The sequence below is a fragment of the Scyliorhinus torazame genome, chromosome 17, assembly GCF_047496885.1.
Source record: "Scyliorhinus torazame isolate Kashiwa2021f chromosome 17, sScyTor2.1, whole genome shotgun sequence".
Classification (NCBI taxonomy): Eukaryota; Metazoa; Chordata; class Chondrichthyes; order Carcharhiniformes; family Scyliorhinidae; genus Scyliorhinus; species Scyliorhinus torazame.
Genome location: NC_092723.1, coordinates 76262312 through 76406490, shown reverse-complemented (window position 1 = coordinate 76406490; position 144179 = coordinate 76262312). Strand labels below are relative to the sequence as shown.

The following is a 144179-nucleotide window of genomic DNA, read 5'->3' as shown; positions in this document are numbered from 1 at the left end:
CTTTTTCAATTCTGTCACAAAACCCTCAGTCCCCCAACAATCCCACATCTAATTTCCACCCCGGCCTCTGTACTACCCCCTCTCCAGTACCATATCCACCCAATGCGGAGCATGATCTGATATTGCAATTGCCGAGTACTCCGACCCTTTTACCCCAGCCAGCAAAGCCTTTCTCACCACAAAAAAGTCGATCCGCTAGTATACCTTATGGACTGCCGAGAAAAACGAGTACTCCCGCTCCCTCGGGTGCAGAAACCTCCAAGGGTCCACCCCTCCCATTTCCACCATTAGCCCAGCCAGCACCTTCGCCCCCCCTGATGGGACCAGCGAGCACAGCTGTGAATAACCCAACCTTGGCTCTTGCACCAAGTTCCAGTCGCCCCCCCCCACTATCAGTTGTGTGTGTCCAAGTCGGGGATGGCCTCAAACACCTTCTTTGCGAATCCCACATCGTCGCAATTGGGACCATATACACTTACCAGCGCCATTAACCTCCCCTCCAGCCCCACCTGTCACAATCTCATACCTACCCCCCTGATCTGCCACCACCTTCTCCATCTGGAACTGTACTCTTTTGCTGACCATTACCGCTACCCCATGAGGACTTCCATCAAATCCAAAGTGAAGCACTTGACTAACCCAGCCCTTTTTAAGTCTCACCGGGGGCGGGATTCTCCCCTACCCGGCGGGGTGGGGGGTTCCGACGTAATGGAGTGGCGGGAACCACTCCGGCGTCTGGCCGCCCTAAAAGGTGCGGAATTCTCTGCACCTTTAGGGGCCAAGCCCTCACCTTGAGGGGCTAGGCCTGCGCCGGAGTGGTTTCCGCTCCTCCGGCTGGCGGGAAAGGCCTGTGGCGCCACGCCAGCCGGCGCCAAAAGGTCTTCGCCGGATGACGCATGCGCGGGAGCGTCAGCAGCCACTCACGGCATCCCCGCGCATGCGCTGGGGAGGGGGTCTCTTCCGCCTCCGCCATAGTGAAGACCATGGCGAAGGCGGAAGAAAAAGAGTGCCCCCACGGCACAGGCCCGCCCGCAGATCGGTGGGCCCTGATCACGGGCCAGGCCACCGTGGGGGCACCCCCCGGTGTCAGATCGCCCCGCGTCCGTCCCCCCCCCCCCCCGCGCCCCCAGGACCCCGGAGCCTGCCCGCTACGCCTTATCCCGCCGTTCAAAAGGTGGTTTAATCCACGCCGGAGGGCGAGGGTTGACAGTGGTGGGACTTCGGCCCATCGTGGGCCGGAGAATCGCCGGGGGTGGGCCCGCCGACCGGCCCGATTTCCGCCGACCGGCGCGGCGCTATTCCCGCCCCCGCTGAATCTCTGGTGGCGGAGAATTCGGGACACGGCGGAGTGGGATTCACGCCAGCCCCCGGCGATTCTCTGACCCGGTGGGGGGGTTGGAGAATCGCGCCCCTGATCCTTCACCCTCAAGTGAGTCTCCTGCTGCATTGCTACATCGGCTTTCAAACTTTTAAGATGCACAAGAACCCTTGGCCTCTTGACTGGACATCCTAACCCCCTCACGTTCCACATGACTATCCTACCTGGCGTCTCTCACCCCCCCCCCTTCTTATCCACCATCATCATACCATCAGGCCCTGCCCCATGAGCCTGACCCACCCCTATCCATTATTAACATCAAAGCACTTCCCCCCCCTCCCAGAATCCCCCCTGTACTTCCTCTTGAAATAATGTCTCCCAGTATCGATCCCTTCCTGACCCCCTTGCTCGCCTCATAGGCCCATCGAAACTGCTAACCAGGCAATGTCCGCAGCCCTCCTCTCACCTCACCTCCGTTCACTAGCCGACTTTAGTTAGCTAGCGCGGGTGGCCCCCACAAGGCATACCGTCCCCTCCACCCAGTCCCAGAAGATAAAATAGAGTGGAGTGCGTCGGGGAGGACCTCCTGCCAGTGGGGAACAGGGAGATTCCTAGAACGTAGGGCCAGGAGGACGGTCTTCTAGACGTCGCGTTCTTCCTCTCCACCTGCCCGTTTCCCCGGGTGTTATAACTGGTAGTCCAGCTCGAGGCGATGCCCTTACCGAGCAGGTACAGACGCAGTTCGTCGCTCATGAATGACCAGCGTGAACGTACATGGGGAAACCAAACAGGGTGAAGACTCTATGTAGGGCTTTAATGACGGTGGCCACGGTCATGTCGGGGCAAGGGATTTCAAAGGGGAAGCTGGAGAACGCTTGGATGATGTTGAGGAAATATGTGTTGCGATTGTTGGAGGGGAGGGGCCCTTTGAAATCGATACTGAGGCGTTCAAAGGGCCGGGATGCCTTTACCAGATGGACCTTATCTGGTCGATAGAAGTGCGGTTTACACTCTGCGCAGATTTGGCAGTCCCTGGTCATGGCTCTGACCTCCTCAGTGGAGTAGGGCAGGTTGCGGGCCTTGATGTAGTGGAGAAGCCGGGTGACCCCCGGGTGGCAGAGGCCATCAAGGATAGCCCGTAGTCGGTCATGTTGCGCGCTGGCGCATGTGCTGCGGGACAGGGCATCTGGGGGCTCGTTCAGATTCCCAGGACAATACACTATATCGTAATTCTAGGTAGAGAGTTCGATCCTCCACCTCAAGATCTTATCATTCATGATCTTGCCCCGCTGCGTATTATCGAACATGAAGGCTACCGATCGTTGGTTGGTGACGAGGGTAAACCTCCTACCAGCGAGGTAGTGCCTCCAGTGCCGCACGGCTTCCACGATGGCTTGGGCTTCTTTTTCGACCGAGGAGTGTCTAGTTTCGGAGGCGGTGAGGGTTCGTGAAAAAAATGCTACTGACCTGCCCGCCTGATTGAGGGTAGCAGCGAGGGCGACCTCTGATGCGTCGCTCTCCACCTGGAAGGGGACGGACTCGTCCAACGCGCGCATCGCGGCTTTGGCGATACCCTCCTTGATGCAGCTGAAGGCCTGGCAGGCCTGTCGCCAGTGGGAAGATGGTGGCCTTGATTAGTGGGCGGGCTTTGTCCGCACAGCTGGGGACACACTGGGCGTAATAGGAAAAGAACCCGAGGCACGTTTTCAGGGCCTTGGGGGAGTGGAGAAGGGGGAGTTGCAGGAGGGGATGCATACGATCAGGGTCGGGTCCTAGAACCCCGTTTTCCATGACGTAGCCGAGGATGGCTAGTCTGGTTGTGCGGAAAACGCATTTCTCCTTGTTGTAAGTGAGGTTAAGGGTTCAAGCGGTTTGGAGAAATCTCTGGAGGTTAGTATCGTGGTCCTGCTGGTTGTGGCCACAGATGGTGACGTTGTCGAAGTACGGAAATGTGGCCCACAGCACGTACTTTTCCCCCATTCGGTCCATCGTTCTTTGGAAGACTGAGACCCCATTTGTGACGCCGAGGCGGACCCGGAGGAAGTGGAAGAGGCGGCGGTTTGCCTCAAAGGCCGTGTAGTGGCGGTCCCCCGGGCGGATTGGTAGCTGGTGGTATGCAGACTTCAGATCCACCATGGAGAACACCCGGTAGTGTGCGATCTGGTTAACCATGTCCGCTATCCGGGGAAGGGGGTACGCATCGTGTTGCGTAAACCGGTTAATGGTCTGGCTGTAATCTACAACCATCCGGTTTTTTTCCCCGGTCCTGACGACCACCACCTGAGCTCTCCAGGGACTGTTGCTGGCCTCGATGATTCTCTCCCGCAAGAGTCGCTGGACCTCGGACCTGATAAAAGTCCTGTCCTGGATGCTGTACCACCTGCTTCTGGTGGCGACTGGTTTACAGTCGGCGGTGAGATTTGTGAAGAGCGGGGGAGGGTCAACTTTTAGGGTCGCGAGGCTACATATAACTTAAAATTGGCGTACTTGGCACCCTGTATTGCGAGGGTTGCAGTAGTGCACCCTCGGATCTGCACCGTGCGCGACCCAGAAGCAAGGGAGATGGTTTGATGTGCCGGGAAGATTGGGAGCGAGCAACGACTTACCATGTCTGGATGAATGAAGCTCTCCGTGCTCCCGGAGTCGAACAGGCAGGGCGTTTCGTGTCCATTTACCCGGACCGTCATCATGGAGTTCCGGAGGTGTTTGGGTCTTGACTGGTCAAGGGTGACCGCGCTGAGTTGCGGGTAGCCGGCGTGGTCGGAGGTGCTGGGCTTGTCCCAAGATGGCTGCCCCCGTCGGTCGCACGTGTCGGGCGCGTTGTAGATGGCGGCCAAGATGGCAGCCCCGTCAGTCGCACGTGTCGGGCTGTGGAAGATGGCGTCCAAGGTGGCGGCCCCCATGAGTCGCACGTGGCGGGCTGCATGGGCAGGGATTGCCAAGATGGCAGCCCCCGTGAGTCGCCCACATTGTACGGGCTGGAAGATGGCTGCCCCCACGGATAACACGAGGCCAATGACGCGTTGGGGGGACTGCTGCACTGCGGGATCTGCGGGCCTGTGAGTCTGAGGGTCGGGCCTGCGATTTAGAGTTTGTGGACCTGGCCAGGCAAACCTTAGCGAAATGTCCTTTTCTTCCGCAGTCGCTGCAGTTCGTGTTCCGGGCCGGGCAGCACTGCCGGGGGTGTTGAGGCTGGCTGCAGAAATAGCAGGGTAGCCCCCCATGGTGGGCGGGCAGACACGCGGCACAGGCCTGGGGTACTCTTTGGTCGGGGGTCCACGAGGGGGTCGCGTGATCGGACGGGAACGCGTTGAGGCTTTGGAACGCTTCTTCTAGAGAGGAGGCTAATTTTACTGTCTCTTCCAGGTCTAGGGCACCTTTCTCGAGTAGGTGCTGTCTCACGTGGTTGGACCTGACTCCAGCCACGTAGGTGTCCCGGACGGCGAGGTCCATATGTTGAGTGGCCGTAACGGCCTGGTAGTTGCAACTTCGCGCAAGGACTTTGTGGTCGCATAGGTACTCTTCCAGCGATTCCCGGGGCGTTGGGGTAGTGTGGAGTAGTGAGGAGATGCTGCGCGTATACCTCGTTCACGAGCCTTACGTAGAGGCGCTGTAGCATCGCGAGGGCGTCTGCGTAAGTGGAGGCTTCCTCGAGTTGCACAGAGATTCGATGACGCACCCGGGCGTGGAGGAGGCTCAGCTTCTGATCGTCGGAGACGGAAGGCGAGGAGGAGGCGGCGAGGTAGGCATTGAAACAGAGGAGCCAGTGCGAAAAAATCCCTTTGGCCTCCGCGACTTGCGGGTCGAGTTCCAGTCGGTCAGGTTTGAGGGCCCATTCCATAGTTTTGTTGTAGTTGATTAAATTGATGCGACGATCAATTCACACGAAACCAGGAGTAGAAGTAAACTGTGGCTTTAATCAACTAGAACAGTGCCTGCCTGTGACTGGTCTGCTAGTGAGAGCCACTTACAGGGCTACTGCTCTTTATACCTCCCCTCAAGGGGTGGAGCCAGGGGCGGAGCCCACAAGACACCAACATGATACATTACAGGTAATACCTTACAATGGTCCATAGGTGGAGCCCACATGGGCACCAGCGTGATACAGTTATGTACATGGTGAATGGTTACTGCAATACATTCACAACACAAGTCAATGAATAGAAAGTTATAGCATTTATACATTTTCCAGCTCCCCAATCACAGTCTCTCTTCCAGCTCCGCTCCTCATGTCTGCCCCAAGCCTTCTGCCCTCATGAACGCCTCAGCAGCCTCCACTGTTTCGAAATAAAAATCTTTGGCGTTGTACGTCACCCTCAGCTTCGTCGGGTATACCACACCAAATCGCACCCCCTTGTTCTACAGTGCTGCCTTCACGCGGCTGAACGCCGCTCGTCTCTTTGCCAACTCCACCGTCAAGTCCTGGTAAATCCGAACTCTCGCACTATCCCACTGCACCTCGGGCTTCTGCTTCGCCCAGCTCAACATCTTCTCCTTCGTGTGCTATTTATGGAAGCAGATAATTACTGCTCTTGGCGGTTCATTTACTTTGGTGTTTGGCCTGAACAACCAATGAGCGTGGGCCAGCTCATACTGGGAGGGGTTCTCACCCTCCCCCATCAACTCCGCCAGCATCCTATCTTGCAAGCCCACAATTCTCAGATTGTGCCACCTCGACCGGTTCTCCAAGTCATCGAGCTTTGCTCAGAGTCCTCTGTTGGCCTCCACCACCCTCCGCAGCTCATCCCCATCGAGGTGAGCTGGTCGCTGTGCTGTGACACGGCCTCCTCCACTTCCTTCATCTTCTCGCACCTCGGCCGATGTCTTTGCCACAACTACTCTCACCGGGGCGATTGCCTCCTCCACCAATGATATCAGTGTGACCACCATCTCCTTCCTCAAGGCCTCCATGTGCCTCACAAACTGCTTTTCCAGCTCCACAGCCATCACCTCGATCATCTTTTCCACCGTAAGCAGTGTGGCCCCACCATGCGGTCCGGTATCTGCCATCTTGTCAGCGCTTTTGATGGTCCTCTCATTTGACGGCGAACCTGTGTTTCCTCCTTTCTTCACAGCTGCTTTTTGCATCCTTTAACAACTTATTATTTTTCTTTTTCTTTCTTCAATCTTCAATCGGTGCCTGACTGGGCGCGCTTTTATACAATGCTAAATGGGGCTCCCCCGCCCGCGCATCAACCTGCCTGCAGTTTTATGGAGTTACCTCGGTCGGCTGGCCTCTCTTGTCCCAGTTATGTCCTTAAGTGGACAAGTATTGACAAGTAGTGCTCTCCCCGCTGACTATTTTGAACGTTGAGGTAGGAAACTCTGCCATCTGGAAATTCCTGTCCCAGGTCTAGATCAAGGGGAAGATGGGGGTTTAGCAATTCTGGTCCCACTGACATCTGGTCCTTTGACATCAGTACCCAGTACATGAATAATGATTCTGATCATGAATAATGATGTGGAATCATTATTGCTGCTCTGTCCATGGTGATGGAGCTATTTCTGGTGTCTAGTCTCCCGACCAATATTTATCTCTCAATGAACACCAAAAAAACAGATTTTCTGCTCATCTATGTCCTTGTTATTTGTGTGCTAATCAGCTGCAGTGTATCCTTATGTGAAGTATTTAATTGGCTGTGAAGTGAATTGGGATGTCCTGAGGTTGCTCGATGAATACTAACTATTTCCATCTTTGTTAGGATGTGTTTCAATCAGAAAATAAACTTCTCTGGACGGCTGGCTCAGTGAGACAGATACTCCCTGGGCCTTGTCCAGAAGCAGCGCTTACGTGACTTTAGGCTGAATGTAAGGTTTGTGCCTGAGGGGATCTCTAATCATTCCAGTTATCTGTATTCTCAGTGACTGGGCCAGCACTGCCCTCAGCTTGTATGATACAGGTCCTTAATGGAGTCCTCATAGGATTCACTTACTATTTCATCAAAAACGACATTAAAGAGTAACTGAGGTCTTGTTTTCCTGAGCACTCACATACAGAACATCCAGGAGACCATTGCTTTTCCACATAGCTGACTTTCTGGCTCTGAGTGTTGACATGTAACCTTGATATTGCTACCAACACTGTCTAGTATTAGGAGTAGCGTTGGGGTGGTGTAATAACCCCCATGAGGCCCACGGGGAAATCATAATTGACCTCCCCTTGGGGCTCATGGAATTCGAGCATCTCTGCTGGTGAGCAGAGGCTTAGCCATCAGGGTCTAGTAGGACCGAGCATAAAAGCCGGCTGGGACAGCGACTGGCATGTTAGGACTGTGTGGTATAAATAGTTTGCTGCCACAGGCAGACTTTATGTTACCTTAATGGAAATCTATGTTCTTCCTACTGCTGGCTTCCTGCTCATTATAGGTGGGAATTTGATTTGGTCCATTTTAAGGTTTGGGACTTAACGCTGTAGAGGAGGCAGGCCTCTGAGTTAGGTGTCCAACTTCCAATGCCCCCACAAGTTTTATTTCCGTTGTCATACTCTGGTTATACTTGGAATTAGTTTGCAAAAGTTCATTCTTCAGAGCGACAGAATATCTTTTGACTGAACATTTCAAACCATTTAAAATGTTAATTAAGAGTAATTGGCTGTCACTCGATACATTCCCGAGTTGTGTACGCCCTAGTGCTGTGGTTTTCTTTCAAAATACCCGGGACGCTTAACACGCAAAATATGCAGGAGCAGCAATGCAACGCCATGGGAACAGGCAATTATCAACTTTGAATTTAACTTTGATTGGCAGCTTTGTGAGTCATCCTTGACCCAGAGAGTGATTTTCAGCCAGTCTTCCTTGAATCCTGGAGGATGCCAGGGAGTGGCTCAGTTCCAGCTGCTTCCATTCTTGTCTATCTAATTGAAGCCTGCAATGGCTTCTCTTTCTGCTCCCGCACCCTTACCTCTGGCGTTCCGCAAGGAGAAATCTCCAAACCCATCCGCTGTTGCTAAATTATCAGACTGCTCATCCAATATCCATTACTAAAGAACAAAGAACAAAGAAAAATTACAGCACAGGAACAGGCCTTTCGGCCCTCCAAACCTGCGCCGATCCAGATCCTCTATCTAAAACTGCTGCCTATTTTCTACGGATCTGTATCCCTCTGTTCCCCACCCATTCATGTATCTGTCTAGATACATCTTAAATGACGCCATCGTGCCCGCCTCTACCACCTCCGCTGGCAATGCGTTCCAGGCACCCACCACCCTCTGCGTAAAGATCTTTCCACGCATATCTCCCTTAAACTTTTCCCCTCTCACCTTGAACTCGTGACCCCTAGTAATTGAGTCCCCCACTCTGGGAAAAAGCTTCTTGCTATCCACCCTGTCTATACCTCTCATGATTTTGTACACCTCAATGAGGTCCCCACTCAACCTCCGTCTTTCTAATGAAAATAATCCTAATCTATTCCACCTCTCTTTATAGCTAGGACCCTCCATACCAGGCAACATCCTGGTGAACCTCCTCTGCACCTTCTCCAAAGCATCCACATCCTTTTGGTATTGTGGCGACCAGAACTGTACGCAGTATTCCAAATGTGGCCGAACCAAAGTCTTATACAACTGTAACATGACCTGCCGACTCTTGGACTCAATACCCCTTCTGATGAAGGAAAGTCTTCTTGACCACTCTATCAACCTGCGCAGCCACCTTCAGGGTACAATGGACCTGAACACCCAGATCTCTCTGTACATCAATTTTCCCCAGGGCTTTTTTCATTTACCGAAAAGTTCTCTCATGAATTGAATCTTCCAAAACGCAACACCTCGCATTTGCCCGGATTGAACTCCATCTGCAGTTTCCCCGCCCAACTCTCCAATCTATCTATATTCTGCTGTATTCTCTGACAGTCCCCTTCACTATCTGCTACTCCACCAATCTTAGTGTCATCTGCAAACCTGCTAATCAGACCACCTATACCTTCCTCCAGATCATTTATGTATATCACAAACAACAGTGGTCCCAGCACAGATCCCTGTGGAACACCACTGGTCACAGTTCTCCATTTTGAGACACTCCCTTCCACTACTACTCTCTGTCTCCTGGTGTCCAGCCAGTTCTTTATCCATCTAGCTAGTACACCCTAGTACTGATCAGAAAATTCCTCCAATTAAATATGGCTAAGACTGAAGCTGTTGATTTTGGTCCCAACTTAAAGCTCCATTTCCTAATTACCAAATCATCCCTCTCCCTGGAAATAGTCTGAGATGAAGGCGGTCTGATTGCAACCTTGGTGTCACATCTGATCCTGATATGCTTCTGAACTCATATCTATGTCATCTCCAAAATCATAGAATCCCGACAGTGCAGAAGGAGGCCATTCGGCCCATTGAGTCTGCACCGACCCTCTGAAAGATCCCCTAACCAGGCCTACTCCTCTCCCCTATTCCCCTATTCCCGTAACCTCATAACACCACCTAGCCTTTTGGACACGAAGGGACAATTTAGCATGACAGGGCAGCACGGTAGCATAGTGGTGAGCACAATTGCTTCACAGCTCCAGGGTCCCAGGTTCGATTCCCGGCTTGGGTCACTTTCTGTGCGGAGTCTGCACGTTCTCCCCGTGTGTGCGTGGATTTCCTCTGGGTGTTCCGGTTTCCTCCCACAGTCCAAAGATGTGCAGGTTACATGGATTGACCATGCTAAATTGCCCTTAGTGTCCAAAATTGCCCTTAGTATTGGGTGGGGTTACTGGGCTATGGGGATAGGGTGGAGGTGTGGATCTTGGGTAGGGTGCTCTTTCCAAGTGTCGGTGCAGATTCGATGGGCCGAATGGCCTCCTTCTGCACTGTAAATTCTATGATTCTATGAAATCTATGATTCTATGACCAATCCACCGAACCAGCACACCTTTGGGCTGTGGGAGGAAACTGGAGCACCCGGTGGAAACCCACGCAGACACGGGGAGAATGTGCAGACTGCACACAGACAGTCACCTCAGGCCGGAATGGAACCCAGATCTCTGGTGCTGTGAGGCAACGGTGCTAACCACTGTGTCACTGTGCCACCCACATATGGAACTGTAGGGAAGGGAAGGGAAGAATAACTTTAAATACTTACCTTGCAGGAGAAGCAGCCTCCAGATTTTCGGCGGCAGCAGTGTCCAGGGACCTGTCGGGAAGGTAAGAATAACTTTAAATACTTACCTTTGCAGCTGCAGGAAGTCGGCCGTGGTGATTTCTGGGAAGATTTGTTAGTACCTGTATATAAGTTGGGCGGTTGCTGAACCCTAGACACTACACTTGTAGTGTCCCCCAACCTTCCACTTCCTCTAACCTAAGGGGCTGAGTGAATATCAGGTAAGCTCTTCCTTTCTTTTTCACCTGAGGAAGGAGCAGCGCTCCGAAAGCTAGTGACATCGAAACAAACCTGTTGGACTTTAACCTGGTGTTGTAAGACTTCGTACTGTGCTCACCCCAGTCCAACGCCGGCATCTCCACATCATTTCTTTTTCTTGTTTTATCTAGAGGGGATGGCAGGGAAGGCAGTGCAATGTGCCTCCTGCAGAATGTTTGAGGTGTGGGACGCCGCCAGTGTCCCTGCTGATTTCATCTGTGGGAAGTGCACCCATCTCCAGCTCCTCAGAAACCGTGTTAGGGAACTGGAGCTGGAGCTGGATGAACTTCGGATCATTCGGGAGGCAGAGGTGGTCATAGATAGAAGCTTCAGGGATGCAGTAGCTCCGAAGAATAAAGATAGATGGGTGACGGTGAGAGGGGCTGGGAGGAAGCAGTCAGTACAGGAATCCCCTGTGGTCGTTCCCCTTAGTAACAAGTATACTGCTTTGGATACTGTTGGGGGGGGGACTCACCAGGGGTAAGCCATGGGGTACAGATATCTGGCACAGAGTCTGTCCCTGTTGCTCAGAAGGGAAGGGGGGAGAAGAGTAGAGCATTAGTCATTGGAGACTCCATAGTTAGGGGGATAGATAGGAGATTCTGTGGGAATGAGAGAGACTCACGGTTGGTGTGTTGCCTCCCAGGTGCCAAGGGTCCGTGATGTCTCGGATCGTGTTTTCGGGATCCTTAAGGGGGAGGAGGAGCAGCCCCAAGTCGTGGTCCACATAGTTACCAACGACAGAGGTAGGAAAAGGGATAGGGATGTAAGGCAGGAATTCAGGGAGCTAGGGTGGAAACTTAGACTTAGGTTGTTACCCGTTCCACATGCTAGCGAGACGAGGAATAGGGAGAGAGAGCAGTTGAACACATGGCTACAGGGATGGTGCAGGACGGAGAGTTTCAGATTCCTGGATAATTGGGGCTCATTCTGGGGTAGGTGGGACCTCTACAAACGGGATGGTCTACCCCTGGACCAGAGGGGTACCAATATCCTGGGGGGGGGTATTTGCTAATGCTCTTCGGGAGGGTTTAAACTAGTTCAGCAAGTGATTGGGAACCTGAATTGATGCTCCAGTGTACAGGCGGTTGAGAGTAGTAAGGTCATGAGTAAGGTTTCAAAGTTGCAGGAGTGTACCAGCAGACAGGAAGGTGGTTTAAAGTGTGTCTACTTCAATGCCAGGATCATCCGGAATAAGGTGGGTGAACTTGCGGCATGGGTTGGTACCTGGGACTTCGATGTTGTGGCCATCTCGGAGACATGAATAGAGCAGGGACAGTAATGGTTGTTGCAGGTGCCGGGGTTTAGATATTTCAGTAAGTTCAGGGAAGGTGGTAAAAGAGGGGGAGGGGTGGCATTGTTAGTCAAGGACAGTATTACGGTGGCAGAAAGAACGTTTGATGAGGACTCGTCTACTGAGGTAGTATGGGCTGAAGTTAGAAACAGGAAAGGTGAGGTCACCCTGTTAGGGGTTTTCTATAGGCCTCCAAAAAGTTCCAGAGATGTAGAGGAAAGGATTGCAAAAATATTCCTGGATAGGAGCAAAAGTAACAGGGTAGTTGTTATGGGGGATTTTAACTTTCCAAATATTGACTGGAAACACTATAGTTCGAGTACTTTAGATGGGTCCGATTTTGTCCAATGTGTGCAGGAGGGTTTCCTGACTCAGTATGTAAACAGGCCAACGAGAGGCGAGGCCATATTGGATTTGGTACTGGGTAATGAACCAGGACAGGTGTTAGATTTGGAGGTAGGTGAGCACTTTGGTGATAGTGAGCACAATTCGATTACGTTTACTTTAGTGATGAAAGGGGATAGGTGTATACCTTAGGGCAAGAGTTATATCTGGGGGAAAGGCAATTATGATGCGTTGAGGCAAGACTTAGGATGCATTGGATGGAGAGGAAAACTGCAGGGGATGGCCACAATGGAAAATGGAGCTTGTTCAAGGAACAGCTATTGCGTGTCCTTGATAAGTGTGTACCTGTCAGACAGGGAGGATGTCGTCGAGCGAGGGAACCGTGGTTTACTAAAGCAGTTGAAACACTTGTCACGAGGAAGAAGGAGGCTTATGTAAAGATGAGACGTGAAGGTTCAGTTAGGGCGCTCGAGAGTTACAAGTTAGCTAGGAAGGACCTAAAGAGAGAGCTAAGAAGAGCCAGAGGGGACATGAGAAGTCTTTGGCAGGTAGGATCAAGGATAACCCTAAAGCTTTCTATAGATATGTCAGGAATAAAAAAATGACTAGGGTAAGAGTAGGGCCAGTCAAGGACAGTAGTGGGAAGTTGTGCGTGGAGCCCGAGGAGATAGGAGAGGTGCTAAATGGATATTTTTTGTCAGTATTCACACAGGAAAAGGACAATGTTGTCGAGGAGAATACTGAGATACAGGCTACTAGACTAGAAGAGCTTGAGGTTCACAAGGAGGAGGTGTCAGCAATTCTGGAAAGTGTGAAAATAGATAATCCCCTGGGCCGGATGGGATTTATCTTAGGATTCTCTGGGAAGAAAGGGAGGAGATTGCTGAGCCTTTGGTTTTGATCTTTAAGTCATCTTTGTCTACAGGAATAGTGCCAGAAGACTGGAGGATAGCAAATGTCCACTTGTTCAAGAAGATGAGTAGGGACAACCCTGGTAACTATAGACCAGTGAGCCTTACTTCTGTTGTGGGCAAAATCTTGGAAAGGTTTATAAGAGATAGGATGTATAATCATCTGGAAAGGAATAATTTGATTAGAGATAGTCAACACGGTTTTGTGAAGGATAGGTCATGCCTTACAAACCTTATTGAGTTCTTTGAGAAGGTGACCAAACAGGTGGATGAGGGTAAAGCAGTTGATGTGGTGTATATGGATTTCAGTAAAGTGTTTGATAAGGTTCCCCACGGTCGGCTATTGCAGAAAATACGGAGGCATGGGATTCAGGGTGATTTAGCAGTTTGGATCAGAAATTGGCTAGCTGGAAGAAGACAAAGGGTGGTGGTTGATGGGAAATGTTCAGACTGGAGTCCAGTTATTAGTGGTGTACCACAAGGATCTGTTTTGGGGCCACTGCTGTTTGTCATTTTTATAAATGACCTGGAGGAGGGCATAGAAGAATGGGTGAGTAAATTTGCAGATGACACTAAAGTCGGTGGAGTTGTGGACAGTGCGGAAGGATGTTACAAGTTACAGAGGGACATAGATAAGCTGCAGAGCTGGGCTGAGAGGTGGCAAATGGACTTTTAATGCAGAAAAGTGTGAGGTGATTCATTTTGGAAGGTAATAACAGGAAGACAGGGTACTGGGCTAATGGTAAGATTCTTGGTAGTGTGGATGGGCAGATAGATCTCGGTGTCCATGTACATAGATCCCTGAAAGTTGCCACCCAGGTTGAGAGGGTTGTTCAGAAGGCGCACGTTGTGTTAGCTTTTATTGGTAGAGGGATTGAGTTTCGGAGCCATTAGGTCATGTTGCAGCTGTACAAAACTCTGGTGTGGCCGCATTTGGAGTATTGCGTGCAATTCTGGTCACTGCATTACAAGAAGGATGTGGAAGCATTGGAAAGAGTGCAGAGGAGATTTACCAGAATGTTGCCTGGTATGGAGGGAAGATCTTGAGGAAAGGCTGAGGGACTTGAGGCTGTTTTCGTTAGAGTGATGTCTAGCACGAGGGGACATAGCTTTAAATTGAGGGGAAATAGATATAGGAAAGATGTCAGAGGTAGGTTCTTTACTCAGAGAGTAATAAGGGTGTGGAATGCCCTGCCTGCAACAGTAGTGGACTCGCCAACATTAAGGGCATTCAAATGGTCATTGGATAGACATATGGACGATAAGGGAATAGTGTAGATGGGCTTTAGAGTGGTTTCACAGGTCGGCGCAAAATCGAGGGCCGAAGGGCCTGTACTGCACTGTAATGTTCTATGTTCTATGCCTATTTCCATCTCCGTAATATATCCTGATTTTTCCCCTGACTCAACATATCTGTTGCTGAGATGCTCTTTCCAGAGGTGGACTTACACTTTGTGGGGCCCCGCTGTCACCTTAATTTCTGGGTTCCCCCCCCATGATGTCACCCTTCCCATGCCCTCCTGACTCCGCTCACCCTCGTCCCATGGAACTTAAAGGCCAAAGCCACAAAAATACACAAATCACAGCAAGATCCGTTCATTATCATCCCTCTGGCAGTCTGGGCCTTCTCCCAACTATTATGGGAGAACTTTTCCTGAGGAAACACAGAGAGGGCATCATTAGCCACATGCGTGGTTCACAGTGGTGGTAGTGGCGGGGCGGGTGTGAAGGAATAGTGGGGGGGATTAAAGGGAGAGGGGGAGGTGAAGGGAGGGTTGAGGGGGTAGCATGAGAGTTGGGGGTGGATGCTCGTGTGGGGCAGAAAGGTCTTGTGTTTGGGGGGGGGTTGGGGGGGGAAGGGGGGTGATAGTTTTAACTGACTTGTGCTGCACCGTGTGGGTCATTGACCTTTTTTCGGCACTCGAGGCCAGTCCTCTTGGTCGTGTTCCCGGAGTTTATAGCTGCTGCTACCTCGTCTCAGGCAGGACTGGCTGCCCTATGGCTCACCCTCCGGGACCCTCTGGAGAACAGGACATTTCTCATGGCCTCCATTGTGTCTAGGAGCCTCCCCTGGTCAGCATCCCCGAATCTTGGGGTCGGTCTCCGCCATTGTTGTGAGCTTGCTGGGGTTGGCTGAGCAAGTGCAGTTTAAGTGCTGCTTGACATTGTTAGCGGGGTGCTGGTGAGCACGGTCCCGGCGAATCAACTGTCGAGCCAACATTTGCAGCGAGAGGCCCGTGAGGCATCGTTAAGTGGACAAATCAACGTTGAGTAGTGTTACCTGCTCACTGGGCCAAGCGGCGGGATGCTCATTGTAGTTCCCACTCGCTACTACACTTAGAAAGCTTTCCGGAGAATCGTACCCTTAGTCTCAAGAATGGAGAATCCAGCCGCTCATCCATGTTCTTAATCCCTCCCTGGCCTCGCGCTTACCTACATCTCCTCCAACTCCACAATTATTGAGATATAATAATAATCTTTATTATTGTCACAAGTAGGCTTACATTAACACTGCAATGAAATTACTGTGAAAATCTTCCAGTCGGCACATTTCGGCACCTGTTCGGGTACTGTCATGTGAGTGACCCTATAAGAAAGGTTTTTGTCTTATCACATGCTTCAGTGATGTCAGTGTGTGGGTGGAGCTGGGCTGTGGCTCTGGGAGATTTTTTTGGTCTCGCTTACACATTTGGCTGCTGTGGACTCAGACAGCGATCAGAAGTTTTTATTGGCCTGCCTCTCTATCTTCTTTTTAAAAGCTATTTCCAGACTGCTTGGTAACTTAAAAGAGATAATTACTTTCTGGAAGGAATTCAAATCTGCTGTTTGAAAAGGGGAACAGGATATCACTAACAAGTCTTAAAGACAGTGAGAATGCCATGTGCTGGACCTTCGATTTTGTTATTGAATTGGAACAGTGAAGGGGGAATTCATTAAGGGTGATACATAGTTTACTGTAGCTGTGAAGGGTTTTTATGTTTGTAGTTGATAAAAATTCTTGCTGTGTGTGTTTATACAAATGTTAACTAAATTCTTAGAGTAAAGCTTGCTTTTTTGATTAAAAGCGCCTCAGAAGTCTGTTGAATAACACCTGAAAGGCAGGCTCTTCTGCTCATTCTAGCCAAATTCAACATAAAGGTTGTAGGTCAGGTGGACTCCACAATATACTTTAGAGTTATTAAACCCTGGCCCATAACAGTACACGGAGGGAGAATTCAGAATGTCCAATTCACCCAACAGCACGTCTTTCGGCACTTGTGGGAGGAAACCGGAGCACCCGGAGGAAACCCACGCAGACACAGGGAGAATGTGCAGACTCCACACAGACAGTGACGAAAGCCGGGAATCAAACCTGGGACCCTGGTGTTGTGAGGGTTGTAATCTTTCCACCATAGGCTATGGGGAAATACTGTCAGACCAGTGTTGCATGCCCCCATGTGTAATTAAGTGGTTAATAAAGTAATCAAATCTCCAAGATCGTGAAAAGTCAGGAAAGTATTTGGATGTACTCACGCTTGGTTTTCCATCACGATAAGGCTTCCCATTGAAAATTTTCCATCCATTTCTCCACCCCCCCTACCTCGGGTTTCTTCTTTAAGACACCCTGCCTCTTTGGCCAACGTTCGGTCAACTGATCTAATATCATGTGGCTTGGTGTCACACCTCGTTTTATATTGCCCCAGTGATGCACCTTGGGACATTTCATTAGGTTAAAGATGCTATATAAATATAAGTTGTTGTTGGTGACAATCTTGGTCCTCAGACACAGGTTTGAATCTCCCTCCAGAGTCTGGCGTACAAACATGCAGATTGGTGTTTCAGTATTGGTAGAGAAACAGCCCCTGACTGTTGGAATGGGTGTTTATCGATGAGGCAGTCTTTTCTCCCAGGTAGTTGTAAATAAATCCCACTGCTTTATTTGCAAGAACAGCAGGGCAATTATACTTGGTGTCCAGGCCAATATTTGTCCCTCAGTCGACAATATCTGGTCATTATCACATTGCTTGTTGGGTGAAAACTGGCTGCTGTGTTTCAACTACACTTCCAAAAAGTACTTCATCAGCTGAGAAGCGCTTTACGGTTTTCTTCAATCATGACAGCCCCTGTGGAAATCCAAATATTTATTTACTTCCCAACACAATATAGTAGTAGCCATTTTATCCAACAATTGTACCTGGCGAAGAGTCATCCAGACTCGAAACGTGAGCTCTGTTCTCTCTCGACAGGTTTCAGATTCCAGCATCCGTAGTAATTTGTTTTTATAAAGGATGAAATGTTGGCTCAAGGGACAGATTTAAAAAAAATTCATTCATGGGATGAGGGCGTTGCTGGCTGGGCCAGCATTTATTGCCCATCCCTGAAGGTATTTAAGAGTCAGCCACATTGCTGTGGACTGCAGATACCTTCCCTGAAGGACATTAGTGAACCAGATGGATTTTTTACGACAATTGGCAATGGTTTTATGGTCATCATTCGACTTCTAACTCCAGATTTTTTATTGAATTCAAATTTCACCATATGCCCTGGTGGGATCCGACTCCGGGTCCCCAGAGCATTGCCCTGGGTCTCTGGATTCCTAGTCCAGTGACAAGACCACTACACCCTCAACACTCTTAATTATCTGGCTGGACAGACTGCTGTTAGTGAAACAAATATTGACTGCAGCCCCTTGACATTTTCATCAGTGTGCTTTTCGAGTGTCACCTCTCTGAGAAAACACCTGGTCTCCTGCTCTTCTTTGGCTCCGTTTCATTTTTTTTGTCTGATTACACCTCTTGTTGAAGGTGCTACATAAATTCAAGTTGTCCTTGTCTGGAGCCGGCACTCTGAGGAGCTACAATGTGACACAGTTCCTTGAAGGCACAGAAAATACAAGAGGCTGACCATGGAGGACATTGAGCTGCCCAGTGAACTCCTCATGTTCAGTGGTGCTGAGCTAGTGCTTTAACCCTGGACAGCCTGTACTTCTTCAGTGATTAATGGACATTAGTTATTTTAATTTGTTCTGTTGTCTGATTCATGTGTGGGTGATTATGGTAAGGTATTCACTAAGATTCAGTGTGAAGCAAATAGTGAGGATGTTAATCAAACAATGGTGTACTTATTCTTTTGGATATTATTCCCATTAGGTGAATTACAATAATCTTGGAGTTGATTCTGGGCTAAGTTTTCTTGCTCACCAGCCTTGCAACTACTACAATGGGAGGGAAAACTTGAACATTTCTTACCATTCTGTCCAGTGTAAGCTCTTTTCTCTCTCACTAAAGGTCAGTGGCCCCAAAATTTGGTTCCTCAGTGCCATGTTTTTCAGTGCTACTGGTGCCACTTTGGCTCCAAAATAAGGTCTGCAGTGTACCCGTATACCTCTGTGTGAGCTATGCTCGATGCCACTTTGATGAGGGCATTGGTGTTTATGCAGGGAGTGTGTGCTATGAATAAACTGTCTGCTAACCATTTACACACATTAAGCAGCTGAAAGGAGTTCATCAATAGGTAAGGTGAAGTCACCAATAGACCCAGATGACCATTGGCTGCTTTCCCCTTTGAGGGGGAGAGCTGACTGGTGGTGATTTAACCTGAGGATCACCACACCTCAGGCAAGGTTGAGAAGGTTCATGAATATCTGCAGCCAATATGGGAAATGAAACCGTGCTGTTGGCAATTTATTGACATTAAATGTGGGTCAAATAGTATGAACATGGGCAAGCAACTTCTCTCCCAGCTCCCTCGTCAGTCTGAGGTCACCTGACTCTAACATTCACTTATATACTAATGAGACTCCTAGTGGTCAGTCGGTGAATTACAATGCAACCATGAAATCACTGCATCCCTTTTCCTTTGAAGGAATAAATTAATACATTATCATCAGTATATTTATATGTGATATCATTAGGCCGTGAGTCTAACAGTATTAATGTTTTCTTTAAAGCTTTGACAAAGGGTCATTTGGACTTATAACGTTAGCTCTTTACTCTCCCTACAGACGCTGCCAGACCTACTGAGATTTTCCAGTGTTTTTTCTTTTGGTCTAACATTCACTTATTTACTAATGAGACTCCTAGTGGTCAGTTGGTGAATTACAGCACAACCATGATATCAGTACACAGCTGTCTAGCCAAGTGAGCTAAATGCCTCCGGTTATAACGCACATAAGACCTACATGGTCACACCATTTAATCTCCCCATGAGTCTCATTGAGCACGAGTTTCCCTGATGAGGGGCTGGGGCCCCATCAGCGGAGCATTGACACTGTATATAAAAGCTCAGCCAGAGTGGAAGCCGAGCCTGGAGCTGTGTACATCGTGTAAATAGTTACTTATGTAATAAATAACCACTTTCTTTATGCCTCTCCTGTGGGCTCCTCTGTGGATACCCTATTGGTGACAAGGTTAAAGTGGAGCTGCAGATGGTGCCACGAGTTGTTGGAAACCATGCATCTCTACTTGTCCCATTGGGGAAAGGTTTGCACTACTTTCAAAATGCCGTTCTTCGAGAGATTGGATGCATTTGATCCATGCAGAGACGATTGGACACAATACGCAGATCGTATGCGCTATTTTGTCAGGGCCAATGCTATAACAGGCGAAGAGTGCCAGACAGTGATACTGTTGCCTGCCTGGGGAGTGGCCACTTTTAGCAGAATGAAGTCTAATATACCCCACGTCCCCAGACACGAAGATGTTTGAGGAGTTGGTAACGTTAGAGGCAGACCACTACGACCTCAAGCCATCAGTCGTTGTGCAAAAATATAATTTTAACACGTCCGAAAGAACGCCATGGGAGTATGTGACTGAGTTTTTGATGCGTCTAAGGGGAATGACTGAGTTTTACATAGATACATGTTGCTATATTTACTTGCTATAAATATGGCAGTCAATAATGTTACCCTTCTTTTATCTAGATCTTGATATTATATTACTTTCAGAGTTGGCAGGTATCAAATGATACCACCACAAGGTTCAACCGGATATCGATCAAAGAACCAAACAACCAGTTAGTTAGTTCAAGTTCAATAATACTTTATTTACACCCAAGATTAACTTATACATGCAACATAAACACTATGAGCTAAACTACACCTAACAACTATGACAACCTGTACTTAACCTCAGGCACCCAGCTTAGGTCAGAGGAACAGTGGCCTTTGTTCGAATCTGGATCCGCAGGGTCTGGAGAAGTAACTGCGGTTCAGCTAGGCTCATCCGTCTGGTAGCGAGCGTTGAACTTGGACTTGCTTCTGGTCGTGGTGCTGCGATTGGAGATGGACATTGTCGGAGTGCCAGGTCCAAAAGAGATTGAACTCATGGCAGTGTCTCTCTTTATCCTTGGGGGGTTTTGGGCGGTCCTTAGGTTTGGACCCAATTAATTGGGCAGTTCTCGATCACTGCCTTCGATCTGAGCCAATAAAGGGGCGGGTGCCTTGATAGCTGGGGGTGTCCTAAGCGGGCATTGACCTTGCTGTTTATACTTCCTGAGTAAAGGGGGCACCGTCGATGTATCTGGAATTGTATCGGGTACCTTTGTCTTACGGAGATGGGCCATTAAAATGCTAATCGGTTGGGGGGGGGGGTTTCCGATGCTGTCTGGATTCCCTGCTCACGAATACACATGCAGGCTCTGTGCCCGTCTGAATCTTACATTGTCCATATACTGTCTTCTGCCAGTCAGCCAATCCTCTATCCATGCCAGGATCTTACCCTTAACACCATGTGCTTTTAACTTATTTAACAGTCTCCTATGCGGCACCTTGTCAAAGGCCTTCTGGAAATCTAAATAAATCTCATCCACTGGTTCTCCTTTGTCTAACTTCCTTGTTATCTCCTCAAAGAACTCTAACAGATTTGCCAGACATGACCTCCCCTTGACAAAGCCGTGCTAACTCAGTCCTGTTTTACCATGCACTTTCAAGTACTTCGCGATCTCATCTTTAATAACAGACTCTAAATTCTTACCAATGACCAAAGTCAAGCTAACCGGCCTATAATTTGCTTCCCTCCCTTCTTAAACAGCGGTGTTACATTAGCCACCTTCCAGTCCTCTGGGACCCTTCCTGCCTCCAGTGATTACTGAAAGATCATCACTAATGCCTCCACAATTTCCTCAGCTATCTCTTTTAGGACCCTGGGGTGTGGTCCATCTGGTCCAGGTGACTTATCCACCTTCAGGCCTTTCAGTTTCCCGGGTCCCTGGAGCTGTAAGGCAGCAGGTACAAGCACTGTGCCACCATAGAGAATCCTGGCCTATGTTCCTAAATTAACAACTCTACCGATAAACACTGAGTTCCAAATTTAATCTTTATAATGGTGGCTTTAACTTCACCCATATCTAATCTTTGTGTCAGTGACGGTGTGAGTGAGACAAATGATTGAGACGTCACATTCAGTCATCTGGGGCAAGTGTGTCAATAAATAACTTTCTTTACTTTTAAAATATCACCATAAATCCTGCTGCTGGAATTTATTTTAAATGAAGAAAAATCACTCTTAGGTTAAGGAAACATGCACACCATAGCACACAAATGTCCTGATTACAGGCTAGAAGGGAGCACACAAATCCTGGGACAGGCAGAGTTTTGGTCTCTAAGTGACGGCAGGAGCAACAGGAAAGTATTGTCAAAGTCCAGGGTCAGTCATGATCATGTTGGCAGAGCAGGCACAATGAGACATTGGTCTACTCTTTATGTTCTTTCGCCACCTACTGACAGTGCAGTACAACTGCAGTGTGAGCCTAAACTGTGTGCTCAATTGCTGGAGTAGGATTTGAATCCCCAACCCTGCAACTCAGAGCACAGGAATGGTCCCACTGAGCCATAGTTAACACGACCGCAGTTTGTGAATCACGCCTTTATTTCCCAGTAAAGATCATTGTTTTGTAGATGCCATCAGTAGGTCTCCCTTATTCCAAAGGGTAGGAGAGATTTCTCTTAGGTTTTGTCCCTATTTTTCTTCAGGCATTCTGCCTTAGATTTTCACAGAGTTGTGGAGTCTCTGCAGAGGCTCCAAAATGGCAGGCGGGATCTGGATCCCGAAGTCGTGTATCCACTTCCAACAGATCCCATTTATGCTTGTAGGAAAAAGGACGTGGCTTGCACATGAACTCAGTGTTGAGTTCAAACAGACCCTATTTTCACTGTACCAGAGGCCTCAGAGTGCAGTGTAGAAGTTGCAAATATTTAGAGTTGTTATAAATGTTCCTGAGGAGTGAACTGTCAAGCTGTGAAGTTATTTAAATCCCCAACCCTTTAAAAGTTTAAAATATAGGCTGCCTGTGTCAGTGAAAGTTGAGTAAAATCTGCCCCATGATACACCATCAATAATACATGCGAGTTAATAAACAGAACTGAGGCTTTAATACACTAACAGCAAGCCTCCAGCCTCTGGACCCGAACTGGGTCCAGAGGCGGAGACTTGCCACTTTTATACAGAAGCTCGAGGGAGGAGCCACAGGCGGAGCAAGCTTGGACAAGCCCAGGCATGTATGATACAGAACAATGCATTAACACAATAACGTGGTTTAACACATTCACCCCCTGTTTAAAAAAAAGTCCGGTGGGGGTGAAGTGCTCTTAAAGGTCAGGTCTGTCGGGTGCCTTGATCTTCCACCGTGATTGCCTCAGTCCCGGCTGTGGTGTGGGCGCCGGCGTGGAGACCTGCGAGTCCGGGAGCGTGTTGTCATCAGCTTCTTCACCCAGATATTGAGTCGGGCAAAGGGGGGGGGGAGGGGGGGTGGCGGTGTACGGGCGGAGGTGGAGGCTTTTGTTGCCGGTGGGCCTGCAGGTGTCAGTTCATGAGGGAGGTGACAGGGGTGGAGGAAGATGGTGTAGGATGGGGGTGGTGGTGGTGGTGATGGTCTCCGGGGAGCCTGCAGGAGCCAAATCCTGAAAGGAGACCGTGTCCTGCCGCCTGTCCTGTCGTGCCACGTAGGCATATTGGGGGTTCGCATGGAGCAGCAGGATCTTCTCGACGAGTGGGTCGGTTATATGACTCCTCGCAAGCTGCCTTAGGAGGACGGGCCCTGGGACTGTCAGCCAGGACGGAAGCGAGACCCCGGAGGTGGACTTCCTGGGGAAGGCAAACATATGTTCATGAGGCGTCTCGTTAGTAGCTGTACTTAGGAGCGACCGGATGGAGTGAAGTGCATCGGGGAGGACCTCCTGCCAGCAGGAGACTGGGAGACTTTTCGACCCTAGGGCCAGAAGGACGGTTTCCAGACCGTCGCGTTCTCCCTCTCCACCTGTCCGTTTCCCCAGGGGTTGTAGCTGTTCGTCCTGCTGGAGGCGATGCCCTTGCTGAGCAGGAACTGACGCAACTTGTCGCTCATGAAGGAGGAGCCCCGATCACTGTGGATATAGGCGGGGAACCTGAACAAGGTGAAAAGGCTGTGAAGGGCCTTGATGATGGTGGTAGAGGTCATGTCAGAGCAGGGGATGGCGAAGGGGAATCTGGAGTACTCATCCACGATGGTGAGGAAGTACACGTTACGGTCAGTGGAGGGGAGGGGCCCTTTGAAGCCCATGCTGAGGCGCTCAAAAGGGCGGGAGGCCTTTACCAGATGTGCTCTGTCTGGCCATAGAAGTGCGGTTTGCACTCCGCGCAGACCTGGCAGTCCCTGGTCACGGACCTGGCCTCCTCGATGGAGTAGGGCAGGTTGCGAGCCTTGATGAAGTGGAAAAAACGGGTGACCCCCCGGGTGACAGAGGTCGTTGTGGAGGGCCCGGAGTCGGTCTACTTGTGCGCTGGCACATGTACCACGGGAGAGGGCATCTGGGGGCTCATTGAGCTTCCCAAGACGATACAAGATATCGTAGTTGTAGGTGGAGAGCTCGATCCTCCACCTCAGAATCTTGTCAGTTACGTTTATCAACTCGTCGTGTATTATTGATGGTGTATCAATTTAATACACTAAACAGTAAGCCTCCAGCCTCTGGACTCGAACTGGGTCCAGAGGCGGAGACTTGTCACTTTTATACAGAAGCTCGAAGGAGGAGCCATAGGCGGAACCAGCCTGGACAGGCCCAGGCATGTGAAATGAAAATGAATGAAAATCGCTTATTGTCACAAGTAGGCTTCAAATGAAGTTACTGTGAAAAGCCCCTAGTCGCCACATTCCGGCGCCTGTTCAGGGAGGCTGTTACGGGAATTGAACCGTGCTGCTGGCCTGCCTTGGACTGCTTTCAAAGCCAGCGATTTAGCCCTGTGCTAAACAGCCCCGTTATCATGTATGATACAGAACAATGCATTAACACAATAACGTGGTTTACCACACCCCAGCAGTTACAATAACCATTTGTTGACATTACACAAGTACTATCATTATTAATGCTTGGTTGCTCTCCACAACATTGAGAGGGAGGAGGCGTTAGCAGTTTGTTTTTCAAAGAAAGTTTCTCATTTATTCAGGACAGCAAAATTTTAATCTTTTTTTCTTACTCTACAAGGGAGGACACAATTTCCCATGACATTCCTGGGAAGGAGAGAGGTGTGTTTGTGTGTGTGTTTGTGTATACACGTCTGTTAAATAAGAGAGGCTGGGATACGCTCCCCACATCGTGAAAATCAAATCCCAGAGAAAGGGAGGGAGGGAAGGACGGCGGGGAGAGAATGGGAACTGGGGTTGCAAACATCTGCCTCTCAAAATCAAAAAGGAAAATCAGGGATTGGATTGGATTGGATTTGTTTATTGTCACGTGTACCGAGGTACAGGGAAAAGTATTTTTCTGCGAGAAGATCAACAGATCATTAAGTACATGAGAAGAAAAGGGAATAAAAGAAAATACATAATCGGGCAACACAACATATACAATCTAACTACAAAAGCACTGGCATCGGATGAAGCATACAGGGTGTAGTGTTAATGATGTCAGTCCAGAAGAGGGACATTAGGAGTCTGGTGACAGTGGGGAAGAAGCTGTTTTTGAGTCTGTTCGTGCGTGTTCTCAGACTTTTGTATCTCCTGCCCGATGGAAGAAGTTGGAAGAGTGAGTAAGCCGGGTGGGAGGGATCTTTGATTATACTGCCCGCTTTCCCCAGGCAGCGGGAGGTGTAGATGGAGTCAATGGATGGGAGGCAGGTTCGTGTGATGGACTAGGCGGTGTTCACGACTCTCTGAAGTTTCTTGCGGTCCTGGGCCGAGCAGTTGCCATACCAGGCTGTGATGCAGCCTGATAGGATGCTTTCTATGGTGCATCTGTAAAAGTTGGTAAGAGTCAATGTGGACATGCCGAATTTCCTTAGTTTCCTGAGGAAGTATAGGCGGTGTTGTGCTTTGTTGGTGGTAGCGTCGACGTGGGTGGACCAGGACAGATTTTTGGAGATTGCATCCCTAGGAATTTGAAACTGCTAACCATCTCCACCTCGGCCCCGTTGATGCTGACAGGGGTGTGTACAGTACTTTGCTTCCTGAAGTCAATTACCAGCTCTTTAGTTTTGCTGGCATTGAGGGAGAGATTGTTGTCGCTACACCACTCCACTAGGTTCTCTATCTCCCTCCTGTATTCGGACTCATCGTTATTCGAGATCCGGCCCACTATGGTCGTATCGTCAGCAAACTTGTAGATGGAGTTGGAACCAAGTTTTGCCACTCAGTCGTGTGTGTACAGGGAGTAGAGTAGGGGGCTAAGTACACAGCATTGCGGGGCGCCGGTGTTGAGGACTATTGTGGAGGAGGTGTTGTTGTTCATTCTTACTGATTGTGGTCTGTTGGTCAGAAAATCGAGGATCCAGTTGCAGAGTGGGGAGCCAAGTCCTAGGTTTTGGAGCTTTGATATGAGCTTGGCTGGGATTATGGTGTTGAAGGCGGAGCTGTAGTCAATAAATAGGAGTCTAATGTTGGAGTCCTTGTTTTCGAGATACTCTAGGGATGAGTGGAGGGCCAGGGAAATGGTGTCTGATGTGGACCGGTTGCACCGGTATGCGAATTGCAGTGGATCAAGGCGTTCTGGGAGTATGGAGGTGATGCGCTTCATGATCAGCCTCTCGAAGCACTTCATTATGGCTGAAGTCAGGGCCACTGGTCGGTAGTCATTGAGGCAGGTTGCCTGGTTCTTCTTTGGTACCAGTATGATGGTGGTCTTCTTGAAGTAGGTGGGGACCTCGGAGTGGAGTAGGGACAGGTTAAAGATGTCCGTGAATACCTCTGTCAGCTGGTCCGCGCAGGCTCTGAGTGCACGACCAGGGATCCCGTCTGGGCCCGTCGCCTTCCGAGGGTTCACTTTCAGGAAGGCCAATCTGACTTCGGAAGCTGTGATGGTGGGTATGGGTGAATTATGGGCTGCTGGGGCACTCGACAGCAGATTGTTGGTTACCTGCTTGAACCGAGCATAGAATGCATTGAGTTCATCGGGGAGGGGTGCGCTGCTGCCAGAGAGACTGTTCGGCTTCGCTTTGTAGCCCGTTATGTTATTTAGATCTTGCCACAACCGCCGAGAGTCTGTCTGTGACTCTAGCTTGGTTTGATATTCTCTCTTGGCATTCCGGATGGCTTTGCGGAGGTCGTACCTGGATTTCTTGTATAGGTCAGGGTCGTCTGCCTTGAACGCCTCAGATCTGTCCTTCAGTAGGGAGTCAATCTCGCAATTGAGCCATGGTTTCCGGTTGGGGAATGCACGTACTGCTTTCTTTGGCACGCAGTCGTCCACACATTTGCTGATGAAGTCTGTTACGGTGGTGACATACTCATTTAAGTTGGTCGCTGAGTTCTTATATATGGACCAGTCCACTGTCTCTAAACAGTCACGTAAGAGCTCTTCTGTCCCCTCGGACCAGCACTGCACAACCTTCTTAGCTGGATTCTCCCGCTTGAGTTTCTGCTTGTATTCTGGGAGAAGGAGCACCGCCTTAAGGTCTGATTTCCCAAAGTGCGGTCGGGGGATGGAACGGTAGGCGCCCTTGATTTTTGAGTAGCAGTGGTCAAGAGTGTTGTCGCCCCTGGTGGGACAGGAGATGTGCTGGTGGAATTTTGGCAGTACACTCTTGAGTTGGCCTTGTTGAAGTCTCCGGCCACGATGAACAAGGCCTCCGGGTGGTCTGTTTCGTAGTTGTTTCTTACTGTGTATAGTTCATCCAGCGCCTTCCTCACTACTGCCTGGGGTGGGATGCAGACCGCTGTGATAATGGCTGAAGTGAACTCACGTGGAAGATAATATGGGCGGCACTTCACGGTCAGGTATTCCAGGTCTGGGGAGCAGTAGGTCGCCAGAGTCGCCACATCCAAGCACCAGGAGGAGTTGATGAGGAGGCAAACCCCTCCACCCTTCGCTTTGCCTGATGATGCCGTGCGATTGCCAGGCCGTTTCGGCTGTTGAACATTCCGAACTCCTAATCAGGGACGCTTTCATTACGGGCATAGGGTCGGTGTACATCCGCCAGCACCTCTTAGAAGGGGCTACCCTCGACCTCGCGGCGACCAAGAAACTCGCGATCTCACTAACCCGTAATGTACAAGCGTATGCCCCCGACCACACGGCGCCCCCTCCTGGACATCCTGGACCCCACCAGCGAACACCTCATCGTGGACCCCACCAGCGAACGCCCCCAGCCAACCCCACGCCTGCGCCACGTGGCAGTCAGCCAACCCCGGGGGACTGTAGAAGCCAGGTATTTCGAATACAACTGGTATAGGTAAAAGATAGCTGTTTAAGCAGAAATATTAAGCCCCAGTTTTAAATACCCACTTATACAGCATAATTCACTTTTACTGAGGTCCGTTGTTCTGGCAAATGCATATTTTCAGAGTCAGTGTGACATTAAAACAGCACAGTTGCAAGATAATTTGACACTGCTTGTGCTAATTGTCAAGGACAGGGACTGAATACACAGCAACATAAAGGCACCATTGTTCACAATGCAGATAACAGCTGGGTCAGAAAAGTTAATGTTGCACATTGAAGATGGGCGGCTTGCCATCAAATCAAATGTGTTTGAGTCTAACCCAAACCAATTAGGATTATATTGGGGTGTGATTAGATGACTTAAGACAGATATGAAAGTGTATAACTGAAAAGTTTCCGCCCACCATTTTAGTGTTGTCTTTTGGTGTTGTCTGTCCTTAATTTCTGTCTTTGAGTCTGTCAGTTTGTCTTTCTGTTAGTTTAGGAGATGTCTTTTGGGGGTTCTGTCAGCCTGTCAGTCTGTTAGCCTGTGTCAGTGATGTTAGTCCACTTTTGACTTTGAGTTTGAGTTTAGCTGAAGATTAGCTTTCTCTCTCTCTCTTTTTATGTTTCATTGCCAGACTTTGACCTTTTAAAAGTTACTTTCGAGCTGCCTGCCTAAGCAAAGAAAGATAATGTCTGTAATTCTCTGAAAGCTTCGAAATGTCTACGAATTGCCTTTTAAATGACTTTCAAATTGTAATCAAGCGACTACAAATAAAATAATTCTTTTTGGCACCTGAGAAGTTTTAACTGCAAATTTCTGCTGAGTTCCAGTATTCGCAAAGTGCTACTGATAACCGAATAGCAGAGATAATATAAATTCCTTCAACGTTACACAGTCGAATAATACAAGGAATCGAACAACTTGGCATAGTCCAGAAATAGTACAAATCTTACAACTTGTCGTATTGTGCCAGGACTTGATTCATCAACTATGCTTCCCCCAAACTTGGCGTAGTTTGACAGGTTAAGATCCCATAAATTAAAGATTACTTTAGGGACCCAAGTGCTACTTCTGCGGACAGACAAAGCACCCCCGGCAGTGCTGCCCGGCGCGGAGCGTACTCTGCAAGGCCTGCGGGAAGAAAGGACATTTCACTGCTGTGAGCCAGGCCCGCTCGATCGCCATTGTAACCAAGCCCATTTTTCCTGCACACCCCCACGTGCGACCCATGGGCGCCGCCATTTTCGCCCCTGCAACCCACGTGTGGCCCGTGGGCGCCGTCATCTTTCTCGCCTCAGACCACGTGCGGCCCGTGGGCGCCGCCATCTTGCTTGCCTCAGGACACGTGCGCCACAAGGGCGTCGCCATCTTCCCCGCCTCAGGACCCCTGCTCGTTGGGCACCTCATCGGGTCGCTCACCGCCTGCTGACCAGCCATGGGCCTTCCAACACCAGCTGCAGCTGGCCTCCATCACGATCGACCAGTCCTGGCTGCACAACCTCGCAACCGTGTCGACGACGGTAAAGGCCGATGGGCACAAGACATCATGCCTTATTGACTCCGGGAGCACAGAGAACTTCATCCACCCCCAGACGGTAAGGCGCTGCTCCTTCGCGGTACACCCCATTAACCAGAGAATCTCCCTGGCCTCTGGATCCTACTCCGTGGAGAACCAGGGGTACTGCATCGCCACCCTCACCATCCAGGGCGTAGAATTCAGCGACTTCCGGCTCTATGTCCTCCCCAACTTCTGCGCTGCCTTGCTACTCGGCCTGGACTTCCATTGCAACCTCCAAAGTCTAACCCTGAAACTCGACGGGCCCCTACCACCCCTTACTGTGTGCGGTCTCACGACCCTTAAGGTCGACCCGCCTTCTCTGTTTGCAAACCTCACCCCGGATTGCAAACCCATCGCCACCAGGAGCAGACGGTACAGTGCCCAGGACAGGACCTTCATCAGGTCCGAGGTCCAGCGGCTGCTTCGGGAAGGCATTATCGAGGTCAGCAACAGCCCCAGGAGAGCCCAAATGGTAGTTGTGAAAACTGGGTAGAAAAACAGGATGGTCGTTGACTCCAGTCAGACCATCAATCAGTACACGCAGCTCGACGCGTACCCCCTCCCACGCATATCTGATATGGTCAATCAGATTGCACAGTACCGGGTCTTCTCGACAGTAGACCTGAAATCTGCCTACCACCAGCTCCCCATTCGCAAGGCAGACCGCCCGTACACCGCGTTTGAAGCGGACGGCCGCCTTTACCACTTCCTTAGGGTTCCCTTCGGCGTCACTAATGGGGCTGCGGTCTTCCAACGGAAGATGGACCGAATGGTTGACCGGTACGGACTGCGGGCCACCTTCCCGTACCTGGATAAGGTCACCACCTGCGGTCATGACCAGCAGGACCACGACGCTAACCTTTCCAATTTCCTCCACACCGCCAAACTCCTCAACCTAACGTACAACAAGGAGAAGTGCGTGTTCAGCACCACCGCTTAGCCATCCTCGACTATGTGGTGCAAAGTGGAGTTCTAGGGCCCAACCACGATCGCATGCGCCCCCTCATGGAACTCCCCCTCCCCCACTGCCCCAAGGCCCTCAAACGATGCCTGGGGATCTTCTCATACTATGCCCAGTGGGTCCCTAACTATGCGGACAAGGCACGCCCCCTCATTCACTCCAACCTTTTCCCCCTGACGGCCGAGGCTCACCAGGCCTTCAACCGTATCAAGGCCGACATCGCCAAGGCTGCGATGCACGCGGTCGACGAGACGCTCCCCTTTCAAGTCGAGAGCGATGTATCAGACGTCGCTCTGGCCGCCACCCTCAAACAGGCAGGCAGGCCCGTGGCATTCTTTTCACGCACCCTCCACGCCTCCGAAATTCGGCACTCCTCCTGTGTAGCCACCTGGGTTGGCCACTTCCCAACTTAAAATGGAGATCCGCAAAGAATGCAGGGAAATTCAGCCAAGCCAGGAAAAACTAGCAGGTGCAAAGTTTCCTGTGTATTAGAACTTGCAGAAACCCAGACAGCACTGAAACTAGCAACCATTGCATATTAATGTGCGATCCCCGGGAACAAGTGAAACATTTAAGGTGAATAAGGCCAAGCCAGACTCCTCGGTGCCAGCAGGAGCCAAGACAAAGGAAGGCCAACGGACACTGAGGAACCATCCTGCGATCAGGGAACGGCTCCAGTATTGGAGAAATCGATCCAAGTGATCGGAACGTAGTCAAATCACTCGGAACTAGATACGGGGTCCGCCCCGAACGGCGCGAAGCCCCTGGGGACTATAAAGTAGAGCCCGCAAGTTCAATTCGGTCTTCTTGGCAGGGTCACTCAGCAGCTTGAAACAACCCTTGACAGTGACCTGCCTAGCTGCCGCACCAACCAAGTAAGTCTCCAGTCAACGTACGCTACGAGATAGGCGCTCCTCGCTACCAGTCCATACCAGCTTTGAATCCTGCAGACTCAGAATCAAACAAAAGGCCATTTGTTCCCCTGACCTGGTCGGCCAGTCCCAAAGCTAAGTATAGGCCTTTTAGTGTTAGAGATAGTCTAGCCAGTAGAGTTTTATGCATGTGTAGTGATTGACTGTGTATAATAAATGTGTTTTGATTTGAATCTTACTAATTGGTGTGTCGAGTTATTGATCAGTACTTGAACTTGAACCTCGTGGCGGTATCATAAAGATACCTGGCGACTCTAGAGCAAAGGTTATAGAAACAGAGCAAATTAAGTAAAGACACAACGGGCAACAAATTAAGAGCCAACCAAAGTTAGCAACAATTACTGCCGACATTCTGACGGGACCCGACTTAAAAGTGGCCTAACCACTTTGGGAGAACCCAAAATTTGAATTGAGAATCCAATTGGGAACAGAAACAGTCAAGTGTTCAAGCAGTTCTGATCAATCCTCATAATTCGGAAGCGTGTTAATGTATGCGTAACTATAAGGTAAATCTGGTAGATTTTTGTTGCGAAAAACTGTCGGGAGTTTGTATTCCGGAAAATAGCGAACGCCGTACCCGTGTTTACAGCACCGCCTTAATACCCCTTGTTCCAAATTTTAAAAGAGCATTCAGATAGTAAAATGGCAATGAAGGCAATGGAACGCCTTATGAACCCCCAGGAATTCGAGGTCGCAGCGACCAGCAGCAGAGTAGGACAGTGTCCCTTTTGGGAAGAAGAGATCAGAAAATATCTCAAAGGGAATGGATAGCCCCTTTGGAGTGAATTCTGTGATAATGAGGAAACAGGACCCGGGAGTATAGGAGATGTTTGGTGGGAGAACCTGTCAGAGATCCATAAGAAAAGCTTAGGGAAAGCTCGCAAGCCGATGGCAATCGTGTCCTGTCTGGCACAATTGCGAGGCACAGAGGAGGTCGTTCGGACGCTCCGCAAAGAGATAGAAGAGAGACATCGAATGAGCAAGGTTGATGTTAGTGAGATCGAGAGAGAGAATATAGATTTAAGAAGGAAGTTGGCAGCAAAGGACGGAGAGGTGGATGATGCCAAGCGGGCATACCAGTCTTGTCTAGCGCATCTGAGCAGCTTCCAAACTCAATACGATAAGGCCTATCAGGACATGCAACGTGCAGTCCTGGTAAGAGAAGAGACAGAGAAACAGGTAGAGGCATTGCAAAGGCAGTGCAGCGATCTAAAAGCAGCATTAAGAGCACTCCATGCTGCTACCACGGAGCACAGACAAAGCTCAGTGGATCATGCAAAATACAGGAAGCAGATTGTGGAACTGCAGTCTTTGCTTTCAGTGCAAAATGGGTTTTAGAGCATCTTTGGATCCCAATTAGATGAGGAAGATGGCCCTGATTGGCAAGAATTAAACAAAACCGCGCATAGGTATGTTCAGGGAACATGTGCGCAAGGAACGCACCAAAAGAGAAAAGCACCCCAACCCCCCACAGAGCAGATAGATCAGGCACCCATGAATCCAGTCACTACCCACCGCAAAGTCACATCGGAAGGAGACGCGGAATTCCTTTACAGCACCCCCTTAACCGTGACCCAATTACGGGACACGTGCAAAAAGATCACACCGTTCCTCCCCACCTCAGACCCCCACCACTTCTTTGCTAGAGTGAAGCAGCAGGCGACCATGTACGGCCTGGATGAGCGTGAGCAAGTGAAGCTCACTGTTTTAAGCTTAGACCCTTCGGTCGTAGCAGCCCTTCCCGACCCACAGAATGTAGGAGGAGGCACCCTTGCAGAGATGCACACGGCGATCCTAGACGCGATCGGCTATAACAGAGGTGACCCAGTAGAAGGCCTGAATAAGTGCAGGCAGAAGAAAACCGAACACCCCACAGCGTTTGCTGGATGCCTGTGGATTCATTTTCCAGCCGTTTTTGGAAACTTAGACCGCGCCCATTTGTCCCCAGACAACATGGCCAAATGGCCCCGCACCCTTAACTCCCATGCCACAGAGGCAGGGCAAAAAGCTTGTACCAATTATGACCCCTCGGAAGAAGTGCACAACGAAAAGTGGGTTTTAAAAAGGTTGTCCCGGTCCTGGGAGCAATTTGTCCACAACAAACCTGCGATTAGAAAACCCGAAGAACAGTAGGCAGAGGCAGATATCCAAGAAGTTAAAGCACACCAGAACCTGGCATGGGTGAACGAAGGCAGCAACAGCCCCCCACAGAAACCACAGGAGTGTTACAACTGTGGACAATTAGGTCACTTTGCCCCACGAAAGCCACAGAGAGCCCAGCAGGCAGGCACTCTAAATACTATCAGGACAAAGCCCATACACAGTGTAAGCACCCATTCAGACCAGACAGACATGAGCGGAACTGAGTGACGGTGTTTGGGCTTCCCCACCTGGGTCTGCGACACCCTTTGGGATTGGTCCGGCCGACCAGTCGTTGCAGCGAAAATACGGGGACAACCCATCAAATTTCTCTGGGACGCAGGAGGGTCCCGCACCACAATAAATTCCTCCACCATGTTTCAAAAGGACACGTGGTCCACTAAAGCCATAATCACCCTCAGCAGCTTTACAGGCCACTCACAACAGGGACACATCACAGCCCCTGTACCCATTCAAATTGGCAATATTACAACAAAACACGCCATAGCTTTGGTCGATCTGGACCACACAGCAGAACACATTTTGGGCATCGATTACATGAACTCCCACAACCTTTCATTTGACCCAGTAAATCAATGTGTCTGGAAAATGACAAAGTCAGCAAGAGCCCCCGCAATGCTCACAGTAGGTGAGTATGTTAATAAGATGAGCGCAGTCGGCGATTTTGGTTTGACCCGACCACGATTAGTGCAGACAAACAGGTTAGGGCAGTTCTACAGAAAAACAGGACCGCATTTGCAAGTCATAAACATGACTGCGGCAGGATGGTTGGTTTGGTTCAAATAACAGGACCTGACCCTAGACCCCAGAAGCAATACGGATTTCCCCAAGAGGCAGAGGGAGAAATCTCAAAGGTAATTGACAGCTTATTAGAACAAGGCGTACTTAGATCAGTAGCCTCCACTAATAATGCCTCAATTTGGCCAGTGAGAAAGCCCGATGGATCATGTCGACTGACCATCGATTACCGGGAACTCAACAAAGTCACCCCCGCAGCAGCCCCCACGGTAGCCACAAGTCCCGAGACCATGCTCAAACAGGGACTCAACCCACAATATTTTACCGTTTTGGACATCAGCAACGGATTCTGGTCCATTCCATTGGCAAAAGCGTGCCAGTACAAATTTGCCTTCACTTTTAAAGGTCAGCAGTACACGTGGACATGCCTTCCACAAGGATTCCACAACTCCCCCTCCATTTTCCACCGACAGCTGGCTAATGGTTTATCAAAATTTTCTTGCCCCGAATGTCTGGTCCAGTATGTGGACAACCTATTACTGCAGACAGACACCAAGGCAGAGCACATCGCGCTTCTGGCCGAACTCCTGGAACACCGACAGAAAATTGGATGCAAAGTGACCCCCAAGAAAGCCCAAATTTTGGAAAACAAAGTAGTATGTTTGGGAACGATTATCACGCATGGTAAACGCGAGATCGAGCATAAAAGAATTGACTCGATTGTCAAATTGCCCCTTCCTCAGAATGTTTCAGCCCTCTGGTCGTTTTTAGGACTGGTTGGCTACTGCCGAAACCATATTGACGGTTTTGCCACCAATGCAGCACCCCTCTCGGAACTCCTAAAGAAAGGAGCCCCTTGGGAATGGCTTCCGCAGCACACGGATGAAGTAGATACTTTAAAGCGCGCACTCATTGCAGCCCCCGCACTACAGGTTCCAGACCTGCTTTCCCCCTATGCTATGGGGATAGATAGCACAGAGCGTACCCTTTCGGCTGTGCTCCTCCAGGGACGGCACAAACAGTTAAGACCCATGGCTTACGCCTCCAGAATTTTAGATCCTGTGGAGCAGGGATTTTCGACCTGTGAAAAGCACTTGCTCGCAGTTTTCTGGGAAGTTCAATACTTTTCATACATCACCGGAATAAATCCCATCACAATCCTCACGGAACACACCCCCACCCAACCTTTACTAGAAGGACGGTACAGTAAGCCAGATTAGAGCAGCCAGATGTACCCTTCTTTTGCAGGGACGGGACATCACTGTTAAAAGGACCAAGACCTACACTTTCCTAGCTGACAACCTTCAGTACCCAGGCACCCCCCACGAATGTGAAATCATCTCACCGCACCACAACACAGGCCCCTTTATCGCAAAAACATCCCCCAAAAAGATAGGTAGTTCACCCCAAAGCCCCCAGCACACAGGCACGTGCGCACCTTTGAGAATATATGTGGATGGTTTTTCCACTGTATTAAACGGGAGGCGCATTACAGGATGTGGCATCTATGTTGAGGACGCGCAGGCACACGCCCCAGAAGAAATCTCCTTAAAACTACCAGGACACTTAGTCGCGCAGGCGACAGAACTAGCAGCCATTGCGTACATTGTAGATCACCCAGATTCCTTCCCCAGTCCAGCAGACAAATACTCATACAGCCTCTATGTCTGTAACAGCCTCACAGATTCCTACCCCTGTGGAAAACAAGAGGATTTGTTTCCGCGGATGGAAAACCCTACCCTTCAGCCACATTGCTCCGGCACACTTTGGACAAAGCACAGGACAGGATATTTGGTGTCATTAAAGTACGAAGTCACCACCGTTCCTCCCCACCTGGAAATGTAAAAGCCGACGCACTGGCTAAAGCAGGTTCCAGACATGGACATTTTTGGACACCCCCCGAAAGCGCCCCAGTGAATGCAGTTCAGGTCTCACAGACTAATATCGAGGATTTAGTGCAGGCCCAGAAGCAAGATAGGAATCTCAGGGAGATTTTAAAAGGAAGCTTTCCAGCCCCATACGATAGGTTTAAAAATGCACTGACCACACATGACAGCGTGGTCCTAAAAGACACCCTTTATGTGGTTCCTGAACAGGACAGGAATCAGCTCATTTATTTGTTCCATGATAGTCATGGGCATCAGGGAATTGACCCCACTACAGCCCACCTCAGGTGGCCGAATTTAAAGGAAGACGTCACGCACTATGTTGAAAATTGCCTTATCTGTGCCCAAAATAACCCGAACAGATATGCAAAGAAAGCTCAGCTTAGCTACACCCGCCCCGTTAATGGTCCCTGGACTAACCTCCAGATTGATTTTATAGGACCATTGCCCCCTAGCAGGAATGGTCACAAGTGTGTGTTAGTTTTTGATTCGAGTGATCCCTTCCTGATCAAATTCCTTAACAAACCTCACCAAAAACCTCCGCCCTACAATGATAACCCCGACTCCATCGCCACAGAATTAGACACAACTATTTGGCAGTGTGACAATTCATACAGGCTCGTCCGAAACGACGAGATGGACCCTAAGTCACACCATGCAGCTTTAGCAACCCTCATCCATTCAAGGGTATGGCATCCGGGAGAAGATGATGACATTGAGTCTGACTCCCAAAACGAGAATCCCTTTGCGACCCTGTTCGCAACTGATAACTGAGGTGTCCAGGTGATGTTTTAAAAAGGAACCGCTTGGGAGAAACGTTGTCCTTTCTGATGGAACCTGCAGCATGTTTATTCAATGTTTGATCGTTAATGTTATTGTTAAGCGTAGCTTGTCCCAGACAACAGTTCAGGGGAACTAGTCTGTCGACAGAAAATTGTTTGAGGATCTAGTTTGTCCCAGACAACAGTTCAGAGGACTAGTCTGTCGACAGAACCACATTCTTACCCGTTCTTGCCGGTTGCTCAGGCAGTGGAGAAACGGCATTGGTCCCCGCCCTGCCTGAGGACCCCCTTCTGGTCAGCTACGCTCGGGTAGAGCACATACGGCATTGATCACCGTCCTACCCGGGATTCCATCCAAATCTTACCCGCCGCGGCCTATACGCACCCCATTTTGGCTCGATTACTTTCAAAATTCTTTTGTTTGTTTTAGCAACCCTTAGGATTGCTTCCCTATGCTATTTACATCCTCAAACACTAGGATGGTAAATCACACAAGCCGCGAGACGGCTCGCAGTACGGCAGTATTTTCTTAGATGTCTAGTCCAAATATTTGGTTTAAAAAAATAAATGAGGGAGTCACACATGGTGACCAATTATAAAGGGAAATTGGCACTAAAAGACAGATATGCTAATGTACAAGATATTAAACAAGATGGTAACAGAAACTATGCTTGATCCCCAGAATTCCAGAAGCTCCAGGAAAAGAGAAGAGAAAAAAGGAAGAGAAAATGGCGAAGGAGAGCCCACCGCTCTCGCACCCCGGTATACAGAATGAGATCCCCTATCTTCAGTTTTCATCAGGCCCCGAACCCCTTGATCTACAATAAAGGGCATTTGTTCGGCGTCATTTGTGAATAAAGACAACTGAGAGATAGTACAACTCTGAGCTTGGCCGCCAAGCCAGAGGAAAATGTGAATGCTGCTATTATTTTGTATTGTCAGGAAGTTAGTATGATTGGATGTTTAAGTGAGTGTAGTTTACCGAAGATAGTTAGAGGTACCGTTTTAAAAAATGTTGTAATGCATGTCCCTGTTGTGGCATAGCGCCACTTAGAATCGTCAGTTAAAAATTTATTGCATAGTTATGGTCAGTGTAGAGGCCATGGAAGAGTGCTCGCTGGGTCAGGAAGTGAAGACGACGCTGTTATGTGATCCTTCACGCTTCGCGTTAGGGATCACAAGGAGGGAGTGTAGCCACCTGGGTTGGCCACTTCCCGACTTAAAATGGAGATCCGCAAAGAATGCAGGGAAATTCAGCCAAGCCAGGAAAAACTAGTAGGTGCAAAGTTTCCTGTGTATTAGAACTTGCAGAAACCCAGACAGCACTGAAACGAGCAACCATCTGCATATTAATGAGCGATCCCCGGGAACAATTGAAACATTTAAGGTGAATAAGGCCAAGCCAGACTCCTTGGCGCCAGCAGGAGCCAAGACAAAGGAAGGCCAACGGACACTGAGGAACCGCCCTGCGATCAGGGAACGGCTCCAGTATTGGAGAAATCGATCCAAGTGATCGAAACGTAGTCCAATCACTTGGAACCAGATACGGGGTCCGCCCCGAACAGCGCGAAGCCCCTGGGGACGATAAAGTAGAGCCCCCAAGTTCAATTCGGTCTTCTTGGCAGGGTCGCTCAGCAGCTTGAAACAACCCATGACAGTGACCTGCCTAGCTACCGCACCAACCAAGTAAGTCTCCAGTCAACGCACGCTACGAGATAGGCGCTCCTAGCTACCAGTCCATACCAGCTTTGAATCCTGCAGACTCAGAATCGAACGAAAGGCCATTTGTTCCCCTGACCTGGTGGGCCAGTCCCAAAGCTAAGTATAGGCCTTTATGTGTTAGAGATAGTCTAGTAAGTAGAGTTTTATGCATGAGTAGTGATTGACTGTGTATAATAAATGTGTTTTGATTTGAATCTTACTAATTGGTGTGTCAAGTTATTGATCAGTACTTGAACTTGAATCTCGTGGCGGTATCATAAAGATACCTGACGACTCTAGAGCAAAGGTTATAGAAACAGAGCAAATTAAGTAAAGACACAACGGGCAACAAATTAAGAGCCAACCAAAGTTAGCAACACCGTCGAAAAGGAGGCCCAAGCCATCGTAGAAGCTGTGCGGCATTGGAGGCATTACCTGGCCGGCAGGAGATTCACTCTCCTCACTGACCAATGGTCGGTTGCCTTCACGTTCAATAACACACAGCGGGGCAAGATCAAAAATGATAAAATCTTGAGGTGGAGGATCGAGCCCTCCACCTACAATTACGAGATTTTGTATCGCCCGGTAAGCTCAACGAACCCCCGATGCCCTATCCCGAGGTACATGTGCCAGCGCACAAGTGGACAGACTCCGGACCCTACATGATGCTCTCTGTCATCCAGGGGTCACCCGGCTCCTTCACTTCATAAAGGCCCGCAATCTGCCCTACTCCATTGAGGAGGTCAGGGCTATCACCGGAGACTGCCAGGTCTGCGCGGAGTGCAAACCGCACTTCTACCGGCCAGACCGCGCGCATCTAGTGAAGGCCTCCCGCCCCTTTGAACGCCTCAGCGTGGATTTCAAAGGGCCCCTCCCCTCGTCCGACCGAAACACGTACTTCCTTAACGTGGTCGACGAATACTTCAGATTCCCCTTCGTCGTCCCAAGCCCCGATATGACGCCTGCCACCGTCATCAAAGCCCTCAACACCATCTTCGCCCTGTTCGGTTTCCCCGCCTACAACCACAGCGACCGAGGATCCTCCTTTATGAGTGATGTGCTGCGTCAGTTCCTGCTCAGCAGGGGTCTCGCCTCCAGCAGGATGACCAGCTACAACCCCCGGGGAAACGGGCAGGTGGAGTGGGAGAATGGGACAGTCTGCAAGCCTGTCCAGCTGGTCCTACGGTCCAAAGATCTCCCGGTCTCCCGCTGGCAGGAGGTCCTCCCCGACGCCCTTCACTCCATCCGATCGCTACTTTGCACGGCGACTAATGCAACCCCACATGAACGTCTCCTTGCCTTCCCCAGGCAGTCCACCTCCGGGGTTTCGCTCCCAACGTGGCTGGCAGCTCCAGGACCCATTCTCCTCCGCAAGCACGTGCGGCTCCACAAGGCGGACCCGTTGGTCGAGAGGGTACAGCTACTCCATGCAAACCCGCAGTACGCCTATGTGGTGTACCCCGACTGCCGCCAAGACACAGTCTCCCTCAGGGACCTGGCACTTTGAAACTATGTGAAATGCATTTGCAGAATATGTGTCTCTTCAATCCTTAATTTAAAACTGGGACTTAATATTTACGCTTAAACAGCTATCTTTTACCTATATTAGTTGTATTAGAAATACCTGGCTTCTACACCAATCCACCTACCCTGCACACCTTTGGGTTGCGGGGGGGAGACCCACGCTGACATGGGGAGAATGTGCAAACTCCACACGGACAGTGACCTGGGGCCCGGATCGAACGCGGGTCCTCGGCGCCATGAGGCAGAAGTGCTAACCACTGCGCCACTGGCCGCTCCAGGATTAGCTATCTTTAATGTAGGGTTATGGTTACAAGTCTGTTTTTAAAGGGGTTAAGTACTTTAGGGTATTCAAATGTTGTCAACTGGCTTTCATGAATTGGATTGTCCCTTTTGCTACAGTAAAAGCTGTAATAGATATTTCGGCCTTTATTTTATTTCAGTGCAACATGGCTCCTGATGTCTGCTCATACTGCATTTGATTAGGTTGGCATGGAGGTTAGCATGCAAGGGCAAAGGTTGGTGGGTGATTTGGCATTAAGTTGGAATATATTATAAGGGTCGTCCAGTGGGGGTGGATGGAAGCATGGGTTGGCATGAGTTGGTGTGGATGGGGCATCAGGAGTGGGTGTGCAACTGAGGGTGTGAGCTAAAGGGCCCGATGTTTGAGAAAGTATGAGGATGAAGTCCCACAGAACAAAGGCAAACCTTTTTGAACAGCTGGCCTCAGCATGTAGCCAACCCTGTGGACACCTCTGAATCCATCCCATAATTCACCACCTCCCCTGACCACCCAGAGTGAAAGTCGCACCATTTGGGTTTGTCCCGAGGTTGGCATGGTGAGCAGGAAAATTTCCTGATTTCCGCAATCCAACTCAGGAGCAAGAACCCTGGCTCTGTTTCTTCCACAGCTGGGTGAACGGGATTGTTGTCATCACACCAACTTACCATTTCTCCGTGCACAGCAGGATCCCACAGAGAGGAGCTGAATGATCAGTTGAGCTGTTTTTGCTGTTGGTGGTTTTGCAAGAGGGAGCGATTTGTTGGAAACACCAAATGAAGATTTATTTTAGGTGTGGTCAGTAAAGATTGGCTTGTCTTCATAGATTTCTATAGCGAGGGTATGCTGTAATGAGTTAGGCTTTGAAATAAAACAACAACTTGCATTTTTATAGCAGCTTTAACGTTTCAAAAAATGTCAATCTAACAGGAGCATAACCGAATGTGGTCAGGAGTTACAGAAAGAGATATTAGATCATCTGATCAAACACTTGGCAAAAAACAGGTAGGCTTTGGAAGAAGGGCTGAGGATGACATTGTTATTATTCAAACAAAGTCTTCACAGAGGCATAAACAAAAGCCACTCTGAAAATGGTCAGCCTCCCCTCAGTTATGCCCATGAACCTCATGCACCAACAGTTCAGGCCTTGGGTCATGTTCTCTATCATTTGCCATTCACCTGATCGACAGTGAATCTCTGCTTTACAAGATGTTCTTTTCCCTAACATGTTTTGTGCTTGTAAATGACAGATCCAGGGCGTCATTCTCCGACCCCCCAGAGGGTCGGAGAATGGCCGTTGGCCGCCGTGAATCCCGCCCCCGCCGGTTGCCGAAGTCTCCGAAGGGAGAAAAGTCGGCGGGGCGTTAATGGCGCCGCTGCCGTCGGAGAATGTCACGGGTCTGCGCAAGGCAGCCGATTTTCGGCCTGCCGATATTCTCCCTTCCGGATGGGCCGAAGTCCCATCGACGTGATGACCGTTCACGGCGACGTAAATTAAACCTCCTTTTCATCGGCGTGACCCTGTGCTCCAGGGTCACGCCGACCAGCGTGGAGGTGAGTGACGGCCTGGGGGGTTGGCTCTGGGCAGGCGATGGCGTGGCCGCAGTCTGAATGTGTGAGGAGAGGTGTGTCTCGGGTTGTGTGTGTGTGTGTGTGTGTGCGGCGGGGGGGGGGGGGGGGGGTGTGGTTAGAGTGGGCTGGGCTCCGGGGGAGTGCCGGGAGAGGGGTCCGTGCCGGGGAGGGAGATGGGGGGTCCGTGCCGGGGAGGAGGTTGGGGTCCGTGCCGGGGAGGAGGTTGGGGGGGGTCCGTGCCGGGGAGGAGGTTGGGGGGGGGGGTCCGTGCCGGGGAGGAGGTTGGGGGGGTCCGTGCCGGGGAGGGGGATGGGGGGGTCCGTGCCGGGGAGGAGGTTGGGGTCCGTGCCGGGGAGGAGGTTGGGGGGGTCCGTGCCGGGGAGGGGGGTCCGTGCCGGGGAGGGGGATGGGGGGTCCGTGCCGGGGAGGAGGTTGGGGTCTGTGCCGGGGAGGAGGTTGGGGGGGGGTCCGTGCCGAAGAGGAGGTTGGGGGGGGGTCCGTGCCGGGGAGGGGGATGGGGGGGTCCGTGCCGGGGAGGAGGTTGGGGTTCGTGCCGGGGAGGAGGTTGGGGGGGTCCGTGCCGGGGAGGGGGATGGGGGGTCCGTGCCGGGGAGGGGGTTGGGGGGTCCGTGCCGGGGAGGAGGTTGGGGTCCGTGCCGGGGAGGAGGTTGGGGGGGGTCCGTGCCGGGGAGGAGGTTGGGGGGGGTCCGTGCCGGGGAGGGGGATGGGGGGGTCCGTGCCGGGGAGGAGGTTGGGGGGGGTCCGTGCCGGGGAGGGGGATGCGAGGGCAAGTGAGTTGGTCCACCTGGCCAGGTGCCAGCCTCCAACAGTTGGACCCATGCGGTCCATGCCACCTGGCTGGGGGAAGGAGGGGATATGGGCAATGATGACATGTCGTCGTTCCCCTCCCCCCCACCAGGCCGTCATGTTTTCCGATCATCCAGCGATGTTGGCCGCCGTGGCGGCAGCCGCTAATGTCTATGTTGCCCTGGATGAGGAGGAGGAGGAGGAGGAGCGTGCCAGAGAGGCGGCGCAGGCTGCCGCAGAGGGACAGGCGGCAGCCGCCCAGGCTGGAGGGACACCTGACCGACAGGACGAGGAGGGGGAGGAGGACGTCGCGGCCCCACGGCAACGGAGGCACCCGAGGGCGCCCCGTGTGTACCGGCCCCGGCAGTCATACCAGGACCTCACGGACTGGGAATGCAGGAGGAGACTCCGGATGAGGCGGGAAACCGTGGCACACATCTGCCACCTGCTGGCACACCTGTCACCGCGTGGCACTGGCAGAGGACACCCTCTCCCCGTGTCTGTCAAGGTTACGGTGGCCCTGAACCTTTATGCAACGGGGTAATTCCAGGCACCGAGTGGGGACCTGTCCGGCATATCGCAGACATCGGTGCATTGGCGCATCCGGGCAGTGACAGATGCCCTATATGCCATGGCGCACCGCTACATCCGCTTCCCTGTGGACCAGGCCAGCCAAGATGCCCGGGCCGTGGGCTTCTCTGCCGTGGCCGGGTTCCCCATGGTGCAGGGCGCGATTGATGGGATGCACGTCGCCGTGCGGCCACCTGCAGATAACAGGGCCGTGTTCACCAATAGGAAGGGGACCTATTCGATGAACATACAGGTGGTCTGCGACCACCGCATGATGATCCTGCACGTCTGCGCCCGTTACCCAGGCAGTGTCCACGACTCATACGTGTTGTCGCGGTCATCCATCCCCGGCATGTACGAGGGACGCCATCCCCGGTTGAGGGGCTTGTTGCTGGGCGACAGGGGCTACCCATTGCGATCGTGGCTGATGACGCCTATACGGAGGCCACGCAATGAGGCGGAGAACCGCTACAATGATGCCCATGTAGCGACAAGGGGAGTGATAGAGAGGTGCTTTGGCGTGCTGAAGATGCGTTTCAGGTGCCTGGACCTCTCTGGGGGCGCCCTCCAGTATCGGTCAGATAGGGTCGGCCGCATCATTGTGGTGTGCTGCGTCCTGCACAACATAGCCCAGCAGAGGGGCGATGTGCCGCAGGCAGAGGAGGGCGGAGTGGAGGAGCAGCAGGAAGAGGCACAGTCCTCCCCAGATGAGGGGGATGGGGGTAATGGTCAGGGCAGACGGGGTAGAAACAGGCGGGTGGCTGTCCACCGTTACCGGCTGGCCCAGCGGGCACGGGACAGACTGATAGCCGCCCGCTTCACTGACTAGATGGGCGTGGGAATCGGGTAGTATGGCCACAGACCGCACACCATGGCAACAGCCGACCACCCACACCCCCCACCCATCCACCCACCCAGCACCTTCACCCCCCTCCCCAACCCCACCCACCCCACCCGCATGCACACCCCACCCCCCATTGCCGATCTACCTGCGGCACAACGGGCCGGGCTCACACAGTTGCGGGTGGACGCGTGTCTATTGCAGGCCATGGAGGATGATGACAACCCGCCCTGCGGTGAGCTCCTGGCTCCACATCGTTGGACTATGTCTGACCCATGGCCACAGTACCACCATCCACCTGGACCATCCCTGCATGCGGCTGTGACACTGCAGCGCACGGTCCCTCTGCCCGGGGGGATGTTGATGGCGGCCCAGGGGGAACGGGGCAGACTCACCTGGGGCTGAGGTAACACCACCCCTCACACACACACTTGCGCTCAACGTACATGACGCTCCCGCACGCTTTGGACAGAGCACAAAGGCAGCTTCTGTTGGTGTAACATTGACTTTAATAACCAAAGGAGTTCTTGCACGTGCCCTAGCCCCTAAAACTCATCTGTGCCCTGCACCCGTGCCAACTTACTCAGTGTCTAATTGTTTGGCCTTACGGGCCCTTTGACTACGTCTACGTGGTTCCCCAGACGGTACAGCAGAACTGGAGGTGGACTCCTGTGATTCCTGCCCTCTGACACTGGATCCCTTTGGCGGCCGTTTCCTGGGGTGTCCTGGCCTAGATGGGCCAGGCTGCGGCCCGGGCGACTGGGATGGCGAGCTGCCAGCCTGTCCTGCCCGTTGCCCACCCGATGCACCTGGGATGGAAGGGGGGGAGTCCGAGGTGTTGCGGTGTTCCGGGACCTCCCCTACAGGGGGAGCCGGGACGGACCACACCACCTCCTCCTCCCTCGGGGTGCCCGATGGCCCCCAGGCCTCTACATGGGTGGGGGATGCGAACGGACTGGCCATCCGACGCCCCCCCGACATCTGGCGCTGCCAGTCCTGGAGGCCCGTGCTGGTATCGACAGGGGTCTGCAGGTTTGCAGCCATGGAGCCCAGGGGGTTGGCAAACCCTGTCTGTGACAGTGCGACGCCGGCTCGCACATGGCCACTGGCGCCGATGCCCTCAGCGATGGCCTGCAGAGACTGGGCCATGGCCTGCAGAGGCTGGGCCATGGCCTGCTGAGACTGGGCCATGGCCTGCTGAGACTGGGATATGGCCTGCTGAGACTGGGCTATGGTGTTGAGCGCCTCTGCCATCTGGCGCTGGCACTGGCTCATGGCCTCCTGTGAGAGGGCAGCCATGCCCTGGGCCACAGACGCCGCCTGCACGGAAAGCCCCAGGCCTCGCAAACCGTTCCCCATGTCTGACACCGTCGCACCCATTGCCACCCCCGCGGACGCCACCCGTGTGGTGTCGGCCTGGGTGGCACGCATGACCGGCACCACTCCCTGCTCCTGGACGCGGGTGGACTCCTCCACCTGCGACTGCATCCGCCGCAAGCCGGCCGTCACCCTCTTCGCTCGTCTCCGGGTCGGTGGTTGCATCGGATCTATGGGTGGGTGTGGTAACTCCAGGAACCCAGGATCCATCTGGGCGGCAGATGTTCGCTTGGGCTGGGCTGCCCTCCGACCGCCCGGCCCCTCTGCTGCTCCTACCTCCACCTGCTGTACCGGGACGGCTGTGTTGTGCGCACCAGTGAGTGTAGCAGACGCCTCATCACTAAAGAGCCCAACCGAGGTGAGTGTTTCTGCGATGGTGGAGGGTGTTGGTGACAGCAGTGACGTTCTGTCGTGCTCTTCGTCCCACTCTGAGTCCATGGCACTTTGGGGTGGGGGCTCGTCTCCACCCATCCACTCTGAGTCACTGTCCGGTATTTCGTCTTCCTGGGTAGTGCTGTCCCGGGTAGGGGTGTCCTGGGCAGTGCTGTCCCGGGTAGTGGTGTCCTGGGTAGTGGTGTCCTGGATAGTGGTGTCCTGGGTAGTGGTGTCCTGGGTAGTGGTGTCCTGGCTCGGATGTGACGGGGGCCTGTGGCTGCCCCCCTCGTCGCTGGGTGGTCGCTCCCGCACGTGACGGGGGTGTCGTCTCCCTGTTGCTTCAGGTCTCTCCGTCTCCCGTGGTGTGCGACGGGTATCCTGCGGGCGTCGCATGCTGGAGGGTCCGGGTCTCTCTGTCGCCCGTGGCCTCCGAGGAGCATCCTGCGGGCGTCGCATGCTGGAGGGTCCGGGTCTCTCTGTCTCCCGTAGCCTCCGAGGGGCATCCTGCGGGCGTCGCATGCTGGAGGGTCTGGGTCTCTCCGTCTCCCGTGGCCTCTGAGGGGCATCCTGCAGGCGGTCTGCATCTGCGGGGATGGGTGCCTGGACGTTTGGTCCTGCGATACACAATGAAGCATGCATGGTTAGACATCAGGCAGTGATCAGGTGATATGGGGGAGGGCGATATAGGGGAGGGGGATATGGGGACGGGCTGTCGGTGGCTCACTTGCTACTACGCCCCCGACCTCTGCATCAGCAACCTCCCGGTCGTCAGGTCTGCTATCCAGTTCCAGGGTCCTTTCCTCGTGTTCGGTCAGTGGCCTCTCATCAGCGGGGCCTCCTCCAGTCCTCACATGTTCCCTATTGTTGTGTGCGCGTTTCTCCTGTGGGGGAGGGGGGGTGGGGGTGGTGGCAGGGGTAAAACACTGTTAGGCAGGTATATGAATGCACGCCATCAGTTGCGCGTGCATTGCAGAGGTTAAGGTTAGGGCTGGATTCACTTGGGGATATGGGGGATATGAGGGAGGGGGGATATGGGGGATATGGGGAAGGGGGATATTGGGGAGGGGGGGATATGTGGGAGGGGGATATGGGGGAGGGGGGATATGGGGGAGGGGGGATATGGGGGATATGGGTGAGGGGGATATGGGGGAGGGGGGATATGGGGGAGGTGGGATATGGGGGAGGGGGGATATGGGGAGGGGGGTATGGGGGAGGGGGATATGGGGGAGGGGGATATGGGGGAGGGGGGATATGGGGGAGGGAGGAATATGGGGGATATGGGGGAGGGGGATATGGGGGAGGAAGGATATGGGGGAGGGGGTATATGGGGGATATGGGGAGGGGGATATGGGGGAGGGGGTTATGGGGGATATGGGGAGGGGGAATATTAGGGAGGGGGGATATGGGGAGGGGGATATGGGGGAGGGGGGATATGGGGGAGGGGGGATATGGGGGAGGGGGGATATGGGGGATATGGGGGAGGGGGGATATGGGGGAGGGGGATATGGGGGATATGGGGGAGGGGGGATATGGGGGAGGGGGGATATAGGGAGGGGGATATGGGGGAGGGTGGTATGGGGGAGGGGGATATGGGGGAGGGGGGATATGGGGGAGGGGGATATGGGGAGGGGGGATGTGGGGATATGGGGAGGGGGGATATGGGGAGGGGGATATGGGGAGGGGGGATATGGGAGGGGGGATATGGGGGAGGGGGATATGGGGAATATGGGGAGGGGGGATATGGGGAGGGGGGATATTGGGGAGGGGGGATATGGGGGATATGGGGAGGGGGGATATGGGGGAGGGGGATATGGGGGAGGGGGATATGGGGAGGGTGATATGGGGGATATGGGGGAGGGGATATGGGGAGGGGGGATATGGGGGAGGGGGGATATGGGGGAGGGGGGATATGGGGAGGGGGGATATGGGGGATATGGGGAGGGGGGATATGGGGAGGGGGGATATGGTGGAGGGGGATATGGGGAGGGGGTTATGGGGGAGTGGGGGGTATGGGGGATATGGGGGAGGGGGATATGGGGGATATGGGGAGGGGGGATATGGGGGATATGGGGAGGGGGGTATTGGGGAGGGGTATATGGGGGATATGAGGGAGGGGGGATATGGGAGAGGGGGATATGGGGGAGGGGGGATATGGGGGAGGGGGGATATGGGGGAGGGAGGATATGAGGGATATGGGGGAGGGGGGATATGGGGGAGGGGGGAATATGGGGGAGGGGGGATATTGGGGAGGGGGATATGGGGAGGGGGGATATGAGGGAGGGGGATATGGGGGAGGGGGGATTTTGGGGAGGGGGATATGGGGGAGGGGGATATGGGGGAGGGGGGATATGGGGGAGGGGCGATATGGGGATATGGGGGAGGGGGATATTGGGGAGGGGGGATATGGGGGATATGAGGGAGGGGGATATGGGAGAGGGGGGATATGGGGGAGGGGGGATATGGGGGAGGGGGGATATGGGGGAGGGGGGATATGAGGGATATGGGGGAGGGGGGATATGGGGGAGGGGGAATATGGGGATATGGGGATATTGGGGAGGGGGGATATGGGGGATATGGGGGATGGGGATATGAGGGAGGGGGGATATGGGGCAGGGGGGATTTTGGGGAGGGGGGATATGGGGGAGGGGGGATATGGGGGTGGGGGGATATGGGGGAGGGGGGATATGGGGGAGGGGGGATATGGGGGAGGGGGGATATGGGGGAGGGGGGATATGGGGGAGGGGGGATATGGGGAGGCTTACCCTGCCTGCTCTGACGAGGTCGTTCACCTTCTTGTGGCACTGGGTGCCTGTCCATGGTGTCAGGGCCACAGCGGTGACGGCCTCTGCCACTTCCCTCCACAGACGCCGGCTGTGGCGTGGGGCAACTCTGCGGCCGTGTCCGGGATACAGGGCGTCGCTCCTCTGCTCCACTGCGTCCAGGAGCGCCTCCACATCCCGTGACTCGAAACTTGGGGCTGAGCGGCAGCCAGCCATCCAGTCGGGTGTTCCGGTCGGGTGTTCCGGTCGGGTGGGGGGGAGCAGCGCGGCCTTATGAGCCGTCACGCCGTGCGGCGCGTATGACGCTGCACGGCGTGAACCACGTGCGCAAGCGCGGATCCCGTTCCGTCGATGCTAGCCCATTTCGGGCCGGAGACTTTCGACCCATTTTTCCGACGTGATACAAGTCGGATTTGCGCCGTTTTTTGCGCCGATCGGCGGACTTTCCACCGATAACGGAGAATTTCGCCCCCAGTCTCCCATTAACTGTTTACTGTTGTTTAATGCCTGCTGCATTGTTACAGGAGCCATACTCATGCATTTAACACTCCAGCAGATAGCATTGAATTCCATCACCATTAATGTGTAACATTGAATACAAATTACACCAGGCTGCTCTCTCCAACGTAGTTTTGTTGGTCTCTCTCTCCTATGTGAGGGTCAATCCTTACCCTGCATGCACACTCAAGTTCCAGGTCTGAATATTTCTTTCCCGCTAAGTCAACAATCAAGATAATTCTGATATATATATCATAGCTTGAGTGAGAGAAATACAGACCGAGTGAGAATTTGGTAATTTGGTGCAGTGAGGTAATTCGGTGAAGAGTGGGAAAAGGTGCTTTTTCCCTACTGTTTTGTTCGCTCTCTATCTTCGGGCCTAATTTCGGGAGCCGTTCGGAGGAGGAGCAGTCTCTGTGAGTATAAAAACCTAACGGTAACTTCCTGTTTTCCAGTTGTTTTTTTCCAAAAGTGACGTCAGAGGGAAGCTGTGATCTGAGTGGTTGATAGCAAATCTGCCCCAAATTTAAAAAAAAACACAGCTAAACTCATAAACTTAAATTAAACTAATTAATTAATTAGTGATGGCTGGTCAGGTGATGTGCTTGAGCTGCTTGATGTGGGAGCTGGCAGATCCCATTGTGAGCTGCAGCGACCACATCTGCAGTAAGTGTTGGCTGCTCGAAGAGCTCCGGCTCAGAGTTGATGACCTGGAGTCTGAGCTTCAAACACTGAGGCACATCCGGGAGGGGGAGACTTACCTGGACACTGTGTTTCAGGAGGCAGTCACACCTGTCGGAGTAAGTAGTTTAAATCCTGCCAGTGGCCAGGGACAGCAGGGTGTGACTGCAAGTCAGGCAGGTAAAAATTGATAAATGTCCGGGCCCAGATGGACTACATCCTAGAGTTCTAAAGGAGCTAGCTGAAGAAATAGTGGAGGCGTTAGTTATGATCTTTCAAAAGTCACTGGAGTCAGGGAAAGTCCCAGAGGATTGGAAAATCGCTGTTGTAACCCCCCTGTTCAAGAAGGGAACAAGGAAAAAGATGGAAAATTATAGGCCAATTAGCCTAACCTCGGTTGTTGGCAAGATTCTAGAATCCATTGTTAAGGATGAGATTTCTAAATTCTTGGAAGTGCAGGGTCAGATTAGGACAAGTCAGCATGGATTTAGTAAGGGGAGGTCGTGCCTGACAAACCTGTTAGAGTTCTTTGAAGAGATAACAAATAGGTTAGACCAAGGAGAGCCAATGGATGTTATCTATCTTGACTTCCAAAAGGCCTTTGATAAGGTGCCTCACGGGAGACTGCTGAGTAAAATAAGGGCCCATGGTATTCGAGGCAAGGTACTAACATGGATGGACGATTGGCTGTCAGGCAGAAGGCAGAGAGTTGGGATAAAAGGTTCTTTTTCGGAATGGCAACCAGTGACGAGTGGTGTCCCGCAGGGTTCAGTGTTGGGGCCACAGCTGTTCTCTTTATATATTAATGATCTAGATGACGGGACTGGGGGCATTCTGGCTAAGTTTGCCGATGATACAAAGATAGGTGGAGGGGCAGGTAGTATGGAGGAGGTTGGGAGGCTGCAGAAAGATTTAGACAGTTTAGGAGAGTGGTCCAAGAAATGGCTGATGAAATTCAACGAGGGCAAGTGCGAGGTCTTGCACTTTGGAAAAAGGAATAGAGGCATGGACTATTTTCTAAACGGTGACAAAATTCATAATGCTGAAGTGCAAAGGGACTTGGGAGTCCTAGTCCAGGATTCTCTAAAGGTAAACTTGCAGGTTGAGTCCGTAATTAAGAAAGCAAATGCAATGTTGTCATTCATCTCAAGAGGCTTGGCATATAAAAGTAGGGATGTACTTCTGAAGCTTTATAAAGCATTAGTTCGGCCCCATTTAGAATACTGTGAGCAATTTTGGGCCCCACACCTCAGGAAGGACATACTGGCACTGGAGCGGGTCCAGCGGAGATTCACACGGATGATCCCAGGAATGGTAGGCCTAACATACGATGAACGTCTGAGGATCCTGGGATTATATTCATTGGAGTTTAGGAGGTTGAGGGGAGATCTAATAGAAACTTACAAGATAATGAATGACTTAGATAGGGTGGATGTAGGGAAGTTGTTTCCATGAGCAGGGGAGACTAGGACCCGGGGGCACAGCCTTAGAATAAAAGGGAGTCACTTTAGAACAGAGATGAGGAGAAATTTCTTCAGCCAGAGAGTGGTGGGTCTGTGGAATTAATTGCCACAGAGGGCGGTGGAGGCCAGGACGTTGAGTGTCTTTAAGACAGAAGTTGATAAATTCTTGATTTCTCGAGGAATTAAGGGCTATGGAGAGAGAGCGGGTAAATGGAGTTGAAATCAGCCATGATTGAATGGTGGAGTGGACTCGATGGGCCGAATGGCCTTACTTCCGCTCCTATGTCTTATGGTCTTATATTGACAAGGGCTTTATTTGAGAATGCCTTTCACAACCACTCAACCATCTGTGCCAAATAATTTTTGCCTTTTCTCAAATTATTATATTCGATCTTGTCTCAGTATAATATGTGCTTTGACACCACAATGTTTGCAGACAGTGTGGAATTGATCAATAGACTAAAGTACTGTCACACAGAGGTTAGCACTGCTCCCTCACAGCACCAGGGTCCCAGGTTTTATTCCCAGCTGGGTCACTGTCTGTGCGGAGTCTGCATTTTGTTCCCGTGTCTGCGTGGGTTTCCTCCGGGTGCTCCGGTTTCCTCCCACAGTCCAAAGATGTGCAGGTTAGGTAGATTGGCCACGCTAAATTGGCCTTCAATGTCCAAACGTTAGGTAGGGTTACGCAGGAAAGGGTAGGGGGAGTGGGTCCAGGTGGGGTACCCCTACAGATAGTCGGTTCAGAATCGATGGGCTGAATGGCCTCCTTCTTCACTGTCGGGATTCTATGATTCTATGACAATTATTCAATCCAAAGTCCTCTAGATCAATCTCAATGTGACGTGGTCTATTTAATTTGGAGTCAGCCACATCCATTGGCCTAATATGATCAATTAAAAAGGAAATTCTGATAGACATTCCTGATGCTGTTTCGCCAGAGACATCCCTGTTAAATAAACCTGTCTCAATCCACAATTCATTTAAACTGTGATATCATTGTGAAATATAGGAAAATGGAACTAGCACAAACTGAGAAATGGGATCAAGTAGCAAAATGCAATTAAAGTAGGCACAGAATCAGGATTAGAATCGGGAAAAAAATAACACTAATGTAGACAGGGAAACTGGAGTCGAGTAGAACTCCTCTAGCATTGTGAATCATACTCAAACACACTTTCCTGACTCAGAGGCAGGAGTGTTTCCTTTGAGTCGCTGCTGGGTGCTCAGACACTAGCTCCCTTCTGTCCTTTCTGAGCCCTGTATACCAAATCAGGTTAGCGCAAGAATTGCAGTGAAATGTATTTGAAATTTCTGCACAATTTCCCTTCACCGTCAATAACCCTTAACTGCATGTTTGGGGATGTTGCTGTTGTGGAGACAATTTCGGTGATATAGCTTTGAGATTCCGAGGGCCAGGTCTTTGCTCCCAGATTGGGTGCACAGAGCCAGGAGGAAGGCTGCTCGCTGGTCAGATTTTCATTCTGGGATGCATGGCTGGATTGGAAGTCAGGGTCGCCGCTCTGGTAATGGGTGCAGAGGTTGCTGGGTGCGGATACAGGCTGGATTGGAAGTCAGGGTCGTCGCTCTGGTAATGGGTGCAGAGGTTGCTGGGTGCGGATGCAGGCTGGATTGGAAGTCAGGGTCGTCGCTCTGGTAATGGGTGCAGAGGTTGCTGGGTGCGGATACAGGCTGGATTGGAAGGCAGGGTCGTCGCTCTGGTAATGGGTGCAGAGGTTGCTGGGTGCGGATACAGGCTGGATTGGAAGTCAAGGTCGCCGCTCTGGTAATGGGTGCAGAGGTTGCTGGGTGCGGATACAGGCTGGATTGGAAGTCAGGGTCGTCGCTCTGGTAATGGGTGCAGAGGTTGCTGGGTGCGGATACAGGCTGGATTGGAAGTCAGGGTCGTCGCTCTGGTAATGGGTGCAGAGGTTGCTGGGTGCGGATACAGGCTGGATTGGAAGTCAGGGTCGCCGCTCTGGTAATGGCTGCAGAGGTTGCTGGGTGCGGATACAGGCTGGATTGGAAGTCAGGGTCGTCGCTCTGGTAATGGGTGCAGAGGTTGCTGGGTGCGGATACAGGCTGGATTGGAAGGCCTGTCCATGTGCTCCGGCACGTATCGAATCAAATAAGAGAAGAATGAAACAAAATCAGCCCCATACCCCACACCCCCCAACATTCTCCGTCCATGCAAACCAATACCACCTCATGCCACCCCAACAACATCCCATGAACCCTTATACCCCCAATGCTGACCCATTCCACTCTACCCACCCCATAGCCTCTCATAAGACCGTAAGACATAGGAGCTGAATTAGGCCACTCGGCCCATCGAGTTTGCTCTGCCATTCAATCATGGCTGATATTTACCTCACCCCATTCTCCTGCCTTCTCTCCATAACCCCTGACCCCCTTATTGATCAAGAACCTATCTATCTCTGTCTTAAAGACATCTACTGTCAACCCATGTCTCTCTACCCACCTCACACATGGCCTGTCATACCCCTTATAATAATAATAATCTTTATTGTCACAAGTAGGTTTGCATTAACACTGCAATGACGTTACTGTGAAAAGTCCCAGTTCACATTTCTGACGCCTGTTCGGGTACACAGAGGGAGAATTCAGAATGTCCAAATGACCTAACAGCACATCCTTCGGGACTAGTGGGAGGAAACTGGAGCACCCGGAGGAAACCCACGCAGGCACAGGGAGAATGTGCAGACTCCACACAGTGACCCAAGCCGGGAATCAAACTTGTGCCAACCTATGTCCCTCTATCCACCCCCCATGGCCCTTTATAGCCCCATGCCAATTTAGTGTCAATTCATGCCAACCCATGGCCCCACCACCCTTTTCCCTTACTCTCTCCATGCCACCTAGCTTCCTTTGACAGTTCTTTGACAGCTTTGTCTGTTACCATGAGTTTATGCACTTCGGTAGCATGGCAGCTTTAAGGGGTGAATTTTCACGGGACATGTGACCTGCTCAGGGCCTATGGCATGGGAGTGCGTGAACCCCGACCAATGGGGAAAAAGCACGGGGCCTGGGAATCATTGTGACACTTGTGAAATGGTACTTTAAAAAAAATAATTTTTATTAAAGTTTACACAAATTATCAACAACAAAATGTAAAAGGGACCCAATAGAATTAAATACCAAACAAAACAAAACAACCCCGTGCCCCCTCCCCTATACATAAAGAATAAATTAACACCCGCCAAAACACATAGCAAACATAGCAAATATATACACCCCCTCAGATCCCCCAGTATAGACAAACAAAAATAAAATAGAAACCCCCCCCCTCTCCCCTCCCCCGGGCTGCTGCTGCTGCTGCTGACCATTGTCTACCGTTCTGCCAGGAAGTCTAAGAACGGTTGCCACCGCCTGAAAAACCCTTGCACCGATCCCCTTAAAGCAAATTTCACCCTCTCCAATTTAATAAACCCCGCCATATCGTTGATCCAGGATTCCACGCTTGGGGGCCTTGCATCTTTCCACTGAAGAAGAATCCTTCGCCGGGTTACCAGGGACGCAAAGGCCAGAATACCGGCCTCTTTCGCCTCCTGCACTCCCGGCTCCTCTGCAACTCCAAATATTGTGAGCCCCCAGCCCGGTTTGAGCCTGGATCCTACCACCCTCGACACCATCCTCGCTACGCCCTTCCAAGATTCCTCCAGCGCTGGGCATGCCCAGAACAAATGGGTGTGGTTTGCTGGGCTCCCTGAGCACCTAACACACCTGTCCTCACCCCCAAAAAACCGTCTCATCCTTGTCCCGGTCATGTGTGCCCTGTGCAGCAACTTAAACTGTATGAGGCTGAGCCTCACGCACGAAGAGGGAGAGTTCACCCTCCGTAGGGCATCTGCCCACGTCCCCTCCTCAATGTACTCCCCCAGCTCCTCCTCCCACTTACCTTTCAGCACCTCCACCGAGGCCTCCTCCTCCTCCTGCATCACCTGGTACGTTGCCGAGATCTTTCCCTCTCCAACCCACACCCCCGAGAACACCCTGTCCTGTACTGTGCGTGGCGGCAGCAGCGGGAATTCCAGCACTTGCCGCCTGGCAAACGCCCTTAGCTGTAGATACCTAAAGGTGTTTTCCGGGGGGAGCCCGTACTTCTCCTCCAGCTCACCCAGGCTCGCGAATTTCCCATCCACAAACAGGTGCCCCAACCTTCTTATCTCTGCCCTGTGCCACTCCGAAAACCCTCCATCTATTCTCCCTGGGACAAACTGGTGGTTCCCCCGTTTGGGGGTCCACACCAAGGCCCCCACTTCCCCCCTGTGCCGCCTCCATTGCCCCCAGATTTTGAGGGTAGCCGCCACCACCGGGTTCGTGGTATACCTCATTGGAGGGAGCGGCAGCGGCGCCGATGCCAGCGCCTCCAGACTCGTACCCTCAAAAGACGCCATCTCCAGCCTCTTCCATGCCGCCCCCTCCCCCTTCATCACCCACTTGCGCACCATCGCCGCATTAGCAGCCCAATAGTACCCGCAGAGGTTGGGCAGCGCCAGTCCCCCCCATCCCTACTCCGCTCCAGGAACACCCTTCTCACCTTCGGAGTCCCTCGCGCCCACACAAACCCCATTATGCTCCTGTTCACCCACCTAAAGGCCTTCAGGATAAGAATGGGGAGGCACTGGACCAGGAACAAAAACCTTGGGAGCACCATCATCTTGACTGACTGCACCCTACCCGCCAAGGACAGCGGCAACGTGTCCCACCTCTTAAACTCCTCCTCCATTTGCTCCACCAGCCTCGTGAAATCAAGCCTATGCAGGCTCCCCCAGCTCCTGGCTACCTTTTGGTCTCTCTCTCTCTGCATGCTAAATAATGTCTCCAGATCACTTGATAATTTCAAAGTAATACGTGTTTCTGTAAGAAATGCAAACATACTGTTTTTGGAGGAAAGAAAAGTTCCTAAGGGTTACCTATAGAGTACTGTATCTTTGGGGGAGTATCAGTGTTGGTAGTTGATAAAATGTTTACTGTGTGTTTATAAAATGTTAACTGGATTCATAGAATAAACATTGTTTTGTTTAAAAATACTTAAGATCTCTGTTGCATCACACCTGGAAAGTGGGCCCTTGTGCTCCTCATAAGAAAATCTACTAAAAAGTTGTAGGTCAGGTGTACTCCATGATATACTCTAAACCCTGGCCCAAAATACACTAATCCCCCAAAAAGGGAAGGACTTGGTGGAATGTGGGTCGTATAGACCCAGATCACACAGATGTGAAAGTATTGGCTAAGTTGTTGGCGGGGAGGATGGAAGACTGTGACCCGGGGGTGGTTGCAGAAGATCAAACAGGCTTCGTGAAGGGCAGGCAGCTCGCGAGTAATATAAGGCGGCTGTTGAGTGTGGTGATGAATCCGTCGGGGACTCTGGTACCAGAGGTGCTGGGGTCCATGGACACGGAGAAGGCATATGATTGGGTGGAGTGGCGGTACTTGTTCTAAGTTTTGGGAAGGTTTAGGTCTGGGCCGAGATTTGTGGCATGGGTGCGGTTGCTGTATGTGGCGCCAAGTGCGAGGGTGAGTATGAATGATATGAGCTCATGAAGCCTTGACTTACACCGGGGTACGAGCCAGGGGTGCCCGCTGTCGCCATTTCTGTTTGCGCTGGCCATAGAGCCGTCGGCGATGGCTCCCAGAGTGTCGGCGAATTATGAGGGGACAGAGGGCGCATCGGGTGTTGCTCTATGCCGATGACCTCTTGCTGTGTGTTTCAGATCCGTTGGAGATTATGGGAAGGATTATGGGCCTGTTGGGAAGGTTTGGAGGGTTCTTGGGGTACAAGCTGAATGTAGAGAAAACACGGTATTCCCGGTGAATGAACTGGCACAGCGAGCTAATTTAGTGGGGTGCCATTTACGGTCGTGAAGGATAGGTTTTGGTATTTGGTGATTCAGGTAGCAAGGGAATGGATGGGGCTCCATAAGTGGAACTTAACAAAGCTGGTGGAGGAGGCCAGGGAGGATCTTAGGAGGTGGGATACATTGCAATTAACGTTGTCAGGGAGGGTCCAAGTGGTGAAAATGAATATTCTGCCGAGGTTCTTGTTTATCTTTCAGGCTCTCCCAATCTTTATACCAAAGGCCTTTTTTTGGAAAGTGGACATGATCATCTCGGACATTGTATGGGCGGGGAAGTTGCCGAGGCTGTTGAGGACCCTGCTACAGAGGCAGAGGCAGCAGGGGGGGTTGGCGTTGCCGAACGTGCTTCACTATTATTGGGCGACGAATGTGGGTAAGGTGCGGCGGTGGTGGGAAGGAGAAGGGGTAGAGTGGGTTAGGGTGGAGGAGGAATCTTGTAAGGGGTCTTGTTTGAGGGATATGGTGATGGCAGCGTTGCCAATGGCTCCGAGTAGGTATTCACGGAGCCCGGTGGTGCAGTCCATGGTGAAGATATGGAATCAGCTGAGGAGGCATTTTAGGATGAAAGGGATGTCGTTGCAACCGCCGCTGTGTGAGAATCATGGGTTTGAGCCGGGGAGGGATGGACAGTGTATATAGGAGGGAACTGGGGCTGGTCAAGGTGAGGGATTTGTATTTGGAGGAAGGGTTCACCAGTGTGGAGGAGCTGAGGGAGAGGGTAGAGCTGCCGAGTGGGAGTGAGTTCAGGTACCTCCAGGTTCGGGACATTGCATGAAAGGTCTGGAGGGGGTTCCCTAGGTTGCCGGGATACACCCTGCTGGAGCAACTGCTGCTTCCTGATGTGGGAGGGGAGGGAGAATTGGGGCTGTATCTAAGTGGCTGGGGGAGCAGGGAGGCGAGCGGGTGGTGAAGGTCAAGGAGAAATGGGATGGAGAGTTGGGAGGGGTGATCAATTGGGGAATATGGAGTGAGGCACTGCGTAGGGTAAACGGGACCTCCTCTTGTGCAAGGCTGAGCCTGATACAGTTTTAGGTGGTGCACAGGGTGCATATGACTCAGGTGAGAATGAGTGGATTCTTTCAGGGGGTAGCAGATGAGTGTGAGAGGTGTGGGCGGGGGTCAGCGATTCACACGCACATGTTTCGGGGTTGCAAAAAATTGGGAAGATACTGGGCGGAAGTGTTTACGGTCTTAGCCAGGATAGTGGGGGTCGCGGCTTGGTTGGGTGACCTGCACAACTTCCTGTGGTTAGAGAAGATAAAGCTTGAGTTAAGGGGCTCAGCAGGGGAGTTTGAGAAAAGGTGGGGGGGTGTTTGTGACCGTGTTTGAGGAGCTATTCGTCACAGGGGGGGTGGGGTGTGGGTGATGGGGGGAGGGTGGGTGGGGGGGTGAAAAAGGGGAAACATCTGTACAGACTGTGTAGTTGATTGTTGGGAAGTATGTTTCCCGGGGTGTTTATTTGCTGTAAGCTGCTTTGATATATGTTTGTAATAAAATACATTAAAAAAGAGTGGTTCATGCCAGGAGAATCAAAAACTTCCTACTTCAGCCTCTCTGCACCCAGGGGAGAGGCCTGGCAGGCCACAGGTGTGAGTGCACGGGGAATTTGCTGGGCCTTTTCTGGGTTCTACATTTTTGATCCCGGTTTGCACACTCCAAATGGTTAGAGATACACCACATGGGCCCTGCAGCCTCCCACGTTGCAATCGAGAAACCGCGACAGTTTTTCTGACACATGGGATACCAAGGGCTGGATTCTCCGTGACATCACGCCGAAATCGCGAAACGCGATCCGCCGGAGAGTCGGCTCCGACGCCGAAATCGGGCTCGATGCCGGTTTCGCGCCGGATCGGAATTCTCCCCACCCCCCCCCAACTCGACAAAATGGCGGTCCGGAAGTACAGGATGCATCTCGTTATCTGCCCTGACGACCAATACTCGGGGGCCTCCGCGATTCTGCGCCCGGGTGGGCCGATTACCCGACGGCGTGTTTCGAACCACCTTTTAAAAATCGTGAACCGGCGTGCTGGCTGAGGCGGCTGCGAGAGGAGGTAGGAGCTGGCGTGGGGGAATGTGGGCTCCCGGATCGGACACCGTGCTTCCTGCCAGGTGGGGGGGGGGGGGGGGGGGGGGGGAGGGGGAGCCAGGGCCGGGAGAGGGGTGGGGAAGGGCGGGGACAAGACGAGCAGCCATGGAGACCCCGACATGATGGGGCAGTGCCCACGCACCCAGCGCCATTACGGCGGCCATCTTGCTGGCCACCCACCCCGGCCCCTGGGTGGACACCAAGAAAACGGCCCCATGGGTGGGTGTCGCCTCCCTCCCTGGCCACCCCACTCAACTGGCAACACCCACCGGGGGACCACCCAGGGTCACACCGACGGCAGTCAACAGTGAGGGCAGTCCCATGAAATGGTGGCCCTGGCAGCAGGAACCTGGGGCACCAACGGGGTCGAGGTGCGGGGGTAGGGGACATGCGTGGCTGGGACGCCTGGGGGCAATTGGGGCCACCATGAAGCCCATGGTACCTGGTTGTGCACGGGGGTATGCGCCATGATAATATGTTTTCCCTTCACCCCCTCCAGATTATCTTGTTTGGTCATCAACCAGCGATGTTGGCCGCCGTGGCGGCGGCCGCTTCCCTGCACGCAGCCCTGTGGCAGCGTGAGTGGAGTCGGCTCAGACAGGAGGCGGAGGCTGCAGAGAGGAGCGGGCTGCAGAGGGGCAGGTGGCAGCCGCTCAGGCTGGAGGGCCGGCCGCCCAACAGGATGAGGAGGAGGTGGTTCCAAGGAGGCGCCACATGAGGCCACACGTCTATTGCGACCGCATGTCCTTTGAGGACGTCCCGGACAGAGCCTGCAGGAGGAGACTGTGGACGAGCAGGGAGACTGTCCGACACATCTGTGACATGGTGGCACATCTGGTACCGTAGGGGAATGGGGGAGGACACACACTACCGACGGCTGTCAAGGTGACGGTAGTGCTGAACTTTTATGCGATGGGGTCGTTCCAGTCGCCGAGTGGGGACTTGTCCGGCATCTCACAGGCACTGGTGCACAGGTACAACCATGCTGTCACCGACGCCCTGTATGCCCTGGCGGACCGGTACACACAGTACCCTGTGGACCGTGCCCACCAGGATGCCCGGGCACCGGGCTTCGCTGCTTTCGCCGGGATGCCCCGGGTCCAGGGGGTCATCAATGGGGTGCATGTCGCTCTGCGGCCACCTGTGGATAAGAGGCCGCTGTTCATGAACTGCAAAGAATCCTACTCCATGAACATTGAGGTGGTCTGTGACCACCGGATGAAGATCCTGCACGTCTGCGCCCGATTCTCGGGCAGTGTGCATGACTCGTTCGTGATGGCACAATCTGTGATCTCCGGCATGTTCGAGGGGCAGCTCGTCCGGCTGCGGGGCTGGTTGCTGGGCGTGGCTGATGACGCCTATACGGAGGCCACAGACCGACGCAGAGACCCGCTTCAATGACGCCCATTGTGCGACCAGGGGTGTGGCTGAGAAGTGCTTCGGGGTCCTGAAGATGCGTTTCAGGTGCCTGAACTGCTCTGGAGGGGCTCTCCACTATGATGCTGGAAGGGTCGGAAGCATCGTTGTGGTCTGCTGCGTCCTCCACAATATGGCCCAGCAAAGGGGCAATGTGCTGGAGGAGGATTAGGAGGGAGGGCAGGCCTCGTCAGACGTGGAGGATGAGGGGGAGGGGGACAATGAGCAGGACATGGGGGCAGGCCAGGCACGGGAGCTGCACTACGCCATCGGCAGGGCCAGCGCGCATGGGATACATTAGTCGACGTACGTTTCACCAAATAGGGTGGGGGGAGGGGGTTGCTCGGCAGGGGCACGGACACCACAATACCACACCCCTTCACCACCAAACACCCTCACCCCCCCACACCACTGAACACCTTCCCCTCCTACCACCGACCACCCTCACCTCCCCCACCACTGAACCACCCGAGTGCACCCCCCCCCGTTATATATACACCTGTGGCACAACGAGCTGGGGACACTGGATTGGCAGTGACAGCGGGTCTGGTCCATGGCATGGAGGATGATGACAGCCCACTCTGCGATCAGCTCCATGCTCAACATCGTTAGACAATGTCTGACTCATGCCCACAGTGCACCTTCCACCTGGGTGATCCCTGCATGCGAGCTGGCCAGTCCGAATCGTTGGGGACGGAGTGATGGAGACGGTCAGGGGGGGGGGGGGGGGAGGCCCAGTGGGTGCTGCATGGTTCACCCACTGGGCCTCACTCGTCCACCACCCCTCACTCCCAGTGGCCATCACTGCCCGCCCCACCCACACGCCCATCAGACAGAGCACAGAGGCAGGTGTCAACGGTGTAAACATGTGTTTATTGTGAACAATAATATCCAGTCTGTGCCCTAGCCCCTATATGTAAGCTGTGTCCTGCACCCGTGCCAACTTAACTGGTGTTTAACTTTCTGGCCTTACGGGCCCTAATACTACACCAAGGTGATTCCCCAGACGGTACAGCAGGAGTGGAGGTGGACTGTTGTGACTCCTGCCCTGTGACGACGGTCCCCATTGGTGCACGTCTCCTGGGGCAGCCCGGCCTGGATGGGCCTGGCTGCTGCTCGGATGGCGTGTGCCACCCTGTGCTGCTCGCTGCCCACCAGATACACCAGGAACAGGATGGGGGGGGGGGGTCCAAGGTGCTGCGGTGTTCCAGCACCTCGCCTGCAGGAGTCACCAGCACAGGCCCCAGCACCTCCTCCTGCCTTAGAGTGCCCAATGGCCCCTGGGCTTCTCCATGGGACGGGGGTAAGAATGGAGCCAACCCCCGAGGCCCCTCCTGTTGTGTTATGCTTCGTCATGTAGCATAAGTTGCTTCCTTGATGTATACTCTGACAAAGGAAGGTTCAGATTTGGAGATAGGTTTAACACATTTATTGGACAGTTAACAATTCTCCTACTTGAGTTCGACTCTCCTGCTAATCTTGCTATAGTAACTCAGTCTAACTAACCAGTCTGCTTTGAGCCATGTGGTGGGTGTGATGCTTCCGATCTGCCCCGTCCTTCTCTCTGAGTGTCGCCTGTGGAAAAGAGAAAGAGCATGTGTGCCCTGTCCTTTTATATAGGTTGCCCCCTTGTGGTAGTGTCACCTCTGGGTGTCTTGACTGCCCATTGGTCGTGTCCTATCCTGTGTGTGCATTAGCTGTATGTCTGCATGACATGATGTCTCTGGTGCTCCCTCTAGTGTTTACTTAGTTGTAATATATTTACATTAACCCCTTGTGTATTTACAGTGATGCATATCACCACACCCCCGACACCTGGTGCTGCCAGTCCTGGATGCCCGCTCTGGTTTCGACAAGGGTCTGAATGTTAGCGGCCATGGAGCACAGGGAGTGGGCTACCTCCCTCTGGGACTGGACCACCTCTCTATGAGTCTATGCAACGTCGGCCATCACCTGGATAATGCCGCCGGTGCTCTCAGCAATGGCCTGCTGTGACTGGACAATACCACTGATGCTCTCAGCAATGGCCTGCTGTGACTGGACAATGCTGCCGGTGCTCTCAGCAATGGCCTGCTGTGACTGGACAATACCACTGATGCTCTCAGCAATGGCCTGCTGTGACTGGACAATGCTGCTGGTGCTCTCAGCAATGGCCTGCTGTGACTGGACAATGCTGTCGGTGCTCTCAGCAATGGCCTGCTGTGACAGGACAATGCCGCTGATGCTCTCAGCAATGGCCTGCTGTGACTGGACAATGCCGCCGGTGCTCTCAGCAATGGCCTGCTGTGACTGGACAATGGCGCCGATGCTCTCAGCAATGGCCTGCTGTGACTGGACAATGCCGCTGATGCTCTCAGCAATGGCCTGCTGTGACTGGACAATGCTGCCGGTGCTCTCAGCAATGGCCTGCTGTGACTGGACAATGCCGCTGATGCTCTCAGCAATGGCCTGCTGTGACTGGACAATGCCGCTGATGCTCTCAGCAATGGCCTGCTGTGACTGGACAATGCCGCTGATGCTCTCAGCAATGGCCTGCTGTGACTGGACAATGCTGTCGGTGCTCTCAGCAATGGCCTGCTGTGACAGGACAATGCCGCCGATGCTCTCAGCAATGGCCTGCTGTGACTGGACAATGCCGCTGATGCTCTCAGCAATGGCCTGCTGTGACTGGACAATGCCGCTGATGCTCTCAGCAATGGCCTGCTGTGACTGGACAATGCCGCTGATGCTCTCAGCAATGGCCTGCTGTGACTGGACAATGCTGTCGGTGCTCTCAGCAATGGCCTGCTGTGACTGGACAATGCCGCCGGTGCTCTCAGCAATGGCCTGCTGTGACTGGACAATGCTGTCGGTGCTCTCAGCAATGGCCTGCTGTGACTGGACAATGCCGCCGGTGCTCTCAGCAATGGCCTGCTGTGACTGGACAATGCCGCCGATGCTCTCAGCAATGGCCTGCTGTGACTGGACAATGCTGTCGGTGCTCTCAGCAATGGCCTGCTGTGACTGGACAATGCCGCCGGTGCTCTCAGCAATGGCCTGCTGTGACTGGACAATGCCGCCGATGCTCTCAGCGATGGCCTGCTGTGACTGGACAATGCTGTCGGTGCTCTCAGCAATGGCCTGCTGTGACTGGACAATGCTGCTGGTGCTCTCAGCAATGGCCTGCTGTGACTGGACAATGCCGCCGGTGCTCTCAGCAATGGCCTGCTGTGACTGGACAATGCTGTCGGTGCTCTCAGCAATGGCCTGCTGTGACTGGACAATGCCGCCGGTGCTCTCAGCAATGGCCTGCTGTGACTGGACAATGCCGCCGATGCTCTCAGCAATGGCCTGCTGTGACTGGACAATGCTGCCGGTGCTCTCAGCAATGGCCTGCTGTGACTGGACAATGCCGCCGATGCTCTCAGCAATGGCCTGCTGTGACTGGACAATGCTGTCGGTGCTCTCAGCAATGGCCTGCTGTGACTGGACAATGCCGCCGATGCTCTCAGCAATGGCCTGCTGTGACTGGACAATACCACTGATGCTCTCAGCAATGGCCTGCTGTGACTGGACAATACCACTGATGCTCTCAGCAATGGCCTGCTGTGACTGGACAATGCCGCCGGTGCTCTCAGCAATGGCCTGCTGTGACTGGACAATGCCGCCGATGCTCTCAGCAATGGCCTGCTGTGACTGGACAATGCTGTCGGTGCTCTCAGCAATGGCCTGCTGTGACTGGACAATGCCGCCGGTGCTCTCAGCAATGGCCTGCTGTGACTGGACAATGCTGTCGGTGCTCTCAGCAATGGCCTGCTGTGACTGGACAATGCTGCCGGTGCTCTCAGCAATGGCCTGCTGTGACTGGACAATGCTGCCGGTGCTCTCAGCAATGGCCTGCTGTGACTGGACAATGCTGTCGGTGCTCTCAGCAATGGCCTGCTGTGACTGGACAATGCTGTCGGTGCTCTCAGCAATGGCCTGCTGTGACTGGACAATGCCGCTGATGCTCTCAGCAATGGCCTGCTGTGACTGGACAATGCTGTCGGTGCTCTCAGCAATGGCCTGCTGTGACTGGACAATGCCGCCGGTGCTCTCAGCAATGGCCTGCTGTGACTGGACAATGCTGCCGGTGCTCTCAGCAATGGCCTGCTGTGACTGGACAATGCCTCTGATGCTCTCAGCAATGGCCTGCTGTGACTGGGCAATGCTGTCGGTGCTCTCAGCAATGGCCTGCTGTGACTGGACAATGCTGCCGGTGCTCTCAGCAATGGCCTGCTGTGACTGGACAATGCCGCTGATGCTCTCAGCAATGGCCTGCTGTGACTGGGCAATGCTGTCGGTGCTCTCAGCAATGGCCTGCTGTGACTGGACAATGCTGCTGGTGCTCTCAGCAATGGCCTGCTGTGACTGGACAATACCGCTGATGCTCTCAGCAATGGCCTGCTGTGACTGGACAATGCTGTCGGTGCTCTCAGCAATGGCCTGCTGTGACTGGACAATGCCGCCGATGCTCTCAGCAATGGTCTGCTGTGACTGGACAATGCTGCCGGTGCTCTCAGCAATGGCCTGCTGTGACTGGACAATGCCGCTGATGCTCTCAGCAATGGCCTGCTGTGACTGGACAATGCTGTCGGTGCTCTCAGCAATGGCCTGCTGTGACAGGACAATGCTGTCGGTCCTCTCAGCAATGGCCTGCTGTGACTGGACAATGCTGTCGGTGCTCTCAGCAATGGCCTGCTGTGACAGGACAATGCTGTCGGTGCTCTCAGCAATGGCCTGCTGTGACTGGACAATGCCGCTGGTGCTCTCAGCAATGGCCTGCTGTGACTGGGCAATGCCGCCGATGCTCTCAGCAATGGCCTGCTGTGACTGGACAATGCCGCCGATGCTCTCAGCAATGGCCTGCTGTGACTGGACAATGCTGTCGGTGCTCTCAGCAATGGCCTGCTGTGACTGGACAATGCCGCTGGTGCTCTCAGCAATGGCCTGCTGTGACTGGACAATGCCGCCGATGCTCTCAGCAATGGCCTGCTGTGACTGGACAATGCCGCCGGTGCTCTCAGCAATGGCCTGCTGTGACTGGACAATGCTGCTGGTGCTCTCAGCAATGGCCTGCTGTGACTGGACAATGCTGCTGGTGCTCTCAGCAATGGCCTGCTGTGACTGGACAATACCGCTGATGCTCTCAGCAATGGCCTGCTGTGACTGGACAATGCTGTCGGTGCTCTCAGCAATGGCCTGCTGTGACTGGACAATGCTGCTGGTGCTCTCAGCAATGGCCTGCTGTGACTGGACAATGCTGCTGGTGCTCTCAGCAATGGCCTGCTGTGACTGGACAATACCGCTGATGCTCTCAGCAATGGCCTGCTGTGACTGGACAATGCTGCTGGTGCTCTCAGCAATGGCCTGCTGTGACTGGACAATGCTGCTGGTGCTCTCAGCAATGGCCTGTTGTGACTGGACAATACCGCTGATGCTCTCAGCAATGGCCTGCTGTGACTGGACATTGCTGCCGGTGCTCTCAGCAATGGCCTGCTGTGACTGGACAATGCTGCCGATGCTCTCAGCAATGGCCTGCTGTGACTGGACAATGCTGTCGGTGCTCTCAGCAATGGCCTGCTGTGACTGGACAATGCTGCTGGTGCTCTCAGCAATGGCCTGCTGTGACTGGACAATGCTGCTGGTGCTCTCAGCAATGGCCTGCTGTGACTGGACAATGCTGCTGGTGCTCTCAGCAATGGCCTGCTGTGACTGGACAATGCTGCTGGTGCTCTCAGCAATGGCCTGCTGTGACTGGACAATGCTGCTGGTGCTCTCAGCAATGGCCTGGTCTGACTGGACAATACCGCTGATGCTCTCAGCAATGGCCTGCTGTGACTGGACAATGCTGTCGGTGCTCTCAGCAATGGCCTGCTGTGACTGGACAATGCTGTCGGTGCTCTCAGCAATGGCCTGCTGTGACTGGACAATGCTGCCGGTGCTCTCAGCAATGGCCTGCTGTGACTGGACAATGCTGCCGATGCTCTCAGCAATGGCCTGCTGTGACTGGACAATGCTGTCGGTGCTCTCAGCAATGGCCTGCTGTGACTGGACAATGCTGCTGGTGCTCTCAGCAATGGCCTGCTGTGACTGGGCCACGCTGAGGAACACCACTGCAACCTCCAGGTGGCTCTGGCACATGGTTGCCCGTGAGTGGGCAGCGCTGTCCTGGGCACGCCCCCCGTCTGCACGGAATGTCCCAGGCCTTGCACACTCTGACCCATGTCCGTCACCGTCACCCCCATTGCCTCCACCGCGGATGCCACCTATGCGGTTTCGGCCCAGGTTGCACGCATGACCGGCACCACTCCCTGCTCCTGCGCACGGATGGACTCCTCCACCTGCATCTGGAGGTTCTGGAAGCCGGCCGTCATCTCCTCCCCTAGTCCCTGGCTCTCTGTCTGCGCCTGCACTATGGGTGGGACTAGATGTTCCAGGAGCTCAGGACCTTTCTGGACGGCAGCTGGTTCCTGGGGCCGGGCTGCCCTCCGAACGACCGGCCCCTCGGCTGCTCCTACCTGCACCTGCTGTACCGGATCGAATGTGTGGTGCGCACCAATGAGTGTCCCAGACACCTCTTTACTAATTTGCCTGACCGAGATGATAGAATCTGAGATGGCGGAGGGGGTCGGAAACAGCTGTGATGGAAAGTCAGAGTCCTCATCCGACCCGAACTCCAGGGTATCCTGGGTCGTGGTGTCCTGGGTCGTCTCGGGCAGAGGGCTGTTGTTCCGGCTGCTCTCCCCATCGGTGCTCAGATTTCTGGGGGGGCACCGGCCCTGGCAATGGCTGGGGGCGGGGGGCCCCGGATGGCCTGGGACCATTCCCGGTTGGTCCTGTAAGACACAAGACAGCATGTATGGTTAGACAGCCGGATGGGGGTGAGGTGTGAGGTAGTGAGGACTGGGGTGAGGGGGGTGTGGGGTGAGGGGGTTGGAGTGTGGGGTGAGGGGGGTTGGGGTGTGGAGTGAGGGAGGTTCGGGTGTGGGATGAGGGGGATGTGGGGTGAGGGGGATTGGGGTGTGGGGTGAGGGGGATTGGGGTGTGGGTGTGGGGTGAGGGGGTGTGGGGGGTTGGGATGGGCACACATTTGTCGGCGACCTCCCTCTCCTCCGGCCCGCCGACAATGTCTAGTGCCCTCTGCTCGGGCACAGTGAGGGAACACAGTGTCATGATATTCAAACACACACATCATGATAGACACACCAACAGACAAATCAGAACACACAACACCACAACCAATGACAGAAAGATATAAAAGCACAGACATGACCCCCGGTGGTCAGTATTAGCTGCAGAGGAGGACCAGGACAGATCTGCTACCAAACACACTCAGGGAGACAGCACGTGCAGAGTATCCAGAACGAACTGTATTCTAAGAGTTAAAATAAAATAGAGTTGTACCACATACAACTGTGTTGGCTCATCTGTGCACCAGAGCACCCAACACCACATGGTACAGGAGTGGATCGATACCTGCCGGCATACCTCCGTGTACACAGACAACCAGCAGTGCCCAGGCAAAATGATAGAGCTCCCGGTTCCGCAGCCGCTCCAGTGCTACGGCGATCTCCGCGAAAACTGGCAGCGATTCCGGCAAGTGTTCGAATTGTTCCTGGTGGCAGCTGAACTCCAAGACCTGGATGATAGTGAAAAAATTGAATTTCTCCTCACCATCGCCGGTGCAAGGGCAAGAGAAATATTCACAAGGTTCAGGTTCTTCAGGAGGCAGCAAAGGTACGATTACCAGGCAGTCCTGGACAAATTCTCCAAGTACTGTGAAGAAAACGCAATCCAATCGGCAAGTAAAGGTAAGAAAAGCGGCAGTACTCACCTCGTGGCCGGGATCCCGGAGCCCGAATTCCCAGAGGCCGAAATCCCGGGCCTGAGAGAGGGCTGGGTCGAGGTCGGCGGCCATCTTGCTAAAGGTATCACGCTAGCACATTTGCGCGAGCAGTGCGCAGAACCGGAAGTTTCGTTTGCGCATGCGCGAGATGCTGCGCATGCGCAGTCAAGAAAACGGCTATCGGTAAAGGAACAGCGATCTGAGCATGCACAGTCGCTTCCTACGTGCTACATACCGAGTGTCAGGATGTCAGAGGCCCCAGACTGCACCAATTTAAAGGGGAAACGTCCCAAATCCAATTTAAAAGGGAAACGTCCCAAATCAAAAAAACAAAAGTCTGTTAAAGCTGTAAAACAACCTTCCCTCACCTGGAATGACAGCACATTGCCGCAAATTGACCCAGGAGATGAATTTGACCTCCGAAGAACCCTCCGACAAGCAGTTACCTACGCACAAGCCGATGATTCCGACCTCGAATACTTCGATGATGATCTTTACAGTGTTTCCGGACCTCGCGAGCCCAATGATAGCTCCGTGGTCCTATACGACTATGACTCGGACGAACCTTTCGTGTTGCACATTGGCGGCCCCCACATTGAATCCGACGCAGATGCGGATTCATTTTTCGGATTTGAGGATCTTCAATCCAGCAGATATGACGTCCCAACTTATCAGTACCGGATGATGCTGCAGCCTGACATTAACAGACAGGGAGCGCTGCAAGCACACGGAGAGCGCCCTGCTGCCACACAGAGCGTGGTCCACGTCCCGCTCAACGTTCCCGACTCTATGAAAGAAGACATGCAAGACTCCAGAGCGCAGTCCTCGCATGAACCAGAAGTGACTCCAGTGTCACAAGCCTCCACAGCAAGCTCGTGGACAGACTCCACAATTGCAGAAACGCAAGACTCCAGAGCGCAGTCCTTGCACGAACAAGAAGTGACTCCAGTGTCACAAGCCTCCACAGAGAGCTCGTGGACAGCCTCCACGATAGAAGCAACGCAAGACTCCAGAGCGCAGTCCTTGCATGAACAAGAAGTGACTCCAGAGTCACAAGCCTCCACAGGGAGCTCGTGGACAGCCTCCATGATAGAAGCAACGCAAGACTCCAGAGTGCAGTCCTTGCAGGAACACGACCATGAGGGTCTAGCAACCTCTCCTGACCAACCAGCGGCAGACGATGCAAGTCTGCCATGCTCACATGAACAGCAAGAAGGCTATAACAGCCTACTATGCTCCACTACACAGCAGCATGACCATGACGGTCTCTCATGCTACAATGAAGGGCACAGCGCTGAAGACTGTTCAAGCCCAACTGAAGACAAGCCAAAGGAATCGCCTCGTCCAAGCCCGAAGAAAAAAGGTTTATGCGCTGACCTTCAGGATCATTATAGCCGAACAGAGATGAATGATGCTGCACGGCCACAGAAGGATGCTGAGGATTTGCTAAAGAAATTAATTGAATGTTTAACTTGCAAGGAGCAGACTGAGAATTGCCAGTGTTTTAGTACGGATCGAAAAAATGGACAAGACATTGATCCTCAGTTAATGGAAATAACACAACCTGAATCATATCTACAGCAGGGACAAATGTCTCCCTTCAACACAACGCCGCAAAGTCCGAACTTCGAAGACCAGCAGTTAGTCAGTAATGACTCTTCAAACCTTGAGGGGAACATTAATTGCATTGAACCTATACACACTCCACTGATAAATGAGCAGAACATTGGAGCAAGAATCCTGAGGACACCGACATCGAGTAGCCAGATAACGAATTTAAAACCCACAGCAGATTCAAGTGAACCAAGTGTGCTTTCCACTAATGGTGAAGATGCAGATAAGGTCGACCCGATTATCCATTGTACCACACTAACCCCAGTGATTAAGCAGTTATGTATGGGGAGTATAATGTGGGCAATTGAGAACAGTAAAAGAGAGACTGTGACCATGCCAGTCCCAGCAAAATCAGACCCAGAGACCATGAAGGCATGTACATTAGACAAAGATACATATGAGGTACCTGAGAAGAAAAGTGAAACGGAATGTTCTTTGGAAAATAGTACAATGTCGATAGAAACATTGGATCCTATATTCGAGACCATACATATGGGAGAATTTGGGGATAATAAACAAGGTTCTGCAATGTCTGGGGGAAGATTTAAAATTCCAAAGAAGAAAAGCCCAAATGAAGGACAACGGCAAGACAATGACAGTCCACCGACATGGTGTGCACCACCAGATGAAAACTCTGACAATTTACCCAACCCTAGTGAACAGCAAGCTGCAAATGAGGATCTATCCACGGGATGTGAGACGAGTGACGACAGCATCCCACTTCCCATGCAAAAGGTGCAAGGTGACAGACCTCGCCTAGTGCGTACCGAGGCACTCGACGATCACGGTGGGACCACTGACGACTGCGGTGGCGGCGCACCGCTTCCACCCTCGATGGCTCGAGCCTCTCCACTGGTTGGTGCATTCCTGCATGTTCCGACTCCAGAAGTGCAGCTTCAGGGAATCTCGGCTGCCTCCAGTGAACCTGTTGGGACTCCGGACGGGGGGCATCGACGGAAGGCAGACCGGACTCCAGATGGGGAGCAGCCAAGCGCCGACTCTGATTTGCGCACGCCAGACCTTGCTCCGGACGGGCGGTGTCGCGGCCTCGGTGATGGCACGCTCAGGGTGACGGCGGATGCCACGGCGACAGGGAATGGATCGCGTGGCAGTCCCACTGGGTCGGCAGTGGCAACCAGCACCGGCGGTCCAAGATGGACACACCAATTCGCGCCATCGCCAGACGTTGATGCGAGCAACAATTCTCTCTCCAAGGCGACTTGCTTCGACGTTTCTCTGCGGAGTCGCCCTTCCGGCACAGCAGGTGGCCGGAACCAGCGTGCACGGTCTCGGCCAACTTCCACATCTGGCACAGTCATCGCCTTGCATGATATTAGTGATGGTGCTACTTCGATGGCAACGACCCATCGGCTACAAGATGCCGTCCACCACAAACATAAAAAGAAAAAAGACTCCACCTTGTTCCTGGCATGCAGGGCGGATGGATTGGTGCGTAGGCGCAATCAGCGAGCTTTGCGCCGCCTTCCACGCTCGCAACTGAACCGTACGCACACGCCGGATCCTCCACTGGTTCCCAAGGATGACTTCGTGGAGATGCCACGGATCATGCCCCTTCCATCGCCACCAGAACCAAACCACAGCCAAGGCAACACTAACAAAGATGTTGAATGTTATATTTGCACGAATGAAAAAACCAAGCACTGCACGAAGTACAACAAATGGTAAAGTAGAGACTTCAGCAACAGCATCACCTCCAACAGTCCAAGGTGAACCAGTGTGACCACAAATCTCCACAGCTGAACCGGCTTGAGGACCAGCCCATTCTTGAGGCGGTCACCCATTAGACTGGACTTATAACGCTGTTCATACGTTCAAAAAGTCAAACACTTCTGTATTATAACCTGTTGTTGTTTATTGTTCCAGATATCGTCTGACCGGACCACTGTTCAAGTTTTTTTTTTCTCTCTCGCATCCATGTTTTGTTATGGTACAACCTTGTTAGTGTGACGCACCCGACATCGCCCCATGTAAATAGTTACATCATATACACACGCTGTACACAACACACACACACACTCTTAGATGCACTCACGACACAATTATATTTATAACCACGTAGGCACATATCTTTGTAAAAAAGGGGGATGTCATGATATTCAAACACACACATCATGATAGACACACCAACAGACAAATCAGAACACACAACACCACAACCAATGACAGAAAGATATAAAAGCACAGACATGACCCCCGGTGGTCAGTATTAGCTGCAGAGGAGGACCAGGACAGATCTGCTACCAAACACACTCAGGGAGACAGCACGTGCAGAGTATCCAGAACGAACTGTATTCTAAGAGTTAAAATAAAATAGAGTTGTACCACATACAACTGTGTTGGCTCATCTGTGCACCAGAGCACCCAACACCACACACAGGTCAGGTGATCCCCCTCCAGCCTTCTCCTGCTCCCGGCGGTTGTGTACAGCCTTGTCCTGGGGCGGGGTGGGGGGGGGGGGGGGGTGGGGTTTCAACAGTGTTAGACGGTCCGAAGTATGCAGCCCAGGGGTTGGGTCTCTTATAGTATCAGTGCCCAGGACACACGATCATTGCGGCTGGCACGTGTGGGTGCAGCCATGTGGGTCAGGGTGGGGGTCTGGCCGTCCCTTGGGGGAGAGGGGGGGCGGGTCACATGCGTGTGGGGGTAGGGTGCTTGGTACAAGGGGCACAGCACTGGGTACTCACCCTGGTCACCCTGAGGGAGGTTGTGCAGGTCTTTTCTGCACTGGTCTCCAGTCCGGGCCACCACCCCGACGGCGCTGACGGCAGCTGACACCTTTGCCCAGGCACGGCGAATGCTGACCTCCGTCCCGGCCTGGGGTATAGTAATGCCTCCTCTCCTCCACAGAGTCAAGGAGAGTCTCTTGTTCGGTGTCCCGGAATCACGGCGCTGCTCTTCTTGCGGCCATCTCGGTTGCGACGCTTGTGTGTGCGAGGGGGAGAATGAGCTATGTACAGCCGCGGTGGGGCATCAATCACAGAACCGGCGAATCGGACGCCGGTCCGTTAACATGGTGATGAGTTAACCACCACGGTGCCTGATTTGCAGGTTTCGCCACCATTATTGAGCTGCCACAGGTCCAGGAGCCAATCGATGACATCCATGTCGCCCTGTGGGCACTGGGGCATGAGAAAGTGCCCTATATAACAGGAAGGGGTTCCACGCCATGAATGTTCAGATTGTGTGTGACCACCGCCTCAGAATCATGCACGCGTGTGCCCGCTACCCTGTGAGTGTGTATGACACCTATGTCTTCAAGGATCACCCCAGGATAACAGGTTGACGTGTGGGGGACAAGAGTTACCCACTGAGGTGATGGCTGATGACGCCAGTGTGGAGGCCTGAGACCGAGGTGGAGACCCGGTACAATGTAACCCATGTTGCCGCGCATGCTGTCATTGAGCGGTGCATCGGGCTGCTCAAAATGCGGTTCCGATGCCAGGACCACTCTGGTGACGCCCTGCAATACACCCCCTCGAGGGTCTCCCGCTTTGTGGTGGTCTGTTGTGCCCTCCACAATCTGACACAGCAGCGGGGCAACATGCTGGAAGAGGAGGAAGCGGAGGGACATGCAGCCTCATCTGAGGAGCAGGGAGACACGGTACTGAACGGGCTGGAGGATGAGCCTGAGGAGGGGCTGAAGGATGGAGGGCAGGCTGCGGACAGGGGGACCAGGGAGGCCCTCATCATCTCCAGATTCTCCTGAGATGGGGCTGTGTCCGTCAGCTTAACACTTCCCCCCCACCTCATCCCCCCTCCCCCCGCATCACTCCATCCCCTCCCCTACTATCTGTTATCCCCTCCAAGGGACTGTGTAACTTCACTCCAGTGTGATGGGCCTGTGTCGGCACTGCCAGTGGGTCGCTATACAAGGCAGGAGAGTGATGACTACTCGGTGTGAGGAAAGCTCTGGTGCTCCTCAAGTTCTGCTTAAGTCTGGCTCCTGTCTTTGTGCTAAGAGTGCGCTCACACCCATCCTCCGAATGGGGTCTGCTTCGGGGGATTCTGATCTTGGACCACTGTGCCATGCCTTGGACACCACCGCTCAATGTGTGGATGTCATGCTCCAGGTTTTCCATTGCGGTCGCCTAGCAGTGTTAGCCTAGGTGCCCTCGCCTGAAGGGTTTGGGACTCCTCCAATCGGCATTACAGTTGCTGGATTGTCGCTGAAACCCCCTCCTGACTCTCACAGCGGTGTCCATCTGGATACTGGATCCTCACCTCCCTGGTACAGGCCAACCTTGCTATCAGTCACTGCTCTCTCCTCGGGCAATCCTGCAATCTCCAGGGCCCGCTGCTCATAAGAGGTGAGGACTTGGACCTCTGGCATTCCGCCCCCATTCCCACCTTTTCCCTCTTATTAAGGGCTATCTTCTCCTGCGGGGACAAAGAGAGGATATTGTGAGTTGCACAGTAGTTGGGTCAGGAGGTCTATGGCAGGTGGCATGTGTGGACACTGCACCGAGACATGAAGGGGTTGTGCTGGTGGGCACCATGGGGTTCTGAGGAACAAGCTTGAAGATTGGATGATGGGGGAGTGCGAGGCATCAGCCAGTGGATTATGGGGTGGAATGAGGGCAGGTTTGGGATATTGAGGGGTGGCAGGTGGGACCGGTGCCATAGGAGAGGTGATAACTTACCCTTGCAGCTCGTTGGAGGTCATTCACCTTCTTCTTACATTGGACAGCGTTCCTCCTGGCTATGCTGCCCACTGACAGCCACTGCCACTGCCTCCCAGGCGACGTTGCTGATCCTGATGCTGGTTCTCTGACCCCCTGCGTGGAAAGGGTGCCATGACTCTCATCCACTGCATCGAGAAGCTTGACCAGGTAGACATCCCAAAAGCGAGGAGCAGGTCACCACAGTCCATCCTCGCTTCTTGACTAGGAATGAGTGCTGAGGCACGTTTAAAAGCAGCCCCCCCCCTTGTTAGCGGCGAGCAGCTGAGGTATGAGTGGGTGAATCAGACGGTAAGGGAGCCAGCTACGGGGCCTCATATTTGGGACTAAGTGCGGGTGAATACGGGCCACGATCTCGCCGATGCGACCGATGTGAAACATCCCCTCAAACCCGCCCAAAATGATCCTGTAAAATCTTTCGGGTGAATCATGCCCGACAACTCTGTGAGAACCGAACGAATAGTCAAGTGACCTGATCTATGTGAGGAACTTTGAAAATGGTTCCAGCTGGGTCCCTGGAACCCTATCGGCGCGGCGTAGGCGTACTGGGGGTTAGCATGTAGCAGCAGGACCCTCTCGACTAGGGGATCCATCTAATGGCTCCTCACATGCCTCCGGAGAAGGCAGGTCCCGGAGTTGTCAGCCAGGGTGAAAGCGAGACCCTGGAGATGGACCTCCTTTGGAAAACAAACAAACGGTCATGAGGGGTCTCGTTCGTGGCTGTGCAGAGGAGTGATCTAATGGAATGGAGGGCGTCGGGGAGGACCTCTGCCAGCAGGGAATTGGGAGACTTCTAGACTGCAGGGCCAGAAGGACGGCCTTCCAAACCATCGCGTTCACCCTCTCCACCTGCCCGTTTCCCTGCGGGTTGTAGCTGGTCGTTCTGCTCGAGGCGATCACCTTACCGAGCAGGTACTGACGCAGCTCATCGCTCATGAACGATGTACCCCGGTCGCTGTGGATGTAAGCGGGGAAACCGAACAGAGTGAAGATGCTGTGCAGTGTCTTTCTAACAGTGGCCGAGGTCATGTCGGGGCAGGGGACAGCGAATAGGAAGCGGGAGTACTCGTCAATGACGGTTACGAAATAGGCATTGCGGTTGACGGACGGAAGGGGCCCTTTGAAGTCGATACTTATGCGCTCAAAGGGCCTGGAGGCCTTCACCAGGCGAGCCTTGCCTGGCCAATAGAAGTGCGGTTTGCACTCCGCGCAGACTTGGCAATCCTTGGTCATGGCCCTGACCTCCTCGGTGGAGTAGGGCAGATTGCGGGCCTTAATAAAGTGGGCAAGCCAGGTGACCCCGGGTGCCAGAGGTCATTATGGATAGCCCGCAGTCGATCCTCTTGTGCGCTGGCGCCTGTACCGTGGGTCAGGGCATCTGGGGGCTTGTTGAGCTCCCCCGGACGATACTTAATATCGTACGTGTAGGTGGGGAGTTCAATTCTCCACCTCAAGATCTTATCATTCTTGATCTTGCCCCACTGTGCGTTGTCGAACATAAAGGCGACCGACCGTTGGTCGGTGACGAGGGTGAACCTCTTACCGGCGAGGTAGTGCCTCCAATGCCGCACAGCTTCCACAATAGCTTGCGCCTCCTGCTCGACAGCGGAGTGTCGGATCTCGGAAGCGTTGAGGGTTCTAGAAGAAAACGCAACTGGCCTGGCCTCCTGGTTGAGGGTAGCAGCCAGGGCGACGTCTGACGCATCGTTCTCGACCTGGAAGGGAATGGTCTCGTCCACCGCGTGTATAGCGGCCTTAGTGATATCGGCTTTGATATGGCTGAAGGCTGAACGGGCCTCAGCCGTCAGGGGAAATGTCGTGGCCTTAATAAGTGGGCGGGCTTTGTCCGTGTAGTTGGGGACTCACTGGGCATAATAGGAGAAAAGCCACAAGCACCGTTTGAGGGCCTTGAGACTGAGGGGAAGAGGGAGTTCCGTGAGGGGGCGCAAGCGGTCGGGGTCGGGCCCTAGGACCCCGTTTTCCACAACGTAGCTGAGGATGGCTAGCCGGGTTGTGCGGAAAACGCATTTTTGTTTGTTGTAAGTTAAGTTGAGGGCCTGGGCGGTCTGGAGGAACTTCTCAAGATTGGCGTTGTGGTCCTGCTGATCATGGCCGCAGATGGTGACATTGTCCAAGTACGGGTAAGTAGCCCATAGTGGCCCACCATTCGGCCCATCGTTCTCTGGAAGACCGAGACCCCATTAGTAACGCCAAAAGGGACCGTAAGGAAGTGGATGAGCCAACCGGCTGTTTCAAAAGCAGTGTAGTGGCGATCCTCCGGGCGGATCGGGAGCTGGTGGTGGGCGGACATCAGATCGACCGTGGAGAAAACCAGGTAGTGTGGCGATCTGATTAACCATCTCTGCTATGCGGGGAAGGGGGTACGCTTCAAGCTGCGTGAACCGGTTTATAGTCTGGCCGTACTCCACGACCATCCGGCTCTTTCCTCCGGACCAGACGACCATCACCTGCGCCCTCCAGGGGCTGTTGCTGGCCTCGATGAACCCCTCTCTCAAGAGTCGCTGAACCTCTGACTTGATGAAAGTCATATCTTGGGCACTGTACCGCCGGCTCCTGGTGGCAATGGGCTTACAGTCGGGGGTGAGGTTCGCGAAGAGTGAGGGGGGGGGGGAGGACCTTCAGAGTCGCGCGGCTACAGACCGTGAGGGGGGTAAGGGTCCGCCGAGCTTCAGGGTCAGGCTTCGGTGACTACATTGAAAATCCAGACCAAGCAGTAGGGGCACACAGTGGTGAGGGAGGACATAGAGTTTAAAGCGTGTGTATTCAGCCCCCTGGATCGCGAGGTTCGCGGTACGGTACCCCCAGATTCGGACCGAATGGGACCCAGAGGCGAGGGAGATTGTTTGGGAAGCAGGGTAGGTGCCGCAGGGAGCAGCGCCTTACCGTTGCTGGATGCACGAAATTCTCCGTGCTCCCGGAGTTAAAGAGACAGAGGGTCTCGTGCCCGTTGACCTGGACGACCATCATGGAGCTCCGCAGGTGCTTCGGCTGCGACTGGTCGAGGGTGACTGCTCCAATCTGCGGGTGGTCTGCGTCATCCTGGGAATCGGAGTTACAAAATGGCCACCCGCATAGGTCGCACATGTCTGGTTGAGCAGAAGATGGCAGCCAAGATGCCCGCCCCTACGAATCGCACGAGGCTGATGACGTGTCGGAAAAGGGCGTGTCCGGCAGGCATGCAGCCACGTTGCGGAGCCTGCGGGCTTGTGAGTCCGTTGGTCGGGCCTGGTGAGTTTTCTGCTTCTGGGCCTTCGGTCTGGCCAGGCAGACTCGAGCGAAATGCCTCTTCTTGCCGCAGTCGCTACATGTCGCGGAGCGGGCTGGGCAACGCTGTCTTGGATGTTGGCCCTGACCACAGAAGTAGCACTACGGACCCCTGATCTGGGTGGGCAGCCGCGCGGCACAGGCCTGTGGCCAGGTCGGGTCTGGTGAAGTCCGCGTGGGGCTCGCAGGGTCCGCGGGGTATGCATCGAGGTTCTGGTAGGCCACCTCTAACGACGTGGCTAATTTTACCGTTTCCTGCAGGTCGTTTGCCCTGTTTTCTAGGAGTCACTGCCTGATGTAGTTTGAGCGGATTCCAGCCACGTAGGCGTCCCGGATCTGTAGCTTCATATGGTCGTCCGCCGACACGGCTTGGTAATCGCAGTTTTTGGCGAGTACGGTGAGCTTTTCCAAATACTCGTCCAGCGATTCCCTGGAGCGCTGCCGGTGGGTAGAGAGTAGATGCCGCGTGAACACCTCATTGACGGGCTTGATGAAGCGCTTCTTTAGTATCTCGACCGCAGCGTCATACGAGACCGCCTTCTCGATTAAAACGGAGATTCTGTGACTCACCCGGGCGTGGAGGAGGTGCAGCTTGTGAGTTTCGGGGATAGGTGCTTCTGAGGAGCCGATATATGCCTCGAAGCAGCGAAGCCAGTGCGAGAAGATCTCCTTGGCTTCTGGTGTGCGGGCATCTAGATCGAGTTTGTCTGGCTTGAGAGCAGGGTCCATAGTGTCGTTGTTTGCGTATTAAATTGATATACCATCAATTAAGACACGACAGAGAGATCAAGTGAATGAAGGCTTTAATACGCAAAGAACTTAGCAAGCCAGAGACTTCAGTACTAACTGAGCGCCACCCACTGGACGCAACATTAGATACAGCCCGGGGAGGCAGAGCCTGGGTTCCAACCCAAGCCTTAAAGGCATATCACACCAAACCTTAAAGGCGTACCACCTATCTGGTGAATACATTCACCACATAGGTGCAGTTGGTTAAAGCAGCAGGTGACTGGCGCACCATTTGGAAGTTCCAGATTTGATCATTTATGTTGAGTTAGCTGATTATAACCAGGGCAACTCCAGTTTATCACACAGTCTGGGAAGAAATGACAACAATCCCATTGTTAATTGTCCCTCACTCAGTAATCTCAGCTAAGGAGGTACTGAGGTAAATATTGTGAATAAGGGAAATACAAATGATATACAAACAAAGGCAGCAACATAGCATTGTGGTTAGCACAGTTCCTTCACAACTCCAGGGTCCCAGATTCGATTCCGGGCTTGGGTCACTGTCTGTGTGGAGTCTGCACATTCTCCCCGTGTGTGCGTGGGTTTCCTCCGGGTGCTCCGGTTTCCTCCCACAGTCCAAAGATGAGCAGGTTAGGTGGATTGGCCACGATAAATTGCCCTTAGTGTCCAAAAGGGTTAGGTGGGGTTACTGGGTTGCGGGGATGGGGTGAAGGCGTGGGCTTAAGTGGGGTGCTCTTTCCAAGGGCCGGCGCAGACTTGATGGGCCGATTGGTCTCCATCTGCACTGTTGATTCTATGATTCTATGTTTTTCCAGATTATCCTAACTCAGGAGTGGTACCAGATGAACTTGTTTAAAATTCCATGGCCGGGATTCTCCGGTCCCACTGCCAAGTTCTGATGCCGGCGTCAAAAGCGGCACGAGTGCCTCCGGTGTCAAAGGGCCTCGAGGAGCAGGCATTCACCCCTTCCTAGGGGGCTAGTATGGCGGTGGAGTGGTTTCCGCTGTTCCGGCGCTCGAAGGCCGGTGCACCACGGCCGGCGGGGTCTGCGCATGCGCGCCACGGCCGGCGCGGGACCATGCATGTGCGTGGGTTGCCGTCTCCGCGCCAGCCCCCGGGCAATATGACGGAGCCCTACAAGGGCCCGGCGCGGAATTAGAATGCGGGCCTGGCCACCGTGGATGCCCCCCCCCGAGTCGGATCCTCCTGCCCCCCCACCAGGACGGCCCCCGCAGCCAGAACTCCGAGGTCCCGCCGGGTAGGGCCATACGTAACCCACGCCGGCGGGAGTCGGCCGAACTCAGCGAGCACCCGGCCCTTTGAGGCGCGGCGAATCGCCGGGGTGGGGGGGGGGGGGGCGCTTTCAATGGCCCCCGACCGGCACGGCGGCGACCCCGCGGGCGCGATTGCTTATTCTCCGATTCCTGGAGTGGGATCGGAGAATTCCGGCCCATGTCTACAAGATTAGACTGGTTAGGAAAGATTAACCAGCAAAATATCTTGTATCCAACATCAGGGAAAGGTGCTGTCTTATTTTGTTTAGCTGGGAGTAAATGCAAGAGAATTTGATGGACATCCGGTTGCAGCATGTAGGTGGAGGTGGTATGTTTGTTGGCTCTTGCCAGAGCAGTCTATTATAGGCCTTTACGCCCAGTTTTTACATACATAGATACACAGAAGATCGGAGCAGGAAGAGGCCTTTTGGCCCTTCGAGCCTGCTCCGCCATTCATCACGATCATGGCTGATCATCCAACTCAATAGCCTAATCCTGCTTTCTCCCCATAGCCTTTGATCCCATTCTCCCCAAGTGCTATATCCAGCTGCCTCTTGAATATATTCAAAGTTTTAGCTTCCACTACTTCCTGTGGTAATGAATTCCACAGACTCACCACTCTTTGTGTGAAGAAATGTCTGCTTATATCTGTCCGAAATGGTTTACACTGAATCCTCAGGCTGTGACCCCCGGTTCTGGATACACCCATCATTGATAACATCTTCCCTGCATCTACCCTGTCTAATCCTGTTAGAATTTTATAAGTCTCTCTGAGATTCCCCCCTCATTCTTCTGAACTCCAGCGAGAACAATCCCAACCTAGTCAATCTCTCCTCATATGACAGTCCCGCCATCCCTGGAATCAGTCTGGTAAACCTTCGCTGCACTCCCTCGAGAGCAACAACATCCTTCCTCAGAGAAGGAGACCAAAACTGCACACAATACTCCAGGTGTGGCCTCACCAAGGCCCTGTGTAATTGTAGCAACACATCCCTGCTTCTATACTCGAAACCTCTTGCAATGAAGGCCAACATACCATTAGCCTTCTTTGCTGCCTGCTGCACCTGCATGTTTACCTTCAGTGAATGGTGCACAAGGACACCCAGGTCCCACTGCACACTCCCCTCTCCCAATTTACAACCATTCAGGTAGTAATCTGCCTTCCTGTTTTTGCTTCCAAAGTGAATAACCTCACACTTATCCAAGCTATACTGCATCTGCCATTGATTTGCCCACTCGCCCAACCTGTCCAGATCATGCTGTAGGATCCCTGCATCCTCGTCACAATTCACCCTCCCACCTAACTTGATAACATCTGCAAACTTTGAGATGTTACAATTTGTTTTCTCATCCAAATCATTAATGTATATTGTGAATAGCTGGGGTTCCAGCACTGGTCCCTGTGGTACCCCATTAGTTACTGCCTGCCAATTTAAAAAGGACCCATTATTCCCTACTCTTTCTTTCCTCTCTGCCAACCAATTTTCTATCCACCTCAATACATTTCCCACAATCCCATGCGCTTTAATTTTGCACAATAATCTCTTATGCTGCTTTGAGGAAGATTTGTTTGTGAGAAGCTGTGGGAAGGTTTGGGGCATTTATAGAATGTCAAAAACCGGAAAGAGGAATCCAGGAAGAAAGGCAGCGAGCAAACGTCCACCAATCCAGCGTGGTGAGGGATGCAGTGGGAGTAAAGATGGCGGGAGAGAGCCTGTCGGGTGGTGCCACGCCCATCATGGTGGAGAAGATGACTGAAGTGATAGCTGGAGAGTTTGAAAGGTTGTTTTCGAAGCATTTCGAAAGGCATCAGAGGGTGAGACCCTTGCCCTCGTGAGAGAGGAGTTGGTGAGAACTTCGCCGACAGTACGGGGGCAGGGGGAGGAAATGAAGGGTTGGAGGAGGCCTTGTTGCAGCACAGCGACCAGTTCACCTGAGGGGCTGCCGAGTGTGGCAGAGATCAACAGAGGGCTGAGAGCCAAGGTATAAGACCTGGAGAACAGGTCACAAAGACATAACCTGAGGAACGTGGGTGTGCCTGTGGGGGTGGAGGGCCGGAGGCCTACAGATTACGTCGCTAATATGCTAGCAAAGTTGATGGGGGAGTATCCCTCCCAATACGAATTGGACAGGGCCCACCGGTCGCTCTAGCCAAAACCAAGGACATATGAGAGTTGTGGGGACCGGTGAAGAGAGCGTGAGTTTTCTTGCATTTAAAGGGCCTGAAAGTGGAAGTGCTGCTGTTACAGCAGACCCATCTGAGGGTAAAGGACCAGATGAGGCTAAAGAAGGGCTGGGTGAGCCAGGCTTCTACAGAAGGGCCGGGGGTGGCTTCACTGGTGGGTAAGCAGGTAAAGTTCCAGATGGAGAAGGTGGTGGCGGACCAGGCGGGCAGGTACATATTAGTGACGGGTGCGTTGGAAGGGAAGATAGTGGTGTTGGTCAGCATTCATGGCCCGAACTGGAACGACGCAGGGTTTGTGAGGAAGATTTTAGCAGCCATACCAGACCTGGATACGCACCAGCTGATATTCGGGAGAATATGGCGTCGGACCCAAGGATCGACAGGTACCGGCCACGCTTGCTGGTCCCTTCGGGGGTGGTTGGGGGGGAGGGGGGGGGAGAAGGTGTTAGCCGGGTTTTTGAAGGAGATGGGAGGAGGAGATCCGTGGAAGTTTCTGCACCGCAGGATAGGGAGTATTCGTCGATCGTGATATCGGACCATGCTCCGCACTGACTGCATGTGGTCTTGGAGAAGGATCTGGCCCAGCGGCTGGTGTGGAGGCTAGATGTGGGTTTGTTGAATTTTTGCATCAAGCTGGGGAAGGTGATGGTGGAAAATGTGGAGTTTAATCGAAATGGGGAGGTCTCGTCATCAGTGGTTTGGGAGGCATTGAAGGCAGTAGTGAGGGTTGAGGTCATTTTATTCAAGGCAAAGGTGAGTAGGGAAGCATGGGAGGAATGGCAGTGGCTGATAGAGGAGATTTTGGAGGTTGATGGAAGATACGCGAAGGATCTGGAGCCACAGCTATTGGTGAGGAGGATGGAGTTACAGGGGACGTTTGACCTTCTGTCTAGGGGGAGTGCAGTTTGACAGTTGAGCGAGTGTGGGGGTTTGTGTATGATTATGTGAGAAGGCCAGTCAATTGCTGGCAGGCCAGCTCTGTCAGCAGGCACCGGTGAGGGAGATCATGCAGAATAGGGATGGAACGGGAGGGGTGGTGGTGAATATGGTGGAGTAGGTGAATAAGGTGGTTCAGGACTTTTATAGGGGCTTGTATAAGTCGGAGCTGCTGGAGGATGAGTCAGAGAAGAGGGAGTTTCTGGATTGGCCGGAAGTGGGAGAGGAGGAGAGGGCGGGTTAGAGGAGTCGCTGGGGGAGGAGGAAATGCAGTCAGCAATAGGGAAGATGCAGTCAGGTAAGGCACCAGGACTGGATGGGTTCCTGGTGGAGTTCAAAAGAAGTTTAAGGACAGGTTGGCGCCACTGAAGGTGGAAATGTTTGAGGATGTGATGGTAACGGGAGGACTGCTGGAGACGATGAGGCAGGCATCCATTTCATTGTTACTTAAAAAGGAGAAATATCCAGTGGAGTCGTATGGGCCCATTTCTCTACTGATCATGGATGCCAAGATATTGGCGAAGGTGTTAGCGGTGAGGCTGGAGGGGTGTCTCCCGAAGATGGTGAGGGAAGGTCAGATGGGGGTTCATCAAGGGCAGGCAGCTGTCATTGAACGTGCAGTGGCTGCTGAACCTGGTGCTTTCTCTGGCAGAGGGAAGGGAGTTAGGGGTGGTGGTGGTGTTAGATGCAGAGAAGGCTATTGACAGAGTGGAGTTATTCGTTTGCGATATCGTAATTATAATAATCTTTTATTGTCATAAGTATGAAGCTACTGTGAAAAGCCCCTAGTCGCCACATTCCGTCGCCTGTTCGGGGAGGCCGGTATGGGAATTGAACCCGCGCTGCTGGCCTTGTATAGCATTACAAACCAGCTGTCTAGCCCACTGAGCTAAACCGGCCTACTGGAGAAGTTTGGGATGGGACCTTAGTTTTGGATTGGGTAAAATTGTTAAAGAAGGATCCGACAGCATGTGTGCAGGCGAATTGCACCCAATTGGAGAACTTCCCACTATTCCGGGAAACGAGGCTGTGGTGGTCCATGTCCCCCTTTTTGTTTGCATTGACGATTGAGCCCTTGGCTATTGCGCTGAAGGACTCTGGTTTACGGAGGGGGATAGTGAAGGGTGGTGGAGCACAGGCTACTGGTCTCTGTACGCAGGTGATTTGCTGCTGTACATTTTGGACTTGGGCTTATCGGTGAGGGACATAATGGGGTTGCTCGGGAAATTTGGGACATTTCGGGATATAAATTGAATTTAGGGAAGAGTGAATATTTTGTCATGTCTTCTCCGGGTGGAGGAGCAGGAGTGGAAGGGCTGCCATTTAGGCTAGCGACAACTCATTTCAGGTACTTGGAGGTGTAGGAAGCCAGGATTGGGCACGACTCAAACTAAATTTCACGAGTCTGGTGGGGAAGGTGAAGGAGGATTTGGGAAGATGGCATCGTCTCCCTTTGTCGTTGGCTGGCCGGGTGCAGGCAGTCAAAATGACTATTTTGGCATGGTTCCTGTCTTTCCAGTGTTTTCCAGTCTATTTGCCAAAGGCATTTTTGCGAGGGGTGGATAGGCTGGTCTCATCGTTTGTATGGGCAGGGAAGGTGGCGAGAATAAGGAAAGTGGTGCTCCAAAAGGGCCGGCATTCGGGGTTCGGCCCTTGCAAACTTGTTGCACTATTACTGACCGGCGAATGTGGAGAAGGTGCGGGGCTGGAGTAAGGAGATGGAGGCACTGTGGGTGCAGATGGCAATGGTGCTGCTACCGTTCGCACTGGAATCCAGTAGTGGTAGACATGCAGAAAATTTGGGGGCAATTTCAACAGTACTTCAAGTTGAGGGCAGGGTTAAGGGTGATGTCAATAAGAGGGAATCATGGGTTTGAGCCAGGGAGGATGGATGCGAGGTTCCGGGGATGGGAGGAGAAAAGGGTAAAAAAGATGAAGGATCTGTTCCTTGAGGGGAGATTCACAAGTTTGGAGGAGCTGGAGCTTCAGGTATGTGCTGGTTCGAAATTTCACAAGTGCTTTCCGGTGGCACCGTCATCCACATTGTTGGAGGAGGTGCTGTTGGTGGGAGGGCTGGAAAGTGAGATTGTTTCTGTGATCTACAGTAGGATTATGGAGGAGGATAAGGAGTCCATCGAAGGGATTAAGGCCAAGTAAGAAGAAGAGTTGGGGATGGGGCTGGAGGAAGGATTATGGTGCAAAGTGTTGTGAAGGGTCAATGCCTCGAGCTTGTGTGCGAGGCTGGGTTGGATTTGGTTAAAAGTGGTGAATAGGGCACACTGAACAAAGGCAAGCATGAGCCGGCTGTTTGACGGGGTGGAGGATAGTTGTGAGCGGTGTGGGAGGGGCTCAAGCCAATCATGTCCATATGTCCTGGTCATGCCTGAAGCTGGATAAATATTAGGGGTCGTTTTCCAGCACCATGTCCGGGGTTCTGAATATGGAATTCGAGCAGGGTCCCCTGGAGGCCATAGTCGGGGGGGGGGGGGGGCAGACTTGCTGGAACTGCAGACAGAAGTGGGGGCAGAGGTTTAGCTTGATCTCATTGATTGCTCACAGGCAGGTTCTGTTGGGGTGGAGGTCAGCTTCTCCCTGAGTGGCTGGGGGACATGATGGAGTTCCTGTCTTTGGAGAAGGTGAAAGTTGCTCTGAGAGGGACAGATGAGGGATTCCATGAGAAGAGGGGCTTGTTTGTTTTACATTGTGGAGATCTGGTGCTGTCGAGGGGTGGGGATGGGTTGGGGGGGGGGAGATTGGGGGGGGGGGGGGGGGGGTTGTGTATTGTAAAGGTGCAAAAATGTTGAAAATGTTGAATAAAACTAGTTTAAAAAAAAAGAAAATGCAAGAGAATTTAACATTTATTGATCTTCAGAAAAATGTTAAATCTCGTTGTTATGGCTCCTAACCAATGATGATGCATTTGAGCGCCAACTTGGAAAGGGGCGATTTGTCAGAATTACCTCAGTTTGTCTTTAACATTGGGATAGCTTAAGCTTCAGCAGGATATCTGTGCAATGTGCCATTTGTTATACTTGTTGCTCTATCTTCAACCCAAAGAAACTTCACCTTCCGCGTTGTTGAAAGGCACTGCAGCACAGTGAGAAAATCGGGGACCTTTATTCATTCTTTGGAGGATGTGGGCATTGCTGACTAGGCCAGCATTCATTGCCCATCCCTAATTACCTTCTTGAACTGCTGTAGCCCATGTGATGTAGGTATACCCACTGCGTTGTTTGGGAGGGAGATCTGGGAATTCCACAATTTTGACCCAGCAACAGTGAAGGAATGGTGATATATTTCCAAGTCAGGATGGTGAGTGACTTGGAGGGAACTTGCAAGTGGTGGTGTTCCCATGTGTCTGCTGCCTTTTTCTTCTAGGTGGTAAAGGTTGCCGGTTTGGAAAGTGCTGTTGAAGGAGCCTTGGTGAATGACTTCAGTGTATCTTGTAGATGGTACACACTGCTGCAACTGTACTTTTCCAATTAAGGGGCGCAGTGGTTAGCCCTGCAGCCTCACGGCGCTGAGGTCCCAGGTTCGATCCCGGCTCTGGGTCACTGTCCGTGTGGAGTTTACACATTCTCCCCGTGTTTGCACGGGTTTCACCCCCACAACCCAAAGATGTGCAGGTTGGGTGGATTGACCACACTAAATTACCCCTTAATTGGAAAAAATGAATTGGGTACTCTAAATTTATTTAAAAAAAAGAATTTCTTTCATCATTGGGGAGCTGAACTCACTGGCCAGGCCAACTCCTCAGAGATTGGGTCACCCTTTTGAAAGGGTGTCATGATTACTAAGAGAGATTGATTGGCCCTCACACCCACCACCCATGGGCAATGTCACTCCCCACAGACATGGGCATTACCCTTCCCCCAGTGAGAAAACCCCACTCTGGGGTCGCTCAGGGCCCTCCTTTTCAGGCCTTCCCATCCCCCTTTGGAGCCCCTCCCCCCTTCAGGACCCCCAACCTTCACCCCCCCCCCCCCAACCTTCTGGAGGCCCCTCCATGCCCGGCCTTACCCCCAACCCTTCATACCCTTTAGCCACCTGGGTTGGCCACTTCCCGACTTAAAATGGAGATCCGCAAAGACTACAGGGAAATTCAGCCAACACAGGCAAAAACTAGCAAGTGCAAAAATCCTGTGTATTAGAACTTGCAAAAGCCCAGACAGCACCGAAACTCACAGCTATCTGCATATTAATGAGCGAATCCCGGGAACAATTGAAACATGTAAGGTGAATAAGGCCAAGCCGGACTCCTCGGCGCCAGCAGGAGCCAAGACAAAGGAAGGCCAATGGACACTCAGGGACCGCCCAGTGATCAGGTAACAACTCCAGTATTGGAGAAATCGATCCAAGTGATTGGAACGTAGTCCAATCACTTGGAACCAGGTACGGGGTCCAGCCAAAGGGGCGGGAAGCCCCTGGGGACTATAAAGTAGAGTCCCCAAGTTCAAATCGTCCTTCTTGGCAGGGTCACTCAGCAACTCAAATCAACCCTTGACAGTGACCTGCCTAGCCGCTGCACCAACCAAGTAAGTCTCCAGTCAATGTACGCTACGAGATAGGCGCTCCTAGCTACCAGTCCATACCAGCTTTGAATCCTGCAGACTCAGAATCGAACAAAAGGCCATTAGTTCCCCTGACCTGGTGGGCCAGTCCCAAAGCTAAGTATAGGCCTTTTTGTGTTAGAGATAGTCTAGTAAGTAGAGTTTTATGCATGTGTAGTGATTGACTGTGTATAATAAATGTGTTTTGATTTGAATCTTGCTAATTGGTGTGTCGAGTTATTGATCAGTACTTGAACTTGAACCTCGTGGCGGTATCATAAAGATACCTGGCGACTCTAGAGCAAAGGTTGTAGAAACAGCACAAATTCAGTAAAGACCCAACGGGCAACGAATTAAGAGCCAAACAAAGTTAGCAACAGCCCCCATCTCTTTTTTCATGGGCATGGCCTCCACCTTAGGCCTTGACTCTTGGCAGTGCCACCCTAGCACCCAGGAACTGCCACTCTGACAGTGCTCCTTCCAACCTGACAGTGCCACCCTGGCACCTTGGCACAGTGGCACAGCCATCCTGGCACCCTGGCAGTGCTCCTGCCAGCTTGATAGTGCCACCTTGACAGGCACTCTGCTCTGCCCCTGACCATTCAGGGGCCTCCAATGACCTGGGAAACACCCTAGGTGGCGTTCCGCATGGACCAGTACTATTTGGCACCCGGTTGGGGTCTCCTTGGGAGGCTGATAGATGTCGGGAGCCAGTTAGATCTGGCGTCAGCATGGTTGAGTGGGTTTTTAAACCGCCCATTGTGGATGTGACATCATGGCCATCAGGAATCCTGGAGGAGACCTGCCCCGGCATGTACCAGCCACGTCCCACTCCAATTCCGGTAGGATGCGGCCGGTAGAACACAGCTTTTGTTCAAACTTGCATGATCACGTGTTCCTTTGCCTCCTTTTGCGTTTTTACCTGCGTGACCACACAAGTACATTTGTCTTATGGTCTTATATAAGCAAAGCTTTGTACTCACCTGGCTTTGCGACTCTCAATAGTTCTGGAAGGACATCCAAAGACAGCAGTCCATAGGACACAGCACCAACAACTGTCACCAAATCATAAGTATCTGGAACAGTATAAAACAAAAATCCCAAACTGTCAGCCCAATATCAAAACAAAATGTTCTACAGATTTCTCAGTGATGGGTTTCACATTATAGCAAGCATGAATTCCTTTGATGTCTGTTTCCTAGAAAGTTGATTATTGATTTACTGGCCCAACAAAGGTTTAAGTAATGTTGCAATGGAAACTAAGGGCTGGATTCTCCGATTCTGGGACTATGTCCCCACGCCGCCATGGGAACGGTGGAGTTTTACGCCAGAAAAACTGGCGCAAAACGGCCACCGATTCCCTGTTTTGCTGGGGGCCAGCAGGACAGCAGAGTAGAGCACCCGGCTCTAGCTGCCGATACGCTCCTGCAAATTGCCGGGTGCGTGGCAGCACATGCGCACGGCGGTGGCTTGCAGCAACCGACCCGTGTTTCATGACAGCAACCGCTCACGGACCCGGCCTGCGAAATAGTCCCCCCTTCGTCCAGCTCGCAGGCCCCGGACCACCCCCCACAGTGTCCCCAGCCCCGAATAATGTGCCCCCCTGCCCACGCATCGTCCCTCTCCTGACTGTGACGGCGCTGGACTGAGTCCGCAGCCGCCACCCGGAGTTCCCAACGGGTGAGACCATGAGAGACCCACGCCATCGGGAACTCGGCTGGTCGGGGGCGGAGCATCGGGGGGCGGGCCTCAGGCAACGTCCTGCGGCCGTCGATACGTCGTGCGGCCTACTCTGCGCGGACCTCGCTTTGGAGGGGGTGAAACACGCAAAAGCGGCGCCGCCCCTGATTTCGGCGGAAACTTGGATTGTCTGGCCGATCGCCGAACCCGATTTCGGCCCCATACAAGAGTCAGGGATTCTCTCTTCATCCTGCTTTGATTTGGAAATGAAATAAATGCAGCTCAGGCTGTGGTTTCTAATTTTTGGAATGAGTCCTGTGGATATTTTTGAATGAACACTCGGATCCAATGTGTAAAATGACAAGAAGAACTGAAAACACAAGAGGCTGGATTCTCCGTTTCTGAGATTAATTGTTGAGGCTGGCACAGGATTCATTGACTTCTCCGACAGCAAAACTGGTGCCGCACCGGGACCGATTTTGCTACTGTCAAGGGGCTGGTGCCATGTGGAACACAATCAATTCCAATGACAAATGGGCTGGGATTTGCCGGTTTCGCGATTGACACTCAGGAGGCTGACAAGCTGCAGCCGCATATTCACACTGCACTCCCCACACACACCATCCCAGCCAAAAATATGGCAGCAAGACGCGTGGGCCCACGCTTCACACATGCCAAGCTAGAGGCCCTCCTGGACGCCGTGGAGGAGAGGCGGATGGCATTGTATCTGGGAAGGTGTCTGCCAGCCGACACCATTCGCCATGCCTGGGCGCAGGTGGCAGAGGCGGTTGGCACCATGGGTCGCACCGTCTGGACCGGCCAGCAGTACCGCAAAAAACTGCACGATCTCCTCAGGGAGGCCAGGGTGAGTGGGCAACACTGTGCCCCTGGTGTGGTAATATACATCACTGTAAGTACACAAAGGGTTAATGTACATACACTACACCTAGCTAGACACTAGAGGGAACACCAGAGACATGACACACAGGTAGTCAACCAATAGGTCTGTAAGATAGGACACGACAAATGGGAATTCAAGACACACATAGAGGTGACACAACCACAGGAGGGCATTGCACCAACCCATATAAAAAGGACACAACACACATGATCTTCCTCTTTCCAGTGGAGACACTCAGTGAGTACAGACACAGGGTTGATTGAGCATCACACCCACCACGTGGATTGTAGCTGACTGGTTCATCAGTCTGAGTAGCTATAGCAGGATTAACAGTCGCTCGAATCCAAGTAGGAGAATTGTTAATAAACGTGTTAAAGCTATCTCCAAGTCTGAACCTTCCTTTGTCAGAGTGCACATCAAGGAAGCAGCTTATGCTACGACAAGAGCATAACAAAACATGATTCCAGGAGTGAACTGTTAAATCCATATAGCTCAACTCAACAAAACAGTGACAACCAGCAACAACAGCCAGGCAAGGTGATGTTCGAGATTCCAATCCCACAGCAGCTCAGGTACCACGGCAATCTCAGTGAAAACTGGCGTTGGTTCAGGCTGAGATTCGAGATCTACCTAGTAGCGTCCGACCTAGATGGCGTTGTGGATGCAGAGAAAATAAAGCTTCTACTTACCATCGCGGGTCCAGAAGCAGCTGAAATCTTCCAGACATTCAAATACTCAAAGGGGCAAAACAAGAGCGATTTCCAGGCAGTCCTGGACAAATTCCAAGAATTCTGCGAGGAACATACAAGAAGAAAAGGTCAAAGAGGCGCCAAAACTCACCACGAGGTAGGCTTGCAGCAACGAATGGCAGTTTTGAATTGCAGCCAGCTTGGGAAAGGTGCTGCACATGCGCAGTTGCGCGAAGAGCGCACAGAACGGGAAGATCCGTGTGTGCATGCGCGAGAAGCCGCACATGCGCAATTGAGGACACGGCCCCAAGTAAAGGAACAGCGATCTGCACATGCGCAATCGCTTCCTACGCACTACATCACACGCTTCATGATGTCAGAGGCCCCCGGACCATGCCCACTTAAAGGGGAAATGTCCCAAAACACGGAAAAAAAATTTTAAGCCTCAAAACCAGATTCTTTCACCTGGAACGACAGCACAATGCCTGAAATTCGACCAGTAGCTGAAAGTAACCTCCGCAGAACCCAGCAACAAGCAGTTCGCACTGACCAAAGAGATGATACAGTCCTTGAAGACGATGACTCAGACCTTGAATTCTTCTTTGGACATCGCGAGCCCAAGCCAGCTCCGACACAAAACGTGATGATATTGTCTTAGAACATAGAACATAGAACATAGAATGATACAGCGCAGTACAGGCCCTTCGGCCCACGATGTTGCACCGAAACAAAAGCCATCTAACCTACACTATGCCATTATCATCCATATGCTTATCCAATAAACGTTTAAATGCCCTAAATGTTGGCGAGTTCACTACTGTTGCAGGTAGGGCATTCCACGGCCTCACCACTCTTTGCGTAAAGAACCTACCTCTGACCTCTGTCCTATATCTATTACCCCTCAGTTTAAAGCTATGTCCCCTCGTGCCAGCCATTTCCATCCGCGGGAGAAGGCTCTCGCTGTCCACCCTATCTAACCCCCTGATCATTTTGTATGCCTCTATTAAGTCTCCTCTTAACCTTCTTCTCTCCAACGAAAACAACCTCAAGTCCATCAGCCTTTCCTCATAAGATTTTCCCTCCATACCAGGCAACATCCTGGTAAATCTCCTCTGCACCCTCTCCAAAGCCTCCACGTCCTTGCGATAATGCGGTGACCAGAACTGTACGCAATACTCCAAATTAGACCGTACCAGAGTTTTGTACAGCTGCAACATGACCTCATGACTCCGGAACTCAATCCCTCTGCCAATAAAGGCCAACACTCCATAGGCCTTCTTCACAACCCTATCAACCTGGGTGGCAACTTTCAGGGATCTATGTACATGGACACCTAGATCCCTCTGCTCATCCACACTTCCAAGAACTTTACCATTAGCCAAATATTCATCATTCCTGTTATTCCTTCCAAAGTGAATCACCTCACACTTCTTTACATTAAACTCCATTTGCCACCTCTATGTCCCTCTGTAACCTGCTACTTCCTTCCACACTGTCGACAACACCACCGACTTTAGTGTCGTCTGCAAATTTACTCACCCACCCTTCTGCGCCCTCCTCTAGGTCATTGATAAAAATTACAAACAGCAATGGCCCCAGAACAGATCCTTGTGGTACGCCACTTGTAACTGAACTCCATTCTGAACATTTCCCATCAACCACCACCCTCTGTCTTCTTTCAGCTAGCCAATTTCTGATCCACATCTCTAAATCACCCTCAATCCCCAGCCTCCGTATTTTCTGCAATAGCCTACCGTGGGGAACCTTATCAAACCTTTACTGAAATCCATATACACCACATCAACTGCTCTACCCTCGTCTACCTGTTCAGTCACCTTCTCAAAGAACTCGATAAGGTTTGTGAGGCATGACCTACCCTTCACAAAGCCATGCTGACTATCCCTGATCATATTATTCCTATCTAGATGATTATAAATCTTGTCTCTTATAATCCCCTCCAAGACTTTACCCACTACAGACGTGAGGCTCACCGGTCTATAGTTGCCGGGGTTGTCTCTACTCCCCTTTTTGAAAAAAGGGACCACATTTGCTATCCTCCAGTCCTCTGGCACTATTCCTGTAGCCAATGATGACATAAAAATCAAAGCCAAAGGCCCAGCAATCTCTTCCCTGGCCTCCCAGAGAACCCTAGGATAAATCCCATCATGCCCCGGGGACTTATTTATTTTCAGCCTGTCCAGAATTGCCAATACCTCTTCCCTACGCACCTCAATGCCATCTATTCTAATAGCCTGGGTCTCAGCATTCTCCTCTATAACATTATCTTTTTCCTGAGTGAATACTGACGAAAAATATTCATTTAGTATCTCGCCTATCTCTTCAGACTCCACACACAACTTCCCATCCCTGTCCTTGACTGGCCCTACTCATACCCTAGTCATTTGCTTATTCCTGACATACCTTTGGAAAGCTTTTGGGTTTTCCTTGATCCTACCTGCCAATTACTTCTCATGTCCCCTCCTTGCTCGTCTTAGCTCTCTCTTTAGATCCTTCCTCGCTCCCTTGTAACTTTCCATCGCCCCAACTGAAACTTCACACCTCATCTTCACATAGCCCTCCTTCTTCCTCTTAACAAGAGATTCCACTTCTTTGGTAAACCACGGTTCCCTCTCTCTACGCCTTCCTCCCTGCCTGACCGGTACGTACTTATCAAGAACACGCAGTAGCTGTTCCTTGAACAAGCTCCACTTATCCAGTGTGCCCAACACTTGCAGCCTACTTCTCCAACCTATCCCCCCCAAGTCACGTCTAATGGCATCATAATTGCCCTTCCCCCAGCTATAACTCTTGCCCTGCGGTGTATACTTATCCCTTTCCATCACTAACGTAAACGTCTCCGAATTGTGGTCACTGTCCCCAAAGTGCTCTCCTACCTCCAAATCTAACACCTGGCCTGGTTCATTACCCAAAACCAAATCCAACGTGGCCTCCCCTCTTGTTGGCCTGTCAACATATTGTGTCAGGAAACCCTCCTGCACACGTTGTACAAAAAACGACCCATCTAATGTAATCGAACTATATCTTTTCCAGTCAATATTTGGAAAGTTAAAGTCTCCCATAATAACTACCCTGTTACTTTCGCTCTTATCCAGGATCATCCTCGCCATCCTTTCCTCTACATCCCTCAAACTATTTGGAGGCCTATAGAAAACTCCCAACAGGGTGACCTCTCCTTTCCTGTTTCTAACCTCAGCCCATACTACCTCGGAAGATGAGTCCCCATCTAGCATCCTCTCCGCCACCGTAATACTGCTCTTGACTAGCAGCGCCACACCTCCCCCTCTTTTGCCTCCTTCTCTGAGCTTACTAAAACACCTAAACCCCGGAACCTGCAACATCCATTCCTGTCCCTGCTCTGTCCATGTCTCCGAAATGGCCACAACATCGAAGTCCCAGGTACCAACCCATGCTGCCAGTTCCCCTACCTTATTTCGTATACTCCTGGCATTGAAGTAGGCACACTTCAAACCACCTACCTGAACACTGGCCCCCTCCTGCGACGTCAAATCTGTGCTCCTGACCTCTATACTCTCTTTCTCCCGTACCCTAAAACTACAACCCAGGTTCCCATGCCTCTGCTGCATTAGTTTAAACCCCCCCAAAGAGCACTAACAAATCTCCCCCCCAGGATATTTGTGCCCCTCAGGTTCAGATGTAGACCATCCTGTCTGTAGAGGTCCGACCTTCCCCAGAAAGAGCCCCAGTTATCCAGAAATCTGAATCCCTCCCGCCTGCACCATCCCTGTAGCCACATGTTTAATTGCTCTCTCTCCCTATTCCTCATCTCATTATCACGTGGCACGGGCAACAACCCAGAGATAACAACTCTGTTTGTTCTAGTTCTGAGCTTCCATCCTAGCTCCCTGAAAGCCTGCCTGACATCCTTGTCCCCTTTCCCACCTATGTCGTTAGTGCCAATGTGGACCACGACTTGGGACTGCTCTCCCTCCCCCTTAAGGACCTGGAAAACACGATCCGAGACATCACGTACCCTTGCACCTGGGAGGCAACATACCAAACGTGAGCCTCTCTCGCTCCCACAAAATCTCCTACCTGTGCCCCTGACTATCGAGTCCCCAATTACTAATGCTCTGCTCCTCTCCCCCCTTCCCTTCTGAGCAACAGGGACAGACTCCGTGCCAGAGGCCCGTAACCCATGGCTTATCCCTGGTAAGTCCCCCCCCACAAGTATCCAAAGCGGTATACTTGTTTCTCAGGGGAACGACCGCAGGGGATCCCTGCACTGACTGTTTCTTCCCAGTCCCTCTTACAGTTACCCATCTATCTCCAATCTTTGGTGTAACTAATTCCCTGAAGCTGCTATCTATGACCCCCTCTGCCTCCCGAATGATCCAAAGTTCTTCCAACTCCAGCTCCAGTTCCCTAACTCGGTCTTGGAGGAGCTGGAGGTGGCAGCACTTCCTGCAGGTAAAATCAGCAGGGACACTAATGGCATCCCTCACCTCAAACATCCTGCAGGAGGAACATTGCACTCCCTTCCCTGCCATCCCTCTAACTTTCAACCAAGATCTGGCTAACAAATAGATTAAAAAAAAAATAATAATAATAATATAATATGGTACTTACCTCACACCAATGGGTTTTATTATTAGGTTAGAGGAGGAGGGCGGGTGGGAGACACTACACGTGTAGTGTCTCGGGTTTCCTCTCCACCAGAATTTATTGGTGAGGGGAGGGGGGGAAACCTTCCCAGAAGTCCGCGGGTTGAACGTCCGGTTCCCGCCTTAAAAAATAACATTTAAAAAAAATACAACAGCAAAGAGGAACAGAACAGAAATGGGACCAGGTAAGTATTTCAAACCCAAAATACTCACCCGCCAGCAGCATTTGCACTCCGCTCCCGCTGAAACTCCAAGTGCCGCTCCTGCAAGGTAAGTTATTTTAAACTTAAATACTCACCCACCAGCAGCCTCTGCACTCCGCTCCCGCTGAAACTCCAAGTGCTGCTCCTGCAAGGTAAGTTATTTTAAACTTAAATACTCACCCACCGGCAGCCCCTGCACTCCACTCCTGCCGAAACACCAAGTGAATGCAAAGACAACGACTCAGGCGAAGCTTTCACCTTGGGAGGCTACCCCAGTACCAAATCCGAACCGCAACGAGATGTGTTGTACATTGACGACCCGGACGACGAGTTCTTCGGATTTGAGGATCTTCAGCCCAGCAGATATGACATCCCGACTTGTGAGTGCAGGATTATGCTGCGGCCTGACACCAAGAGACAGAGAGCGGTACAAGCCCACAGAGAGCAGCCTGCTGCCACACTGAGAGTGGTCCACGCACTGCGAAGGGTTCCCGACTCCACACAGAAAGGGATGAAAGACTCCACAGCGAGCTCGTGGACAGACTCCACGATAGAAGCAACGCAAGACTCCACAGCGCAGTGCTTGCATGAACAAGAAGTGACTCGAGTGACACAAGCCTCCACAGAGAGCTCGTGGACAGACTCCACGATAGAAGCAACGCAAGACTCCAGAGCGCAGTCCTTGCATGAACAAGAAGTGATGACAGTTTCCACAGAGAGACCAATGCACGATTCCACACAAGGAACGCTGCAAGACTCCGCAGAGGGAGTGACACAAACCTCCACAGCGAGCTCGTGGACAGCCTCCACGATAGAAGCAATGCAAGACTCCAAAGCGCAGTCCTTGCATGAACAAGACCATGAGGGTCTAGCAACCTCCTCTGAGCAACCAGCAGCAGACAATGCAAGTCTGCCACGCTCAAGTGAACAACAGAAAGACTATGACAGACTGCCACGCTCAAGTGTACAGCAAGCAGACTATGACAGTCTACCACGCTCCAGTGAACAAGAAGAAGACTCTGACAGTCTACAATGCTCAAGTGTACAGCAAGCAGACTATGACAGGGAACCCAGATTATTTGAGCCACCAGAAGAAGACTCTGATGGTCTACCCAGCTCAAGTGAACGACAAGAAGACACTGAGGCTCTACCCACTGTATGTGAGACAAGTGACGACGGCATCCCACTTCCCATACCAGATGTGCAACGTGACAGACCTCAGCTAGTGTGTACAGAGGCACTCGACAATCACAGTGAGACTACTGGTGACTCCGGTGACACCACGTTACTTCAAACCTCACTCGCTCGAGCCTCTCCACAAGCAAATGCATTCCTGACTGTTTTGACCCCGGACAGGGAGCATCACGAAACTTCAGAAGATTTAAGTGAACCTAAAATGACTCCTGACGTAGAGCATCAAGAGACCTCAGAAGATGCAAGTGAACCTGAAATGACTCCGGACGGGGAGCATCAAGAAGCCAAAACTGACTCCAGTGAAACAGACCAGACTCCAGACGGGGAGCATCCACAAGCCAAAGCTGATTCAAGTAAGCCGGACATGACTCCAGACGGGGAGCGCCGCAAACTCAGTGACGGCACGCTCAAGGAGACAGCAGATGCCACAAAGCACGCTAACACGAGTAACTGTGTGAAGGACTCGTATTATCCACAGAGTGTGGTCCTTGAGCGCAGCAAACACGGCAACAAAATCAACCACAGCAACAACATCAAAGACAATGGCAAGAAGCGTACCAAAGGCAACAACGTCGACAACAAGCACGTCAAAAACAACAACAATGGAACTACGACTGGTACGACATGGTACAACTCTGCCCATGAGGGACACTGTTACTGCTCAGCTCAGTACAATGACATACCATGACAGGACGATGCATCTTACCAATTCACGTTTGCTGCACTACCAACAGGCAACCTGGCTTTCAGGACGGACGCCATCAAGAATTACCACCACAAGCATCGAAAGAAAAAAAAGGAGTCCAAATCCGACAACGAAGTGATTTGACCACTTCTTGGTTCCTTCAGCACAGGGACACTGATGGCGTTTACAAAGCAATGCCACCATCAACATCACCAACTCACCAACCAAACAAGAAAGCCACTCGACCATAATAATTAATGAACTTTGGACTCATGCATATGATTTGGACTTATTGATTAATGATCACTGTTATCATAACTTGTACAGAGTATCACTCATCTACCTAGTTTGTTCAATTTTCTGTAACACTGTACAGAAAATATGTAACATGAAAAAAGGGGGATGTGGTGATATACATCACTGTGAGTACACAAAGGGTTAATGTACATACACTACACCTAGCTAGACACTAGAGGGAACACCAGAGACATGACACACAGACAGTCAACCAATAGGTCAGTAAGATAGGACACGACCAATGGGCATTCAAGACACACATAGAGGTGACATCACCACAGGAGGGCATTACACCAACCCATATAAAACGGACACAACACACATGATCTGCCTCTTTCCAGTGGAGACTCTCAGTGAGTACAGACACAGGGTTGATTGAACATCACTCCCACCACATGGATTGTAGCAGACTGGTTCGTCAGTCTGAGTAGCTATAGCAGGATTAACAGTTGCGTTGAATCCAAGTAGGAGAATTGTTAATAGTTTAATAAACATGTTAAAGCTATCTCCAAGTCTGAACCTTCCTTTGTCATGTGAGGGTGGTGTGGCAGTGAGGATGGTGGGGGGGGGGGGGGGGTGAGGGCGGTGGGGGGGTAAGGCTGAACGTGGTGGGGGGATGAGGGTGGTGTGGGGATGAGGGTGGTGGGGGGGTGAGGGTGGTGGGGGTGAGGATGGTGGGGGGTGAGGGTGGTGGGGGGTGAGGGTGGTGGGGGGTGAGGGTGGTGGGGGGTGAGGGTGAACGTGGTGGGGGATGAGTGTGGTGTGGGGGTGAGGGTGGTGGAGGGGTGAAGGTGGTAGGGGGTGAGGGTGGTGGGGGGTGAGGCTGAATGTGGTGGGGGATGAGGGTGGTGTGGGGATGAGGGTGGTGGGGGGGTGAGGGTGGAGGGGGTGAGGATGGTGGGGGTGAGGGTGGTGGGGAGTGAGGCTGAACGTGGTGGGGGGATGAGGGTGGTGGGGGGGTGAGGGTGGTGGGGGTGAGGATGGTGGGGGGTGAGGGTGGTGGGGGGTGAGGGTGGTGGGGGGTGAGGGTGGTGGGGGGTGAGGGTGAACGTGGTGGGGGATGAGTGTGGTGTGGGGGTGAGGGTGGTGGAGGGGTGAAGGTGGTGGGGGGTGAGGCTGAACGTGGTGGGGGATGAGGGTGGTGTGGGGATGAGGGTGGTGGGGGGGTGAGGGTGGAGGGGGTGAGGATGGTGGGGGTGAGGGTGGTGGGGAGTGAGGCTGAACGTGGTGGGGGGATGAGGGTGGTGTGGGGATGAGGGTGGTGGGGGGGTGAGGGTGGTGGGGGTGAGGGTGGTGGGGGGTGAGGGTGAACGTCGTGGGGGATGAGTGTGGTGTGGGGGTGAGGGTGGTGGGGGGTGAGGGTGGTGGGGGTGAGGGTGAACGTGGTGGGGGATGAGTGTGGTGTGGGGGTGAGGGTGGTGGAGGGGTGAGGGTGGTAGGGGGTGAGGGTGGTGGGGGATTGAGGTGGTGGGGGTGCATCCTCACATGCACATCAAGGAAGCAGCTTATGCTACGACAAGAGCATAGCAAAACACCTGGCACCACCCCCCTCCCATACACCCGTAACCCTATTCCCCCACCCGGAGGGAGGCCAAACCCCCACCCTGCACCACATGCCGGCACCCATACCGGCGGCCATGGCTGGGTGCCCCGGCCACATCGGCCACCAGTTACCCAACCCCTAGGCTGCATGCATTGGACTGTCTAACACTGTTGTTTTCTGTTTGTCCTCCTCTGCAGGAGATGGCCACCCGCAACCCACCAGGATCGGGAGCAGACAGGAGGGGGCCACATTCACCCTCACCATCCCATCACCCTCATCCCCACACCACCCTCACCCCCACCACATTCACCCTCACCCCCACCACCCTCACCGCCTACCATCCTCACCCCCTACACCACTCTCACCCCCACATCACCCTCACCCCCACACCACCCTCACCCACACACGACCCTCATCCCCCACACCACTCTCACCCCCACACCACCCTCACCCCCACACCACCCTCACCCCCACACGACTCTCACCCCCATACCACCCGCACCCCCACAACACCCTCACCCCCACAACACCCTCACCCCCACACCACCCTCACCCCCACACCACCCTCACCCCCACACGACTCTCACCCCCATACCACCCGCACCCCCACAACACTCTCACCCCCACACCACCCTCACCGCCTACCACCCTCACCCCCACACGACTCTCACCCCCACACCACCCGCACCCCCACACCACTCTCACCCCCATACCACCCTCACCCCCTCACCCCCACACCCCCCTCACCCCCCACACCACCCGCACCCCCACACCACTCTCACCCCCACCACCCGCACCCCCACACCACTCTCACCCTCACACCACCCTCACCCCCACACCACCCTCACCCCAACACGACTCTCACCCCCACACCACCCGCACGCCCACACCACTCTCACCCCCATACCACCCTCACCCCCACACCACCCTCACCCCCACACCACCCTCACCCCCCACACCCCCACACCATTCTCACCCCCACCACCCGCACCCCCACACCACTCTCACCCCCATACCACCCGCACCCCCACAACACCCTCACCCCCACACCACCCTCACCCCCACACCACCCTCACCCCCACACGACTCTCACCCCCCACACCACCCGCACCTCCACACGACTCTCACCCCCCACACCACCCGCACCCCCACACCACTCTCACCCCCCACACCACCCGCACCCCCACACCACCCTCACCCACCACACCACCCTCACCCCCACACCACCCGCACCCCACACCACTCTCACCCCCCACACCACCCGCACCTTCACACCACCCTCACCCACCACAGCACCCACATCCACCACACCACCCTCACCCCCACACCACCCGCACCCCCACACCACCCTCACCCCCACGCTACCCTCACCCCCACACCATCCTCATCCCCACACTACCCTCACCCACCACACCACCCTCACCCACCACACCACCTCACCCCCCACACCACTCTTACCATCCACACCACCCTCACCCACCACACCACCCTCAGCCCCCACACCACCCTCACCCCCACATCACGCTCACCCCCACACCACCCTCAGCCCCACACCACTCTCACCCCCCACACCGCCCTCACCCCCCACACCACCTCACCCCCACACCATCCTCATCACCACACTACACTCACCCCCACCCCTCACACCACCCTCACCCACACCACACCCTCACACCCACATCACCCTCACCCTCACACTACCCTCACCCCCACACTACTCTCACCCCCCACACCATCCTCATCCCCACATTACCGCACCCCCAACACCACTCCCACACCACCCTCACCCCCACACCACCCTCACCCCCCCACTACGTTCACCCTCACCCCCCACCACCCTCACCCCCCCCCACCATCCTCACCGCCACACCACCCTCACCCCCCATCTGAGAGCGAGACAGGTCAACCTGGTACTAGGTAACATCCCCCAGCGAGGCGGACATTCTGTCGAGACCCTCAGCCATGGCCATCACCGACTGAGCGACACCTTGGACACCTTCACTCATGGTGCCGATCACATGCACCAGGCACTCCACTGCGGTCGCCACCCTTTCAGTGTTGGCCTCGGTGCCACTCATTGCCGGTGCCATCTCCTGCGTCAGTAGCCTCTGGGTCTCCTCCAAGTGGCTATGGAGCTGCTGGAGTGTCTGAGACACAGCTGATATCTCCCGCTGTAATCGCGGCAGCACCCTAACATCTCCATCAGTTCCGAATGACCTCTTCCACATGCTCAGCATCAGGCTTGGACACAGCTGGGTCCTGGGATCCTGCAGCCCTCCAATTGCTGTCTTGCCTGGAGGTTGATGTGTTAGGCAGGTTGGTTCGATGTGGACTACTCTCGATGCAGGGAAGTTAGAAACAGACGTCTAACACAGGAGAAGATCCAACACTGTTTTATTCAACTAGATGAACTGTGGTACATATTCAGCTGTGGGTCGACACTATACTGATCTGACCAGTGACCTTGTAGTAGTCTGACCAGACTTACTAGCTACCGCATGGTGTTTGCACTGTGCTAGCTCGTGGACTCTGACTGTCTCAGTAGCTGGGTCCTGAGAGAGCGGGAAACCTAGCGCTCTCTGGCTTTATAGTGGTAGTGTCCTGTCTGGTGATTGGCTGTGCTGTGTTGTGTGCTTACTGGTCATCCTATGTGTCAATCACTGCCTGTCTGCATCTCATTATATATATGAGTGGATATTATGACATCTCCCCCCTTTTTTTTTGAGTTAAATAAATATTGAGGTATGTATATATATATGCCTGACTATGTGCAAACGGTGATAGAACAAACTTATATACATGGGAAGGTGTCGATAGTGCAGATACATGACAAACTAAGCAATATTTACAAGAGTTAAGTCGATGGATTCAGTCACAAAATTTACAAAAGTTAAGTCTACAGATTCAGTCTTTGTGCTGGCGATGAATTCTTGTTGATCGCCGCAGAGGTGGATCAGGAGCCGCCTGCACCTAGAGAGGTGGGATCGCTGCCATTGCAGTGGTCGCGTGGGCCGGCAGGATCGCTGGCAGATCAGTGGCCTCGTGGCAGGGTACGTCCGGAGGAAGCATGATAGCCGGCGGAGCACTGCGGTCAGGTGGTGGGCGTCGAACTCTTTGCAATGCCCGTCTGTTGCGCCGTAGCAGGGACCCATCAGCCATGCGAACAATGAAAGACCTCGGGGCAACTTGTTTGACAATAACAGCTGTGGCTGACCAACCGCCCTCAGGCAACTGGACGCGAACATGATCGGCTGGAGCCAGCTCAGGTAAATCCGTGGCATGAGCATCATATGTGGCCTTCTGTTGGGCCCGGGACTGCTGCACTTTTTGTAGGACCGTGAGGTGGTCAAGGTCTGGAACATGGATGGCTGGAACTGTGGTCCTCAGACTGCGATTCATGAGCATCTGCGCTGGAGACAACCCAGTGGACAGTAGGGTTGCCCTGTATGCCAGCATTGCCAGGTTGAAGTCGGAGCCTGAGTCTGCAGCTTTGCACAGCAACCGCTTGACAATATGGACCCCTTTCTCGGCCTTCCCGTTTGATTGCGGGTAGTGGGGACTGGAGGTAACGTGCCGGAAGTTGTAGGACTGTGCAAAATCAGACCATTCCTGGCTGTAAAAGCATGGACCGTTGTCGCTCATTACCGTGAGCGGTATCCTGTGCCTGGCGAACGTTTCTTTGCAGGCTTTGATGACCGCCTTCGACGTGAGGTCAGACAGTTCCACCACTTCTGGGTAACTGGAGAAGTAGTCGACCAAGAGTATGCAGTCACGCCCCTTGGCGTGAAAAAGGTCTACGCCTACTTTGGACCATGGAGAGGTCATGACCTCGTGCTGTTGCAGTGTTTCCTTGGATTGAGCCGGTTGAAACTTCTGACAGGTGGGGCAGTAGAGGACCATGTTGGCAATATCCTGGTTAATTCCCGGCCAGTAAACCACCTCCTGAGCTCTGCGTCGGCATTTCTCCACTCCAAGGTGACCCTCATGGAGTTGACCCAGCACCATCGCCTGCATGCTTTGAGGAATAATGATCCTGTCAGAAGGATTTCCTCCACAACCGTCAGCTTGTCTTTAACATTAAAGAATTGGGGACATTGTCCCTTCTGCCAGCCATGGGTAAGGTGCTGCATCACACGTTGCAGTAAAGTATCCTTGGCCGTTTCCTCACGAATTTGGACCACCCGTTTGTCAGAGGCTGGTGGCACACAATTGCACTTGCGCTTCTATGTGGCAGATAAAGTCACCTTGTTCACACGGTGTGGTGATGGATCGGGATAGGGCTTCTGCAATGATCAGCTCTTTGCCTGGCGTGTAGACAAGTTCGAAGTCATAGCGCGGAGTCGAAGTAGAATTCGCTGTAAACGAGGTGTCATGTCATTTAAATCCTTCTGGATTATGTGGACTAGAGGCCTGTGGTCCGTTTCCACCGTGAATTTTGGCAAGCCGTAAACGTAGTCATGAAACTTGACTATTCCTGTCCGGAGACCCAGACACTCCTTTTCGATTTGGGCCATTGCTTAGTGGGCGTCACCGCCCTGCAGGCATATGCCACTGGAGCCCAGGACGAGGAGTCATCTCGCTGGAGGAGCACCGCCCCAATGCCGTCCTGGCTTGCATCAGTTGATATCTTGGTTTCCTTGGTTGGGTCGAAGAACGCTAGAACTGGGGCTGTGGTGAGCTTCGCCTTCAGCTCACGCCATTCTACTTCATGTGTGGGTAGCCACTGGAATTCTGTTGACTTCTTGACGAGATGGCGGAGGGCCGTGGTGAGGGATGCCATATTGGGAATGAATTTCCCGAGAAAGTTGACCATCCCGAGGAAGTGGAGGACCGCCTTCTTGTCCTCCGGGGTCTTCATGGTGTTGATCGGCAAGACCTTGTCGGCGTCTGGCCGCACACCCTGCCACGAGATGTGGTCGCCTAGAAACATTATATCAGATTGACCAAATGAGCACTTGGCCCTGTTGAGCTGGAGACCATGTTCATGAATTCGCTGGAAGACCTGCTTGAGGCGAACGATGTGTTCCTGGGGCGTTGTGGACCAGCTGATCACGTCATCCACGTATACTCGTACCCCCTCGATGCCCTCCATCATCTGCTCCATGATGCGATGAAACACTTCGGAGGCAGATACGATACCGAAAGGCATGCGGTTGTAACAGTAGCGACCGATCGGGGTGTTGAATGTGCACAGCTTGCGACTGGACGCGTCCAGCTGTATTTGCCAAAAACCCCAGGAGGCGTCCAGCTTAGTGAAGAATTTGGCATGAGCCATCTGACTGGTTAACTCTTCACGCTTCGGGATCGGGTAGTGCTCCCGCATGATGTTGTGGTTTAGATCCTTGGGATCAATGCAAATGCGGAGCTCCCCTGATGGCTTCTTTACGCAGACCATGGAGCTGACCCAGTTGTTGGCTCTGTGACCTTCGAGATGATACCCTGGTCTTGGCGGTCCTGTAGTTGCTTTTTGAGACGATCCTTGAGGGGCGCCGGCACCCGGCGTGGTGCATGGATTACAGGGGTGGCGTTCGGCTTGAGCAGTATTTTGTATCGGTACGGGAGTGTGCCCATTCCATCGAATGCACTGCGGTACTGAGTGATAATGTCGTCTATGTCGGCTTGCAAATTTCCATCGGGCGAGGCCGTCGCCGGTGACGATGACATGGTGCGGAGTCGCTGAACCAGGTTCAGGAGCTTGCAGGCACGAGCACCGAGCAGGGACGCCCTATCAGGCCTGACAATTTCAAATCGGAACGTTGCCTTGATCGCCTTGTTGGATATCCCTAGGTGACAGGAGCCACTGGCAGCTATGGCATTGCCATTGTAGTCAAGGAGCTGGCAGGCCGGTGGAAGAATGCTTGGTCGGGCCCGGATGGTGTCGAGGTCGGATTGTGAGATGAGGTTCGCAGACGCGCCGGTGTCCAGTTTAAATCTGATGCGAGCCTTGTTAACTGTGAGGACAGCACACCACTCGTCGTCGGGATACACACTGAGGATCGAGGGGCGTTGAGCAGATGTGGTGGACGCCAGCTCATGTGTGGTTATGATGCCCACCCGGTATGGAGACTTGAGGCAGTCAGCATCAGGGTCCGTTGGGCTGTCGGGATCGGAATCTGGCATGCCTTGTTGTATTGAACGGATACTTCTACGCCGCAGCTGGGATCGCTGACTGCTGAGCGGTGGAGCAGATCTGCAGAGGGCTGCGTAGTGGCCAAACTTGCCATACTGGAGACATCGGTGTCCTCTTTCCGGACACTGCCGCTTTAAGTGGGTGCAGCCACAATTTGGACACGTCATGACGCTGACGTCAGAGCGATCCGTGCGCCATCACGCATGCGCAGTGCGGTCGGCCGACGTACGCACCTGCGCAGTTGGGTTTTCGGTCTCTAAGTCCACTCGGTCGTGGCGCGCATGCGCAGGGACCTGGGAAAAGCGCGCAAAATGGCCACTCTCCTCGATGCTCAGGCCCTGCATTTGTGCAATGGCCTGCACCCTTTCTGCCTCGTGGGAGGCCAGCTTTGCAGTTTCTGCCGCCCTGATGTGGGAGTAACGATTCTTAGCATGCTCACGGACAACGCACGTCTCGATAGCGCCAGAGAGGGTCAACTGCTTGACCTTCAGGAACTGCTGCCGAAGGAAGTCGGAGTGGACTCCGAAAACGATCTGATCCCGGATCATGGAATCAGCCATCGAGTCATAGTTACATGACTGTGCTAGGATGCAGAGATGGGTCACGAAGGACTGAAAAGGTTCATCCTTCCCTTGAAGCCTCTGCTGGAAAACGTACCGTTCAAAGCTCTCATTCACCTCAATGTCGCAGTGGCTGTCAAACTTCAGCAGGACTGTTTTGAATTTCGTTTTGTCTTCGCCGTCAGCGAACGTAAGGAAGTTGTAGATGTGGATGCGTGGTCCCCCATGGTGGAGAGAAATAGTGCGATCTTCCTGGCATCCGATGCTGCTTCGAGGTCGGAGGCCTCGATGTACAAGAGGAACTTCTGCTTGAAGATTTTCCAATTGGCGCCGAGGTTGCCGGAGATGCGGAGCTGCGGAGGAGGCTGGATGTTTTCCATTTCACCGGATGGCTGCTTGCTGGTCAATGCTAATTCACTTGAGGTAGGTCCGTCAAGATCAATATCACTCTGGTACCATGATGTGTTAGGCAGGTAGGTTCGATGTGGACTGCACTCGATGCAGGGAAGTTAGAAACAGACGTCTAACACAGGAGAAGATCCAACACTGTTTTATTCAACTAGGTGAACTGCGGTACATATTCAGCTGTGGGTCGACACTATACTGATCTGACTAGTGACCTTGTAGTAGCCTGACCAGACTTACTAGCTACCGCATGGTGTTTGTGCTTGCTAGCTCGTGGACTCTGACTGTCTCAGTAGCTGGGTCCCGAGAGCGCGGGAAACCTAGTGCCCTCTGGCTTTATAGTGGTAGTGTCCTGTCTGGTGATTGGCTGTGCTGTGTTGTGTGCTTACTGATCATCCTATGTGTAAATCACTGCCTGTCTGCATCTCATTATATACATGAGTGGATATTATGACAGAGGTTACATCCTCCACCTGATGCACATCAGCAGCTGTGTGGTGCTCATCAGATTGTGCCCCAGAAGCCTGACCACTAACATGTCCCATCGCGGTGTGTGTATCTGCACTGGTGGAGGGTGGGGTGGCAGCTGTTATGTGGCGAGTACGGTTGCATCCTCGGCGCTTTCCTCCGAGGTGGTCTGCTGAGAGGCTGGAGAAGATGCTGTCCAGGATGGGCGGGCGCCGTCAGCTGAAGGACCTGCGGGAGAATAGACATGTGTTCAGTGGGCGGGATGGGTCAGTCAGTAAGGCAATAACAACTCATGTCTGACAGGGCCTTTGGGTGGGGCCCGGTATTTCCTCACTTCTGCGGCATCCGCCAGCCTGGTGATTTTGGAGACTCCTGTCCTCGGCCACACCAGTCACCTCCAATGTACGCTCCTCGAAAGAAGTGAGGATCCTGATGTCTGGCACACCAACGTCAGTCTAGGCCCTTTCCCAGCAATTGTGGGAGAGCTTTTCCTGCGGAGAGACAGAGAGGGCCTCGTTAGCCACACATATGGGGGCGGGCATGAAGGAAGGATTGGGGGGGGGGGAGGGGTGAACAAAGTGTTGGGAAGGTTGAAGGGGGAGGGGTGCTGGACACTCCTGTGGGGGTGGGGGTGGGAGGAAGGTCACCGGTGGGGGTGGGGGTGGGGGGGGGGGGGGGTGGTGGGTGGGGGGGGGTGGGTGCGTGGTATTAGTTTCTACTCACTTGTGGTGCCGGTGTAGGTCATTGACCTTCTTCCTGCCCTGGAGGCCAGTCGGCCTGGTCACACTCCCCGAGCTCACTAGCGCCGCCACCTCATCCCAGGAAGCACTGGCCGCCCTACGGCTGACTCTGCTGGGCGTTCGGGGGAACAGGACAACCCTCCTGGCCTCCACAATGTCGAGCAGCCTGCCCAGGTCTGCATCCCCGAATCTTGGGACTGTTCTCCTTGGTGTCATTGTTGCGAGCTGGCTGGGGTCAGCTGAGCACAAGTGCAGCTCAAGTGCTGCTCGACCTTGTTAGCGGAGGGCTGGTGAGCCCATTGCCGGGGAATTCAGCTGGTGAGCCTTCATTTGCGACGAGAAGCCCGTAAGGCCTCGTTAAGTGGACCAATTAACGTTGAATATTGTTGCCGGCCTCGCTGGGCTGAGCACCGAGAATTTTGCGGAAAATTCCGCTCGCTGCAACACTTAGGAATCTTTCTGGAGAATTGTGCCCTCAGAGTCCGTCCTGGCCAGGCAATTCTGAGGCCTGGCGGGGAATGCCCCCTCCCTCCCTGGCAGCATTCAGAGTAATTTCTTACACTGAGGAGCTCCGCAAGGGCAGGAGGAGATCAGGACACCATTTGTAAATGGCGCATCGATCTCTTGAGCCCACAATGTGATCCCTGGAAACTCCAACTCACCTTTAAGAGGGCCCTCAGCCCCCACATCACACTTGCAAGGCACCCCCGGGTTCGATCCCTGGTGAGGGCACAATGCCACCTGGACACCTTGGCACTGCCAGCCTTGCACCTGGGTGGCACTGTCAGGGTGCCCATATGTCACTGCCAGGGTTCCATGATGGCAGTGCCAAGGTGCTCTGGTGGCACCAGCAGTGCCAGGGTGTCACCCTACTTGGAGGCCGGCCACACAAGGGCCTCCGATTATCTGGGAGACTCCCCCACCAAAGTGCTGTTCCGCTTGGTCCCCGTTTGTGGGGACCAGTACTGAACATCGCCCGGCTGGGGTCTCCTCAGCTTGGCCAGTAGATGCCAAATGGCCACTCGATCCGGCGTCAGCACGATTAAGTGGGCTCTTAAACTCACTTAACGGTGCGCGATTGGTCCCATTGTGGGCAGGATCCAGATTGCGATGTCTTGCGAGATCCGGTTAGATGACACGAGATGTGACAACCGTTGGGAATCCGGGCAGAGGCCTGTCCAGGGATCTACCGGGCGTATCCCACCGGAATCGGTGCGGGACGCGTCCCTTAAATCGCGCCCCTAGTTTTCTTTTTACCGAATCAATTCAAACCCGTTTGTGGCCGACAAAAGTGGGAAAATTTCATGTGAAGAAAGTGCCATATGATTGATATGGTCATGTGATTGACTGACACGTGGTCAAATGTCACACGCTGAAATTTCCAGGAATATGTCAAGCAATCTATGGAGGCAGTGGCACAGTGTAAATATTGCTGGATTAGTAATCCAGAGACTCAGGCTATTGCTGTGGAAACCAGGGTTCGAAACCCACCACAGCAGCTGCTAGTATTTAAATCTGTAATTAAAACCCCATCTGGGTTCACTAATGTTCTTCGAGGAGAAATCAGCGGAATCTACCTCGTCTGGTTTACGTGTGACTCTGGACCTGCAGCAATATCGCCGACTCTTACATGTCCTCCCTCTCATGCCACTCAAACTGTCACAAAGTCAGAAAGAAATCAAACTGGATGAACCACCTAGTATTGACCTCGGCAGCTTCACTGTCACTGGGTCAAAACCCTGGAACTCCCTCCCAAACAGCCCTGTGGGGGTACCAACCCCACATGGACTGCAGCGGTTAAAGAAGGTGGCTCACCATCACCTTCAATAAATGCTGGTCTGGCCAGTGATACTTGTCATGATATTCAAACACACATATCATGATAGACAGACCAACAGACCAATTAGCACACATAACACGACAGCCAATCACAGACACGGACAGAGACAGTATAAGACAAGAAACACGACACCTGGTGGTCAGTCCATCTGGAGACCAGGACAAGGACAGGACCTGATTAACAACACACTCAGAGAGTCACCACGTGCGGAGTATCAAGACAGATCTGTAAATAACAAGTTGGAATAAAACAGCGTTGTACCAATTGCAACCGTGTTGGTTCATCTGTACCTCAGAGCACCCAACACCACACTGCTTACACCCCGTGAAAGAATAAATAATAAAAAAATCTGCATGTAAACACATAGACTGGCTGGACTGAATGGCCTTTTCTGTGCTGTAAACCCTTTGTAATTCTATGGAATCGATGTGTTACCTGAAGGTACAGGGAGTTGTTCACCTGGAACAATCAGAAACCTTTTCAGACTCTGATACAGGCCTTTGGATTCCGCTGCCTTCAACATGCCTTCACTGCCATCGATTCCATGGAAGTTCTTAAATCCCAGTTTCTGCAACTAAAGAAAACAGCAAAATATTAATTGGACTCCTAATTGTGTGTCATCGTTATCAACTCTTTTATTTTATAAGCCTGTCCATGAATTGACAATGATACAGAATTTGCAGTTCCATCTTTATTCAGAAAGACCTTCTCTTTGGAACATGGAAACCAGAGAATGCAGTTCAGCCCCTCGAGCGAGTTCTGCTATTTAATGGCTGATCTGTATTTTAACTCCGTTTCCCCACCTTTCTTCTGTAACACTTAACACCTACACAGGAAAAGAAATCTATCAATGGCAGTTGTATGATTAACTCAACCGCAACAGCTTTCTGGGAGAAATAGAGCAAGAGAGATAGAAGGCGGAAATTTCCCAAAGGTTGTCAGAGGGCGCAATCCTCCGGTCACAATGCGCCGGAAAAGCAGCTGGCCGTGGCGCAGTGTGGCTGGTGAAAGCCGGGAGACCCCGCTCCCGGGATCTACCCAGCTAGCAACGTCTTGCGATATTCAACGCAATCTCACGAGTCATTGTAAGGGGAATCCCGCCCATAATAGGCGGGATCACGTTTTAGCAAATCTGCATATTAAAGCGAGGCAGTAAGCCTTACTCTAATGTACAGATTCCCGAGCTACCTGAGGCTTTGGGATTCAATCTCTTTGCATCGGGGGCCTTGAGCGAGCGCCGTTTGGTACTGGTCCCCACAAACGGGGACCAGACGGAACGGCACTTGTGGGGGTCTCCAAGGAGATCAGAGGCCTCCCAGCTGCATGCTCTTTGGGCAGAGTGATGCTAGGGCTACCTGGGTACCCTGGCAGTGCCATCTGGATGCCAACCTGGCACAGCCCAGGTGGCAGGTTGGCACGGCCAAGGTACCAAGCTGGCATGTTTTGCGCAAGTGCGATTAGGCCGGGGTTGTCCGGTGGGGGACCTTCCCATGCTGCATTCGGGCTGGGGGTGAGGTCGGGGGTTCTTTACGGGGCCTCGAAGTTCAGGCTGCACATTCCCCGTTCAGGCCCTTATTCAAAATAAGTCACGTTAAATAGCCATATGTTTCTCGGCAATGCGAGTGCCGGGAAACACGCGGCTAAATGCACTCGCTCTGGGACTTCTTTCCCTTTTGGGAAGATCGTGCCCAGAATGTTAGGCTCTGACTGAAAGCCGCTGTGTTTCTCTCCAGATGCACAGTTGAGTTTACAGACCAGGTTTCCTGGCACCTAGTGCACAGAAATTCTGGGTATCTGATTTATGCTATCAATTTGGCAGGGGGGGGGTCTGATAGCGGTGGCAAGGCCAGTTCCATAGAGACCGGGTGCCATCTTTAAAGGTTCCCCGATCAGCACTGGAATTAAACTCACCTGAACTGCCCAACGGACATGGAGGACCCCCTGCACAAGCATCAGAGCAGCTCTACCCCCACCACCCACCACAGAAGAATCGAGGGCTCTCTACCCCCCCTCCTCCCCCACACACAACAAACGTATAGGGGCTCTCTTCCAAATGGGTCGAGGTGGGGTAGAGCTGAACAGCTTCAAATGATTAACTCTGCCCCACCTCGACTCATTTGTTTTCATCCCATTTCATTTTAACTGTCTTTTACCACTTCTTTCTCTCTTGTCTTTCTTTATGTATATTCACCCCCCACCTTCTCCACCTTTCGTTACACTTTCTCCCCTTTGCTTCCCCTTCCCCTCCCCCCACATCTACATCTGTCACAGTTTACCCTCTGATGGTAGTTTCTCTGCAGTTTGGCCTTTCACACTTTTTGTTCTCTCTGGGGACTGCCATTAGCACTCTTTCCCTTGGTTTCTGTGGCCATTAGCACCCGGTTTCCCTGGGTTTCTGTGGCTATGATTCATCTTTCATTCTCACTCCACTGTATAAATATTTCCCACTTTCTCTGTCTTTAGCTTTGACAAAGGGTCATCTGGACTCAAAACGTTTGCTCTTTTCTCTCCCTACAGATGCTGCCAGACCTGCTGAGATTTTCCAGCATTTTTTTTTTGGTTTCAGATTCCAGCATCCGCAGTAATTTGCTTTTATTATGTATTGTGGATACTCTTCTCCCTCACTGCTGTTGCCCTGTGTCACCCCCCCCCCCCTCCAGATATCGTCACCCCCCCCCCCCCCACTTCACAGGCATCATTAGGGCAGAGGGTGGCACAGTGGTTAGCACTGCTGCTTCACAGTGCCAGGGTCCCAGATTCAATTCCAGCCTTGGGTCACTGTCTGTGTGGAGTTTGCACATTCTCCCCGTTGTCTGTGTGGGTTTCCTCCCACAGTCCAAGATTGTGCAGGTTAGGCGGATTGGTCATGATGAATTGCTCTTTGGGTCCAAAAATGGTTAGGTTGGGTTATGGGGATAGGGTTGGGGTGTGAGCCTCGGTAGGGTGCTCTTTTAGAGGGTCAGTGCACTCTTGATGGGCCGAATGGCCTCCTTCTGCACTGTGGTGATTCTATTCTATGATTCTATCTGCTCTCCCTCCCCACCACATAAAAGGGGAATGCCCCCAATGGGGGTCAGGGGCTTGTCCCTCTCCTCCCCGGGGGCTATACTTACCTTGGCCCCCTCAGCAGGATTCCCTTGACAAACTCCCGTTCTTATAAAACGGATGTAAACCTTGTCGATGTGATGTCATGTTGGCAAGGTATGAATATTCAACAGGAACTGGTCATATGGAGAGAGATAGAGAGACCTGAGTTCCATAACCCTCAGTGTGAAGATAGACGTCCATACATCAGCCTGGAATAGTCCAGCTCACATTTAAGAGTATGCCCCTTGCCTGGAACTGCTCAGCAGAGGAAATAATTTCACTCTATTTACCCTTTCAAGTTAAAACATTGTAACCATCTCAACTACGTCACCCCTTAATCTGCCATACGTAATGGGACTAGGATTTAGCCTATGCAACCTGTGCTGAGAACTTAAACTGTTTAGACCTGATATAAACAGCTAAGTACATTTACATAGCCCCTCTAACATGATAATGCATCCCAAGGTGCTTCACGGGAGTATTAGAAAACATTTACACATTGACCCACGTAAGGAGCTATTAGGGTAGGTGGCCAAAAGAGGTGACTTTTAAGAAATTCCTTAAAGGAAGAAAGGAAGGTAAACAGGCTGAGAGGTTTAGAGAGAGAATTCCAGAGCTAAGCACAGCTGCCAAAGTAGGAGAGGGTGGGTTTGGCAGGGGTGTGGGTGCGGGTGGTGGGTGATGAGGGTTTGGAGAGGGTGGAAGGTGACTAAAATCAGGAATGCTGAATGTGAAGGTTTACCAGACTGATTCCAGGGATGGCGGGACTGTCATATGAGGAGAGATTGACTCGGTTGGGATTGTTCTCGCTGGAGTTCAGAAGAATGAGGGGAGATCTCATAGAGACTTATAAAATTCTAATAGGATTAGACAGGGTAGATGCAGTGAAGATGTTACTAATGATGGGTGTGTCCAGAACCAGGGGCATGAATCCCGCCCCCGCCGGTTGCCAAATTCTCTGGCACCGGATATTCGGCGGGTGTGGGAATCGCACCGCTCCGGCTGGCGGGCCCCCCCCCCGGCGATTCTCCGGCCTGCGATGGGCCGAAGTCCCGCTGCTGGAATGCCTGTCCCGCCAGCGAGAATCAAACCACCTCTCTTACCAGCGGGACAAGGTGGCGCGGGTGGGCTCCGGGGTCCTGGGGGGGGCGCGGGGCGATCTGGCCCTGGGGGGGGGGTGCCCCCACGGTGGCCTGGCCAGCGATCGGGGCCCACCGATCCGCGGGCGGGCCTGTGCCGTGGGGGCACTCTTTTCCTTCCGCCTTCGCCATGGTCTCCACTATGGCAGAGGCAGAAGAGACCCCCTCCACTGCGCATGCGCGGGGATGCCGTGAGCGGCCGCTGACGCTCCCGCGCATGCGCCGCACGGCAAAGTCATTTCCGCGCCAGCTGGCGGGGCACCAAAGGCCTTTCCCGCCAGCTGGTGGGGCGGAAATCAGTCTGGCGCAGGCCTAGCCCCTCAAGGTGAGGGCTCGGCCCCTCAAGATGCGGAGAATTCCGCACCTTAGGGGCGGCGTGATGCCGGACTGATTCGCGCCGTTTTTGGCACCGGTCAGCGGACATCACGTCGATTGCGGAGAATCCTGCCCCAGGTGTCACAGCCTGAGGATTCAGGGTAAACCATTTCGGACAGAGATAAGGAGACATTTCTTCACACAAAGAGTGGTGAGCCTGTGGAATTCATTACCACAGAAAGTAGTTGATGCTAAAACTTTAAATATATTCAAGAAGTGGCTGGATATAGCACCTGGGGAGAATAGGATCAAAGGCTATGGGGAGAAAGCAATATTAGGCTATTGAGTTGGATGATCAGCCATGATCGTGATGAATGGCAGAGCAGGCTCGTAGGGCCAAAAGGCCTCCTGCTGCTCCTATCTTCTATGTATCCATGTATCTATGTGATGCTCTAGTATCTATGTGATGTTTAGGGCAGCACGGTAGCACAAGTCGATAACGCTGTGGCTTCACAGAGCCAGGGTCACAGGTTCGACTCCCCGCTGGGTCACTGTCTGTGCGGAGTCTGCACGTTCTCCCCGTGTGTGCGTGGGTTTCCTCCCACAGTCCAAAGATGTGCGGGTTAGGTGGATTGGCCATAATAAATTGCCCTTAGAGACCAAAAATGTTAGGAGGGGTTATTGGGATCCGGGGATAGGTTGGAAGTGAGGGCTTAAGTGAGTCAGTGCAAACGCGACGGGCTGAATGGCCTCCTTCTGCACTGTATGTTCTATGTTCTCTGTTAGGTCTATCAGGATGCTTTGCGAATGTAGTGTTTTTTTAAAAATATATTTTATTGAAAAATTTTTCGATCACAATTTTTTCCCTTCACACATCAAACATAACAAAAAAGAAAATTTAACAATAAACAAATGCCTAATCAACATGGTAATCTAATCATTTAACATAAACTAAAACTTTCCACCCCCACCCCCCCTCCCCCCTGGGTTGCTGCTGCTGGTCATCTGTCTTCCCTCTAACGTTCCCCTAGGTATTCGAGGAATGGTTGTCACCGCCTGGTGAACCCTTGAGCCGATCCTCTCAGCGCAAACTTTATCTGCTCCAGTTTTATGAACCCCGCCATATCGTTTACCCAGGCCTCCAGTCCGGGGGGTTTCGCCTCCTTCCACATGAGTAAAATCCTACGCCGGGCTACTAGGGACGCAAAGGCCACAACGTCGGCCTCTTTCGCCTCCTGCACTCCCGGCTCATCCGCATCTCCAAATAAAGCTAGTCCCCAGCCTGGTTTGACCCGGGCCTTCACCACCTTGGAAATCACTCCCGTCACTCCTTTCCAATACCCCTCCAGTGCCGGGCATGACCAAAACATATGTGTGTGGTTTGCCGGGCTTCCGCCGCACCTCCCACACTTGTCCTCCACTCCAAAGAACCTGCTCAGTCTTTCTCCCGTTATGTGTGCTCTATGCAGCACCTTGAATTGAATCAGGCTAAGCCTGGCGCACGAGGAAGAGGAATTTACCCTGCTTAGGGCATCAGCCCACATACCCTCCTCTATCTCCTCCCCTAGCTCTTCTTCCCACTTTCCTTTTAATTCGCCCACCAACTCCTCCCCCTCTTCCCTCATCTCTCGGTATATCTCTGACACCTTGCCCTCTCCGACCCACACCCCCGAAAGCACTCTGTCCTGAATCCCCCGTGCCGGGAGCAGCGGAAATTCCCTCACCTGTTGTCTTGTGAACGCCCTCACCTGCATATATCTAAGGAAGTTTCCCCGGGGCAACTTATACTTTTCCTCCAATGCTCCCAAGCACACAAACGTCCCATCTATGAATAAATCTCCCACCCTCCTAATTCCCAACTGGTGCCAGCTCTGAAATCCTCCATCCATTCTTCCTGGGGCAAATCTATGGTTGTTCCTAATTGGGGACACCACCAGGGCTCCCCGCACACCTCTCTGTCGCCTCCATTGTCCCCAAATATTCAATGTTGCCGCCACCACCGGGTTCGTGGTAAACATTTTTGGTGAGAGCGGTAGCGGCGCCGTCACCAGCGCCTCTAAGCTCGTCCCTTTACAGGACTTTCTCTCCAGTCTTTTCCACGCAGCTCCCTCTCCCTCCATCATCCATTTACGAATCATCGCCACATTGGCGGCCCAATAGAAGTCGCCCAAATTCGGTAGCGCCAATCCTCCTCTGTCCCTGCTACGTTGTAGGAACCCCCTCCTTACCCTCGGGACTTTCCCTGCCCACACGAAGCTCGTGATGCTCCTGTCTATTTTTTAAAAAAAGGTCTTAGTGATTAGTATAGGGAGACATTGAAATACAAATAAGAACCTCGGGAGGACCATCATCTTAATTGCCTGCACTCTGCCCGCCAACGACAGAGGCTGCATGTCCCACCTCTTGAAGTCCTCCTCCATTTGTTCTACCAATCGTGTTAGATTAAGTCTGTGTAAGGTTCCCCAGCTCCTAGCGATCTGAATCCCCAGGTATCGGAAGTTTCTTTCCACTTTCCTTAGAGGCAGGCCTTCTATCTCTCTACTCTGGTCCCCTGGGTGTATCACGAATAGTTCACTCTTCCCCATGTTAAGCCTATATCCCGAGAAATCTCCGAACTCCCTCAATATCTGCATGACCTCTGTCATCCCCCCACTGGGTCCGTCACATACAACAGTAGGTCATCCGCGTACAGCGAGACTCGGTGTTCTTCTCCCCCTCTAATCACCCCTCTCCATTTCCTGGAGTCTCTCAACGCCATGGCCAGAGGTTCAATTGCCAACGCGAACAACAATGGAGATAGCGGGCATCCCTGTCTTGTTCCCCTATATAGTCGGAAATACTCCGATCTTTGCCGACCCGTGACTACACTTGCCGTTGGGACCCCATAAAGAAGTTTGACCCAGCTAATAAACCCGTTCCCGAACCCAAACCTCCTTAACACCTCCCATAAGTACTCCCACTCCACCCTATCAAATGCCTTCTCTGCATCCATTGCCGCCACTATCTCTGCCTCCCCCTCCACTGGGGGCATCATTATCACCCCTAATAGTCGTCGCACGTTGACATTCAGTTGTCTCCCCTTTACGAACCCTGTCTGGTCTTCGTGCACCACCCCCGGGACACAGTCCTCTATCCTCGATGCCAGTACCTTTGCCAGCAATTTGGCATCCACATTCAATAATGAAATAGGTCTACAGAACCCGCACTGCAACGGATCTTTATCCCTCTTCAGAATTAGCGATATCATCGCCTCCGACATTGTCGGGGGTAAAGTCCCTCTTTCCCTGGCCTCATTGAACGTCCTCACCAACAACGGGGCCAACAAGTCCACGTATTTTCTATAAAATTCCACCGGGAACCCGTCTGGTCCCGGAGCCTTCCCTGCTTGCATATTCCCCAGCCCCTTAATAACCTCGTCCACCCCAATCGGTGCCCCCAGGCCTTCCACCTCCTGCTCCTCCACCCTCGGGAACCTCAATTGATCCAGGAACTGCCGCATCCCCTCCTCTCCCTCTGGGGGTTGGGACCTATACAGTCCCTCATAAAAGGTCTTGAACACCTCGTTTATCTTCCCTGCTCTCCGCACCATGGCTCCCTTTTCGTCTCTAATTCCCCCTATCTCCCTCGCCGCCGTCCTCTTTCGCAACTGATGAGCCAGCAGGCGACTAGCCTTTTCCCCATATTCATACCTCCTCCCCTGTGCCTTCCTCCACAGCACCTCCGCCTTTCTGGTGGTCAAGAGGTCAAACTCCGTCTGGAGTCGTCTCCTCGCGAATGTAGTGTTAACAAAGAACATCAAGCTGTGTTATTGAACAAAGCTGGTTTATTTACACTACTAAATTAAAGATTCTAACCAGTCAACAAGGAATAGGTTATTAAAAAAAAACAATATGATATTTCTTCCAAGAAAACTCTATACTATGCACCTAATCTCTCTAATGCTTTACAACCTTCTCCCAGAATCCCAGAAGTCACGGGCGGGATTCTCCGAGTCTCCGCGCTCTCCGCGGGGGCAGAGAATGGGCATCAAACCCGGGATCGGGTCCAACTCCGCCAATCGGGCGTGTGCGGTCGACGCGGCACCGGTCAGGAGCCATTGAAAGAGGTCCCTGTGGCGATTCTCCAAGTACAGCTGGCCGAGTTCCCGCCGGCGTGGTTCTCTCATGGGGCACTCGGCATGGTGGCTGCGGACTCAGTCCGCCAGGACGGCCAGGCTATCGATCGAGGGCCACCGATCCGCGGGCTCATGTGATCTGGGGGGGGGCTATCGTCTTGGTGCCGGTCCGCTGTGTGGGTCGGCCATATCATGCGGGGTGGCCGACACAGGCCGCCACTGTGCGCACGCGTGGACCCTCGACCGGAAGTGCAGGGCCCTGTATCGGCAGCCAGAGCTGCGAGGAGCACTCTGGGGGTCTGCTAGCCCCCTCCAGGTAAGTGAATCGCTCTGGACTTTCTTCAGGAAAGTCACTGTGATTCGCGCGTGTTTTTTCGCGGGCGTGGGGACAGAGCCCCATTGTTGGAGAATCCCGCCCCCCATATTTATATCACAGTGCCTTATCTCCATCTGGTGGTAAGAAGTATCACTATCTTATTGTTAACGCCTTGTATTCCTTACAATGCACATATTGTTACACTGAAGAGGCCAGAAGTGGAGGAATACAGACACCTGTAAGGGGCTGGAGGAAATTACAGAGACGGAAGGGGCAAGGCAGTTGAGCGATTGAAAAACAACGGTAAAAAACTTAAAATTCAGGCGTTACTTAACTAAGAGCGAAAGTAGCTTTGTGAGCACAGGGGTGATGGGTGATATGTGGAAGTTCATTTCAGAATCAATAATGCCATCAAGGTTGCGAACAGCCTGGTTTAGTTTCAGACAGTTGGCAGGTCAATAATCTTTTGGTTAATCAACACAGCACCCCCTTCCAACCTCAATATCTTCTTCCTGAGGTCTGGCACCGGGAACTGAATGCAGTATTCCAGGGAGAGTCTAACTATGTTTGATAAAACTGCGACAAAACCTCCAACATTTTCGTATTCCAATCCCAGTGAGAGAGTCGTTTGAATTATTTCTGTATTTGTCACTAGCTTCTGGTGATTCCTAAATCTTTCGGCTTGTCCACAGTTCCTAGCTTCTCATCACCCGATCTATCTTTCTTAGGTCCAAACCTCCCCATTTCCCTGAATTAAACACCAATTGTAACAGTTTAGCTCAATCACCTAACCTATCAATGGTCTTTTGCAACTTTCTGCTCTATCGATGCTATTTTCTGTGCCACTTAACTTGGTGTCATCAGCAATTGTGGATGCCCAGCTCTCTATTCTTCGTCCAAATCTTTTATCAACAGAGCGAGTGTAGGAGCAGTGGCACAAAGCCATGCAGGAGACAACTCTGTTACCGAGAGGATCATAAGGAATATAACAACTCAACTCTAATTCTAGCCAAATTCCGCTGAACCAGAAATACATGACCGTATATTTGATTGGTCTTTACTTTGATACCTGTTCAGCAACCCCTCCTGTTCCACAGGCAACATCGAGGACGAGGGCATTGTCTCGCTCTTTGGGAAACACGGGGTCCAGCACCTCAGCAGCAAAAACATGAGCCCGATAATTTATCATTGCAACATCCTTGAAAAACGAAATGTCACTTTGATTAATTTCATTCCCTTCATCGCAATTTTCAATAGTAAAGAATGCAATTGTTCTCATTGTGTACTTGTGAACAGTATCAGATATGTTAGAGTTTAAGATAAAAGCAAATTATTGCGGATGCTGGAATCTGAAACAAAGCCAAAAAATACTGGACAATCTCAGCAGGTCAGACAGCAGTTGTGGAGAGAGAAGGGAGCTAATGTTTCACGTCTGGATGGCAAAGAGTCATCCAGACTCGAAACATTAGCTCCCTTCTCTCTCCGCAGATGCTTCCAGACCTGCTGAGATTATCCAGCACTTTGTTTTTGTTGCAATCGAATGTGACTAGGCAGTTTTGTCTCTCACACGGCGGCACAGTAGCACAGTGGTTAGCACTGTTGCTTCACAGCTCCAGGTTTGATTCCCGGCTTGGGTCACTATCTGTGCGGAGTCTGCACGTTCTCCCTGTGTCTGCGTGGGTTTCCTTCCGGGTGCTCCGTTTGCTCCCACATTCCAAAAATGTGCAGGTTAGGTGGATTGACCATGATAAATTGTCGCTTTGAGTCCAGGGATAGGGCAGGAAAGTGTGTCTAGGTGGGGGTTGGCAGACTCGATGGGCCAAATGGCTTCCTTCTGCACTGCAGGGGTTCTATGATTCGATGCTTATCTTAGCTAATATTTAATCTATGAGGCAGAATTTTACTCGCCCTCGTCAGCAGCTTTGGAGGAAGTGGGGAGTGGCGGGGTGGTGATGTGGTCTAAAGTTTCCAGGCTAACCTTACCACATTCCCAAACTGATGTGTTGGGTGTTCTGGATCACAAACAGGTCACCAACACTGGAAGTGGTGCAACTCTATTTTATTATAAGGTTAACTATATTAACATACTTGAACTGTGGGTAAATGCAATACCAGCTTTAACTGTTGACCCTTGCCTAGTCCTAACCAGGTGATGCACTCAGCACATGGTGAATGTCTGTGTTGCAGGCTGTGAGCTCTGTGCTCCGAGCTTGCTGCTACTAGAATGAGTGGGAACTCTCCTGTCCCCTGTCTTTATAGTGCGTGTGCTCTCACTGGTGATTGGCTGCAGTGTTGTGTATGCTGATTGGTCCCACTGCATGTCCATCAGTGTGTGTGTGTCTGCACCATAATATACTGGTGTATATTATGACACAAACCTGCTGCAATTTTACAGAGGACACGTGAAGCCTAAGCTGGCCGTCCTTTGTCTTAAGGGATACAGGAGTTATATTTAATGTGCCATGCTGTAATGATCTAAAATTCAACAGTTAAGATATATTTGAAAAGGGGAAATTTGCATAACTATAGGGAAACAACAAGGGCATCAGACTAATTAGATAACTGTTTCAAACTGTCAGCACAGACATGGTGAACCAAATGGCCTCTGTCTATTGTAAATGATTCAGCAACTGTTATTCAATACTTCTTTTCAGCTGGATGGGTTACTGAGAGTTTGGTCGCTGATCTTTAAATGATTGTAAGAGGACAGCAATGATACATTCCTCTTGACCTATGATTATATATTTTTGGGTGGGTTATATTCAGACAGACAGATAGGCACATTCTTTTCTAACTGTGCTTTTTTAAAATGGTTGCTTTACTCAACATTGCAATTCTGCACACAAAACGTGATTGGAGAGTTGCACCTTGTCAAAGCAACACATTTGCAAACTGTATCATTTATCATCTGGACTGAGGGCCCAGACATCCATTATGCTTGTTAAACTACATGGGCAGCACAGTAGCAAAGTGGTTAGCACTGTGGCTTCACAGCGCCAGGGTCCCAGGTTCGATTCCCTGCTGGATCACTGTCTGTGCGGAGTCTGCGTGTTTTCCCCGTGTCTGCGTGTGTTTCCTCTGGGTGCTCCGGTTTCCTCCCTCAGTCCAAAGACGTGCACGATAGGTGGATTGGCCACGCTAAATTCCCCTTAGTGTCCAAAAAGGTGAGGACATGTTATTAGGTTAGGGGGATAGGGTGGAAGTGAGGGCTTAAGTGGGTCGGTGCAGACTCGATGGGCCAAATGGTCTCCTTCCACACTGTTTTTTTATGTTCTAGGTGGAAGTGAGGGCTTAAGTGGGTCAGTGCAGACTCGATGGGCCAAATGGTCTCCTTCTACACTGTTTTTTTATGATCTATGTTCACTTGAACCTCAGGGAAAGCATTGTCAGCTCAGTCTCTCTGATCTATGCTGTCAATTTCACTATGTGTATGTACACGAGCTTAAGTGTTTTCAATGGTTTGCATTTTTTGTTATTTATACTTTAAAGGGTAAGACTGACTGACACTTTTATTACCTCCTAAAAGAACTGACATTTTTACCTCACACAGGCTCGCACACACAGACACACGGCTGGATTCTCTGTTCCTGAGATTTAGTGTTGATGCCGGGGCAGGATTCATGGATTTCTATGCAGCAAAACTGGTGCCGCACCTGGATCGATTAAGGGGCTGGCACTGGCGCCATGTGGAACACAATTGATTCCAATGAGAAACAGTGCCAGATTCGCCGGGTCCGTGATTAACACTCAGGAGGCTGACAAGCTGCAGCCGCATATACACACTTCACTCCCCACACACGCCATCCCAGCCACAAGATGGCAGCAAGATACGTGGCCCTGCATTTCACTGACTTCAAACTGGAGATGCTGCTAGAAGCCATGGAGCAGAGGCAGGTGACCCTTTACCCCGGGGTGGAACAGGGGTACAAGCTGTCGCCGTCCTCCAGGCCTGGATGCAGGTGGCAGAATTAGTCAGCGCCATGGGTAACGCCGTCCGGACCGGTCTGCAGTGCCGGAAAAAACTGCATGACCTCCTCAGGGCAGCCAGGGTGAATATGCAACACTATGTCCCTGGCACTAACCCCCGTCCCACATACCCATACCCCTAACCCGGAAGGTGGCTGAATCCCCACCCTGCACCACATGCTGGCACTCATACCGGCCGCCATGGCTGGGTGCTCTCGCCACTGAAGCCACCAACCACCCACTCCATGGGCTGCATGGGTTGGACTGTCTAACACTGTACATTCTCTGTCTCCCCCTCCTCCACAGGAGAAGGCCGCCCATAAATGCCGGGAGCAGAAGACTGGAGGGGGACCTCCAGACCTGCGGCCCCTCACCGCAGTAGAGCAGAGGGCCCTGGACATGGTTGCAGGCCCGAGGAAAGGGCAATTTCTGGGGTGTAGGTTGGCATCAGGCAGGAAAGTTATACCCCGCTGAGCTGCAGTTCCCTATGGCATGTGTGTCACTCACTCCACCACCCCCACACCCACAGCTCCACGACCCCTGCTCCACCTCCACCCCCTGCACTCTCCCAAACACACATCACCCCCCCCCCCCCCACCCCCTCCCCCACCCACCCACAGTCTCCAACTCCGCTCCTCCAGGAATCGATGGGTCCGTGTGATGGAATGGTGAGCTTGCATGCAGGGATCATCCAGGTGAACAGTGGACAGCGCTACCGTGGGCAGGAATCAGACTTTGGCATACGATGCGGAGCACCATAGCTCATCGTAGAGTGGGTTGTCATCATCCTCCATCCCATGGACCAGACCCAGTATTATTGCCAATCCAGGGCCCCCACCCCGTAGTGTGGTAGGTGTGTATCATGGAAGGGATGCAGTTGGGGGGGGGGGGGGTGGCACAGAGGGGGAGGGGGTGGAGTGGGATGTGGTGTCCGTGCGCCTGTCCAGTGTCCTCCCTCCTCCTAAGTCGGTGAACCTGGGGGCGATCAGAGTGTCCCAAGCATGTTGGCCCTTGTGCACACATTGTGCGGCATCCTGCACCTGCCCAGGCACCATGTCCTGCCCCACATCCTCTTCATCAGACAAGGACTGACATTCATCCCCCTCCTCCAGCATGTCACCCCTCTGCTGCGCAATGCTCTAGAGAACGCAACAGGCCGCCATGATGCGGGTGACCCTCCCAGCGCTATACTGGAGGGCCCCTACAGAGCGCTGTGAACCACATATTCAGGATGCGATCACACCCCTGGTCGTGGCATGGGTGTCATTGTAGTGGATCTCTGCGTCTGTCTGTGGCCTCCGGATAGGCGTCATCAGCCACGACTGCAGCAGATGACCCCTGTCACCCTGGAGCCAACCCCCCCCCCCAGCCGTGGGGCGCCTCAAAGAGGCCAGGAAGGGTCGAATGTGCCAGGATGAAGCACGCTGCTCGGGTATCTGGCACAGACATGCATTATGCACATCTGGTGGTCACAAACCCGCTGCTCGCTTATCGCGTTAAAACCCTTTGGATTGTGAGGATTAATATTTTAAAAGTGTGAATTTGAAAGGACAATATTGCCTTCTCATATCTTTCTGCCCAGGTGTTATAAAACGTGACTTTCTCATCGGGTTGGTTGATGTTGTACACTGAAAATGTTCCGGATAGAAATATCTGCATCTGTATCTCTACCAGCCTCTGTCATTCTGCGAGAGGGAAGATCTCCAGTGAGTAACAACTGGTCAAAGTCGAAAAGAATTGAGAATATTCACAGCAACTTGTGTTCATATCACACCCCTCACTTTCAAATCTCTGAAGAAATGTTGTGAATATTCAGTTAGTTACATATGTTTCTGATCCTCTTTGTGTACAGTCCAGCACTGAGTTAATTACAAATAATTACAGATTCAAAATCAGTAGAGACACCCATCTCCTGTCCACAAAAATGTATATCCCATTGGCATGATCTTATATAACACTTTTAAGGTAGCACTTCAAATTGAAACTGCTTGTGTCGAGATTTATGGAATTTTCCAGTTGTCTGTCATGGATTGGTTAACTAATAGGAAGCAGACTTCCGGGTGCGGCGATGACCAGCTGAGTCGCACGTTTCGGCAGCTCCCGGTGAAACGGACTTTTGGGCTCTTGATAGGAGCCCCAACGGCAATTTTGACGGCTAAAAACACTGTGCGGTAAACCAGAAGGGAATCCCCCCCTGGATACGGATGAAAAAAGGAGGAGAAAGTGGCCGGATTGCAGTGGATCCTTTAGAACAGCGGCAAGGAAGGCAAGCAAAAACCAAGATGGCGTCGGAAGGTGGCAGTTTAACATGGGGCCCTGAACAACAAGAGTTCTTGAAATGCTGTGTGGAAGAGATCAAAAAGGAAATGAAGAAAGAGCTGTTGGCCCCGATACTACAGGCGATCGAAGGGCTAAAGGAGGAACAAAAGACCCAGGAGCGGGAGCTTCGGGTCGTGAAGGCAAAGGCAGCCGAGAATGAGGACGACATACAGGGCCTGGTGGTGAAGACGGAGATGCATGAGGCACATCAGAAACGATGTGTGGAAAGGTTGGAGGCACTGGAGAACAATGCAAGGAGGAACAACCTGAGGATTCTTGGTCTTCCTGAAGGTGTGGAGGGAGCGGACGTCGGGGCATATGTGAGCACGATGCTGCACTCGTTAATGGGAGCGGAGGCGCCGGCGGGTCCGTTGGAGGTGGAGGGAACATACCGAGTGATGGCGCAAGGACCGAGAGCAGGAAAAATTCCTAGAGCCATAGTGGTGAGATTCCTCCGTTTTAAGGATAAAGAAATGGTCCTTAGATGGGCAAAGAAAACTCGGAGCTGTAAATGGGAGAACGCGGTGATCCGCGTTTATCAAGACTGGAGTGCGGAGGTGGCGAGAAGGAGGGCGAGCTTTAATCGGGCCAAGGCGGTGCTTCATAAAAAGAAGATAAAATTTGGAATGCTGCAACCGGCAAGACTGTGGGTCACATATCGAGGAAGGCACCACTACTTTGAGACGGCGGATGAAGCGTGGACTTTTATTGTGGAAGAAAAACTGGAATGAGCGGGTTATTAAAAAGAACGTTTGAACAAAGTGGTGGGGCGAATGTGGGGGCCGAAGAGGGGGGTTAAAAAGGGGGGAAAGAGGAGTTTTATGTACTAATCCTGCGATGTGGTAACTTTTCTCTCTTCCACAGGTGGTGATGGGGGGAGGAGGGGAGGTGGAGGAGATGGGGCGTTGGCCATTGGGGGCGGGGCCAAGGGAGAAGCGCGGGCTTGGTTCCCGCGCTATGATAATCATGGCGGGAATAGAGAAGCAGGAAGGAGGGGGCGTCGCACGGTGCGAGCCGGGGTCACGGGGGGAAGCCGAGGTCGGCCAGAGTTTGCTGACTTCTGGGAGCAACATGGGGGGAGTAATTACGCTAGCGGGGGATCTAGCGGGGGGGGGGGGGGTGGGAGGGGGGAATTACTGGGTTGCTGCTGCTGGGGAGAGGGGGGAGCTGGTATGGGAGGGGATGGGCGGGGGGGCACCGCCTGGGGGAGATACAGCTGCGTGGGAACCGGGTGAGGAGCTGGAAAAAGGGGATGGCTAATCGACAAGGGGGGGGTAGGAAGCCCCCCAACCCGGCTGATCACGTGGAACGTGAGAGGGCTGAACGGGCCGATAAAGAGGGCACGGGTACTCGCACACCTTAAGAAACTTAAGGCAGATGTGGTTATGTTACAGGAAACGCACCTGAAACTGATAGACCAGGTTAGGCTACGCAAAGAATGGGTGGGGCAGGTGTTCCATTCGGGGCTAGATGCGAAAAACAGGGGGGTGGCTATATTAGTGGGGAAGTGGGTAATGTTCGAGGCAAAGACTATAGTGGCGGATAATGGGGGCAGATACGTGATGGTGAGTGGCAAACTACAGGGGGAGACGGTGGTTTTGGTAAACGTATATGCCCCGAACTGGGATGATGCCAATTTTATGAGGCGTATGCTAGGACGCATTCCGGACCTAGAGATGGGAAAGCTGATAATGGGGGGAGATTTTAATACGGTGTTGGAACCAGGGCTGGATAGGTCGAAGTCCAGGACTGGAAGGAGGCCGGCAGCAGCCAAGGTACTTAAAGATTTTATGGAGCAGATGGGAGGTGTAGACCCGTGGAGATTTAGCAGACCTAGGAGTAAGGAGTTCTCGTTTTTCTCCTATGTCCATAAAGTCTACTCGCGAATAGACTTTTTTGTGCTGGGAAGGGCGTTGATCCCGAAGGTGAGGGGAACGGAGTATACGGCTGTAGCCATTTCGGATCACGCTCCACACTGGGTAGACTTGGAGATAGGGGAGGAAACAGGAGGGCGCCCACCCTGTAGAATGGACATGGGACTAATGGCAGATGAGGGTGTGTGTCTAAGGGTGAGGGGGTGCATTGAAAAGTACTTGGAACTCAATGATAATGGGGAGGTCCAGGTGGGAGTGGTCTGGGAGGCGCTGAAGGCGGTGGTTAGAGGGGAGCTGATATCAATAAGGGTACATAAAGGGAAGCAGGAGAGTAAGGAACGGGAGCGGTTGCTGCAAGAACTTTTGAGGGTGGACAGACAATATGCGGAAGCACCGGAGGAGGGACTGTACAGGGAAAGGCAAAGGCTACATGTAGAATTTGACTTGCTGACTACGGGCACTGCAGAGGCACAATGGAGGAAGGCACAGGGTGTACAGTACGAATATGGGGAGAAGGCGAGCAGGTTGCTGGCACACCAATTGAGGAAAAGGGGAGCAGCGAGGGAAATAGGGGGAGTGAGGGATGAGGAAGGAGAGATGGAGCGGGGAGCGGAGAGAGTGAATGGAGTGTTCAAGACATTTTATAAAAAATTATATGAAGCTCAACCCCCGGATGGGAGGGAGAGAATGATGGGCTTTTTGGATCGGCTGGAATTTCCCAAGGTGGAAGAGCAGGAAAGGGTGGGACTGGGAGCACAGATCGAGGTAGAAGAAGTGGTGAAAGGAATTAGGAGCATGCAGGCGGGAAAGGCCCCGGGACCGGATGGATTCCCAGTCGAATTCTATAGAAAATATGTGGACTTGCTCGCCCCGGTATTGACGAGGACCTTTAATGAGGCAAAGGAAAGGAGACAACTGCCCCCGACTATGTCTGAAGCAACGATATCGCTTCTCTTAAAGAAGGAAAAGGACCCGCTACAATGCGGGTCCTATAGACCTATTTCCCTCCTAAATGTAGATGCCAAGATCCTGGCCAAGGTAATGGCAATGAGAATAGAGGAATGTGTCCCGGGGTGGTCCACGAGGACCAAACTGGGTTTGTGAAGGGGAGACAGCTGAACACGAATATACGGAGGCTGTTAGGGGTAATGATGATGCCCCCACCAGAGGGGGAAACGGAGATAGTAGTGGCGATGGATGCCGAGAAAACATTTGATAGAGTGGAGTGGGATTATTTGTGGGAGGTGTTGAGGAGATTTGGTTTTGGAGAGGGATATGTTAGATGGGTGCAGCTGTTGTATAGGGCCCCGATGGCGAGCGTGGTCACGAATGGACGGGGATCTGCATATTTTCGGCTCCATAGAGGGACAAGGCAGGGATGCCCTCTGTCCCCATTATTGTTTGCACTGGCGATTGAACCCCTGGCGATAGCGTTGAGGGGTTCCAAGAAGTGGAGGGGAGTACTTAGAGGAGGAGAAGAACACCGGGTATCTTTGTATGCGGACAATTTGTTACTATATGTGGCAGACCCAGCGGAGGGGATGCCAGAAATAATGCGGATACTTGGGGAGTTTGGGGATTTTTCAGGGTATAAATTGAACATGAGGAAAAGTGAGTTGTTTGTGGTGCATCCAGGGGAACAGAGTAGAGAAATAGAGGATCTACCGTTGAGGAAGGTAACAAGGGACTTTCGTTACCTGGGGATCCAGATAGCCAAGAATTGGGGCACATTGCATAGGTTAAATTTAACGCGGTTGGTGGAACAAATGGAGGAGGATTTCAAGAGATGGGATATGGTATCCCTGTCACTGGCAGGGAGGGTGCAGGCGGTTAAGATGGTGGTCCTCCCGAGATTCCTCTTTGTGTTTCAGTGCCTCCCGGTGGTGATCACGAAGGCTTTTTTTAAAAGGATCGAAAAGAGTATCATGGGTTTTGTGTGGGCCGGGAAGACCCCGAGAGTGAGGAAGGGATTCTTACAGCATAGCAGGGATAGGGGGTGGCTGGCACTACCGAGCCTAAGTGAGTATTATTGGGCCGCTAATATTTCAATGGTGAGTAAGTGGATGGGAGAGGAGGAGGGAGCGGCGTGGAAGAGATTAGAGAGGGCGTCCTGTAGGGGGACTAGCCTACAGGCTATGGTGACAGCCCCATTGCCGTTCTCACCGAGGAACTACACCACAAGCCCGGTGGTGGTGGCTACACTGAAGATTTGGGGACAGTGGAGACGGCATAGGGGAAAGACTGGAGCCTTGGGGGGGTCCCCGATAAGAAACAACCATAGGTTTGCCCCGGGGGGAATGGATGGGGGATATGGAATGTGGCAAAGAGCAGGAATAACGCAACTGAAAGATCTGTTTGTGGATGGGAAGTTCGCGAGTCTGGGAGCGCTGACCGAGAAATATGGGTTGCCCCAAGGGAATGCATTCAGGTATATGCAACTGAGGGCTTTTGCGAGGCAACAGGTGAGGGAATTCCCGCAGCTCCCGACACAAGAGGTGCAGGACAGAGTGATCTCAAAGACATGGGTGGGGGATGGTAAGGTGTCAGATATATATAGGGAAATGAGGGACGAAGGGGAGACTATGGGAGATGAACTAAAAGGGAAATGGGAAGAAGAGCTGGGGGAGGAGATCGAGGAGGGGCTGTGGGCAGATGCCCTAAGCAGGGTAAACTCGCCGTCCTCGTGTGCCAGGCTAAGCCTGATTCAGTTTAAGGTATTACACAGGGCGCATATGACTGGAGCACGGCTCAGTAAATTTTTTAGGGTGGAGGATAGGTATGCGAGGTGCTCGAGAAGCCCAGCGAATCATACCCATATGTTTTGGTCATGCCCGGCACTACAGGGGTTTTGGATGGGGGTGACAAAGGTGCTTTCAAAAGTAGTAGGGGTCCGGGTCGAACCAAGCTGGGGGTTGGCTATATTTGGGGTTGCACAAGAGCCGGGAGTGCAGGAGGCGAGAGAGGCCGATGTTTTGGCCTTTGCGTCCCTAGTAGCCCGGCGTAGGATATTGCTAATGTGGAAAGAAGCCAAGCCCCCGGGGGTGGAGACCTGGATAAATGACATGGCAGGGTTTATAAAGCTAGAGCGGATTAAGTTCGTCCTAAGGGGGTCGGCTCAAGGGTTCACCAGGCGGTGGCAACCGTTCGTCGAATACCTCGCAGAAAGATAGATGGAATGGAAAAAAGAAGGCAGCAGCAGCAGCCCAGGATCGGGGGTGGAGGGGAGGGGGAGGGGGGGGGGGGAGGAGGAACCAGAAGGACTCTCAGTGTTGTTAATATATACTGTATAATATGTATAGGTCGTTGCTACAGATAATTATATATTGGACTGTTAAATTATATTTTTGGAGAGTGTTACTTGTGATAAGGCAGTTGCCAATTAGGGTTAGTTTTCATTTTTGTTATTTATTATTTATTCATTTTCTGTTTATAAAATAGGTCATTGTTATTTGTGTTGTTATAATATTGTGTAAAGGATGCACAATGTACTGTGTTGGTTGACCAAAAATTTTCAATAAAATATTAAAAAAAAAAAAAACTAATAGGAAGCAAAGAGTGGTGATTAATGGGTGTTTCTCTGGTTGGCAATCAGTAGCTCGTGGTGTCCCTCAGGGATCAGTGTTGGGCCCACAATTGTTCACAATTTACATGGATGATTTGGAGTTGGGGACCAAGTGCAATGTGTCCAAGTTTGCAGATGACACGAAGATGAGTGGCAAAGCAAAAAGTGCAGAGGATACTGGAAGACTGCAGAGGGATTTGGATAGTTTAAGTGAATGGACTAGTGTCTGGCAGATGGAATACAATGTTGACAAATGTGAGGTTATATATTTTGGTAGGAATAACAGCAAAAGGGATTATTATTTAAATGATGAAATATTAAAACATGCTGCTGTGCAGAGAGACCTGGGTGTGCTAGCGCATGAGCCGCAAAAAGTTGGTCCACAGGTACAACAGGTGATTAAGAAGGCGAATGGAGTTTTGTCCTTCATTGCTAGAGGGATGGAGTTTAAGACTGGGGAGGTTATGCTGCAACTATATAAGGTGTTAGTGAGGCCACACCTGGAGTATTGTGTTCAGCTTTCGTCTCCTTACCTGAGAAAGGATGTACTGGCACTGCAGGATGTGCAGAGGAGATTCACGAGGTTAATTCCAGAGCTGCGGGGGTTGGATTACGAGGAGAGGTTTAGTAGACTAGGACTGTACTCGTTGGAATTTAGAAGGATGCAGGGGGATCTTATAGAAACAAATAAAATTATGAAGGGAATAAATAGGATATATGTGGGCAGGTTTTTTCCACTGGCGGGTGAAAACAGAACTAGGGGGCTTAGCCTCAAAATAAGGGGAAGTAAATTTAGGACTGAGCTGAGGAGGAACTTCTTCACCCAAAGAGTTGTGAATCTATGGAATTCCCTGTCCAGTGAAGCAGTTGAGGCTCCTTCATTAAATGTTTTCAAGGTGAAGAGAGATAGTTTTTTGAAGAATAAAGGAATAAAGAGTTATGGTGTTTGGGCGGGAAAGTGGAGCTGAGCATGATCTCATTGAATGGCAGAGCATGCTCGAAGGGCCAGATGGCTTACTCCTGCTCCTTGTTCTTAAGTTCTTATATTAAGGGTTTGGATGAAGATTTCAGGACTCTTTTGTTTTGCCCACTGTTAATTTAAGTGTAGAAATTTCTAAAGAAAGAGCAAATTTGCTATTATATGTAACACATTTCATGACCTCCGAGAATCCATTGGTGTTATCCAACTGATAAATTTCTTTCACAAGTGTAATTATTGTTGTTTGGCTGGCAAAGTCAGCAGCTGAGCATAGCAAGATTCCATCAGTAATACCAAGCTAAGTGACAAATGTTTAAGAGTTTTCAGAAGTTTCCCCTCTGCACAAATTCCCATGTCACTTGGGTGCTGAGAGGGAAGTACTTTGGTAGTTGATTAAAGGCTGTATTTGTGGTATAGGATGTGAAGGCTGGGCAAGTGTGCCTTGGCTTACCCTGCCCGCCTTTGTGAAGCCATTGAATCTCACTGAATGGTAGTTTGTGAGGTGGTGGAGTTGCTCTATTTGCCTTTACCAAGTCCCTCCGAACAGCTTGAATCGCCCTCGTATGGGCCTTCCTGTGAAAACCTACAGTGTCACACATTTGACTTCCACCTGACATTTGCCTTTTACCATCTCACTAATATCTCCTTACAGTTTTTTTCACTTTCCTAGAGAATTAGGCCAGCTTTCATTTTGGGACCATTTTGCAAATTTAAACTTCATTTGCTCTGCACCTTCATCCAAATCGTTGACATTCACAAGGAAAAGAATTGGCTCCTGAGCTGATCAACACGAGATCCATGTCCAGTCACTCTGAAAAATTGAGCTTAACGCATACTCTGTCTTTACTCTGAACTAGTCAACCTTCAATCTGTTTAGCTATCCCCTCCCTAATTTCTCCATTCATATCTCACTTTAAGGAATTAACCTCAGCCAGCAGCTAAAAGGGCAGGGGGGTTAGTTGGTTAACTAATTGTTTTCGGGTTGAAGAAGGGATTGTTAAATGTTAGTTAAATATGTGCAATGTAATTTATGTCAAAAATAATTTTGAAAAAGCTCATTAAAATATTTATATTTATTGCCTCAATTACACCTTCTCAAAGAAGATAGCAGTCGACAAATATTTCACAGATAACACATTCTACAACTTGATCACAATGAGACAGATAAACATTCCTTGTGATTGAACGGAGGCAGATACACTCTGTCTCAAGACTATAAGGAAAGATTTTAATGTATGAATATTGACTTTTCCATAACTACATTACATTAAGACTAAGAAAGTAGAATAAACACAAAACAAAGCCTCTTCCTGAGATTGCTGTGTTTACTGCTGGTTTTTTTTTGTTCTGTTTGTGTTAATGGATATGGGCTGTGTCTCAGAAACACTCATTTTTATTTCTCGTTGCAGATCTGCATTCATGTAAACTGCACCCGGGCAGATCCTCACCGTGTTCACTTCGATAAACTGATCCAATGTTTTGTGCTCATCTGCTTCGGAAGGAGGCGATGGAATGATTAGGGGACAGAGGTATGGACAGTTAAAGACAGCGTGTGAGTTCAGAGTTCTGAATATTCCCACTTGAACACTTCTCCAGATTGCACCATCTAATCAGAAAATTGTGGGATCTTGGACACAAATGGAGGCCACTCCATTTTGCATATTCCAGCCCTTTCAAAGAACTACCTGATTCATCCCACGCCCTTTGTCTGAGGCCCTGCAATTTTTCCACTTTTCAAGTATTTATCCAATTCTAGTTTGAAAGTTACTATTGAGTTTGTTGCCACTACTCTTTCTAATAGTGCAGTACACTGACGATGATAACAATAATTGCGTTCTGGATTAAAAATGTTCTACTTACCCTCCTGCTTTTCTTCCCGCTAATCTCCTTAAATCTGTATCTCCTTATTTACACTCACAAAATCCTTCTTAATTTTGAGCACCTCCCTTTCTGGTCTAAGGAGATAAATTCTCTAACACCCCCCCGCCATGTAACATCGTCCATCATCCCGAGTATAATTCTAGTAAATCTGATCTTCATCTTGCGCACAGTCTGGACATTATTCCAAAAGTACCCAGGGCTGCACAAAATATATATATATATATATAGAACATAGAACATAGAACAATACAGCGCAGTACAGGCCCTTCGGCCCACGATGTTGCACCGAAACAAAAGCCATCTAACCTACACTATGCCATTATCATCCATATGTTTATCCAATAAGCTTTTAAATGCCCTCAATGTTGGCGAGTTCACTACTGTAGCAGGTAGGGCATTCCACGGCCTCACTACTCTTTGCGTAAAGAACCTACCTCTGACCTCAGTCCTATATCTATTACCCCTCAGTTTAAAGTTATGTCCCCTCGTGCCAGCCATTTCCATCCGCGGGAGAAGGCTCTCACTGTCCACCCTATCCAACCCCCTGATCATTTTGTATGCCTCTATTAAGTCTCCTCTCAACCTTCTTCTCTCCAACGAAAACAACCTCAAGTCCATCAGCCTTTCCTCATAAGATTTTCCCTCCATACCAGACAACATCCTGGTAAATCTCCTCTGCACCCGCTCCAAAGCCTCCACGTCCTTCCTATAATGCGGTGACCAGAACTGTACGCAATACTCCAAATGCGGCCGAACCAGAGTTCTGTACAGCTGCAACATGACCTCCTGACTCCGGAACTCAATCCCTCTACCAATAAAGGCCAACACTCCATAGGCCTTCTTCACAACCCTATCAACCTGGGTGGCAACTTTCAGGGATCTATGTACATGGACACCTAGATCCCTCTGCTCATCCACACTGTCAAGAACTTTACCATTAGCCAAATATTCCGCATTCCTGTTATTCCTTCCAAAGTGAATCACCTCACACTTCTCTACATTAAACTCCATTTGCCACCTCTCAGCCCAGCTCTGCAGCTTATCTATATCCCTCTGTAACCTGCTACATCCTTCCACACTATCGACAACACCACGACTTTAGTATCGTCTGCAAATTTACTCACCCACCCTTCTGCGCCTTCCTCTAGGTCATTGATAAAAATGACAAACAGCAACGGCCCCAGAACAGATCCTTGTGATACTCCACTTGTGACTGAACTCCATTCTGAACATTTCCCATCAACCACCACCCTCTGTCTTCTTTCAGCTAGCCAATTTCTGATCCACATCTCTAAATCACCCTCAATCCCCAGCCTCCGTATTTTCTGCAATAGCCTACCGTGGGGAACCTTATCAAACGCTTTGCTGAAATCCATATACACCACATCAACTGCTCTACCCTCATCTACCTGTTCAGTCACCTTCTCAAAGAACTCAATAAGGTTTGTGAGGCATGACCTACCCTTCACAAAGCCATGCTGACTATCCCTGATCATATTATTCCTATCTAGATGATTATAAATCTTGTCTCTTATAATCCCCTCCAAGACTTTACCCACTACAGACGTGAGGCTCACCGGTCTATAGTTGCCGGGGTTGTCTCTGCTCCCCTTTTTGAACAAAGGGACCACATTTGCTATCCTCCAGTCCTCTGGCACTATTCCTGTAGCCAATGATGACATAAAAATCAAAGCCAAAGGTCCAGCAATCTCTTCCCTGGCCTCCCAGAGAATCCTAGGATAAATCCCATCCGGTCCCGGGGACTTATCTATTTTCAGCCTGTCCAGAATTGCCAACACCTCTTCCCTACGTACCTCAATGCCATCTATTCTATTAGCCTGGGGCTCAGCATTCTCCTCCACAACATTATCTTTTTCCTGAGTGAATACTGAAGAAAAATATTCATTTAGTATCTCGCCTATCTCTTCAGACTCCACACACAATTTCCTATCCCTGTCCTTGACTGGTCCTACTCTTTCCCTAGTCATTCGCTTATTCCTGACATACCTATAGAAAGCTTTTGGGTTTTCCTTGATTCTTCCTGCCAAATACTTCTCATGTCCCCTCCTTGCTCGTCTTAGCTCTCTCTTTAGATCTTTCCTCGCTACCTTGCGATAATACATTTTCTTTAAAAAAAATAAATTTAGAGTACCCAATTCACTTTTGTGGGTTGTGTGGGTTAGACCCACGCAGACACGGGAAGAATGTGCAAACTCCACACGGACAGTGACCCAGTGCCGGGATCGAACCGGGGACCTCGGCGCTGTGAGGCAGCAGGGCTAACCACTGTGCCACCGTGCTGCCCTGGGCTGCACAAAATAATTAACCTCATGCCTCACTGGTGATTTATAAAAGCCTAACATAACTCTCCTGCAAAATCCCAGCGGTCAGACCCATTAACAAGACAGGCCTCACCTCAGGCACATTTATCAGTTTTTGTGAAGTTCTCGTCTTACTAACCGAGATATTTACTGTGACTCCGAAGGACAAAAGACAATGAAAAATGCTCGAGTCTTACCTTACGGATTGTCGTTCTGCAGGAATTAAAGGCTGACTTTCAATGAGATAGTTGTGTTTGTGGGCCCCCTGCTCTGGCCTCACGTTACTGAATTGCGAGAGGCTGCAGCAGATAATTATTCCATTTTACAAATTTTAAAATTAAAAGGATGTCCCGAAGCGTGGTACATTGGCGAGAACATGCAGACGCTGCGACAACGAATGAACGGACATCGTGCGACAATCACCAGGCAGGAATGTTCCCTTCCAGTCGGGGAACACTTCAGCAGTCAAAGGCATTCAGCCTTTGATCTCCGGGTAAGCGTTCTCCAAGGCGGCCTTCAGGACGCGCGACAACGCAGAATCGCCGAGCAGAAGCTTATAGCCAAGTTCCGCACACATGAGTGCGGCCTCAACCGGGACCTGGGATTCATGTTGCATTACATTCATCCCCCACCATCTGGCCTGCGAAATCCTACCAACTGTCCTGGCTTGACACAATTCACACCTCTTTAACCTGGGGTTACCCCATCTCTGGATCTGTAAAGATTTAATCACCTGCTAATGCTCGCATTCCAAGCATTGTCTGGCATCTTTGAATCTGTCTATATATATGTTTCTGGAACATACCTCTTCATTCACCTGAGGAAGGAGCAGGGCTCCGAAAGCTAGTGACATCGAAACAAACCTGTTGGACTTTAACCTGGTGTTGTAAAACTTCTTACTGTGCTCACCCCAATCCAACACCGGCATCTCCACATCACAAATTTAAATGACCAAGTTGGAAATAACCAGATGGAGCGGGATTCTCTAGTCCCCAAGCCGCCTGTTTCTCGGTCGAGCACTGTTCGCTAATAATAATAATCGCTTATTGTCACAAGTAGGCTTCAATGAATGTGGTGAATGTATTCACCATAGTATAAACTGTCTGTTTAGTAATGTGGCCTCTGATCAGGAAATAGTAATACGATCTATCACCATGTATTGTACAGGAGCCCCGGTGGGCTCCGCCCCCTCCCCGGGGCTGTATATAGACCTGGCCACCTGTGGGTGGCACTCATTGTTACTGAACTCACAGGCAGGCAAGTTCTTGGTTAATAAAGCCTCTGTTCACTCGTTCTCATTGTCTTGCAGTGAATTGATGGTACAACAATGAAGTTACTGTGAAAAGCCCTTAGTCGCCACATTCCGGCACCTGGTCGGGCAGGCCGGTATGGGAATTGAACCTGCGCTGCTGGCATTGTTCTGCATTACAAGCCAGTTGTTTAGCCCACTGTGCTAAACCAGCCCCTAGTGGCAGGATCCTCCCCTCCCTTCGCTTGTCAACAGGAATTCCCATTGTAATCACCCCACCCCGCCAGGAACCCCATGGGCGTGGCTGCGCTGCCGGCGGGAAAGGTGAATTGGAGAATTCCAGCTGTCCGGATGCAGAAAGGAGGCTCCTGTTTGAATAGGAGCAATTAGCTAACTAAACCCATAAGACTCAGGAGGCTCTTATAGGTGAATAAACAAGGGTTTATTGAAGTCATAGAAAACGGCCGCTAAAGCAGCGTACAAACACAATGGGCACGATCTTCCCAAAAGGGAACAAAGTTCCCGAGCGAGCATGTTTAGCCACGTGTTTTCCGGCATTCGCAGTGCCGAGACACACATGGCTCTTCGACACGACTCATGTTGTATAAGGGGCCTGAACAGGGAATGCCCGGCCGAGGCCGCACATAGCCCCACTTTGTACAGTGGGGAGCTCCGCTTGTCAGAACTCCCCATTGTAGCGAGAGATCGGGACGGCCTCCAACACCAAGCAACCCCGGCCCGATTGTGCGCGCGCAAAAAATGCCAGCTTGGCACCTTGGCAGTGCTAACCTGGCAGTCTGGCAGTGCACCTGCCAGCTGCAGTGCCACCTGGGCACCTTGGCAGTACCAGGTTACACCAAGGGTTTGAATCCCAAAGCCTCAGGACCCCGGGAACCTGCACATTAGAGTACTGCCTCGCTCTGACGTGCAGATTTACTAAAACGTGATCCCGCCCATTGTGGGCTGGATTCCCCTTGCAACGTCTCGTGAGATTGCGTTGAATCTCGCAAAGCATTGCGAGCCAGGTAGATCCTACGAGCGGAGTCTCCCGGCTTTCAATGGCCATGCTGCGCCACAGCGAGCTGCTTTTCCAGCGCAGAATGGTCGGAGGATCGCGTCCAATAGTTCCCCATTGAGACTACCAGAATTGCAGTCTCTGGCTGGGCCAGCTTTTAAGTAGCATGGTAACGAGCCCTAGCTGGACGGGCTTCCGCCCGCTAGCGGGGAAACTTGTATTCCATGGGATCAATTAGGATATCCCTGTGGGCCTTGTAAGGGTTATTACACCCCTCCCCAAAGTCTGAAAGTTCCCCTCTCGTGGCCAACTGAGGGGGCCTGCTTCACTACTTTGCGTGTGGCTATGCCTTCGCCAGTGATGGGGCAAGTCATTGATTGCCTTTTATGTGATGAATTACGGAGGGTCACGATTGGAAGCTCGGCCCCGGTCATGGCATCGTCCAGAAGTGCTGATGCTTCCATGTCGGTGTGCAAGGCCGTGTCGTCATTGCCCTGTTGGTCTGGACGCTGGACCACGGTGTGTTGTGCCTCTTAACTGTGTGGCAGTATGGGGGCGGTGGAGGCACTGATTTGCCTGGCATGGTTTGCTCTGAGGCGGGTTCCCTGCCCTTGAGGTGGTCCATGTGTTTCCATATGCTCTGCTCTCCGGTTCTAGCTATGTATGAAATGAGACCCTGTTCTCTCCAGCAGAACTCCAGGGACCCAGTGGACACCGTCCCCGAAATTAAGGACATGGATGGTGTCTCCTGGTTTAAAGCATCTCTCAGGCGTCCGGTGGTCATGGTACGTCTTTTGGAGGCCCTGTATTGTCTCTACTTTCCTGCCTAGACTTGGAAATGTCAGACTCCAGGCAGGTTCGTTGGCGTCGGCCTATTTACATCTTTGCCAGTGTTCTCCTGTTGTGATATGAGGCAAGGTCCAATAATGGAATAGGAACCTTGCCAGCCTTGTATCAAGGAAGCCCATATTCTGATTCCTCATTGCTTCTTTGAATATTTGAACTGCTCGCTCTGCCATACCATCTGAGGATAGGTGGTACGGAGCAGTCCAGATGTGCCTTACCCCATTTCACCAGTACTTCCGATATCCCATGGGTACTAAAGGAGTGTTGTAATTTCTGCAAGGGAGTTATCGAGATGGTGGTGGGCATCCGGTGCATGTCCAGCCACTTGGAGTGGGCGTCTACGAGGACCAGAAACATGGACCCTGTGAAAGGCCCGGCGAAGTTGGTCTGCAGATGCACCCAGGGTTACCCTGGCCATTCCCAGGGATGGAGCGAGTCTGACGGAGGTAGCTTCTGGAGTTCCCGGCACGCCAGGCAACGTTTTACAACGCTGTCAATGTCACCATCAATTCCACGCCACCACACATATCTCCTCACTGGCGTCTTCATCTTCAAGGTCCCAGTGTGTCCTCTATGCAGGTCACTCAGGGTTTTCCATAGCTTTTCATGGTGGAGCGAGTCAAAGGTCATCTTGCAGTCTCAAAAAATTACCCACAATTCCGTGTCATTTTGACATACTGTTGTGTTCACACCCACTTCTGCCGTTCTAACAAAAACAGATGCAGAATACTACTTGACTCCAGAACTATACAATTGTGATAATTAAACAACAAATGGGAGGAGGAGGCTCCAAGGGCATCCCTATTCCGACTGATGACCAAAGTGCCAAATGGATAATACAATTCATTTTCATTCTGAGCAATCCACCATGAAAAACCTCCAGCCAATTAGATACGCTCGATATGACATTGAGAAACAGCTAACCATGCTGGATACTGCAAAGACTCCCGGCCTCACTAACACCCCGACTGTTGTGCTGAAGATTGGTGCCTCAGAATTAGTCACACCCTTAGTCACGATGTTCCAGTACAGCTGACGACATTGGATTCAACCTAACAATGTGAAAAATTGCTCAGGTAATACCTGGCCACAAGAAGCAGGACAAATATAACCTGGCAAATTACCACCTCATCAGTCTGCTACCTATCATCAGTAAGAAGTCTTGCAACACCAGGTTAAAGTCCAACACGTTTGTTTCGAATCACTGGCTTTCAGAGCGCAGCTCCTTCCTCAGGCGAGTCTGTGCTCTGAAAGCTAGTGATTCGAAATACATCTGTTGGACTTTAACCTGGTTTTGTAAGACTTCTTACTGTGCCCACCCCAGTCCAATGCCGGCATCTCCACATCATGGCTATCAACAGTAAAGTGATGGAAGGTATTGTTGACTGTGCCATCAAGTGACACTTACTCAGCAATAACTTGCTCACTGATGCTTAGTTTGGATTCCGCCACTCAGCTCCTGACCTCACTACAGCCTTGGTCCCAACAAAGACAAAAGAGCTGAACTCCAGAGGTGAGGTGAGAATGACTGCTCTTGGCATCAAAGCAGCAGGTGTAGCATAAAGTGGTAAAATTGAAGTCAATGGGAATAATGGGGAAATCTCTTCACTGGTTGCAGCCATACCTGGTACAAAAGCAGATGGTGTAGAATCCAACAGATGTGAAACACTCATAGGACGCACGGTAGGATACATCAAAAAGGATTTGTTAAGATATACAACTAAACTCCCACGCCCCCAAAGGGTCACCCTCCCTGACCTGCACCCAGGGCAGGGTTTTTATACAGTGTAGCCTTCCCTGTTAAGCGTAGCGTAGCTACTCCCCGTATAAGGCAATATCCTTGTAAACCACATCTGTACCCTCTCCAAAGCATCCACATCCTTCTGGTAGTGTGGTGACCAGAATTGTACACAGTATTGCAAATAAGCCCTAACTAAGGTCCTGTACATCTGCAACATGACTTGCCAATTTTTGTATTTTATGCCCCGACCGATGAAAGCCAGCATGCCGTATGCCTTATCCACATGCATTGCTGCTTTCAGTGATTGGTGGACATGCATGCCCAGATCTCTCTGCCTATCAATACTCGCAAGAGCTCTACCATTTATTGTGTAATTCCTACATGCATTGGATCTTCCAACGTGCATTACTTCACATTGTCCAGATTAAACTCCATCTGCCTTTTCTCTGCCCATGACTCCAACCAGTTTACATCATGCTGTATCCTCTGAAAATCCTCTTCACTATCCGTAACTCCACCAATTTTTGTGTCATCTGCGAACTTACTAATCAGACCAGCCACATTTTCTTTTTTTTTTAATTTAGAGTGCCCAATTCATTTTTTTCCAATTAAGTGGCAATTTAGCGTGGCCAATTCACCTACCCTGCACATCTTTGGGTTGTGGGGGCGAAACCCACACAAACACAGGGAGAATGTGCAAATTCCACACGGACAGTGACCCAGAGCTGGGATCGAACTGGGATCTCGGCGCCGTGAGGCAGCAGTGCTAACCCACTGCGCCACTGTGCTGCCCTCAGCTACATTTTGTTCCAAGTCATTTATGTACACTGCGAACAACAAAGGTCCCAGAACTGACCCCTGTAGAACGCTGCTAGTCACAGCCTTCCATTCAGAAAAGGACCCTTCTACTGCTACCCTCTGTCTTCTGTGAGAAGCCAGTTCTGTATCCAACATGCTCGTTCTCCTCTGATTCCATGTGACTTCACCTTTTATACCAGTCTACCATGAGGTACCTTGTCAAAGCCTTACTGAAGTCCATGTATACAACATCTACTGCTTTTCCCTTTTCCCTCATCTATCATCTTTGTCACTTCTTCGAAAAACGCGATCAAGTTAGTGAGGCACGACCTCCCCTTCACAAAATCAAGCTGTCCATCGCTAATAAGTCCCTTTATTTCCAAATGTGAGTAAGTGCTGTCTCTAAGAATCTTTTCCAATAATTTCCCTACCACTGGCGTAAAGCTCACCGGCCTATAATTTCCTGGATTATCCCTGCTGCCCTTCTTAAACAATGCAACACCATTGGCTACTCTCCAGTCCTCTGGAACTTCACCTGTAGCAAATGAGGATACAAAGATTGCTGTCAAGGCCCCAGCAATTTCCTCCCTTGCCTCCCTCAGTATTCTGGCATAGATTCCATCAGGTCCTGGGGACTTAACTACTTTAATGCTTTTTAAGATGTCCAACACTTCCTTTTTATTAATATCAAAATGACTCAGAATATCTGCACACTCTACCATATACTCCTCATCCACCAAGTCCTTCTCTTTGGTGAATACTGAGACAAAGTATTCATTTAGTATCTTGCCCATTTCCTCTGGTTCCATACATAGATTCTCTCCAATATCCTTGAATGGACCAACCCTTTCTCTAGCTACCCTCTTGCTCTTTACATATATATAAAACACCTTATGATTTTCCTTAATCCTGTTTGCCAACGAAATTTCATGACCCCTAACTCCTACCTTAAGTTTCTTGCTACTTGCTTAATATTCTTCAAGTGCTTAATCTGTCCTAAGCCCTTTAGACCTTACGAATGCTTCCTTTATCTTTTTGACAAGGTTCATAATATCCCTCATTATCCAGGGTTCCCTATACTTGCCACACTTTTCTTTCATCCTCACAGGTACATTCCGGTCCTGAATTCTAATCAACTGACATTTGAAAGTCTCCCACATGCCGGATGTTGATTTTCCCTCAAACAGCCTTGCCCAGTCAACACTCTCCAGATCCTGCCTAATGCTGTTGTAATTAGCCCTCCCCCAGTCTAACACCTTCACTTGAGGACTACTCTTGTCCTTATCCATAAGCAGCTTAAAACTTACAGAATTCTGATCACTGTTCCCGAAATGACTCCTACTGAAACTTCGATCTCTTGGCCGGGCTCAATCCCCAGCACCAGGTCTAATGTGCCCCCTTCCCGAGTTGGCTATTTACATATTCTTTCAAGAAACCCTTCTGGATTCTCCTTACAAATTCTGCTCCATCCATGCCTCGAGCAGTAAGTGTGTCCCAGTCAACATAGAGAAAGTTAAAATCACCCACCACAACAATCCTATTGTTTATGCATCTTATCAAGATCTATCTGCATATCTGCTCCTCTAACTCCCGCTGGCTGATAGGTCTGTAGTAAACCCTCAATATTGTGACAGCACCCTTCCTATTCCTGAGCTCTACCAGATTGCCTCGCTGCCTGAATCGTCCAAGGTGTCCTCCCTCAGCAGAGCTGTGATATTCTCCTTAACCAATAATGCAATTCCCCCACCCCTTTTGCATCCCCCTCTATCCTGCCTGAAGCATCTAAATCCTGGAATGTTTAGTTGCAAATCCTGTCCCTCTTTCAACCAAGTTTCTGTGGTAGCAACAACATCATAATTTCACGTACTAATCAAGCTCTAAGTTCATCTGTCTGACCTGAAATACTCCTCACAATGAAACTAATGCACTTCAGCCCACCAGCCCCGCTGTGTTGACCAACCACTCCCTGCCTGCTCTTCCTCTTAATCTTATTGGCCTTAGTCTGTAGCTGTCCCTCAGTTATTTCTCCTGCTGACCTACTGTTCTGGTTCCCAACCCCTCTGCCATAGTAGGCAGTTCAATCTGTTTCTCTCCCTTCCACTTTTCTCCTTATTAGCTTTTGTTTCTATCTCCTCTTTATTAACCTCTGACTTCCTGCATTGGTTCCCATCCTCGTGCCACATTAGTTTAAACCCTCTCCAACAGCACTAGCAAATAATCCAGTCCTGCCCAGGTGTAGACCGTCCGATTTGTAATGGTCCCACCTCTCCCAGAACCGGTTCCAATGTCCCAAAAATCTGAATCCCCCACTCCTGCACCATCTCTCAAGCCACACATTCATCCTGTCTATCCTTTCATTCCTACTCTGACTAGCATGTGGCACTGGTAGCAATCCCGAGATTACTACCTTTGAGGTCCTACTTTTTAGTTTACCTCCTAACTCCCTAAATTCAGCATGTAGGATCTCATCCTGTTTTTTTACCTATAGCGTTGGTGCCTATATGCACCACGACAGTTGGCTGTTCACCCTCCCCCTTTAGAATGTCCTGCAGCCGCTCTGAGACATCCAAGACCCTTGCACCCGGAAGGCAACCTACCTTCCTGGAGACTCGTTTGCATCCGCAAAAACCCCTGTCTACTCCCCTTACAATCGAATCCACTATCACTATAACCCTACCACTCTTTTTCCTTCCCTCCTACACAGCAGAGCCAGCCATGGTGCCATGAACCTGGCTACTGCTGCCTTCCCCTGGTGAGCCATTTCCCCGAACAGTATCCAAATCAGTATACCTGTTTTGGAGGGAGATGACCTGCATTGCCTTCCTACTCTTCCTCTGTCTGGTGGCCCTGACTTCAG

The 144179-nt window shown here is 51.9% G+C and overlaps 1 pseudogene; it reads right to left on the bottom strand.

Annotated features, from left to right (window-relative positions):
• Nucleotides 1-78412: 78412 nt before the first annotated feature.
• LOC140393465 (methyltransferase-like protein 27) lies at nucleotides 78413-124421 on the bottom strand (annotated as a pseudogene).
• Between the last annotated feature and the right edge of the window lie 19758 nt (nucleotides 124422-144179).